This window comes from Podarcis liolepis (assembly GCF_965112155.1).
Source record: "Podarcis liolepis genome assembly, chromosome: 13".
In the NCBI taxonomy this organism is placed as follows: Eukaryota; Metazoa; Chordata; class Lepidosauria; order Squamata; family Lacertidae; genus Podarcis; species Podarcis liolepis.
The window spans coordinates 51,367,088-51,504,790 of record NC_139573.1 but is presented as its reverse complement, the minus strand read 5'-3'; the positions used below and the strand labels follow the sequence as shown (position 1 = coordinate 51,504,790).

Genomic DNA, 137,703 nt, shown 5'->3' with positions numbered 1-137,703 from the left:
TACGCCGGCTCCCTCGGCCAATAAAGTGAGATGAGTGCCGCAGCCCCAGAGTCGGCCATGACTGGACCTAATGGTCAGGGGTCCCCTTTATCTTTTACCTACCTGAATTCACTCGGAAGTCCCGAGGTTGCTTACTTTTTCCTTTCTTTATGAGGATTCTAATGGAATGTTTTGATTTTTATTGCACCGCTTATGTGAAAATGGGAGTTTTGCGATTGCCTGTACATGATTTGTAATGAGAACTGCATTTGACGGCGGTAACAGGTAGGCAGGTGTGTCCAGGTCTTCAAATTATTTGATTCAAGGAGGAGGAGGGAGAAGGAACAGCACAATAAACTATCACAGCTCTTTGTCGCTGGCTTACAATCTTAACAAGCAAGACACAAGGGGATAGCAAATGATTAAAAATGAGCCTGTCTGCACTTGCTAAAATCCACAGTGCAGGTCTGTACCAAGTACGCATGTTCTGTATCTGAATCTATCCTGCAGTATCAGTTTTATTCCAGTTTCATTTTCCCAAAGAATCTTGGGAATTCTGGTTTGGTGAGAGTGCTGTAAATTCTCTGGTGAAGATCCCTACCTCTCCTCACAGAACCATCCATGAAGCCCTTAGTTTACTGGAGGAAAGGGAGGGTTTAAAACAACTTGTTCCCAGAGGGTTGGGGAGGGGTAGAGTGAGTATTCTATAAGTTTATGGTATAGGAAGGATGTCTTCACAATATATCATGTGATAACATGTTTTAGTACCTTTAAAAGTTGTGTAGACAGGAAAATGTCTGCCATGGGCATCCACAAGAATTTTTCAGGGGGAGTAAAACATTCAAAGGTGGGAATAGGGGAATTCCTCACAAAAATGGGAATAGCACCTGCACACTTTGCCTCGTATCTCAGGTTCTACAAATGCTAGACATTTAATGTTTGTTATAAATTGAAAGCTTGGGACTTGAAGGATTATGGTTCTTGTGGGAGGGGGCAACTGCTTCACTTCCCATGAATGGCCATGATGTCAGAACCTGCCACTTTTCTCACTCCTGCACAATAAGATGAATTTCCTTCTTCAGTGAAAAAAGAAGAAGAAAAAAAGTGGAGGCTGTTCCTGAGGAACCAAATGAAGAAAGTGAAGAATGAGAGGTAAGCAGTTATTGCAAAAGATACATTGCATACATGGATCAGCTAGAAAACATAATAGACGATAACAACAACACAACCAAATAAGCAAGTAAACAAAGCCTCTGGAAACAGACATGATTTCCATAAACTCAGTTCAGTAGGTGTCTGAAATTTGAAATAGCCCCAAACTCTGAAAAATCTACACAAATCATAGTTTATAGCTGGTGGAGAAGCTGGTCACTATGCCCATTTTACTGTTGCTAGTAGTTATCCCTTTTAATTTTCTTTATCTGAAATTCACTCTTGTAGGCAACTGGGCCCTGAACCTCTCTCTTTTGCCAGAGCATCCTCCTCCCCTTTCTTCACATTAGAATTGTTGCACTACAATTCCCATCGTCCATGACCATTTCCCCCCCACATTGGCTAGGCTGATAGGTATTGGAGTCCAGCAAAATCTGAAGGTCAGTTTAGCCTCTTCATATGCTGAGTTCATCAGGTAGACTTGATTACCTTCTTCCCAAGGTGAGGGGGGTGGGTGACCTAGCTAAGCCTGGCACATCAGCCTTAAGCATATTGGTTATATGAGGCTGACTATCCCACAAAACCATCACTATTAGCAGAACCACCATCAGAACACTCCATGCACATGACAGAATGGACTGTGGTCCACTTATGACACAATATATTTATTAATATTTATAGTACCACAAGCAGCGCCAGATTTAGGGTGGTCTTGGCAGGGTGCTGAGACGAGGGGCACAAAATCAAGAAGATCCATAATTGAGAAATTTGGGAGTGCCAAATTTTTGTCTCTCACAGGGTGCCATATTACGAAAGATTCTGTTTTTGCTGCAGCAAACTAGCATGGCTATCTGTCTAGATATAGCTATAAAATAAAGATGAATTACACAGATATTAGATTGTGTGAATTTGGTTTAGGCATTAAAATATTCCTTCCTAACCCCCTTCCCAAGTGGAAAGCCCATATTAGAGATGACTATTTGCACTTGGCCATGTTATCAGCAAATGTCAGCTGGTGTTGACAGAGCTAAAAACATTATGATCGAGGAATCAGATTGACTTACACATTTCAAAGGCTAATCTACTATGATTAGGTTAGGCAAACAATGCTAAGCACAGAATAAATTGTTTAACACGAATCACTATAAATTGCTTAAGCCATCTGGTCCAATATTTCTTTAATGGCCAGTTTGGCTTATTTTGTTTTCTATATCTGAAGATTGATAGAATTATATAGGGTCATCTAGTCCAACCGCCTGCGATGCAGGGATCTCAACTAAAGCGTCCATTACAGATGACCATCCAACCTCTGCTTGAAAACCTCCAAGGAAGGAGAGTCTACCACAGTTCAACAGCTCTGTTGGAAAGTTATTCCTGCTTAGTTTCATGAAACTTGAATCCAATAGTTCAGGTCCATCTTGCTCCATCTTCCATGTGACAGCCCCTTAGACATTCGAAAATGGCTACCCCAGCTCTTCTCAGTCTCCTCTTTTGCAGGCTAAGCTACCAAATGTGCAGATGGAACATGGATTGGCCGGGAAACCAAGAGTGAGTGTTTTTTCCATTGAGTATGCAGAATTCACCTCTTTTTAATCAGACACATATTTCCCTCCCATCACTGGTGGGATCTAATCCCCTTTTTGGAAAGGTCACTAGGACAGGAGAAAAGGGAACCCCTTTTCAGGTGGATCCTTGGAGAGACAAGCAAAATATTCAAAAACATTTCTGCAACAAGAGAAAGAAGATAGCGTGGTAGACAATGGAATAGCACTATGGATCATAGCACTAGCTCTGTCTAAATCCCTGATTGATTAAAAAAACAACTTCTGAGCTGACCCTACATATTTTGAGGAGCTTAAGTAACTGCCGTTACTCCTAAAACCACAAAGCACATACCAAACTGTGTGTTGTGACATCTCATTTTAGTACTATAAACCACTGATGATTTTAAACAGCCCTGTACATCATCTAAAAACAACAACCCTTTTTAAAAAAATAAAATAAAATATAATGCCTATACAGTGGTACCTCAGAAGCTGAACAGAATCATTTCTGGAAGTCCGTTCAACTTCCAAAATGTTCAGAAACCAAGGCACAGCTTCCAATTGGCTGCAGGAAGCTCCTTTGGGCGTTTGGGTTCCAAAGAACATTCACAAACTGGAACACTCACTTCCACGTTTGCGGTGTTTGAGAACCAAAATGTCCAAGTTCCAGGGCATTCGGGATCCAAGGTATGGCTGTATTCCATGCTAATGGTATTAACAAGGCCATCACATAACTGTGAACATGATCTATAGTTGCAGGTTGTTTAGAGCATGGTTCTGATAACACCAAGGTTGCAGTTTCAGTCCCCATATGGGACAGCTGCATATTCTTGCACTGCGCGGGGGTTGAACTATATGTCCCAGAGGGTCCCTTCCAACTCTACAATTCCATGATTCTATGGTATCAGTTGGACGCGGGTGGCTCTGTGGGTTAAACCACAGAGCCTAGGACTTGCCGATCAGAAGGTCGGTGGTTCGAATCCCCGTGACAGGGTGAGCTCCCGTTGCTCAGTCCCTGCTCCTGCAACCGAGCAGTTCGAAAGCACAAAGTGCAAGTAGATAGATAGGTACCGCTCCGGCGGGAAGGTAAATGGAGTTTCTGTGCACTGCTCTGGTTCACCAGAAGAGGCTTAGTCATGCTGGCCACATGACCCGGAAGCTGTAAGCTGGCTCCCTTGGCTAGTAAAGTGAGATGAGCGCCGCAACCCCAGAGTCGGTCACGACTGGACCTAATGGTCAGGGGTCCCTTTACCTTTATGGTATCAGTTATGCCACAAATGGTGCTTCTTGCGAGATCCATAAGTGGTCAAAGAGTATAAGAGATCATCAGTGGGAGGGTAAGAGAATGGCCCTGATCCAACTGAAAGAAAGCTTGGAGTCAACTGCCTCTGACCTGAAAAGTCTGATCCAGGACTGATTGTGCGCACACAATCCTAATCAAACTGTCTTCAGTAACACCAGCCACCTGCCTGTGGGGAGGAAGAGGGAACAGATGGCTGAATTCAGCCCTTCCTGCCATCCTCCCTATGAACAGATGATCAGAGGCATTAAAAGCTGCCTCACTAGCAGCTCCAGCTCCGAGACTAAAATTTTCTGCCAGGAGTAACGAGCACACATCACCTATTTGCAAGTGCATTTCCTTATGTTGAATCAGGGAAACAGAAGGAAGTGCAAATAAGTGAGGAGAGGATTGACGACAAAACTACATGGCTTTGGGTTATAGTCAAAGAAGCTGGTTTCTTACTCAGCATTTTGTATAATCTCCAAATCTTTCTGTATGCTCTGAATGACCAGCCCAGAATGTCCCTACAAAATCTAATTCATCCGAGGATCACAGGGCAGTTTACAATATAAAACCACAAAATACATACCATAATAACCAACAAAAACAATGCCCTTCCCCCCAGTTTAAAAGGCCTCCCTGAGGGAAAATTCCACAAGCAGGAGCCACCATTGTTGTTGTTGTTTAGTCTTTAGTCATGTCCGACTCTTCGTGACCCCCTGGACCAGAGCACGCCAGGCACTCCTGTCTTCCACTGCCTCCCACAGTTTGGTCAAACTCATGCTGGTAGCTTCAAGAACACTATCTAACCATCTCATCCTCTGTCGTCCCCTTCTCCTTGTGCCCTCCATCTTTGCCAACATCAGGGTCTTTTCCAGGGAGTCTTCTCTTCTCATGAGGTGGCCAAAGTATTGGAGCCTCAGCTTCAGGATCTGTCCTTCCAGTGAGCACTCAGGGCTGATGTCCTTCAGAATGGATAGGTTTGATCTTCTTGCAGTCCATGGGACTCTCAAGGGTCTCCTCCAGCACCATAATTCAAAAGCATCAATTCTCTGGCGATCAGCCTTCCTTATGGTCCAGCTTTCACTTCCATACATCACTACTGGGAAAACCATGGCTTTTACTATACGGACCTTTGTTGGCAAGGTGATGTCTCTGCTTTTTAAGATGCTATCCAGGTTTGTCATTGTTTTTCTCCCAAGAAGCAGGTGTCTTTTAATTTCATGGCTGCTGTCACCATCTGCAGTGATCATGGAACCCAAGAAAGTAAAATCTCTCACTGCCTCCATTTCTTCCCCTTCTGTTTGCCAGGAGCCACCATAGAAAAGGCCTACTCTTGCTTTTTGACCCTCCAGGCCTCTCATGAAAGAAGCACATGAAGAAAGGGCCTCAGATGGCTGGGTCAGTTCATATGGACATCAGGGCAGTTGTGTGGCAGTTCTGAAAGACTGCATGACTGCATTTACACCTCTGTTGAACTGGTGGAGTGTCTCTGGGTCAATAGAAGTCTGATCTGTTTGCAAGTCCCTGAACAGAGTGTAACAACTGCAGACACTAAACTGGGGCATCCTTGCCCTTCCCCAAGGTGGATCTTGGGACTGTAGGCAGAAAGTAAGTTGGTGTTTGGTGTTTCATGGTGGGACCTGTGATCCCCACTTCCCTGTGGAAGCAGGCTGGGTCCACCCTCTAAGCAAAGTGAGCCAAGGTACCACAACATTGAGAAGACCCATCACTGAGACGATTCATTTTGGGGTGCCAGATTTTGGCTTTGCTGAGGGCACCATACTACCAAAGATTACCAAAGTCCACCCGGTGCCAGTTGCTTCTGGTGGCTGATGAGGGGGCAGTGAAGGAGAGATTGGTAGCTCAATCTCAGCTACTAATCTGAATGTTACAGTTGTTCCCCCCTCTCTTCTTTCCACTTCTGGCAGAACTTTTCAGGATCAGCACTGCCTTCACTGTTCCCTTCCTAACCACTGCATGGAGGGCACATGTGCCAATTAGAAGAGGGAAGGAAAGTTGTTGGGGGCATTTTAAAATTGCACCCTTCTCTCAGCCCCTTCCGCGAGTTTAGTTGCTTGCCTGTTCTCCATTGCAAGGTGTTGGTGGTGAGAATCCTTAGTAGCCTAACTGGACTTCTGACAGCTTGTCAATCCTCAGGCAGGAGCTAAATGTTAAGGGAACTGGGCAGCAGCAATAGGAATTTGCCTTCATTCATGCATTTCAAAACACATGCCGGGGCTTTAGCTCAGTGGCTGTCAAGCTTTTTTTCTCTGGGCCACACGTTTCAGAATGAAAATTTGCTGGTGCCACACCGTATTTTTTTTCATTGATAAGAAATACAGTGGTGCCCCGCAAGACGAATGCCTCGCAAGACGGAAAACCCGCTAGATGAAAGGGTTTTCCGTTTTGGAGGTGCTTCGCAAAATGAATTTCCTATGGGCTTGCTTTGAAAGACGAAAATGTCTTGCGAGTTCCTGCGAGGTTTTTTTCCTTTCCCTCCCTTTTCCCCAAGCCGCTAAGCCGCTTATCACCTGATCCTAAGCCGCTAAGCCGCTTAACAGCTGATCCGCTAAGCCGCTTAACAGGTGATCCGCTAAACCGCTTATCAGCTGATCCGCTAAGCCGCTTAACAGGTGATCCGCTAAGCCGCTTATCAGCTGATCCGCTAAGCCGCTAATAGCGCTAATTCGCTAAGCCGCTAATGGGCTTGCTTCACAAGACGAAAAAACCGCAAGACGAAGAGACTCGCGGAACGGATTCTTTTCGTCTTGCGAGGCACCACTGTATGTTGGAAAACAAAAAGAAACCACAACCAGCAGTGCTTGATATATAACATAGAACACAAGAACTTTATAATATGACCATGGGACACCCAGAAAGTATGAAACAATCCAGCTACGTAAGAACATGAATCATTTCCAAAATGGGATGATAAACAAGCCTCTTGCATACATATCTTATAAATATGTATACAAACTCATAGAATCATAGAATCATAGAATCATAGAGTTGGAAGAGACCACAAGGGCCATCGAGTCCAACCCCCTGCCAAGCAGGAAACACCATCAGAGCACTCCTGACATATGGTTGTCAAGCCTCTGCTTAAAGACCTCCAAAGTAGGAGACTCCACCACACTCCTGGGCAGCAAATTCCACTGTCGAACAGCTCTTACTGTCAGGAAGTTCTTCCTAATGTTTAGGTGGAATCTTCTTTCTTGTAGTTTGGATCCATTGCTCCGTGTCTGCTTCTCTGGAGCAGCAGAAAACAACCTTTCTCCCTCCTCTATGTGACCTCCTTTTATATATTTGAACATGGCTATCATATCACCCCTTAACCTCCTCTTCTCCAGGCTAAACATGCCCAGCTCCCTTAACCGTTCCTCATAAGGCATCGTTTCCAGGCCTTTGACCATTTTGGTTGCCCTCCTCTGGACACGTTCTAGTTTGTCAGTGTCCTTCTTGAATTGTGGTGCCCAGAACTGGACACAGTACTCCAGGTGAGGTCTGACCAGAGCAGAATACAGTGGCACTATTACTTCCCTTGATCTAGATGCTATACTCCTATTAATGCAGCCCAGAATTGCATTGGCTTTTTTAGCTGCCGCGTCACACTGTTGGCTCATGTCAAGTTTGTGGTCAACCAAGACTCCTAGATCCTTTTCACATGTACTGCTCTCAAGCCAGGTGTCACCCATCTTGTATTTGTGCCTCTCATTTTTTTTGCCCAAGTGCAATACTTTACATTTCTCCCTGTTAAAATTCATCTTGTTTGTTTTGGCCCAGTTCTCTAATCTGTCAAGGTCGTTTTGAAGTGTGATCCTGTCCTCTGGGGTGTTAGCCACCCCTCCCAGTTTGGTGTCATCTGCAAATTTGATCAGGATGCCCTTGAGTCCATCATCCAAGTCGTTGATAAAGATGTTGAATAAGACCGGGCCCAAGACAGAGTGAGTTTGCTTTTGCCACGTAACCTCATTTACAGTATATTAGGTCTAATTTGAGAAAAGCAAAGTCTCACTCCTCATCAACACAACAAAGCCTTTCGCTTTCCAGATCCTTCATATTTGTCACAGCTGAAAATCCCTCTTCACAGCAATGTGTTCTGCAGAACTGTGAAATAAGAGCCAATGGCTCTTGAAGAGAGGTGTGGATACTGTTTCTGGTTGAATATCAAAACAAAATGTTTCTTAGGTTGACCTTGAATCTTCCTGCCACACTTGCCATCCTCTCCTGCCACACCAACACGGTGCGCCGCATCCTTTGAGAACCACTGCTCTGGCTGGAGGCTGGCATCTTTGTCAGAATGGCTACCAGCACAGAAACGTGGTTGGTGGTGGCGGCATCGCCCCCATTCAGGTAAATTACGCTTGTAATGTTGGTTGTTAGGACAAAGAGTAGGCAGAAGACAACATACAACTGCATCCAACCAACTCACATCTGTTTGGAGGCACCAGGAGAAGTGGAAATGTTCTCTTCCACACACACAGCTTGTTTGCTGATTAAAAATAAGTTTCTCAATGCAGTCATCTTTCCTCCCTACAGAGAAGTGCAAACTTCAGCAATTGAACGATTCACAACACCACACCAACGCAATGATGTGGCACTTTGAGATAAAGTAAAATGCCCATTGTCTTGAAAATCTGAAGTTCTCTAATTCACAGAAGTGTGCATATGGAGAATGCTGAATTGGGCACTCTCCAATTGGTAAGAAGAAATCTGCTGTGAAATAATTATGTCTTCTTTTTTAAAAAAATATGGAAGTAGGATGCGAAAGTCTCTATTTGCAAGGTCTGTACTTCTTTAGAAAGAAATCTCTTGATGTTAGTCACCCGTAGCTATTTTATTTCACTCTGTGCTTTGTAACAGCTCATATGTAAATCATTTATATGTGATCTCTTCTCTTATTCTTGCAGTGGAAGGAAGCACCAGTCAACTTCTGAAAGTGATTTCACCCTCTGCAAAGCCTTTCTCCACCCTTGCCACAATATATAATATTGTGGTCTGTCCAGTAGGATTGTATCAAAAATGGGCAATTGCTAGCATCTGTCCTTCAGTTTTTCCAAAATGTTCTTTCCCAGTGAAAGGTTTCTGTTTTTCTTCCTCATTGTCTTGCTACTACTGAATTTCTGCAGGGTGGGATTTTGAGCTTACCTTATAATTGCAATGTGGCTTGAAGGTGGAGTTCCTCTCCCTGCCCCACAACACCCCGCAAGCTCATTGGCTGCTTGCACTTCCTGATCTTGAAAGAGCCCGATGGGAGGAGTTTCCTCCTGATATTTCCCTCCTGGGTTTCAATTGATGTGCCAGGAGCTGAGCAGCCTGCAGAGTGAAGACCACTGACTGGTGAGATTTGTAGAACAGAAGACGATTCACAAGCATCCCTCAAAAGCAAGACAAGGACACCAAAAGACTTGCACCCCTCCCATGAGACATTTTTTCGCCATTTTGATAACTTTTTAATGCAATACAGTGGTACCTCGCAAGACGAATGCCTCGCAAGACGAAAAACGCGCAATACGAAAGAGTTTTCCGTTTTTTTAGTCGTTCCGCAAGACGAATTTCCCTATGGGCTTGCTTCACAAGATGAAACGTCTTGCGAGTTCTTGCGAGTTTGTTTCCTTTTTCTTAAAGCCGCTAAGCCGTTAATAGCCGCTAAACTGCTAAGCCGCTAACAGCCGCTAAGCCGCTAAGCCGCTAATAGTCGTGCTTCACAAGACGAAAAAACCGCAAGACGAAGAGACTCGCGGAATGGATTAATTTCGTCTTGCGAGGCACCACTGTACCTTTTCTTGTTAATCGATGGAGAATGCTTATAAAAATGCAGGATAAATTTCAGTCTCAACACTAGACAAAATAAATAATAAATAAATAAGCAACCCCACTAACTCTTTAAAACAAAGTATTTCCCCTTCTTCCAAAGGACTATAGACTTGCCAAGTAGATCATGAGGTGTGGTGGTTGTTTTTTGTTTGTTTGTTTAAGTGGCAAGGGAAATAAAGACAAAATGAATTTCAAGCATTCTTTCTTGAAAGAATGTGTTATCTTTGACAATACGGCCATGGCATATTTTACCCCTTGCATTAACTAGAATATAGGATTGGCATGTGAGGTTGCAGTTCAAAGCATACATACTAATGAGCCAGCTCCATTGAGAACAGCGGGACTTACTTATGAGTAAGCATGTGAAAGAGTAAGCTGTTTAGTGTGCAGCCTTGGTAAGAATTTTTCTCAGTTAATTGGGACTGGATTGAATAATTTGAAAACTTGATTAATATAGACAAAATGAATCAGCCTCTGTTAGATTTGGAGTCATTTCAGCTCTAGTCTGAAAGAAAAAAGGCAAGGATTTTCTTCAGCAGTACACTTGTTTTTGTGGGTGATTGATGGATAATCCAGCCCTATGTCAGCACCGCAACAGATAGTTAATTGCACCGAGAGAATTATCCAACATCAGCACTTCAGTTTACTGACTTTTCCCAGAAAAGGACACAGAACTGCATCTATTTATCAAAACTAATCAGCATCAGCAGTCAATCTCCAGAGCTACTTGCCTTCCTTCTTCAGATAATCCTTGTTCTTTGTTTGTGGGACATGGCGGGTTTTCTTACATTGCTAGATGGGCTTAGATGTTCCAGCTTCCTGTCTGGGCTTTGACCACAGGACTTTTGTTGTGCTGCTAAAGTGAAAATCAAAACTAATTTTGGTGGTTACTCTATAATGAGCACAAATCTATGTTGTGCTGGATATTCTGAGAGTCTGGATGATAAACAATATTAACAGGTCTGGATGGTATGCAACACTAACAAACAAAAAAATCATTCTGTAAAATACAGTTAGCTCGAACAGGGCACTCAACAACCCATCCACCAGACATGCCTGCCATTGCTGCCCCTTTTATAGAAAATCTGGTGCTCGTAACAGTCCTAGCAGTTGAGTCTAGCTGCCATTTTAATTTCCATTGCAGTATCAAAGGGCATTTGTCCATGGTAAACTCAAACCCTGAAGTAAAATATTGCACGAAGGGCCATAAGTGGGGAAAGTACAGAAGCAATTTCTATCACCTAACACCAACTTTAAAAATACATTTTCATGAGACCTTTTCAGCATGACTACCTTGCCACTGGGATGTGGGTGGCACTGTGGGTTAAACCACAGAGCCTCGGACTTGCCTATCAGAAGGTCAGCAGTTCGAATCCCCGTGACAGGGTGAGCTCCTGTTGCTCGGTCCCTGCTCCTGCCAACCTAGCAGTTCGAAAGCACATCAAAGTGCAAGTAGATAAATAGGTACCGCTCCGGTTCGAAGGTAAACGGTGTTTCCGTGCGCTGCTCTGGTTCACCAGAAGCGGCTTAGTCATGCTGGCCACATGACCCGGAAGCTGTACGCCGGCTCCCTTGGCCAGTAAAGCGAGATGAGCGCCGCAACCCCAGAGTCAGTTACGACTGGACCTAATGGTCAGGGGTCCCTTACTTTTACCTTGCCACTAGTAGACAATTTTCCATTGGTTCATTGCACTGTAACATTTAAAGGCCTACTACAGCCATATGAGGCAGGATTGGTCACATATATTGCAAAACTGGGAAAGAATTTTTCTTACAGGCAGAGCCGTCTCCAGACATTCTTCTGCCTGAGGCAAAGGGCAAGGTGGCTTACTCCCCCCAAGGCACATGCAGAAGCCAATTGGATTGGTGTTGAACCTTGCTCCAGTACTGAGGAAAGGGCAGCTTCTTCCACTGCACTTGAGGGCAGCAGGCTAGTGTAGTGGGTACAGGGCAGGCCACATGGCACTCATTGTTCTGTCCACTTCCTGCATCTCAGCATCTGCCGCCTGAGGCAGCTGCCTCACTCTGCCTCATCATAGGGCTGTCCCTGCTTACAGAGGTGAAGATATGGTGTCAGACAGAGCAGATAATACTGGACTAAACAGACCAAGTTTTGAGGAAAAGTCTCATCAATTGTAGGTATAGTACATTTGTTTGCATATTTACCTGAAACTAGCAATAGCTCTTACTGGTAATAGACAAGTCTGAACTATCTACCTTTTAGTGGGACCTATAAATCAGAATTCATCATGAGAAAGGCTGGGCTGGATGAATCCCAAACCGGAATTAAGATTGCCGGAAGAAATATCAACAACCTCAGATATGCAGATGACACAACCTTGATGGCAGAAAGTGAGGAGGAATTAAAGAACCTTTTAATGAGGGTGAAAGAGAATGCAATATATGGTCTGAAGCTCAACATAAAATAAACTAAGATCATGGCCACTGGTCCTATCACCTCCTGGCAAATAGAAGGGGAAGAAATGGAGGCAGTGAGAGATTTTAATTTCTTGGGTTCCCTGGTCACTGCAGATGGTGACAGCAGTCACAAAATTAAACGCCTGCTTCTTGGGAGAAAAGCAATGCCAAACCTAGACAGCATCTTAAAAAGCAGAGACATCACCTTGCCGACAAAGGTCCATATAGTTAAAGCTATGGTTTTCCCAATAATGATATATGGAAGTGAGAGCTGGACCATAAAGAAGGCTGATCGCTGAAGAATTGATGCTTTTGAATTATGGTGCTGGAGGAGACTCTTGAGAGTCCCATGGACTGCAAGAAGATCAAACCTATCCATTCTGAAGGACATCAGCCCTGAGTGCTCACTGGAAGGACAGATCCTGAAGCTAAGGCTCCAATACTTTGGCCACCTCATGAGAAGAGAAGACTCCCTGGAAAAGACCCTGATGTTGGGAAAGATGGAGGGCACAAGGAGAAAGGAACGACAGAGGATGAGATGGTTGGACAGTGTTCTCAAAGCTACCAGCATGAGTTTGACCAAACTGTGGGAGGCAGTGGAAGACAGGAGTGCCTGGCGTGCTCTGGTTCATGGGGTCAAGAACAGTTGGACACAACTAAATGACTAAACAACAACAACAATAAGTCAGAGGTAAAGGAAGAGCACATGTCTGCTTTCAGAGGTCCCAGGAGAAATCTTTAGCATTCTCTATTCAAGCTAGCCTTCTGGAAAAATGAAAATGTGCCCTCTACATGTTTTGTACCACAATTCCCATCATCCCCGACCATTGAGCATGCTGGCTGGGGCCGACAGGGGTTGGACTCCAACAGCATCTGGAAGGTACCAGGTTGGGAAAGGCTGCAAATGATCTCGGGCTGCAGGTGCAGGGGAGAGCCACAGCAAGACCGAGCAAATAGTAATGGCTGCATGGACCAACAGCTTGGTTCATTGGTTCAATTTTGTATACAGAAAAATACATATTAGGGAGGAGGGTTGTAGTGTAACTTCCTTTCCAACACACCTGGATTTTAAAATGGCATAGCCCTGAGACAGGTTGACCTCTGTTTGTGAATCATAGGCCAGAGTGACTTGTGGAAGAATTTCCATCCAGATGATTATTATGTTGGCACAGCAAAAAATCAACAACAACCAGAGCTGATTTCATAATCTCATGTGATCCCGTTGACTAATTCCATCTTAACCATGCAAAATCTCTTCCTGAAGCAGCCAGCGTCAACTTCTCCCATGCCAAAAGTTTGAAGTCAGTGAATGCAGAGCTGCTGAATTAGGAATTTAGTCTTTTGCAGAGACGATTTAAATTTGACTTATTATTTGGGGCGAGGGGGACTGGGCTGCCTTTTCAGCTGAATCTGCTACCTGTTCCAGCTTCCTTTATTCTCTTCTACAGTGGTACCTAGGGTTACAGACGCTTCAGGTTACAGGCGCTTCAGGTTACAGACTCCGCTAACCCATAAATAGTACCTCGGGTTAAGAACTTTGCTTCAGGATGAGAACAGAAATTGCGTGGCGGAGGCACGGCGGCAGCGGGAGGCCCCATTAGCTAAAGTGGTGCTTCAGGTTAAGAACAGTTTCAGGTTAAGAATGGACCTCCAGAACGAATTAAATTCTTTTTTTTTTTAAAGTTTTTTTATTGCGTTTCTTTTCATAGGTTCACAAGTTTATTTACATAACAACATGCAAGAAACATTTTTTATATATGAAGAAAAATAGAAAAAGAAGAAAAAGTTGAATATGTTTCACATCATCTTTCAACGACTTACTTTCTTTTGGACCTCCTCACATCCTCCCAACCTTGCATTAATTGTTCTGGCCTAATCAGCAATTTGTTACCTTGTTTCACCACTTATTGTATCTTTAAATTTATTATGTTACCAATTTCAAAAGTTTGTAGTTTGGTTTTAGTGCCTTTACAATAAACATAATATATTTGTTTCAAATTTGTTTCCTTTTCTTTTTTATCTAAACTTACTTTATCATTTACTTAAATAAGTTGCAGAAGCATAACGCTTCCTAATCGTGCACAATCTTAACATTCAAACAGCTTATAGTATTTTTGCAAATATTCCTTGAATTTTTTCCAGTCCTCCTCCATTGTTTCTTCGCTCAGATCTCGGATTCTGCCAGTCATTTCTGCCAACTCCATGTAGTCCATCAACTGTGTCTGCCAGTCCTCCAGTGTGGGTAAATCTGGTGTCTTCCAGTACTTTGCGATAAGGATCCTTGCTGCTGTTGTTGCATACATAAACAAAGTTCTGTCCTTCTTTGGCACCTTCCGGTCCACCATGCCCAGAAGAAAGGCCTCTGGTTTCTTAGGGAAGGTATATTTAAATACCTTTTTCAACTCATTATATATCGTTTCCCAGAAGGCCTTTACTTTCGGGCAGGTCCACCAGAGGTGAAAGAATGTTCCTTCTGCCTCCTTACATTTCCAACACTTGTTATCAGACAGGTGGTATATTTTAGCCAGCTTGACTGGGGTCATGTACCACCGGTATACCATTTTCATAATGTTCTCTTTCAAGGCACTACATGCCGTAAATTTCATACCGGTGTTCCATAACCTTTCCCAGTCCACAGACATAATGTTATGTCCTACATCCTGTGCCCATTTTATCATAGCAGATTTAACTGTCTCATCCTGTGTATTCCATTTAAGCAGCAAGTTATACATTCTCGAAAGTACCTTAGTTTTTGGTTCTAATAACTCCGTCTCTAGTTTCGATTTCTCCACCTGGAAACCAACTTTTTTATCCGTTTTAAAGACCTCTTGAATTTGAGCATAATGTAACCAGTCTCGCACCTTGTTTTTTAATTTGTCTTGGCTTTGGAGCTTCCAGTTGTCTCCAACTCTTTCAATTAATTCCCAATATTTTGGCCAGTAGGCCTCCATATTGGGCCTTTTTTTGGAAACCTTGGCTTCCACTGGTGATAGCCACCTCGGGGTCTTACTTTCTAGCAAATCCTTATATTTCATCCAGACAGCAAAAATTGATTTTCTGACAATATGGTTTTTAAACAATTTGTGAACCTTCGCCTTGTCATACCACAAGTATGCATGCCAGCCATAAGCATTGTCAAACCCTTCCAGGTCTAGGACATCGGTGTTCTCCAACAAGAACCAGTCCTTCATCCAGCAGAAGGCTGCAGCTTCATAATATAACCTTAAATCCGGCAGGGCAAACCCCCCTCTTTCTTTTGAGTCAGTTAGTATTTTAAATTTTATTCGGGGCTTTTTGCCCTGCCAGACAAACCTAGATATATCCTTCTGCCATTTTCCGAAACATTCCATTCTGTCCACGACCTGTAGGGTTTGAAATAAAAATAACATTTTTGGCAAAACACACATCTTTATAGCTGCAATTCGGCCTGACAAGGTAAGTTTCAATCTTGACCATATATCCAGGTCCTTTTTAATTTCCAACCAACATTTTTCATAGTTATCTTTAAATAAATTTAAGTTTTTGGTGGACAAAAATACCCCCAGGTACTTCACTTTTTTTACCACACTTAGCTCTGTTTCTTTCTGATACCCCTCTATCTCTGTAGGTGTCAAATTTTTGACCAAAACCTTAGTTTTTTGTTTATTTAGCTTAAATCCCGCCACCCGACCAAACTCCGAGATAAGTTCAAGAACTCTTTTTGTGCTAGATTCTGGCTCCTGTAATGTCAAGACTAGGTCATCTGCAAAAGCTTTCAGTTTGTACTGTTTCGCTCCGACCACTATACCCTGCACCAACCGGTCCTCCCTGATCATGTTCAGCAATACCTCCAGGACAGAAATAAATAGCAGAGGAGATAGGGGGCACCCCTGTCGTGTCCCTTTTTCAATTTTGAGTTCCTCCGACACCACATTGTTCACTATCAGTTTGGCTTTTTGTTCTGAGTAAATTGCTTCTACTCCATTTTCAAACCCCCGTCCCACTCCCATCCCTTTCAAATTTTTCTTCATAAACCTCCAAGAAATGTTGTCAAATGCTTTCTCCGCATCAATAAAGATTAAAGCCGCCCTTGTATTCCTGATTCGCAAAAGCTCCAATATGTCAATAATATTCCTGGTATTGTCCGACATATGTCTACCAGGGAGAAAGCCTGCTTGGTCCTTGTGAATTACTTCATTTAATACTTTTTTAAATCTATTTGCTAGAATGTCTGCAAATATTTTGTAATCCACATTCAGGAGTGAGATGGGACGGTAGTTCTTAAGCTGGGTCTTTTCCGTTTCTGACTTGGGAATCAATGTGATGAATGCTTCTTTCCACGTTTCCGGTGCCCTCTTCCCCTCCATAATCTGGTTGCAAACCTCCAACAACGGTTGTATCAAAAAGTCCTTCAAAGTCTTATAATATTTGGAGGTGAGTCCATCCGGGCCTGGAGATTTGCCGAGTTGCATATTTTGAATGGCACCTTCAATTTCCTGTTGGGTTATTTTACTGTTGAGAATTGATCTTTGGTCTTGACTTATTTTAGATAGTCCATTTGTCCTCAAAAATTGGTCTATTTCCGATTCTTTCTGAGGCCCCTGTGCATAAAGATCTTTAAAGTATCTGTGGAAGCACTTCCTTATTTCTTCTGGTTTCTGAACTATTTTCCCTTGAATCTCTAAATTTGTAACCGTATTTAACTTTTGTCTTTTTTTCAACTGCCAAGCTAGCAACTTTCCACATTTATTTGCTGATTCAAACGATCTCTGCTTCATTTGTTTAATTTTCCATTCAATCTCTTGATTAATCAATTTCGAGTATTGTGCTTGGTGGAATTTAATTTCTCTTAGCACCTCTTTTGACTTTGGTTTAGTTCTCAACTTTTTCTCTCCTTCACTTATTTTCTCTAAGATTTTTTCCTTTTTCCCATTCCAAAATTTTCTTTTTATTGTGTTCTGTTGTATCAGAAACCCTCTCATTACAGCTTTGCTTGCGTCCCAGACTGTTCTTTTCTCCACCGTAGTGTTCAAATTTATTTCAAAATAGTCCTTTAGCGTTTTTTGGGCCTTCTTAACAATCTCTTGATCTCTTAACAAGGTGTCATTCATCCTCCATCTAAAGGATCCGGTTGGGATAAGTCTCAGTTCCATTTTTAAGGCATTATGGTCGGAGCAGGTTTTTGGGCAGATTCCCACTTTTCTTGTTTTAGGTGCCAGCCCTCTAGATATCCAAATTTGGTCAATTCGTGTCCATGACATATGGGCCTCAGAAAAGAAGGTTCCTTCTTTGCCCAAGGGGTTCCTTGTCCTCCAAATGTCAATCAAGTCCATATTGTCTGTCATTTCAAAAAACGTTTTAGGAAGTCTGCCGTCTGTTGTTAAGTTTTGATTTTGGGATTTGTCCATATTTGTTGACACCACACCATTCATGTCTCCCATCACGATAATATTAGAATAGTCCAGATAGTCCAGCATTGTCTCATGCAGCTTCTTGTAGAATTCTGATTTTCCATCATTTGGCGCATAAATTCCTAGTATCAGAATCTTCTCCCCTTGTGTTTGAATTTCAATTGCGAGAATTCTTCCATGGTCATCTTTGAATAAGAATTTTGGTGTCAGGTTCTCCTTTGCATATATTACAACGCCTCTTTTTTTAACTTTGTCTGATGAGATAAATTCTTGGCCTAGTCTTTTGTTGATTAATACTTTCCTGTGGAGCCTGGTCACATGTGTTTCTTGAAGACATATTAAATCCAATTGTTCTTTTTTTAGGATATGAAATATCCTCCTTCTTTTTTCCGGAGAATTCCCGCCATTTATATTCCAACTAAGTAGCTGCAGAGACATCCTGTTCTAATTAAGATGTTCTTAAGATGAGGTGCCTTCCTTTTGCTCAGATCCCGAGGGTGCAGGCGTTAGCCCGCTTCCAGGCAGTATTGGTGTTGGTAAAGATGGAAGCCAATCTACTCCTTTTTGGAGATCTTCACCGTGGTCGTGAAGGAACTTTTGGTTGTCTTCAGGTGTTCTAATTTTAACCTTCCTTTCTTTGTAAGTGAAGGATAATCCTTGTGGAAACTCCCACCTGTAGGGAATTGCGTTGTGTCTCAGCAATTTTGCTAGTTCTGTGTAGGTGGCTCTGAGGTCCAACAGCTGTCTCGGAATATCTCTATAAATTTCCACCCTTTTGTCTTGTATTTCAATTGCTTTTTTGAAATGAAGGCCTAGGATCTTATCTCTCTCTTCCTTTGATCTTAGAATTATCAAACAGTCCCTGGATCTGTCTTTCCTTACCAATCTTCCCAGTCTATATGCCGAGACAATTCTGAAGTCTGTATCTTCTGTTATACCCCAGAACTTCGAAAATTCTTGTGTCAAATATCCAATCAGGTCTCCTTGCTCAAGTTCTGGAATGCCTCTCAATTTAATATTATTCTCACGGTTTTTCAATTCCACCATTGACAGATAAATTTGTTGTTCACCCACCTGTTTGTGCAGAGGCTTGACTTCTCCTTTTATTTCTTCAACTTCTTTTTGTAAAGCTCCCACTTTTTGAATTGCTTCTCCAGCTAGTTCCCGATTTTCCGCTGTTGCTCCTTGCAAATTCTCTATTGCTTGCGTGTGCTGAGAAACTTGTTCAGTCAATTTTTGTATCGAGGAAGTCGCTTTGTCTATTTTCAAAGACTGATCATCCACCTTCTGATTTAAGCTTGATAATTGCTCCAATATTTGTTTTAATAGTGTATCTGACCCACCTGCTGCCATATCTTCCTCAGTGGGCTTCTCGGTTATTTCAGCTTGCTCCCTCTGTGTCACCAGTACAGCTGGGACCGACGATCGACGTCCTTGGGTCAGTGTTGTTTGTACAAATTGTGCTGGTTTTCTTCCTTTTCTTTTTCCTTAACCTCTTTAGTTTCCTTAGCTTTAGATGCTCTTGTTCTCCCTGCACCACTCATTACACATCTGTCAATGTTCAAGGTCAGATTGACTATTGTTCCATGGGAAAGACAGAACCAGTTATAAACAACCAGTAAGATGAAAGTCAAAACAAAAATCAGTTCCCAGGATTTTATAATCCGAAAGCCCTGTAGGGGGAGTGCCACCAAGTTTCAAAGACAAAGAAGGAAGTATTCCGCCATTAAAGTTCCAAGTTGTTTCAGCTCAGTAAATCCAATAGTCCAACGGTCCCTTCACCGACCAAGAAGTTCCCCAAAGCACCTCTTAAAGTTCAACAAAGTTTCATAAACGGTGCTTGCAACAGTATCACATCCAGTCTTTTCTGCTCAATTACGCTCCAACAAAGTTTTTGCAACTGTTTCCGCAGTTTAACACAGCCTCTCTCCCCGGCAGCCCGACAATCTGGCTCTTTAGAAATACAGCCCAAAAAGGGAAAGAAATAGGAGGAAAGTCCACATTTACAGCTTGATTTAATCAGTGTCCGTTTCTACCTTCCGTTTAATAGAAAACAGGTCTAGTAGCGCAAGAAAGTTAAAACTTCCCACAGTCCCGTTTCAAGCGCTTTCCGCTTCTTAAGACTTTGCTTTGATCTTGTCAGCAATGTCGGGAGTCGGACTTCCCTTTTCTCGTCTCCCGTTTTCAACCAAGTCCAACAAATTCTTTACCAAATTTAAATCCCTTTACTCACGGGTATGTTGCTTGCAGTTTAGTGTTGATTTTAGGAAGAAAGGTCAGCGCTCATCTGCAACAGCCGCGCGGCTTCACTTCCGCGGAAAGAGCGATGAACTCACAGCACCGCTACCCCTCCTTCACTCCGGGTCTCCTTACGGGGTCCCTTCTGTGTTTTCAGAGCAGCTTCTGGTGCCCGCCGAGTCCCACGGCCACGGGCTCACTCTACCCGTGGTTTATCTTGATGGGTCGTCGCTATGCCGCAGCGAACGACCCTTTTCCGCGGAGCCCCTCTTCAGAGAACGAAGAGGACCGCCATTACAGTTTCGCGCCGCCTCCGGAAGTCCAGAACGAATTAAATTCTTAACCCAAGGTACCACTGTACTGTATGTCTGGATGCACTTCTGTATTTCCAAGTTACCTGGGAATTCACCGGAACCCAGCTGCAGTATCTCTCAGCTGTGTGCCATTGCAATTATAAGAGAACAAGGGATGCATGCATTCATGGTGAGCTCTGGCACTTCTTTCTCTAGAAAAATAACACTGGGTATTATACCCTCCAACATTTCTCATACGAAAATAGGGCCGTCCCATTCTATAATAATAATTTTACTATTTCTACCCCACACATCTAATTGGGTTGCCCCAGCACTCTGGGCAGCTTCCAACATATATACAGTGGTGCCTCACAAGACGAAAAGAATCCGTTCTGTGATTCTCTTCATCTAGCGGTTTTTTCATCTTGCGAAGCAAGCCCATTGACGGATTAGTGGATTAGCGCTATTAGCGGCTTTTAGCGGCTTTTAGCAGCTTATCTGCTGATCAGATCAGCTGATAAGCGGCTTAGAAAAAGGGAGAAGGGGAAAAAACCCCGCAGGAACTCGCAAGGCATTGTCGTCTTGCGAAGCAAGCCCATAGGAAATTCGTTTTGCAAAGCACCTCCAAAACGGAAAACTCTTTCGTCTAGCGAGTTTTCCGTCTTGCGAGGCATTCGTCTTGTGGGGCACCACTGTAAAACATTTAAAAAACCCCCTTCCCTATGCAGGATTGTCTTCAGACAGCTCGGGGGGTCGGATAACTCCATACCATCCAACATTTCTGCAATGAAAATAGGAACACCCTAAGGAAAAGTGGGACATTCCAGGATCAAATCAGAAACAGGGATGGCTTAGGGAAACTTGGAGGGTTTTCTGGGTACACTTAAAAAAATAATTGATCATGTGCCCACCCTATTTACAAAGACATCATGAGTGCGTAGCTTTACCTTCAAAAGGGGTAGATGGGTGAGAAGAGAAGAATCTCTCTACCTTCCCCAATTTCCATCACCTCACTCTTTGAAGTGTAAAAGCAGGGCTCCACCACCAGTTTATGTGCAAACAGGGCAAGCTTCTAAATTCATAAGCATCACATTCAGTTTGGCCCCAAGAAGATGCAATTTTGTTCAAGAGACAATATTTTCAAAGCCTAGTTTATACTTTTCAAGGGGAGCTGCATAAAGGTCCTGACGACCCCCAGCCATCTTCACCAGATCTTTGTTTTCAAAGCAAGAGGGACCATTTGGAGACATTCAGAGCGGAGGGTAGAGAGAGTCATTTGACTTCCGGGTGTGGGAGATTACTTATTAACCTTACATTTATGAGGGGGCCTGGAGGCTTTTTCTCCATTATTTCTTCTTCTGCTGCTTCTTTTGGGGGAAAAAATTGCCTACAAAGGTAAAAGCTTCACCGAGTGGTCGGGAAATATGGCTCCCGAAATATACATTATTCCAAACCCCACTTAAAAAGCACGAGGTAGCAGATGCACTTTCTAGTCGCTCAATGCAGCTTTTAGCTTTAAAGAAGTTTTCAAAAAAGAAAAAAGGAAAGAAATAATGAAGAACAAGCCCTCGAATCACCTCATAAAGCTAACTAGTATTTCCCACACCCTGAAAGTGGGCTGTCCCCACCCATTTTGCTTCAGAATTTCACCTTCTCCCCACCCCCCTGAAAACTGGTAGATGCTCTGCTGCAAATCCAATCAGCCCAAGTTTAAATTTTCCCCCGTGTAGAATTGCCTCATGAAGGAAACAACATGTAAGTTGAGTGCTCCCATGTCAAGGCCCGGTTGGAATGGCAGTGGTATCTTTGAATGGGGGCTAAGAGATCAACTTTGTGTGTGAAGACCCCTAACCACCACCTGCCAAAATAAAGACACAATAGACACATAATTTAGTTTTCAGGTTTTTGGCATTAATTTAGGCCACAACTTTATTGATTGCCGCATGTGAGTGGTTGCGTAGGCATTGGTTCCAGACTACCTGAGCCTGCGAAGTGGCGGGAACAGGACTCACACTGGGCACCACCGTATGTCAGTAAGGGAAAGCATCCTGGGGGAGTGAGAACTCCTTTGATCTCACAGCTCACCCCAGATGCTCCCAGGGGCTCTGGCATGGCCCTAGCCCCTTGACAGGGTTTGGACAAAAGCAAGGCGAGCCCCTGGATTCCTTTAACGGAATTCCCTAGCAGCAGCAATGGTGGGGCAGGCACAGCCAACCACGTCCCCTCCCCAAAACATTGAACCAATGCCTATCCGCCAACCTTACAAAGTTGTGACGATTTGCTACACGGTAGGCAAAAACCAAGTGGCACCAGCCAATCAGCCAAATGGCAAAATTCCTACCGGGCCCCTGCTCCAAAACAGACGACTCCATGACAGGCATAGCAAGGTCAGCGCGAACAAACCTAACTAAAGGGAGGGGAGGGAGGGTGATCCGCTGCAGGTCCCGTTGTTCAGTCCCAGCTCCTGCCAACCTAGCAGTTCGAAAGCATGTCAAAATGCAAGTAGATAAATAGGTACTGCTGCAGTGGGGTAAAGGGTGTTTCTGTGCGCTGCTCTGGTTTTGCCAAAAGCGGCTTAGTCATGCTGGCCACATGACCCGGAAAAACTGTCTGCGGACAAACGCTGGCTCCCTCGGCCAGTAAAGTGAGATGAGAGCTGCAACCGCAGAATTGTTTGCGATAGGACTTAACTGTCAGGGGTCCTTTAACTTTACCTTTTTTCACTTCCCCAGAAGCAAGAAGACTCATTCCTATTTTGCAGAATGTGGAGACCAGACCAGATTTCATGCAGGATTGTAGATAAGAGGTATATAAGAGAGAGAGAGAAAAGGAAATTGTTGCATCCTCTTTAGATTTGCATATTACAATTTTAACTCACTGAGTTAAATTGATTTCTCCCCCCCACCCCCACCCCCGGCTAAACCTGGATAATTACAATCAAGCTCAGCACTGGTATTTCTTTTCTTTTTTTCCTTTTTTTTAAAAAAAAGCTTCGACAAACCTCTCGTTCTTGATGTACTTTGCACTCTGCCTCCTTGTAATTAGGTAATGTTCCAGGATCTTGGGCCAATTGGCACGAGAAACAGGTGCTTTGTTAGCATAGCGCCGTTACAAGAGCTCTCCAGCCCATCTCCTTTGACAATTATGAAAAGCTCTTGTGAACTTGTTGGGCAATAGTGAGGACTCTGAATCAGAGGTGAAGTGGAACAGCTATTTATTAAAACCGCTGGCTGTGATTACAGGAGTGGCACGCACCAGGTGATCAACATCTCTGCTTCTTGTTTTCTCCAAGGATAACTGTTAGAAATGCTCGTTTGAAGTTTAAAATGAAAAAGCAATCTCACCAAGGGGAAGAGCAAAACAAGAGGTGCAAATTGTTCCCTGCTTTCCCCTTTTCCTGTGTTCTACATTTGCCAAGAGCTTCAGGTTGTTTAATAGATTATAATTCAGTGTATCTTCATTATACTTCAGGAGCAACACTGTGTTATATCATTTTATTCTATTTTATGTGTTCTAAGCTTTATTTCCTTTTTTATCTGGTGCAAATATTCTAAATATTAAATAAAATAAACGGTGTGTGTGAGTGTGTGTGTGTGTGTGTGAAGGTCACAGGTACCCATGGAAAATATGTAGTGACCCGAATATCACTGCATTTAAGAATAGTTAAATTTGATCTTTATAGTCTCTAATTTTTAAATGTGTGGGTTGTTTTTTTAAAACTTGATGGAGTGCTCTGGCTGTTGTTGTTTTTTAATAAACTTGACTATCTGTCAAAAATGTTTTTAAACTCTTTGGTCTTTTAAATAGATTGCTGCTTATATGAATTGTTTTGAACTTATATGAATTGTTTTGAACTGTATTTTCTGTGTGGAACATTGCGAGGGTTGATTGTGGCAAACACGACAATTTATAAGTGTTTGGACTATTTAAAGTAACAGAGAAATGTGCATATATGAATGTCATTTGAAACCTCCCAATTCCCCTTCTTTTGAGATAAAACTCTGTGGTGTGTTGTTCACACCCTGCTTTCAGAAGGGCTCCTTCTGTAGTTATGGGAATGCTATGGCATTGTTCCTTTAGGTCAGGAACATGAGTTTATTGATACTGGAAAGACCTTCACGTAACACGGGGTCAGAAAACTTTTTCAGAGGGGGCTAGTCCACTGTCCCTCATATTTTTTTATTCGTTCATAAAAAAATCAACAAATTCCTATGCCCCACAACTACCTCAGAGATGCATTTTAAATAAAAGAACACATTCTACTAATGTAAAAACACCAGGCAGGCCCCACAAATAACCCAGAGATGCATTTTAAATAAAAACACACATTCTATTCATGTAAAAACACGCTGATTTCTGGACCAGCCAAGCCAGATTTAGAAAGTGATTGGGCTGGATCCGCCCCCTGGGCCTTAGTTTGCCTACCTATGATGTAAGACCACAGATAGCCACGGCTCTACATATTTTTGGGGAACACTAATTGACCTAACAAGTTACATTTTAGCTTTCTCATTGTTATTCTCATCTTACTTAATTTGGACCATATTTATATAACTATGCAAGTGATGGAACTTTTCTGCAATATTCACCCTCTTTTTGTCCCAGTAGGGGCATCTGATATTGCTGGTGTGACATCTGCATATGTTTCATTAATTGATGGCCAATTAACAATGCATTTTTTAACCACTTCATCTGTATAGTTGCTGCCTCTGCACTGTAAAACACACACTGGTAATTTATTCATCAGTGCTACCTTAATGTCTAAAAATTGCTGTTGGGGAACTCGCAGCAGCAATGACATGAACGGCTGGTTTCTGACATATTGAGATTGTCCCATCTCACCTTATTAACAGAGTGCTTGCATTGATTTATGCGTGGGTTTGGTGGGAACATTCAGTGAAGTATAAAGCCACTTTAAAAATGAGCATATGCGGGTGGTGCTGTGGTCTAAATCACTGAGCCTAGGGCTTGCTGATCAGAAGGCCGGCGGTTCGAATCCCTGTGATGGGGTGAGCGCCTGTTGCTCGGTCCTAGCTCCTGCCAACCTAGCAGTTCGAAAGCACGCCAGTGCAAGTAGATAAATAGGTACTGCTCTGGCGGGAAGGTAAACGGCGTTTCCGTGCGCTGCTCTGGTTTCGCCAGAAGCGGCTTAGTCATGCTGGCCACATGACCCGGAAAAACTCTCTGTGGACAAACGTCGGCTCCCTCAGCCAGTAAAGTGAGATGAGCACCGCAACCCCAGAGGGTCCTTTACCTTTACTTTTAGCCAAGCCCAGACAGATTTACAAATTCTTGTATATCTGTGTTTGTGTGTGTGACAAATTCCAGAGGGCCTATTCTGCTAGGCTGCAATAGAGTGTAATGGATTCCTTTGAAGTTACTTCAGCACCAGATGAAAAGAAAAATCACCCCCCAATCGCCCCACCCACCCTGTACTTTATTGTGCCAGAACAAAGGTGGCAAGCCTAATATATACACACAAACACCTCTACTTACCACCACCAAATGAGTTTATGGCTTAGGTGACTTGTGAACCAGACAGTCAGTACATGAATCAGCCACCAGATTGCACTCTGTTTTCTTTTTTAATGAATTAAATGTCTCACTCTCACATAAACAAATCTGTGTATCTTGGCATTCGACATGAGGCAAATTTGGTAATTATGTCTTTATCCTCTTGGTAGCTGTAGTCTTTCTTGAAGAGCACTCTGGTAAACAGCGGAATTTCCACAGCCCATAGGAAGGACAAAAATATGAAATACTATTTGTACATGCAACAAAACAGGCCTTTCCCTGCCAGACATTGCTCATAGAGTTTCTCTGATGGCATGTGCTCTAATATGTCAGCAAAATGACAGCCCTCTGATGATGTTTGGCTATTATTTGAGGCACTTTGGCCGTGATTTCCAGGATTGCTTCAACACCAGGTGTGGATTTTATGAGAGGAAAAGTAGTATTAGAGTGGTAATGTTATTCTGGTGATTACAGTGGAACAGCAGCTTTCATGTAATGTCCGTGGAAGGGCTTATTCAGATATTCCTTTTCTCCTCAGATTGCTTCTATCTTAAAGCAGGGGGTTTTTTTTTAAAAAAAAAAGGAGGAGGAAGAAGAAGAGGAGGAGGAGGAAACACCAACTAACACCTGCAAACAAGAAATTTTATACATAGGGCTCATCAATGATTCTGTTTCTACCACAGTTTGTAGGCACAGGTCAGTAGTTTCCAGACATGATGGGTGCAAATGGGGTTTGTTTGTTTGTTTGTTTGTTTGTTTGTTTGTTTGTTTGTTGGTCCCACTGCTTTACCACTGAATCAGAACAAATGGCAATCTGTAGAAAACCTGATTGACATTTGCTCCTGATTGACATTTGTTTACCAATTATTCATTGGTAAACAGTGGGTTTTCCAGAGGAAAGTGGTAGGACAAAACAAACAAACAAAGCACCCCACTTGGACCTCTGCCTGGAAATCACAGGCCAGTGTGTACAAATCGCAGCACAAACGGAAGTGTGGGTGAGCCCTTAGTTCACATCACTGTTCAGTTCTCTCTCTCCCTCTTCCTGGCCCAACTGCAGTCTTTTTTATCATCTTTAGAGTTAGTACAACGCAATGCTCTATTGCAAAAGTAGTAGTAACGACAGGCGGAATCCCCCTTCTGAAAAACTTTTGATTCGCAGTGAAACTAACTTTGTCTCTTGTCAGAGAAGGTAGACTGTGAAAAAGAAGACTGATTTATTGCCTAAGAAGTCTGAATGTTCATAAACACTCTGTACCATCAAAGGCCACAACCAGTTCAGCCATTGGGTGGCAGAGATTTCACTTTTGCAAACACCATAAATATATACTTGCCTAAGGCCATCCTTGTGATTCACCCGTAGAGTACAGTCAAGCAAGCCTCTGCCTTTTAAAGTTCCCTTTCTTGCTCATTCCCTTTCCCCCACATTCTCATCTGTTTTAGGCCCCTGGATGAAGTCTGCATCCAGTCCCACCTTGTGTCCCTCAAGCCCCTACAATGGAGACAGGTGCAAAATTTGTGCGTAGCGTTTTTAAGGATTTTTGTGGGTGGGGAAGGCTGAAATTGGGGCCTTGCTCCTCACACCAGTTGAATGCCTCTGCAATCCACCTTGGAATAATGTAGGCATGTCCAACAGGTAGATCGTGATCTACCGGTAAATCACTGGACGTCTGTGGTAGATAGATTGCGGTATATCTCTCTATCCCCCCAGATCACAGCCAGTATTTTATAATGTGAGTAGATCACAGCCTCTTCGGAGTTGGACATGCCTGGAATAATGTCAGGAAATCTTGCCTCTCAGGAGAAACTGGCCACTCTCCAGGTACCCGGCTTGATCTCCTGCTGACCTCCCTGTCTGCATTCCCAAGCAGGATCCAGGCTAGGTCACGATCGGCGATCCTCCTCAAGCCTGAGAAGAACACACCACCTGTACAGCTTCCTGTACAGCTCAAATTACACTCTGTACAGCTTCCTGTACTTCCTGTACAGCTCAAGTTACACTCTGAGCTAAATCCGGTGCTCAGCACTGTGAATAGACTGTCCCTCTGTTCCCACGGAACAGTCCCAACATTCCCATCATGTTTTGCTTTCCAGCTAGCTGCAGCTCGCTGCCGCATTGCATCCATATCGTAACAAATAATACATTGGAGTAAGCTGCAATAAACAACTTTCCAGGTCCCTTCCAAATCTACACTTTTATGATTCTAATGCAATGAGATAGATGCTGTAGTGTTATGAAGAGGAGAATTTCAGGGTGGGGACAGGGAGTGGCTGCTGCCTGCAGGAAGCCGAAGCATTGCCACCACTTCAAAACAGTCCCCCCAACAGCATCACAAAACCAAAACTGAACTTTCTCCAGATGTAACTTTTGCTTCAACCTTTAAAATGGCCCTTGTTAGGTTCAGCACATCTCTGACGCACAACATGGCAAGCGGGCAGTTTAACTCCTTTAGCTTTACTTGGCAATTACAGGCTTACAGCAAACAGAGCCTCCCACAGCTCATTGTTCACTATCGGAGTCAGTTGACGCGACTGGCCTCCGGCCCCTTCCAAGGCCAGATATATGCCTGTCCCCGCTTCCAGCTGGTTTTCCTTTGCTGTAACCGCTTGCTCTGCCTCCTACTTCTGGGAGACATAGGTGGAGCCAATTCCTCCTCCTCTGGAGTTGAATCCAACCCCCTACTACTACCTGGCTCCTGCTCCAGCATCTCAGTGTTGCTTTGAGAAGTGACAGTCAGCAGGGGCATCTTACCCATAGAGGCTAGTGTCGTGGGGCGCCGGGGCGCCAAGTTCTGTAGGGCGTCAGGGAAGAGGCGGAGGCTGGACGTGGCGCCTCCCGCCATCAGCTCACCGCCCTCACCCGCCTCCGCCATGTCGCGCCAAAGCAGCGCAGCACCCAGAGCCTCTGTCAGCCATGGCCACCGTGGCACGGAGCAGCCAGCTGAGCTGGGAGGCTTCGTGTCCAGCCTCAGCCTCTTCTCCACCAGAGGAGCTGCCCTCCAGCCGTTGCCTGCCTCCTCCAGCCACGCTGGCAGCGCCATCCTCCCTAAAAAAACTCTGGGAAATGGGGGCGGGGAGGAGGCACCGCCGGAGGGAGCTTTGCACAGGATATGCTTAAGAAGGCCCTGACAGGCAGCCTTCTGTTTACCTCTGCCTCTTCCTCCCCTCTGCCGATTCCTCTGTGGGCCATGTCTCTGAGAAGCTCTTCTCCTGAGATTGGGACATAATGAATTTCCCCAAACCTGCTGCACGTCTCCCGCTGCCAGAAGTGGGGAAATCCATGAAATCATGAAGTAAGGGCATGTCGAGGTTTTGCTACCTGATCCAAAGAGGAGAGAAAGTGAACTCAGTTGGGTTCCTGTTGTTGTTTTGGTAATTTTCAGCATCTTTTACCGAGTGTGCCATTCTCTGTCTAGATTCCTGGAGTATTTTGATCAACCTAATCCCCAAAGTGTTGGGTTTTTCCTGCTCCAGTGAACGTTATTTTAGAAAAATTGAATGGCTTCTGCATTTCATACACTCAAATGTTCCAATACATAAACAAATGTAAGGAGTGGAAGTGGAATAGAAAAAATAAAATAAACTAATGAGTCCCTGGGATATTATATGTTGTTTCCTTCACTCTGTTAAGCTTGCAGTGTAAATCAGAAAGACTATTCTTCAGAAAGAACAAAATTCTAATTTTCCAAAATATATGGCGGGCGGATGCATCCTGACTAATGAGTGAGGGGTTTTCGTCTTCTTCTGTTCCTAGCAAAATCTTTAATGCAGTCATTTATTTTAGATATTTAAAGTTTTTAAAAGTTCAAACAAGTCCCTGTTGTCATCTCTGCCAATGTAATGACACTGTTATGTGTAATTTATCATCAGTATGACATTTCAGGGGGACTGATGGGGAAGGGGAAATAACCAATTGTAGCATGGGACCTTGAAAGTTCCTGTTTCAAATGTCCTCCTTATTGGCAGAAATCCCTAAAAGAGAGTATCATTTCTCCTTTTGGCATTTCAAAAATCTTTGCAGTTGTATTTGATTAAACACTCTGTTAATGCCCAAGACAATTATCAATTTATCATCAAGGGCATTGAGTAAAGATATTGTGATATACATGGATCCCTGCAATTGTAATTCAGCATCTGCAATAATAATAATAATAATAATAATAATAATAATAATAATAATAATAATAATTTTTATTTATACCCCACCCTCCCCAGCCAAGGCCGGGCTCAGAGCAGCTTACAAGCAATAATAAAAACAAGTTGAATGATTACAACTTAAAAACAAAATTAAAATACAACATTAAAATATTGAAACATTAAAATATTAAAAGGAACATTAGAGAAACATTCTTTTCCAGGCACAATGTGAGATGCTGAATAATGCTAGTTCGCTACTGAGAGACAAGTTCCTGTGGCCTGAGTCATAATTAGTGTGGTCTTCTGAGCTCTCCCAGACAGAAGAAGAAGAAGAAGAAGAAGAAGAAGAAGAAGAAGAGAAAACTCAGTTTAAAAACCTTTTTTTTTCCTGAGGAAAAAAGTCTCAGAATGTTGGCACAGTTGTGGGAGCTTCCTGCCACTCACCCAGGGCCAGATTTTTTTGATGAGGCCCTAAGCTACTGGAGAGGGATGCGGGTGGTGCTGTGGGTTAAACCACAGAGCCTAGGACTTGCTGATCAGAAGGTCAGCATTTCGAAACCCCACGACAGGGTGAGCTCCCATTGCTCGGTCCCTGCTCCTGCCAACCTAGCAGTTTGAAAGCACGTCAAAGTATAAGTAGATAAATAGGTACCACTCCAGCAGGTTTCCATGCTCTGGTTCGCCAGAAGCGGCTTAGTCATGCTGGCCACATGACCCGGAAGCTGTACACCGGCTCCCTTGGCCGATAAAGCGAGATGAGTGCTGCAACCCCAGAGTCGGCCACGACTGGACCTGATGGTCAAGGGTCCCTTTACCTTTACCTAAGCTACTGGAAGTAATGGGGCCCTTTATATGTCCAACTAACCTTTGACAACAACAAATGGTCACTGTTCTTGGTGTTGAATGTATTCTATATGGTAATTTATGGACCTAATAGGTATCTAAAGTCATTTGCATATAACAAAATATGTATTTTATCAAAGTAATTGTTGAACTGAGATACAATTAAGAAGAAGTATAATAATAGTGAAATACAATTAAGAAGAAGTATATTTGGGGGGCAAGAGAGTGGGGGCCTAAGCTATAGCTTATTTAGTTTATACGTAACTCCGGCACTGCACTCACTCCCATATTAGAGTTGATGCAAATGAAATCCCTGATTTGGACTTTGTGCAGAGCATATACTAAAGACCTCTCCACCACAAGAAAGAGTTGCAAAAAGTTTCACTGCAAACAGTCTTAAACTAGTTACAAATTGCAAATACAAAATAACATATTGCACTTAAACAAACTAGCAATGCAATCCAGTCTTCTTTAAGTCTTTATGTCCAAAATTTTCCCCTCTCTCTGATCCCAGAGAAAGATCCTGTACAAGCAACTTCCTTGTTCAACAACACTGGGCTGACTCACTGGCTCCAATGACTGCTGAGTTCTCCAATTTCCCAAGGATTAATAATCACTTAGCATACACACGGAAATGGAACCTTCTTATACAACTAGAAAAATAATATGGAAGATTATAGCAATATATGATCACAGTGGCAAGATTGTCATATGCACAAAGATGGAAGGACTTATTATTAACCTACTATGGAAGAATGGTTATTGAAATTAATGAATTTGGCTGAGATGGCAAAGTTGATGCGCTTAATTAGAGAAAAATCATTGTTGACATTTATTAATGATCAGGAACCCCTTATGGACTTTTTGCACAAAAAGGAAAGTGAGGTTGTGATAGCTGGGTTTGAAGACTGGATAAAAAGTTGGTTTATAGAAAGTAAAAGCTGGATGTTATTATGAAGCAAGAGTTTTGCCCAAGCTTTTACAGCTGATCAACAGAGAATTGGAAGACTTTTCCTTTTATTTCTTTTCGTTTCTATGTTAAAAACTCTTGATATTTGTATTGATTCTGTATATCGCCTTTTCTTTGTTTTTCAAGCTTTTATAAAAAAAAGGCTTTTTAAAAAATGAAATGGGAATCCCCATCCTCTCCTGCCGCATTCACTACAGTTAAACCTCCTTATCTAATATACAACTCGCTTCATATGCACTGAGTCCCTGGAGCCCTGGGTGCCTTGGCCACCACAACATTTTAAAGGAGGGGGCACCCACAAAGTGTGGCACAGCCACGCATGCACGCTGGGGGGGCATGCACGCACTGCACCATCACACCCACTGGCATGCGCATGCTACATCACCACACCCTGCTATGTGTGAGTGTGACATCAGCATGACAGAGGTGTGATGACATAATGTGCATGCACCCCGGTGATGGTGCATTGCCCTAGGCACTTGCGGAGGCAAGCCTGTGCTGCTGGCTCGTTTTGCAAAATGCATGCCTCTACATAAGTTTCTGAATACAACACATTTCAAATATATAACATTTTATGCACATTAAACTTATAATTTTAGCACCCCACTGCCCAAACGGAAGTATCTGTTGTGACTGGAATTGGCAGCTCAGATAACTGGCTGTCAATTGCTGAGACATTACAATAATAATAATAATAATAATAATAATAATAATAATAATAATAATAAATTTTATTTATTCCCTGCCCTCCCCAGCCAAGACTGGGCTCAGGGAGGCTAACACCAAATATAAAAACAATTGATTGAAATACAGCTTAAAACAAGATTAAAACACAACATTAAAACATTAAAATGCGTTAAAATGCAACCTCATTTCAGTGGAAACTCAATAAACTTTTTTGGGGATGAAAACATCAAGTCTTCACCAAGGCTAGCTATCCAGCCTGGTCCAACACGGGCCAGAAAAAAGCCAGGAAAGTCCCCAAATAGGAGTTCCAACACAGAAGGAGAAAGGAAAAAAGAAAGAGGGGGAGAGAATCAAATTGATTCCAAGCCAAAGACCAGGCGGAACAACTCTGTCTTACAAGCCCTGCAAAATTACTGCAGGGCCCTGGTCTCATGAGACAGAGCGTTCCACCAAACTGGAGCCAGCGTTGAAAAGGCCCTGGCTCTGGTTGAGGTTAATCTAACTTCCTCTAGGGTGCTGCCATTTGTGGACCTTAAGGTCCTCCATGGGGCATAACGGGAGAGGCGGTCCCGTAGGTATGAGGGTCCTAGGCTGTGAAGGGCTTTAAAGGTCAAAACCAGCACCTTGAACCTGACCCTGTACTCCACCGGGAGCCAGTGCAGCTGGAAAAGCACTGGGTGAATATGCTCCCATGGCAGAGACCCCGTGAGGAGCCTCGCTGCAGCATTCTGCACCCGCTGGAGTTTCTGGGACAGCTTCAAGGGCAGCCCCGCATAGAGAATTACAGTAGTCAAACCTGGAGGTGACCGTCGCATGGATCACTGTGGCCAGGTTGGGGCACAAAAGTTAAGGGACCAACTGCTTGATGCGGCGAAGGTGGAAAAATGTCTCCTTGGCTGTTGCTGTAATCTGCACCTCCATGGAAAGGGAGGCGTCAAGGATTACACCCAAACTCTTAATGGAAGACACTGGCACTAATTGGGCTCCTGCAAGAGAAGGGAGTTGGTTAAGCCATTTCCGTGCTTGGGAGGAGAGGGGGTTGCGGGTTATCCCCTCCCACACACGCGGGGGCTGGCCTTTTGCCCCCGCGAGATCCAGGGAATCCCCGGGCGTGCCTGCGACATGGCCCGCCAATCGGCGGGCTGGGGAGGCGTGGCCTAGCCTACTTAAGGCCAGGCACGCCCGGGGACCACCCTCTTTCCCCTTGCCAGCTGAGCGGTTTTCCCATCCCACCCACCCTTAGGCTTAGCTAGCTATGACCTTGCTATGGACTCCGGTTGGTCGCCGCAAGGGGCCTGGTAGGAATTTTTCCAATTTGGCGCACCGTCAGCCTTTTGGTTTTTTCGCCTACCTCGTAGCAAACGTCACAACGTCCGCGGTATTGGCGGTTAGGCATTGGCAGGGGTTTATTGTTATGCAAATGAATGGGGTGGAAGGAAGCGCCATCACCTTCCCCCAAGGAAAGGGTAGTCCGGTAGAGGACTCTGGGGGGCGTTGCCTTGTCCGAAACCTAGGGAGGTAAGGGCCTCCGGCATGCCCCCGAGCGGTGACACCCGTGGGATCCTAGTTGGCGTACTTCAACAGGACTCCCATGGCTTGTGGATAACCCTTCCCGGTCTCCATGCTGGGTAGTCGATAGGAGCCAATGCCTAAGGCCAATACCTTTCAATTCTGTAATCAATAAAGTTGTGGCCTTTTTATGCCCATTAACCTTATATAATGTGTCCAGTGTCTTCATTTCACATGGGGGAAGGGACTTGCCACCCAATAAGCCTTATCCACATGGCCTGAGCATGCTCGCTGAGCTTACCACTTGGGTGCATATGAATTGGGTTTGTTTTGTTTTTTTTCTGTTTGCTCCCAGGCCTAATTCACTGTACAAGGATGCACTGGAAACTTCAGCTCTCATTCACCTCAGAAGCAAACATGCAAACAAAAGTCTGAAAGCTACCTGCTGCCCTGAGCAGCACAATGGAGTGAAATTTGCAATTCTTGGAGGAATTGTAATCATATAAGAATTGAAGTAATTGAAAAAAATCTAAAGTTACAAATTGGAAATAGAACTCATGGGTGTTTTAATATTATGGGGAAAATACCAGTTACAATACAAATTATAAATGCAATATCCTGGAAGAAACAGCATATACCAGCAATTTATAAAAAATGACAGTTTGGCATAGGATTTTTGAGTATAGATAGATAGATCAAGATAAATCTATAGATGATAGATAGATAGATGATAGATAGATGATAGATAGATAGAGATGATAGATAGATAGATAGATGATTGATAGATAGATGATAGATAGATAGATAGATAGATGATAGATAGTTAGATAGATAGATGATAGATAGATAGATTAGATAGATAGATAGATAGATTAGATAGATAGATAGATAGATAGATAGATAGATGATAGATAGATAGATAGATGATAGATAGATGATAGATAGATAGATAGATAGATAGATAGATAGATGATAGATAGATAGATAAACCTAGCATCACCGGGTTATAAATAAGATTAGAAGTGTTAGTTTTAGAGCAAAAGGAAAAGTTTCTCCCTCCTTGTTTCTAGTTGTTTCTAGTTTAGAAATTGCTGTAGGATATTTGGTAGTCTGTTCTGATGTTCAGTAAAATAGATGACTCATCTTGGAGGGGGCAAGCCATGCAGCTGGTTTTCCAACTGCAGCAATCATTTTTAATTATTCCTACATTTAAAGCTAAATATGACAGCTGTATTTCCATGCAATAAGACTCAGTTGCCAGATTACAGTAGTTTTGCAATCAGGAAATGGCTTATTTGAAGGTACTTCTTTCTTACAAAAAGCCGGTTGATTTAGTAATAATACAGGGCCCACCTCTGCAGCACATGAATCAAATTAGCGATGAGCAGATTTCCCCAGTTCCAATCTGCTATTGTTCCATGAATTGGCTATGCTCCACACTTTGCCCAGATTGCCTTCTGGATTTAACTTTGGAGAGTTTCTAAAATTAACTCCAGAACTGGAGCATGTCGTTTCTTGCATCCTGTGTTCCTTTTACTCATGTACATCTTTCCCTCTTCTAGATAACCATCATCATCAAACCTTTTATTGGCATCACATACAAACACCCATAGCAAATCAATACAGAATTACCGCCTTCCCAGTGGCACAAAACATTTGTCAAATGAAAAAGGCAAAGCAGTCTAACATTACATCTCTAGGTTTCCAGGGAGATCAGACGTCTGCAATGTGTTTCGACGACAAAAAGCCAGATAAAGATATTTAGCCACTAACTTGATGAGCTCCTGATTATTCCCCAATACAGCGATACCTCGGGTTAAGAACTTAATTCGTTTTGGAGGTCCGTTCTTAACCTGAAACTGTTCTTAACCTGAAGCACCACTTTAGCTAATGGGGCCTCCTGCTGCCACTGCGCTGCCATTGCACGATTTCTGTTCTCATCCTGAAGCAAAGTTCTTAGCCCGAGGTAATATTTCTGGGTTAGCAAAGTCTGTAACCTAAAGCGTATGTAACCTGAAGCGTATGTAACCTGAGGTACCACTGTAATAGAAAATGTATGACCTCTAACTCTGGTTTCCATTTGGGGATGCAGAGTTGATCTCGGAACTGCTGGTGGAGATCAACATATAGTTTGCATTTAAGAACCATATGTGTAAGAGTTTCCACCTGATGGTCTTCACATGGGCAAATTCTTTCTCCTTCCACCAATCCTGAGAACCTTCCCTATAGGAGCTTTGAAGGATCTGAATTAAACCTGGCCAGCGAAAATGCCCTTCTTTCTTGAGGATTAAGCAAAAATTCAAGATAATTTTGGTTAATTTCATGTGCCCAAGAAAGTTGAAAGTTAAGAGGTTTTCTCTGCTGCTGCTGTGAGTTCCTGGTGTTCAATGTCCCACAACCCAGTTTTTATTATAGCCTTGGCAGATAGTGGGGACATCAATCACAAAAATTCCACTGACAGTTCTAGATAACCAGTGTGTACGCAGACACTTGTGTTCGTGGAAGAATAAATTTTGGCAGGATCGTGCCCAACATGGCATCAAGACTCCTTTTCACACTGTGTTTCATCACTACTTGTTCTTGTTGCTAACCTTGATGAACAAAATTAGGAATGAGTGCAAGTGCTTCTTCCACACCACATCTGACTTGGAGATTTTCTCTTCCAATCCACTGTATCCTGGCTGATCTGTTGTGAATTTCCTTTTTTCTTCTCTGTTATTTGTTTCCTCGTGTTAGGAAGACCGGTTGATAAGAACATAGAATGGTTGGGAGTTACTGCCACCACTGGTTGGTTTTTTCATACAAATAACTGGGCACCGCTGAATAACACAGAGTGACAAGGAACAGCTGAGGCAATTGGGAAAGGGTCGTTTGAGGACTCTTCATTGGCACAGAACTGCACCTACAGGAATGGATGTATCATGCCTGACATTCCTCCCTTTTTTTGTAGCTTAATGATATTTTCTCGTGGGCATTCATGAGCTACTATCAGTAAGCTTAAGGGGAACAGATCTATTGACGTTGAAATGTAGCTGAAGGTTTTTAAGATCATGGCTACCCTTAGGTTCCTTGATCAATGGCACCTTGATTTAGTTTTGTGTACTGCAGTAAGTGGTTGATGTATTCCGGTTCCACTGATTTGATTTAGCAGCAAAACAGCTACCAACACGGATTGTCAAGGTTTATCGTCAGCATTCAAATAAATTAATGCAAATTTGTTTTGATAGCAACAGCTACCTCCATGACAGCGTCTCTGACGGCATGTTAATTTGCTGCCATAGGTGTAAACTGAATTATTTCAGAGCTTTGCAAGGGATTTTACATAATCTTTTCTGAAACAACATGCTTGCTATCTGATGCTGGCTAGGTTGCAGTTATTAAGAGGCATCAGTGAACTCCTGCTAAAAAAAAGGCAGTTGTTTAAAATCCAGGATTCAGAAACTGCATTGGTCAAAGGTTTTCTGACCCCCTCCAGCTCCTTTTCTCTTTTTTTTCATGGGGTGGGGCTAGGATTGGGACAACGACATATGAAATCCAGTGGTCCAGAAGATCTGGATGAGCATTAGGTTGGTGGAGATGTTGAATAAATTTAAAAGGATTTCCTAGACTGGAGGTACCCCTCCTAGTAAATCGAAAGAAAAGGATGGAGGCTCCATGTGGAAAGATAGGCCTTTGTTGAAATACAAATGTGCATAGGGACATAATATAGTAGTTGCATAAAGTGATTTAAAAAAATGACAACTACAAGGTGAAGTTCAGTTACCGATAGGTAGCCATGTTGGTCTGCCATAGTCAAAATAAAGAAATTCCTTCCAGTAGCACCTTAAAGACCAACTAAGTTAGTTCTTGGTATGAGCTTTTGTGTGCATGCACACTTCTTCAGATACACTGAAACAGAAGTTGCCAGATCCTTCTATATAGTGAGAAGGTGGGGAGGGGTATTACTCAGAAGGGTGGTGGGAATGGGAGATTGGCAGATAGCTGAGATGAGCCTGTTGGTGACTCTTAACGACTGTAATAGGTCTTACAGGAAAAGGTGAAGCTCAGTCCAGATAAAACTGAGGTTCTGTTAGCTGGTGGCTCCTTAGTCGAGATGGATGGGAGGTTGCCTGCTCTTCATGGGTTACACTCCTTCTGAAGGAGCAGGAACATAGCTTGGGAGTAATCCTGGATCCTTTGCTGTTGCTTGAGGCTCAGGTGGCCTCAGCAGTGCAGACTGTCTTCCATCAGCATCAGCTGGTGGCCCAGCTTTGCCACTCTCTGGAAAGGTATAGCCAAATTCCTGTTGTCTATGCTGTGGCAACCTCTAGGTTAAATTACTGCAATGCTTTATACATGGGGCTGCCTCTGAATACAGTTCTGTAAAGCCTTAAACAGTTCAGGACCACAATGCCTCAAGGTCCACCTCTTCTCATATGAAACTGGCCCAGTAAAGGTAAAGGACCCCTGGACAGTTAAGTCCAGTCAAAGGCAACTATGGGGTTTGGAGTTTGGATTTGATATCCCGCTTTATCACTACCCGAAGGAGTCTCAAAGCGGCTAACAATCTCCTTTCCCTTCCTCCCCCACAACAAACACTCTGTGAGGTGAGTGGGGCTGAGAGACTTCAAAGAAGTGCGACTAGCCCAAGGTCACCCAGCAGCTGCATGTGGAGGAGCGGAGACGCGAACCCGGTTCCCCAGACTACGTGACTACCGCTCTTAACCACTACACCATACTGGCTCTCTGACTGGTTGCGGTGCTCATCTTGCTTTCAGGCCGAGGGAGCTGGAGTTTGTCCACAGACAGCTTTCCGGGTCATGTGGCCAGCAGGAATAAACTGCTTCTGGTGCAACAGAACACCATGATGGAAACCAGAGCACACGGAAACGCCGTTTACCTTCCCACCACAGCGGTACCTATTTATCTACTTGCACTGCTGTGCTTTTGAACTGCTAGGTAGGCAGGACCAGGGACTGAGCAACAGGAGCTCACCCTGTTGTGGGGATTTGAACCACTGACCTTCTGATCAGCAAGCCCAAGAGGCTCAGTGGTTTAGACTACAGCACCACCCATGTCCCCCCGGACCCTGCAATTATCATCTGAGGCCTTTCTCCAACCAAAGCACCCGCAACATACAGATCCGCCATTTCCCATATCCACACAGAACGCCCCCTGGCACTGAAGTGGTTTCCCCACCCACCCATTTGGTCCGCTCCAGGCCATCACTGTGTCTTATCACCCTTTATCTTCTTCAGAGGAGCAGGTGTCAATCATGTGACCAAAGCTAGGTGCTTAAATGGGTTTGTCTGGGAGCACATGTGGAAAAGGTTTTATTGAAACATGGCCAGGGCAAAGGCAAAAATGGAACATCTTATCTTTCTGTCTCATACCCTCTGTCCATCACAAGTACGATGAGCCTTGACTTAAATTCATATACCTTTAATGGTGATTGATTTGATCCCTGCTTTGTTTCAAGCTCTGAAAAACATGGTGGTTCACCGAACACGTATACTTGGGGTGGCACTATTCCTTTTATGGGAGATTACGTAAACTGGGCAGTACCATTTGAAACCCCAACAGCATAGCTGTCTGATTGCCATTCCTCTTCTTCTTCTTCCTTATAAAAGGGGAGAGGTGTTGTGCAAACTGGAACTGTTTGGAGCCTAAAATGTGTGTTGAAGGAGAGCAATATAGGCAATTATACTGGGCCAGATGTGTAGGAATTAGGACATGATCAATAATATTGCTTTCATCGCTTAGTGAGAAGATGCCTTCCTCTGTTGTGCTTGAATAAATTATTAAGCCAGCTAAAATTAATGCAGCTGAGAGGAATCATGAGGATCTTGTATGATGATTGCTGAAGAGTCCTATAATCTCTTAAAAACTAATTTCCTCAGTAATTGACATAGAATGTGGAATTAATTCTTCTGACCTGCAAAACCTCTGCGGAATTTATTTCCAGTACAACAGCATACAGTACAGAGTTGATGTTCTGCTTTCCAGTGGAAGATGAACACAAACACGATTGGGGAATACTGGTCCTAGACTGGGATGCCATACTTCACAGTCATTTGTATGTATGACACAGGAGTAACTGTCAGCTCACTGGAAGCAGGTGGTCCTGATTAATTCTACACCAAAAAAGAGAAAAAAGCCCCCATCACTTCCATACACAGGCAAAGACAGCTTTTCTGTACACGGGCACTTCCACAACCTGGAAGCTGCTGGAAAAGGGGGTGAGGTGTAATGGGATGAAGGAGGAACGCAAACCCTGTGCAAAACGGTTGTTGCCAGTACTAAATGAAGGATGAACTTGAGGTCTGATATTGTAGGACTTGTAGATATATTAATGGCCTGTTTTCATACTTATGCTCTCAAGGAGGAGTTTTTATCCAACCAAGTAATTCAGTTGCGTATCTTGATGGTGAGGGTGATGTTATTACCATGGCACCATCGTAATTCTCAACAATTAATTCTCTATCTGTTGGTTGCCACTCTCTAGTGATCTCTCAAGCAAGGATCGATGGTTTTAAGAATCGTGTTCATTGCCGTTTCCGAAAAAACTGATTCATAAAATACATTCCACCAGGGGTGATGCAGAGCCCTCTGACTTTATTTCTGCTTTGGGACAATTTCTAATTTATGTGACCAAACAATCTTGTGGTTGGCACATTCCTACGAAAGAGGAGTTTATTTGGCAACATTCTCAGCCAAAATCACTTCATCATTTAAACCTAGAATTATGTGATGGTTGTATATGTGAAATAAGCCTGAGTCAATTATTTTATTGAAATTTTACTGAATGTTCATTTGACGTTAACTTTTCAATTTTAGTAGATGTTTGAAAAGGTCCGTATTTGTTAGCCAGTTTATTAACAATATTTCAGAACTGCAGGTACTGGAAAGCTGTGTTCAGTGCTGCTGTATCTCTACTTTTATCGCTTAATAGGTCTTAAAGGTGCCATCCATAAATAGTTTTTCAGTTCAGTAAAGCCACACATTTTCCATAAATATCCCGAAAGTTTTCTCCATCTCTTTATTATAACATGGAGCTATGAGTGGTAATAGTCCTGGGCCAATTTTTTTGTTTATATTTATGTTGGATATCAAATATAGCAGAAGGACAAGAGTTTAGTCTCTCTATCAGATCTAGTATAATCCCATAAAATATTTTTTAAGTTTGTTGATAGAGTCTCCTGCTCAAGAATTATGGATCTGTCTGGATGGAACCAATTTCTTAGATAGGTTAGCATAGCAGCATCGTAATATTTATTAACTGAGGGAAATATGTCTGTCTTGGTTTAAACTATTGAATAAGGTTCTTAAAACTGCTCTCAGCCTTTTCTACTGCCAAAGAAACTCATATATATATATATATATATATATATATGCAGGTTTTGGTGTCTTCGGGTGTCTTCCCGTGTAAGAGTTGGGGTGTCTAGGCGACGTTTCGACGAGGTCTCACTCGTCATCTTCAGGCTGGTGCTTACGGCTTCTTGTTACTGGAACAGAGCAGGATTCCAGTAACAAGAAGCCGTAAGCACCAGCCTGAAGATGACGAGTGAGACCTCGTCGAAACGTCGCCTAGACACCCCAACTCTTACACGGGAAGACACCCGAAGACACCAAAACCTGCATTCCTGTACCCGTGAAAATCTACGAAAGCATATATATATATATATATATATATATATATATATGGCCAATGGTCTAGGAACCTTCAATTGTAAATTTAAGAACAAGATCTTAGTTGGCAGTACCCTTTTTTTCTAAACCATGATGTCTGCAACTATGACGATTGCTTTAGTTTCTCTTTAGCTTCTGCTAATAATTTTTCATGATCTTATTTTGAAATTTTTGCTAGTGAGTCCAGTATTATTCATATACCCAAGTATTTAACTGGGGAGACTTTCCAAGATTTTTCCCAATGGGTACATTTTTCCCAATGGATAATTTATCTATGCTAAAGGCTAATGATTCTGATTTTATATGGTTAATCCTCTAACCTGATACTTTACTAAATTCTTCTACCACATCAAATGTGTTATCTGGGTCTGAGATACAATGGCTTTTGCAAGGGGTGCAACAGATAATGCAAGCTGTAATGAACTTAAAGGGCAAGCTGTCTTGTTCCTCTTTTCAGATAAAATACCTCTGAGCTGCTTCCATTCACTGAAACAACGACACTGGATTATGGTAATTTAATGTAATCCATGTTATAGATATACATTATTGATGCTCATAGGCATAAATTTCAGATCTATTGGATAACTGTATTCTACATCATGATTTAAAGGCATCTTGGTGTCATTGCTAATGCGATAATAATTTTTGAGCTCCCTTTTCTTTTAGTGTCAGAAATATTCTAGTACAGTGGTATCTTGGGTTAAGTACTTAATTCGTTCCGGAGGTCCGTTCTTAACCTGAAACTGTTCTTAACCTGAAGCGCCACTTTAGCTAATGGGGCCTCCTGCTGCTGCCGCGCCGCCACCGCACGATTTCTGTTCTCATCCTGAAGCAAAGTTCTTAACCCGAGGTACTATTTCTGGGTTAGCGGAGTCTGTAACCTGAAGTGTCTGTAACCTGAGGTACCACTGTATATATCAGGCATCTGTGGACTCTCCTTCCAGCAGAAGTTGGATGTCATCTGTCACGGATGTTTTGGTTGAGATTCTTGCATTGCAGGGGTTGGACTAGATGACCCTTAAGGGTCCTTCCAACTCTACATTTCTAAGTTTCTATGATCTGACCTGTTGAGCTGAGGAGTTTTACGTGGAGAAGCCTTATTTCTGTTGCTTCTGTCTGGGCTTATTGTTCTTAAATTATTAGTTGATTTTGTGATTTATTTATGTTTACCCCACTGAGTGATGCAAGCGTTAATTCATCAACGTTAATTCGTTAACAATGAACTTGAAGTAGATTTCTAAGTCTTATCCTTGCAATAACAATTTCTAGTTTTAAGTTCCAAGCAGATTTAGTCAAACAGATTTCCTAGACCCCCCCATTTTCTTTGCAGCAGCTATTAAACTGGAAACCAAAATGTGTTTAACTTCAGGTGATCTCAGTCTCCTCCTAAACTCTCTCTAACCTGGATACTATGAAAAATCAAGGCCACAACTCCCTGAATTGATAAAACATGGCTGAATTTACAAAACATAATAAACAGAGACAAATAAATAAATAATGTTGGAGCATATAGTGGATTAGATTCTTTATATTTTTTAATAAAATGGTATGCCTTTTTAATCTGTAATTTACCCTTATCACAGACCTCATGATGAAGAAGGCAAACATTGATAAACCTTAGTTTTTAAAATGTGTGTTTGTTTGTTTGTATGTGTGTGTAGAGTGTATGAATGTCTTGCCCAACGTATCTAGATGAAGGTCATCTTGTCTTTGTGGAGCCAGTGTGGTGTAGTGGTTAAGAGCGGTAGTCTCGTAATCTGGGGAACCGGGTTCGCATCTCCGCTCCTCCACATGCAGCTGCTAGGTGACCTTGGGCTAGTCACACTTCTCTGAAGTCTCTCAGCCCCACTCACCTCACAGAGTGTTTGTTGTGGGGGAAGAAGGGAAAGGAGAATGTTAGCCGCTTTGAGACTCCTTAAGGGGAGTGAAAGGTGGGATATCAAATCCAAACTCTTCTTCTTCTCTTCTTCTGTTATGCACTCTGTTATTTTTCTTGCGCACTCTTTTGATCCTGTTTTTGTTACTTATTTCTTACATTGCTAGCATGGGTGCCAAACACTCTTTCCTTTTGCAATGCATTGTTTTATGAGCGAGGACACCACCTTGTATGGATCATTATGTAAAAGGTGTAAGATCCAGTGATTTGCATTCATTAATTCATCAGCGGCAATTTCTCAACCCCCGCTGGAGACTCAAGGCCTGCTAATGGAGCCCTTCTTCTCACCTTTGGCTCACATTGTATCATCTGGATCATCAAATTAATCTCCCATTTATTGCAAAAACCTCATTTGGAATACACTCTCTTACTGCCTGGCCTGACAGAAAGCAGAAATATATATGGGTGGCTGGAATTATTCAGGAGAGAATTGCAGCAAAGATGCAGAGGGGGTGGTGACTTGCTTCCCAACCTTTCCTTAATGAGGCAACATTCATGTGCAACATTTATTGATAAAAGGCCCCTTTATTAATGGAATGCCTCAAATTTTTTTGCACTGCGTGAAACTTTTGAGTTGGAATTCTGGGCTCCTGCTCACATGAAATATTCAGGGAATATTGGGAATAGCAAGAAATAATTAGAATCATAGAATCATAGAGTTGGAAGAGACCACAAGGGCCATCGAGTCCAACCCCCTGCCAAGCAGGAAACACCATCAGAGCACTCCTGACATATGGTTGTCAAGCCTCTGCTTAAAGACCTCCAAAGTAGGAGACTCCACCACACTCCTTGGCAGCAAATTCCACTGTCAAACAGCTCTTACTGTCAGGAAGTTCTTCCTAATGTTTAGGTGGAATCTTCTTTCTTGTAGTTTGGATCCATTGCTCCGTGTCCGCTTCTCTGGAGCAGCAGAAAACAACCTTTCTCCCTCCTCTATGTGACATCCTTTTATATATTTGAACATGGCTATCATATCACCCCTTAACCTCCTCTTCTCCAGGCTAAACATGCCCAGCTCCCTTAGCCGTTCCTCATAAGGCATCGTTTCCAGGCCTTTGACCATTTTGGTTGCCCTCCTCTGGACACGTTCCAGTTTGTCAGTGTCCTTCTTGAACTGTGGTGCCCAGAACTGGACACAGTACTCCAGGTGAGGTCTGACCAGAGCAGAATACAGTGGCACTATTACTTCCCTTGATCTAGATGCTATACTCCTATTGATGCAGCCCAGAATTGCACTGGCTTTTTTAGCTGCCACGTCACACTGTTGGCTCATGTCAGGTTTGTGGTCAACCAAGACTCCTAGATCCTTTTCACATGTACTGCTCTCAGGCCAGGTGTCACCCATCTTGTATTTGTGCCTCTCATTCACGTAATGCTTATAACGTTTTGCTGGGGAGGGGTTTATTCACATTTCTACCCATGGAAATTAGTCAGGGAGCCTGTTGCTTGGCAAGATATGCTGCAGATGTCATAGCCCCCCCCCCCTGAAGTTCCATTTAGAGAGGCTAGGCAGGATGTCCTCTTGTTTTTAGACTACATACGATTCTTGCTCAGAAGCACCTTCATCTTTTGTGAGGCATAAAAAATGACCCTAATATATGCTCCTTGGGCTAAGTTAGAACTGACTGCATTGTTGCACACCACTCCAATCTCTGAGTGGTGTGAGATTTCAGGGGTTCCTGACGCTTACCCAGCATTCATGTTTCCTCTTGAAATGAGGCACACTGGAGCCTGCTGGTGTCTTTATGTTATATGGTTTGCTTACACATATATACAGCCTGAGACTAAAAGGTTGAAAAAGGTAAAGGACCCCTGGACAACCAGTCGAAGGCGACTATGGGGTGTGGTGCTCATCTCGCTTCAGCTGGCGTTTGCCCGCAGACAGCTTTCCAGGTCATGTGGCCAGAATGACTAAACTGCTTCTGGCGCAACGGGACACTGTGATGGAAGCCAGGGTGCACAGAAACGCCGTTTACCTTCCCACCACAGTGGTACCTGTTTATCTACTTGCACTGGCATGCTTTCGAACTGCTAGGTTTGCAGGAGTTGGGAGAGAGCAATGGGAACTCATCCTGTTGCAGGGTTTTGAATCGCCAACCTTCTGATCGCCAAGCCTAGGAGGCTCAGTGGTTTAGACCACAGCACCACCTGCGCTCCTAACTTGAGTCTACAATGGAGGGGTTCACAGCATCAACACCCCAAGAGGGGTGTTCAACAGAAATCAAGCATTGCTGTGTCTCTCTCAGTTCCCAGATTGCTGCTTTTGCCTTCCGGGTCACACGACTTCACTCTCTGCTCTTTCTTTCTAACAAAGGAGGGGTACCACCTCCCCACCCATATGTCGTCTCCCACAGAGCCCCTTTCCTTTGTCCCCCTTAATGGACCATCACCCAGGTGATCGCCTCATAAGGAAGAAAGCATGGCTTATATTTTAACACTTGCTAGATCCAGGAGTTACAAGGGTCTCGGCACACAGGCTACTTCCACACCCCAGTTTCTATAACAGGATCAATATCTCCAAATTTTAAGGTCTCAAAGTTTAAGGTCTCTTTGGAAATTCAACCCACACCACAGTGCATCAAGTCTTAATTCTGGATGCTGATCAAGGGCATTTTGGGCTTCCACCAGCAGCCAGAATTAAGACTTCATCCATTCTCATTGTCAAAATTGCTTGGGAAATTTTACATGCATTAGGAAGCTGAAAGTCCAGGAAACCTCATTTACTAGAAAAGTCTAAGAATGGGTCTTTTTTCATCTTTACGTGGCTGGAATGTAGCCTACAATATAAAGGTGAAAGTCATCAGCTGATCTGCCTACTCTTCCCTCTGACCACACTAGCCCTTGGTGAGCTGCTTCCAGAAGATTCCTCTTGAGGGAATAATGCCTCCTCATCCCTAAGCCAAGGAAAATGGGAGATGAAATGACCCCCACAACAGTGTGCTTCCATATCACCTGGGAAGCCAGAAATTAGGCCCACCTTAAGACTTCCAGCGGGTGGCGCTGTGGTCTAAGCCACAGAGCCTAGTTCTTGCCAGTCAGAAGGTCAGCGGTTCGAATCCCTGTGACGTGGTGAGCTCCCGTTCTTCGGTCCCAGCTCCTGCCCACCTAGCAGTTCGAAAGCACGCCAGTACAAATAGATAAATAGGTACCACTCCAGCGGGAAGGTAAACAGCGTTTCTGTGCGCTGCTCTGGTTCACCAGAAGCAGCTTAGTCATGGTGGCCACATGACCTGGAAGCTGTCTGTGGACAAACGCCGGCTCCCTCAGGCTGTAAAGTGAGATGAGCGCCGCAACCCCAGAGTCATCTGTGCCTGGACCTAACAGTCAGGGGTACCTTTACCTTTTTAAGACTCCCTGTTGGAAAAATTTAAGGTAGCACATCAGTAACACAGTGTGTGTGTGTGTGTGTGGCGGGTGCTTGTAAAATACTTCAAAGCAAATTACAAAAGATAAAACAGTAAAATCAAGAAAGATTTACAGCGCTACTTTAAAACATACAAAAGTTGAAATACTAAAACAGATTAAAATTGCCTCAACTTTCTAAGCATCTGGGCAGGCTTGTCCAAACAGGAATGCTTTTAGCAGGTGCCAAACAGAGTACAATGAAGGCACCAGCTCAATCTCAATAGGCAGGGAGTTCCAAAGAGTATTAGTTGAGGACACTGCATTTTATTTTCCTTTTCCTGTTTTTCTTTAGGTTAGTTTGTTTTTAATTGTATTGCATTATGGAAAAAAAGGAGGGACATGGGTGGCGCTGTCGGTCAAACCACAGAGCCTAGGACTTGCTGATCAGAAGGTCGACGGTTTGAATCCCCGCGACGGGGTGAGCTCCTGTTGCTCAGTCCCTGCTCCTGCCAACCTAGCAGTTTGAAAGCACGTCAAAGTGCAAGTAGATAAATAGGGACCGCTCCGGCGGGAAGGTAAACGGCCTTTCTGTGCGCTGCTCTTGTTTGCCAGAAGCGGCTTAGTCATGCTGGTCACATGACCCAGAAGCTGTACGCCGGCTCCCTCGGCCAATAAAGCGAGATGAGTGCCGCAACCCCAGAGTCGGTCACAACTGGGCCTAATGGTCAGGGGTCCCTTTACCTTATGAAAAAAAAACTTAATAAAATTTCATGGGGAGGGGAGAGAACAAACAATAAGTGTAAACAATCAAATTCTTAGAACTGCAGAACAGGTATTATGTGGCACCTGTACTCATGCCAATTCTACCAATCAAAGTGGTCGAGTGGGCAAATGTGGAGTAAGTTGATTTCATAGGAAAACTGGTCCCAAGTGTTAAGGGGCTTTATATACTAATAGCAACACTCTGAACCTGGCCTGGGAGGCGGTGAACCAGTGAACACCTCTGAACACATCCCAGTGTTACCTGTTGATAAGGCCTCAAGGTCAAGAGAATGTTGAGATGTGGTGACTGTGATGCCCCTTTCAAATCCTTGACTCTGTTTTGGATGGGGAGGTGGAGGCTGTGTGAGAAGCCAAGAACGCATATAGTTTGCAGAGTCATTCCCTGGCAAGATCTGCCGGATCTGTCCTTTGCTATTAATATGTTTCTGAGAATCCTCTCTTGCTGATCACAAGGCCTGTCCTTGCACATTGACGATAAGGACAAATGCCATCCATAACAGCCATTGTTTATTCCTACTCGCTCATTTCTCAGAGCTCCTTAATCTCTTTTTGCGTCTGAGTTGGCCACATAGGTCAAGATGCAATCTATACCAGCATGCTAATGATGAAATGTATAGTTAAAAGTCCTCCAATATCCATCAATAGTCTAATTAATTGCTCGGGCCAAACCTTCAGTCTGGGTACATGATGCACAACCCCCTATCCCTCTCTACTCCACTCCATCCAGTCTTGACTTTAATACAATGCATTCCCTCTCTCTCTCTCAGCAACCGCATGGGACAAAGTGAGCTGAAATATTGATGCATCTGACTCATCCCCTTTTAATCTGCTCCTTCAGCTAGGAGGCGTAATGCCTTTGGATCTAGTTTTAAAACTAGTTACGATGCCCAACCCCCTGGAAAAGAAGAATGTAGATTTGCCACATGGAACACAGCCTCGTGCACAAACCAAAGGGTTGAGAGGTAAAACAGTAGGACCAGGGCTGACTGGAGCCAGAAAACCAGTCCTAAATCATCGGGATTATGTCTTGATGGTGAGCCACAGCCTTATAAGTCTCTGGCTTTGAAGGTGACCTTTGTCTAGGGATGTTGGAGAATTCATTTGACAACAGAAATGGGAGCAAGATATTGGCAATGTTTGCTTAAATGTTCTATGTCCAGAACAGAAATAAATCCAGCAAATACAATTGATATTCGCTGCTACAGTTGCTTTGAGTTCACAAATTATACACAATTTGCTACGTTTCCTGTTTGCATTGAGTTTCCTTGGCATTGAAATGAATGGGGTGATTTGCATAGGGGACATAATTCCATTACAATGGACAACAGGATGAACAATGTAGGCTTTGGTGGAAGATGGATTGCAATGGAAAGGAATCAGTGTTTCACACAACCAATGCCTACTTCTCAATGCAGAGCTGCTACTATCGCACAACTGGGGTCACCAAAGAGCACCCTTAGGAAACGTGAGTGGGATATTTCAGCACTTGAATTGAAACTCACCTGCAGACAAATGGAGAGAAGGCTTGCCCACCATTGTGCTACCTACCATTCTAACTGTGCCAGTCTTCAGATTATGTTAAGTGATACTTCCAAAGGGTGGAAAGAGTTCAGGCTTCTCAGATCTACTTTTTTAAACAAACAAAAACTAGCACCTTAAGATATACCATTCACAACCAGTTGCAAATGATATACAGGTAGAACGAAACAGCATGGTGTCTCAGAGCACATTCTAAGCCAAAGAATTTGTTTTTAGTACCAGAAATTAGCTAAATTCATAGTCCTTCCACACAGAAGTCCAGCCTTGGTTATTTTCCTTCATTTTAGCAGTGTAAAGTAGTGTGTGTCATGAGTATGTGTAATTATTGAAGTCTAACAGTAGATTTTCATTACAGATAGGTAGCCGTGTTGGTCTGCCATAGTCAAAATAAAAAAAAATCCCTTCCAGTAGCACCTTAAAGACCAACTAAGTTAGTTCTTGGTATGAGCTTTCATGTGCATGCACACTTCTTCAGATACTTCTTCAGTATCTGAAGAAGTGTGCATGCACACGAAAGCTCATACCAAGAACTAAAGTAGATTCTCATGTCATTCCCCCCTTCATATACAAAGGAGTGCAATTAAAATCACCCAATATACTTTCGTCCCTGTATATGTATACAGTGGTACCTTGGTTCTCAAATGCCTTGGCTGTCACACGCTGAAAACCTGGAAGTAAGTGTTTTCGAACATTTTTTGGAAGCCGAACATCTAGTGTGGCTGTCGGCTATTGTTTCTGGGGCGCCTGCACCGATCAGAAGCTGCACCTTGGTTTTTGAACATTTCGGAAGTCAAACAGATTTCCAGAATGGATTAAGTTTGGTGCTTTTGTTTTTGAGGCTTTTTCAGTTAATTTGTTTTTGTGACTGTGTGGAACCCAGTTCAGCTACTGATGGATTGATGGATTGATTAACTGATTGTGTGACTGCAGAAATGGAGAGAAGCCCCCCCATCCAAACAATGACTATCATCAGTGCAGGTAAGAAAAAAAATAATTTTTATTTTTATCATCTACAATACTATCTTATTTATTTTATAATACAGTACATTGATTATTGCTTTCATTTTATGGATCAATGGTCTCATTAGATAGTAAAATTCATGTTAAATTGCTATTTTAGGGATTGTTTCTAAAAGTCTGGAACGGAGTAATCCATTTTGCATTACTTTCTATGGGAAAGCATGCCTTGGTTTTGGAACGCTTTGGTTTTGGAACGGACTTCCAGAACGGATTAGGTTTGAGAACCAAGGTACCACTGTGAGTTGTATGTGAGTATGCATTGCCACAGGGCCCTCAAAACTTTTTAGAATTAATAAAGACTGTCTCCATTTCATCATTGCATGAAGCATTCTTTGGCATTTTTAGCAACTAGTTTCATAAATAAGCAAGCACAATATTTGAAACAGAATTTTTCATACACAAACTATCAGGATCACAGATACTCATGAGAGACTGGAAGATTACACTGTGTATTTTTAGAACAATAAAATGGTTGAGTATATCCCCAGGCTATAACTTCAGAACGGTTGATACTACACATTTTGCCTCATTTCCTATTGCATGGATCCTTAGTTAATACTCCCTGTCCCAAATAGCTAGTAAGCATAACCAGAACTTATTTCTGGGTACAGGTATGTGAAACTGAATCTGGTGGATTGGGCAGTGGACTCAAGAACACATCAGGCATCTGCTGGTGTAATTCCCCACCCAGTTACAGAATGCTCCTCGATCTGTGTGGTACCTAGTTGGATTAAGGGCAACACATTTGCCCTATTTGACCATTCAAAAGCAAGCAATTATAATCACATGAGAGAGGGTTGTTTGTTTGCTCACCCCGCCTGTCTAGATCACTGCAACACCTTATACATGGGGCTGTCTCTGAAGACGCAGGTGGTGCTGTGGTCCAAATCACTGAGCCTCTTGGGCTTGCCAATCAGAAGGTCGGCGGTTCGAATCCCCATGACGGGGTGAGCTCCCGTTGTCCGGTCTCAGCTCCTGCCAACCTAGCAGTTCAAAAGGACACCAGTGCAAGTAGATAAATAGATATCGCTGCAGCGGGAAGGTAATCGTGTCCTCCCTTATAGAGGGATGGGTATTGTGTTGTGGATGGGTATGATTGACAGCCAGAACACCCAATTCGTAGGTCCCTGGATGCAGGATTCAATCAGGCCAATGGGATGCAGGCTAAACGGATCAAGGGACCTATATATACCTATGCACGTGACCCAGAACTTCCTCTACTGGCTCATGCATCGGAACACCTGCCCACCTCTCCCTACTTTTAGGGCTTTGTGCTATTGACCTTGCTATGCCGTCATGTGTCATCTGTCATTGGGACAGGGACACAGCAGGAATTTCCCCACTTGGTTGATTGGCTTATGCCATTTGGGTTTCGCCTGCCGCGTAGCAAATCATTACAACTTGTAAGGTTGCGGCTAGGCTCTGGTTCAGGTGATAGGGATGGGAGAATGCTCTCACCATCCCTATGTGAAGGGTATTCCATTAAAGGAATCCAGGGACTCAATGGTTTGGTCAGCCCTGTGAGGAGGTTGAGCCCGTGCCAGAGTCCAGGGGACATCAGGGTGGTGGACATAGTCTGTTCCCGGCTTTCTGCCTATCCAGGTGTTCACCCTTGGCTGACCTATGCTGGTGCCCTGGGTCAGCGCTATCTGCAACAGGTGCAGGGAGCTAGTCGAACCAGAGCCTGTGCAATCATTCACTTGCTGTAATCAATAAAGTTGTGGCCTAAATTCTGTCTTGTGTGAATTTATTTAAGGGGCGGTTTAAAGGTCTGAACACGGTTCCCTCAGCCTGAAGTGAGATGAGAGCTGCAACCCCATAGTCGCCTTGAACTGGACTTAACCATTCAGGGGTCTTTTACCTTTTTGCCTCTGAAGAGGCTTTGGAAAGTTCACCTGGTACAGAATTCAGTAGCCAGGTTGCTCCCTGTGGCAAGACAGTGTGAACACATAACAGCAATCCTGGCTCAACTTCACTGGCTTCCAGTTAGTTTCTGGGCCCAATTCAAAGTGCTGGTTTTGACCTAAAAAGCCTCAAAGAAGAGTTCAGATTTGTTATCCTGCTTTATCACAACCCTCAAAGCGGCTAACAATCTCCTTTCCCTTCCTCCCCCACAACAAACACTCTGTGAGGTGAGTGGGGCTGAGAGACTTCAGAGAAGTGTGACTAGCCCAAGGTCACCCAGCAGCTGCATGTGGAGGAGCAGGGAAGCGAACCCGGTTCACCAGATTACAAGTGTACCGCTCTTAACCACTACACCACACTGGCTCTCCAACACAGGACTGCAATACCTCAAGGACCACATCTCCCCAGAGGAACTGACCTGGTTCCTGCCATCATCATCTTGGACCCTTCATTTTCTGCCTCCTCCACATGTCTCACCTGGCACCTTCATTATGCATCTTTAGGCACCGGGCAAAAAATGTTCCTCTTCTCCCATGCCTTTGGCTGATCTATGCCCTTTTAAACTGGAAGGGGGTATTGTTTTGTTTTATTATCATTGTGATGGGATGATGAGCTGCTTGTGCGTAAAAGCGTAGTCCCTCAGAGTCTGTGCAAGTTCACAAACCTCTGTCTGTGACGGAGCCCCTCAGACATGGCTGCTCTAGTCACTTGCAGATTCCGACAGTGGTTGCTTTCGGAATCGTTTCCAGCATAAAAGCTCCTTAACGGAAACACGTCTTCTGGACTCGCGGCGTGACAGTTTCCGGCGAGGAGTGGGTCTCCCTATGGGAGGTTCAGATACCTCCCCACTGTTCTCGCTGGACGTGTCCCTGATCCCTCCCTCTTGCTCGCTTTCCCTCAGAGATCCACCTCTCCCCCTGCTGGTTCCTGCTTCAGCTGCTGAGTCTCTCCCAGCCTCCGTGAGCCCTTCCACCAGAGACCCACCTCTCCCCCTGCTGGTGCCTGCTTCCGCTGCTGAGTCTCTCCCAGCCTCCGTGAGCCCTTCCACCACCTGTTCCTCCGATGGCAGTTCCCTGACAATCATGTTCTATATTTTTGTGTTTTTATATTGCAAACCACTCTGTGATCCTCAGGTGAAGAGCAGTGCAGAAACTGAATAAGTAATAAATAATCATAGAATACTGCACCACATCTTCTTTCTTCTCCTTCTCCTTCTCCTCCTCCTCCTCCTCCTCCTCCTCCTCCTCCTCCTCCTCCTCCTCCTTCTTCTTCTCTCACTGGATCATCACCCTGTTGTGGTGAATGGGCTTGCACATTCCTATGACCCTTGTAAGCAAAGCCATCAGGAATCTTGTACTCCCAGCAGGGTCACCCAAAGTGGTAAGGTCAAAGGGAAGGAGCTAGACAAAGAATGATCCAAGAAGTCCTAGGGGAACTGACTGTTGAGGCCGCCGCTGTGAGCTGGACCCCTGAGCCTGAAATGACCTTCTGTGAAGGTACCAATGCATGAACATATATGATTAAGTTGTGAAGAACTTTTGGAATGTAAGATGAAGGAATAAGAAGGCATCATACGTCGTGCCCCATTCTGCATTCCAGAACAACATACTTTCAGTGACTGAAATTTTCCTTTTAGCAAAATGAAAGTTGATGGTTTATAAAATATTTATTTTTTTCCTGTATAATGCTTTTTAATTAAACCAACATCATAAAGACTAACAAGCTCTGGGAGCTTTCGTGTTCCACACACTTAGATCAATTATTCTAGTTAAAGGCAGGTTTTATGATTTGCTGTTTGCTGTTTATTTTATTTTTATTTTATTGCCAGTGAACAATACTGGGTCAAAATCTGAAATGCAGATTCCACAAACTTTTTTAAAAAAAGAAAATGTATTGTGTCCTTACTTTTCTGATATAGAAAGGCACATTTTGGTGGAAAACAAATACAAATAGATTATTATAATGCATTTGTTTACATGCTAGAAAAGAAACTGTCAATATAATTCAATACATTCTGACTAGAAGCCTGAAACCAGTGAATTGGGAGTCACTACGTGAAGATCAGCCTCATCACCTACGAATGGGCAAATCAGTCAGTTTTGGCTTCTTTCAGTTTCTCATTTTTCCCAACCTTAGGTCAGTACACCCCATTTCTGCATCAATTTGTGATTCTCTTTATTTAAAAACTCTGCACAGAAACATGTATGAATCTTCCTGTACATTTCTCTTAATATATGGACATGCAGCAACAGAGCTCCACTGGGCAGCCTCTGACTGGCAGCCACCACTGCCTCTTTCTAGAGTTCTCCCTGAAAATTGTATGTCTGGAGCATTCTGGGAGCAGAACTGGCAGCTGCCCCGCTGTAATGGGTATGAGTTACTCGTGCGTAAACTGCCGCCTTTCTAGGCTTAATTGCCTTGGTTAAACCGTTCTGACTGCACAGCCCATCTCCGCGTGGCTGTCTCAGTCACTAGCAGAATCTGTCTGTGGGCGTTTCTTAAACCTTTTCCAGCATAGAAGCTGTCTGACTCCCAGTTGCCTCCTCCTCTCACTGCGCGGGAGTCTTCTGCGCAGGGAAGGCGTGGGTAGTGGAGGACCTGTGCTCTCCTCACTGATGTCCAGAGAAGAATCCCGGAGCTCTCCCTCCGCTTCCCCCATTTGCCCCCCTTTATCCCTGGTGTTGCGCTGATTTCCTTCCTCCTCTACCGAGCTGCTTCTCCCCCTGGTGCTGGGTCCTACGCCCGCAGAATCTGGGAGCCTCCCCTTCGCCTCTCGCTCTGATGTCAGTTCCCTGACACCCGCAAATGTTTTTCTTCAAAGTAAAAAAAAGAGCTGCCATCACATCAGAACTGCAGCCGATGGCAAGCCTTGCCTATCTCCAGGCTCCACCCACCCTAACATCCCCTCCAGTTGAGGGGAAATTTACAACCCTCCCTTTTGTATTTTCCCCAGTCTTTATCTGAACATCTTCCCATATTTCACAGATGAGAATAAGGGCATGCTTATAATGCCATTGTACTAAGGAAAGCAGCCAGAGTCTTCTCTACACAGCCACTGCCATAGGCCATGGGTAGGCAAACTAAGGCCCAGGGGCCGGATCCGGCCCAATCGCCTTCTAAATTCGGGCCACGGACAGTTCGGGAATGAGCGCGTTTTTACATGAGTAGAATGTGTCCTTTTATTTAAAATGCATCTCTGGGTTATTTGTGGGGCATAGGAATTCATTCATTTATTTTTTCAAAATATAGTCCGCCCCCCCCATAAGGTCTGAGGGACAGTGGACTGGCCCCCTGCTGAAAAAGTTTGCTGACCCATGCCATAGGCTCTGCTTGCTCTGCTGTGTGCTGCATTCATTTCCTCAGCAACGGGTCTGAACCAAAAGGAGGTCTATGCACACAGAGCCTAGGGCTTGCCAATCAGAAGGTCGGCAGTTCGAATCCCCTTGACGGCTTGAGGTCCCAGCTCCTGCTAACATAGCAATTTGAAAGCATGTCAGAGTGCAAGTAGATAAATAGGTACCACTCTGGCAGGAAGGTAAACAGCATTTCCATGCACTGCTCTGGTTTGCCAGAAGTGGCTTTGTCATGACCGGAAGCTGTCTGTAGACAAACGTTGGCTCCCTTGGCCTATAGAGTGAGATGAGCACGCAACTCCAGAGTCATCTGCAACTGGACCTAATGGTCAAGGGTACCTTTACCCCACTCTTAGTGATATAATAATCATAATCTCAAAAGAGCTGCAAGTGTACTTGGAATTTGCAATCCCTGAGTGTCCATGTGATCTGCAGAAGAAGCATTCCCTTTATTCTGAATGCACTTCATTTTTTATTTAAATAGTCTGATTGACTGCGTAGTGTCAACACATCTGTTATGTGATCTCCCAAATAGCTGATACCGTTTGAGTTGGAGTGCATCAAGAAAAACAAAAATGACTGTAAAAACAGCAAAACAGGTATGGCGAATTTACAAACAGCAGACGTGTAGCAAAGAAAGAAAGAAAGAAAGAAAGAAAGAAAGAAAGAAAGAAAGAAAGAAAGAAAGAAAGAAAGTAAGTCGGGATCAGGGAGGGGGTTTCCCTCCTCTTTTGAAAATCACTTATTACCCTTAACTGTTTGCAAAGTGAAGGCAGTGCCAGCATTCTGACATTGGCATCGGCTTTTCCCACGGGGAGCATAAGCATGAAACTGCAACCCCCATAATCCCCAGTGGAAACTGAAAGCATCAGTCAAATGGAATGCCTAAGGGCCCAATTCATTTTCAGGGCTGTTATGTACTAAGCTTGGATCCTAGAACAATAAGCAAGTAGGATCCTAGAATGCAACAACTGATTGGCCTGCAGGAAAAGACCAATCATTCTCCAGGAAGGAAGCAGAATCAGCCAATCAGACAGGACTCATTGTGTAAATAATGTACAGTGGTGCCTCGCAAGACGAAAAGAATCCGTTCTGTGATTCTCTTCGTCTAGCAGTTTTTTCGTCTTGCGAAGCAAGCCCATTGACGGATTAGCGGATTAGCGCTATTAGCGCTATTAGCGGCTTTTAGCGGCTTATAGCGGCTTATCTGCTGATCGGATCAGCTGATAAGTGGCCTAGCGGCTTAGAAAAAGGGGGGGAAACCCAGCAGGAACTCGCAAGACATTGTCGTCTTGCGAAGCAAGCCCATAGGAAATTCGTTTTGCGAAGCACCTCCAAAACGGAAAACTCTTTCGTCTAGCGAGTTTTCCGTCTTGCGAGGCATTCGTCTTGCGGGGCACCACTGTATATAAAAGCCTGAGGTTTTTCAGCCCCACTCACCTCACAGAGTTTTTGTGGTGGGGGATGAAGGGAAAGGAGAATGTTAGCCGCTTTGAGACTCCTTAAAGGGAGTGAAAGCCGGGATATGAAATCCAAACTCTTCTTCTATAGGACTCCGAGTATATTTCAAGGGCAAGCGCAAGGCTGAAGAACACTGTGGAATGACATCTTAAGCGAGGGCTTGCCCATACTTCTGCTTGCCCCGTACCCAGAAAACGTGGGTCCAGGCAGTTTTTTGCTTGCCCCATGCTTTCCAGGCCTTTGCCCTGCTGCTTTCCCCTGGAAAAACCCACCCTTAGCACTAAATCAGAACAAATGGTGATCCCAAAAAGCTCTATTTGTTCCCATTCAGTGCTAAACCGAGGGTTTTCCTAGGGAAAAGCCCAGGGCAAGCCTTAAGCCACACTAACAAAATAAATTAGCGAGACAGCTGCAGAAAGGAAAGAAAAAGCAATTGGTGCCAGTTAATTGGGGGTGGGGCAGGGAGTGTGGCGCAAACAGAAATCCAATCCAATACTCCTGCCACCCTATAACACGCCCTCCAAGTGTCTTGATTTTCCAGGGACAGTCCCAGAATTCTGAAAGCCACCCCAGCTTCTGATTTGATCTCAGAATATCTCTATTTCCAGTGCCCCCACTGCCGAGCTCAGGGAGGGGGATGAGCGGGTGCTTGTCCCGAGTGATGGCAGTAGTGGCAGCTGTGAGGAAGCCTCCCATTGCCTCTCCATCACCTCTGCTGCTGGCCTCCTCCCTTGGGCAGCTTGTAGTGGCTGCTGGAGAGCGGGCAAGGAAGAAGAGAGGTTGCTACCAACAAGGACCAGCCCCGTGTGAGGAGCTGGCAGAGGACAGGGCTGACTTGGGCAGGAAGAAAGGATGAGCAGAGCGCAAGGAGTCTTGATTTTTTAAAACAAATAAAACATTAAAACTTCCCTAAATAGGGCTGCCTTCAGATGTATTCTGAAAGTCAGATAGTTGTTTATTTCCTTGACATCTGGTGGGAGGGCGTTCCACAGGGTGGGTGCCACTACCGAGAAGGCCCTCTGCCTGGTTCCCTGTAACCTCAAATCTCGCAGTGAGGGAACTGCCAGAAGCCGAACCTCAGTGTCCGGACAGAACAATGGGGGTGGAGACGCTCCTTCAGGTATACTGGACCAAGGCTGTTTAGGGCTTTAAAAGTCAGCACCAACTCTTTGAATTGTGCTCGGAAACATACTGGGAGCCAATGTAGGTCTTTCAGGACTGGTGTTATATGGTCTTGGCCGCCACTCCCAGTCACCAGTCTAGCTGCTGCATTCACAATTAGTTGTAGTTTCCGGGTCACCTTCAAAGGTAGCCCCATGTAGAGTGCATTGCAGTAGTCCAAGCACTGGTGTACGAGGGGAGGGCGGGGGAGTGCACTGCCCTGGGCACCATTTCGGGAAAGGGTGGCATCGCTGCCACCCCTCAGGATGGCAGCCCCTCCTGGGCTGCACCCCATGCAACCCTGGACGAGCGCCACACCCTGCACTGATGTGCCACACCGATGCGCCAAACCCCCGTGTTGGCACGCCACACCCCAGCACCACTAGCCACACCCCCGCGGGTGGCGCGCTACACCCCCAGGACATGCGCCAGCTATGTTCCCGCCTGTTCTCTGCTCTAGGGGTTGCAACACTGTGTCCAACTGGAGCATGCACCACTCTGTTCTGTGAAGGAGGGGAACACAAAAAAATGGGGTGTTGTGGAGGGTCAGGGGAAGTGAAAAATGTCCCTCTTTTCACCTGAGGAATGTTGGAGGGTATGCGGAGGCCCTTCACCAATATGTTTTGGTGGATAGTGCAAAAAATGCTTTCTGCCACTCCCAACATAAGGAGTGGATTATAGCATCTGGAATGGACTTACTTCACTCTGAATGGGCATAGAAAGCTTTGTTATGTTTCCTCTGAGGCTTTGAGTGAGCAAGCTGGCATTAATGGGACTCATAAGGCCAGATGCCACAAGACAAGGGCTTCACGAGCCGAGGAATGTTTATGGACTGCACTGGGCTAAGCCTTTTCTCAAGAACTTGTTCCCTGCGCCAGAGGCTTCAGGATGCTAATGTGGCCCTGGGACTTCCGAGCGAGGCTGCCCCAGCTTCTTCTCCCTTAATTTGAGTCAGGGTGAAAAATCCGTCCTGTCCCTAAACTCTTCACCTTTTAACAAACACAGCTCTTGGCTGTCTCTCTATGTAGGTTGTGCATAATTAACACAGGGATTTTTCTTCTAAGCGGCGGAACAGAAATAGTATGTGGTGAAAGATTTATATTCCTATAGAAGTACAAGCTAGCAAGAGAAACCAGCCAGCGCTTAGAATACAAGCACATAAATGATTAAAAACATAGGAGATATAACAACATGATATTTACAGTGCACAAATCCCTTTTAGCCTTTCCAGATCGTGACATAATAAATTATTATTGCTAAAAACTGGCTGGCAGAGGCAAGCTGGCAAGGCTGTTGCATCAGTTTATATTAGCAAAGGCCTTTAGGGAGCTTCTTGCATTTCTGAGAAAAAGATGCAAGCTCTGGTCTAAATTGTAAAACTCCAGACCTGACAGGGAAGAGAGCCCCTCCTAAGGGCTTTTCCATACTGGACTTTGAGGCTGTTTGAGTCCAATATTTCTGGGCATCATTCATACGATATTGCCCTTGTTCAGAAACCACGAGCCCTTTTTTTTGTACAGTGAATTAGGATTTCTCCAATCCCGGTGTTATGTACTGAGTTGAATAGGATCCAAAATGCAGCAGTCTGATTGGTCCTAGAACAATAGGATCCAAAATGCAGCAGTATGATTGGTCCTAGGAAAATGCAGCAGTATGATTGGTCTGCAGGAGCCACCCAATCCAGCTCCAGATGGAAGTGAATCCAGAATCTGACTGGCCTACAGGAGAATTCCGGAATTAGCCAATCACGTGCAGCCCATTGTGTAAATAATGTATATAAAGCAGATACTTTGGGGGAACTTCCATTCCTCCTCACCACTATGAGCTGAATACAGAGCGTGAAATCCACTCTTGACTCCGAGTATATTTCACCCAGGAAAATTGAAAAATAAAATAAAATTGACTGACTGCTAGGTGGGCTTTTGTTTGCATTCTCTTCAATTATGATGGCACCAGAAAAATCATTGCCATTTGATGGGGGGGGGGGGAATCCAGAGTTTGTGCTTGCTTGCTTGCAGAGTGGAAAGTGGACCTCCTTTCTGCTTCCCAATTTCCACTGGAGAAGAGATAGACATAAGACACAGGGAGGGGTAGAACAAGGCTTTGCTTCTGATAGAGGAGGGAGGTTTGTTTGTGGGGCCACCATAAATCTAACCAGAGCAGGAGTTTGTACCTTCCGAAGAAACCTTGAATTTACTATTTGGAGCCTACTGGTTTGAGAAACTGTGCAAGCAACTCAGACTAAGCTTCAGGTCCTGCCCAAAGTCTCTTTTGCTTAAAATATTGTTGTACGCCACTCCAGTCTCCAAGCGCTGTGAGATTCCAGGAGTTCTAGGCACTCACTCAGGGTCCATGTTGCCTTTTTGAAATGATGCTCTGCAGAGACTGTGGTGTCTTTAGGATATAAGATTTATTTACACATATATAGAAGCTGGGCCTAGACAGCATCTTAAAAAGCAGAGACATCACCTTGCCAACAAAGGTCTGTATAGTAAAAGCTATGGTTTTCCCAGTAGTGATGTATGGAAGTGAACGCTGGACCATAAAGAAGGCTGATCGTCGAAGAATTGATGCTTTTGAATTATGGTGCTGGAAGAGACTCTGTCTTGAGAGTCCCATGGCCTGCAAGAAGATCAAACCTATCCATTCTGAAGGAAATCAGCCCTGAGTGCTCACTGGAAGGACAGATCCTGAAGCTGAGGCTCCAATACTTTGGCCACCTCATGAGAAGAGAAGACTCCCTGGAAAACACCCTGATGTTGGGAAAGATGGAGGGCACAAGGAGAAGGGGACGACAGAGGATGAGATGGTTGGACAGTGTTCTCGAAGCTACCAACATGAATTTGACCAAACTGCAGGAGGCAGTAGAAGACAGAAGTGCCTGGCTTGCTCTGGTCCATGGGGTCACAAAGAGTCGCACACAACTAAACGACTAAACAATAACAAGAAGCTGGGCCTATGATGGAGGGGTTCACAGCAACAACACACCAAAAGGGTCTCCTTCTCTCATAGCTGCAGCCTTGAATTCAAGCAAAGATCTGTCATGGCTTGCTCGCTTTTTGCTTTTTCCAGCCTGCCACTTTCCCCTCGAAGTCACCTCACACACCCTTTCAACTCTAAACGCTGGCTTTTGTCCTCACTATTTAAGAGCTGGAGGAGGGGCCCCACCCATTTGCCATCTGGCACAGAGCCCCCTTTTATTTACTCTCTTATTGGCCCATCACCTTCTCTCCCCCACCCCAATAATAGTCCATCACCCAGGCAATCACCTCAACACCGGAAACTTGCCTGGCTTATTTAGCTTTGAACAGTTTGAACCAGGGATTAGAATAGTCTGGCCCCCATTTTAACACCCCGAGCCTTGATTAAGTTCTGACACTTACTGGGTCCAGGGATTAAAGGGGTCTGGCACTCACACACTCATAACAATATAATTACACTCCAGTTTCTAACCAGCTGAAGGGCACTATCCATCGCTACACAGAAATGCAGGCATGTTCATTTTGATGATAAAAAGCCATGCTAGAAGATCAGCCTCAAACTGAGTTTGATTGTTTTGGTTTAATTTTGTTGGATTGTCTTTCTGTGGTTGACAGGGGTCACAGATAAATGACATTTAATTCTAGAATCAATGCAAACTCAGCACTTTTCCTCTCTACAATAGTCCATACACAATCTAGAATAGTATCTAGCAACTGGCTTAGAATCATAGAATCATAGAATCATAGAATCATAGAGTTGGAAGAGACCACAAGGGCCATCGAGTCCAACCCCCTGCCAAGCAGGAAACACCATCAGAGCACTCCTGACATATGGTTGTCAAGCCTCTGCTTAAAGACCTCCAAAGTAGGAGACTCCACCACACTCCTTGGCAGCAAATTCCACTGTCGAACAGCTCTTACTGTCAGGAAGTTCTTCCTAATGTTTAGGTGGAATCTTCTTTCTTCTAGTTTGGATCCATTGCTCCGTGTACGCTTGTCTGGAGCAGCAGAAAACAACCTTTCTCCCTCCTCTATGTGACATCCTTTTATATATTTGAACATGGCTATCATTGTCAGCATCGCCCTAGAGCCAGTGCGCCAACTGGACTCATGTACCTCAACCCCGACTGGGCTGGGCGAGCTGGGTAGCACCGCCAGAGACCTCCTTCCCGCAGGAAACGGTCACAGTGCTGTGGACTCACAGCTTAGAGCTGAGAGCACCAGATTCACTGTCTCAATACTTCAGTCGTTGCGCAGCAGAGTTTTGCAGAGTCTTGCAGAGTATAAACCACTCGGAGAGCAGCTCTGTAAAATATCTTCCTTTTATTCTATAACTACAACTATGGTACAAAACTATATACAGAGCTAAGTATTCTGAGCATAAAGCAATGCTACACTGAGAGTCTGCAGCTGCTCTTAGCAGCAATACTATCTTTAGGATCTCTAACACTCTCACTCTCTCCGATACACTGACTGACTGACTCTCCCTCACACACACAGATATGTTGCTGGGCAGAATAAGTTAATAGGCAGGACACGCCTCCTCTTCTCTGTGGAGTCAGCAGAGATCATCAGGAGATGGTCAGGAGATTCTTGGGTATGGGAGGGGTGAAATCTCCTCAATCATATCACCCCTTAACCTCCTCTTCTCCAGCCTAAACATGCCCAGCTCCCTTAGCCGTTCCTCATAAGGCATCGTTTCCAGGCCTTTGACCATTTTGGTTGCCCTCCTCTGGACACGTTCCAGTTTGTCAGTGTCCTTCTTGAATTGTGGTGCCCAGAACTGGACACAGTACTCCAGGTGAGGTCTGACCAGAGCAGAATACAGTGGCACTATTACTTCCCTTGATCTAGATGCTATGTTCCTATTGATGCAGCCCAGAATTGCATTGGCTTTTTTAGCTGCCGCGTCACACTGTTGGCTCATGTCAAGTTTGTGGTCAACCAAGACTCCTAGATCCTTTTCACATGTACTGCTCTCAAGCCAGGTGTCACCCATCTTGTATTTGTGCCTCTCATTTTTTTTGCCCAAGTGCAATACTTTACATTTCTCCCTGCTAAAATTCATCTTGTTTGTTTTTGCCCAGTTCTCTAATCTGTCAAGGTCGTTTTGAAGTGTGATCCTGTCCTCTGGGGTGTTAGCCACCCCTCCCAGTTTGGTGTCATCTGCAAATTTGATCAGGATGCCCTTGAGTCCATCATCCAAGTCGTTGATAAAGATGTTGAATAAGACCGGGCCCAAGACAGAACCCTGTGGCACCCCACTAGTCACTCTTCTCCAGGATAAAGAGGAACCATTGATGAGCACCCTTTGGGTTCGGTCAGTCAGCCAGTTACAAATCCACTGAGTAGTAGCATAGTCAAGACCGCATTTTACCAGCTTCTTTACAAGAATATCATGGGGCACCTTGTCAAATGCCTTGCTGAAATCAAGGTAGGCTACATCCACTGCGTTCCCTTCATCTACCAGGCTTGTAATTCTGTCAAAAAACGAGATCAGGTTAGTCTGACATGACTTATTTTTCAGAAATCCATGCTGACTGTTGGTGATCACAGCATTCCTTTCTAGGTGCTCACAGACTGTTTGCTTAATGATCTGCTCCAGAATCTTTCCTGGTATTGATGTCAGACTGACTGGGCGGTAATTATTCCTCAACCTCGGCCCTCCAGATGTTTTAAGACTACAGTTCCCATCATCCCTGACCACAGGTCCTGCTAGCTAGGGATCATGGGAGTTGTAGGCCAAAACATCAGGAGGGCCAATGTTGAGGAAGCCTGATCTAGTAGATCTTTTTGCCCCTGTAAAGCACTTCTTGAGAAGCGGGTTCCATTTCTGAAATAGAAGCTCATTGAAGATTGATTCTGCCTTGCCCCACAGTGTGTCCTTTTAAAAGCAGTGCCGGTAATAGGTGATGTATCCACATCTGCCCAATGATGCTGTGGGTGAGCGCATACCAAGATTGCAAATACCACTTCCCCCTTTGTCCACACACACACACACACACTGTATTTTCCAACAATGTCTAATGAAGAGAAAATGGTCAATTTCCCCCCAAAACTGAAGTTCGGACATGTGACACTTTAATTATTATTATTTTTTAATGATGCACCAAAGAGTTAAGAATTCGCTCCAATAAAAAGCTCATTATTTAAATGCTTTTAGGCATGTCTTTATCTTATTTTAAATGGCATTCAGCTAAGTTTTAGAGTAGACCCATTGAAGCTAATGAGCACAACGAAGCCATGCCGATTAATTTCTGTGGGTCTGCTCAACTTAGCTGAATACTACCCAGTGTTACATTATGAGGTTTGCCACTCTGAACTCTTTGGGGAAGAAGGGTATGAGGCAAACTGACTAAATAAAATATAATGCCTGTAAAGAATTAAGAAACAAACAAACAAACAAACATATAAGCCTGACAAGGCTGAGCTTTAAACCTTTGCGCTATTTATAATTCAGCAACTATGTTTCTCCACTAACTATAGCTTCTCGTGAAATGTACAAAGTCAGTCTATGCACAAGAGAAGTGCAGAGTTTCCAGCGCCCTAGTTTCATTTCAGATCCTGGGTTTTACCAGCACTTCAATTTTCACCTCCTTGATCTCCTGCTCTCACCTCAAAAGCATGCCTTCATCAATTCTCTCACTTCCCTCTCCTAACTCTCTGTGGACCAGTTTATCCAATCAAGTGGTAAAGCTAACTTTGGCCTATACCAGGCATAAACTCAGCCCTCCAGATGTTTTGGGACTACAACTCCCATCATCCCTAGCTAACAGGACCAGTGGTCAGGGATGATGGGAGTTGTAGTCCCCAAACATCTGGAGGGCCGAGTTTGCCTATGCCTGGTCTATACCGTTCAGGCTGTACATGGGGACTGCAGAATCTCTACTTTCCTTTTTAAAACAAACAAACAAACAAACAAACAAACAAACAAACAACCCGTGCCGTGCTAAGGATACTAGTATCTTAGGGAGATAGGTTCTGCCTAACCTTCCTCCTCACCAGATGTTTATCTATTTGCAGGGATCCCCAACCCCATGTGGGAATATTCAAACATGAGACAAACCATACTTGTGACCTGAAACGATTCACTCCAAAGGAAGTTTTAAAAAATGATTCTGTTGCGTGTCGAGGTCCCCAGGTCCACCCCAATAACTCACACATCACACAGAAATTTTTGTTTAAGATTTTTGGCATAATTTTGGCCACAACTTTATTAAAATACAAATTTGTGAGTGGTTGCCTAGGCATTGGTTGCGACTATCTGCCCCCACCATGGGGGACAGACTGACATTCTGCACGATGCAAAAGTCAGAATAGGGGAATACACTTGGGGGTCACGCGGAGCAGGGAACCTGCCCTCACCCCAAATGCAACCAGGAGCTCATTGCTATGGCCCGAGCCCCCTTGACAGAGTGGACAAGCAATAGTTAGCTCCCAATTCCTTTAACGGAATCCCTTGCAGCAGCAGCATTAGAGGGGCAGGCACAGCCAATCCATGCCCCTCAACCAACCAAACCATAAACCAATGCCTAACCGCGAACCTTACAAGTTGTGACGATTTGCTACGCAGTAGGCAAAAACCAAATGGCCCCAGCCAATCAGCCAGATGGACAAAATTCCTACCAGGCCCCCGCTTCAAAGCAGACGACCCCATGACAGGCATAGCAAGGTCAAAGCGAACAACCCTATTCTAGGGAGGGAGGGACGGGCAATCCGCTGCACGGGCGAAAAGAGGAAGCCCTAGCCTCATGCAAGGAGTTTTACTATTTCTGGCTGTCAATCAATAAATGGCAACATTAACTTCTTCCCAACAACAAGGGAAGCCCCAATCGCATCAGTGGCAAACAATCAATTAGCCCGCCCCCAACTTTGGAGTGTCCTGGCGGCCCCCACCGCAACACGTGCTCTCCATGAAGGAGAACACGCTTTCTTGTATAACCTGGGCTTCTGCTTCCATAGAAGACTGCTTCTCTCTTCGTTATATCTGCTATTCCAAACAGCAAACATTCTTGGGATAGCTCAGTCGGTAGCGCATGAGACTTTTAATCTCAGGGTCGTGGGTTTGAACCCCACGTTGGGCGAAAAGATACCTGCATTGCAGGGGGTTGGACTAGATGACCATTGGGGTCCCTTCCAACTCTAAAATTCTATGATTCTCTGTCAAGGGAGAATCAGCTCTGAAAGAGCCATTTCTATACAGATAATACAATCATACCTCGGGTTAAAGTCGCTTCAGGTTGAGCGTTTTCAGGTTACGCTCCGCGGTGACCCGGAAGTAACAGAACACGTTACTTCTGGGTTTCACCGCTTGCGCATGCGCAGACACTCAAAATGACGCCACGCGCATGCGCAGAAGCAGTGAATCGTGACCCGTGCATGCGCAGACGCTGGTTGCGTTATGCTCAGGATGCGAACGGTGCTCCGGAACGGATCCTATTCGCATCCAGAGGTACTTCTCTCCGCAGAAGAGAGAGGCGGCATTAGAGAAGATAGCAAAAGTCCCCAGATATATTAATGCTCTCATTGAGAAAATGGTTCTCACTAAGTACTCCACAAAATATTATGTGGCAACATGTTGAAATGATCCAGTCTGCAAGTATATTCTCTCTCTCTCTCTCTCTTAGTGCCTGCAGCTGCTTTGCTGCAGATTGATAGCAAGCAACACTGGCAGAGTTACACTCCCTGGGTATTTTATGACGAGGAAACTAAGGGGCGGGGGGGGGGATGTTTATAGGTTCCGTGGGGATGTTTGTGGATAAGCAACCTGTAACCAGATCATTTTGAACCTTGCTTTGCTGTTGGCAGGAGTCGTAGCCAGGCTCCCAGCCCACGCTTACTCCAAAACATGTCTGAGTGAAAGCCATCTGCATGCTAAAAGATTCATGTTTTGCTTCTCCTCAGTGCCACATCAGGAGCTGATTAGCACATGGAGGGCTAGAATAAATTAATCTGGTGTGTATAAAGGATAAAAGCATTGCAGACCTTATGAGAAAGCAAAGGCTGCTCCGTTATTACTTAGAGCAGTCAAAACCCAAGAGTTAAATCACTCCATGTTTTTAAAGAGGTAAAAGGTAAAGGGACCCCTGACCGTTAGGTCCAGTCGTGACCGACTCTGGGGTTGGGGTGCTCATCTCGCTTTACGGGCCGAAGGAGCCGGCGTACAGCTTCTGGGTCATGTGGCCAGCATGACTAAGCCACTTATGGCAAACCAGAGCAGCGCATGGAAATGCCGTATACCTTCCCGCCGAAGTGGTACCTATTTATCTACTTGCACTTTGACGTGCTTTCGAACTGCTAGGTTGGCAGGAGCAGGGACTGAGCAATGGGAGCTCACCCCATCATGGGGATTCGAACCTCTGACCTTCTGATCAGCAAGCCCTAGCATCTGTGGTTTAGACCACAGTGCCACCTGCGTCCCTTTTTAAATAGAATCTCCCATAAAAAGGACTCCCTACCAACCCATGGAGGCCTAGCCATGATGCAAGAGAGAGAACAGCTATTCATTGAGGGCTAGAGTTTCTTCTGTCAAAAGCAGAGGAGCTATGTGCCTCTGCTGAGTCTGGTTTTTTCCATCACAATGTCCATTAGAAATGGATGGCACCACCACATTTTGCTCCATGGACCTTTGGTTTTTTTGGGGGGGGGGCCACATGTTTAGAAACCATCAGACTCTGTTATTTTTATGCAATGTAATTCATTGGTTTCCCTTCTAGAGAAATTGCGTGTCGAGGTCCCCAGGTCCACCCCAATAACTCACACATGGCCACACCTTTATTAAAATACAAATTTGTGAGTGGTTGCGTAGGCATTGGTTGCGACTATCTGCCCCCACCATGGGGGACAGACTGACATTCCGCACGATGCGAAAGTCAGAATGGGGGAATACACTTGGGGGTTACGCGGAGCAGGGAACCTGCCCTCAGCCCACCCCAAATGCAACCAGGAAGCTCATTGCTATGGCCCGAGCCCCCTTGACAGAGTGGACAAGCAATAGTTAGCCCCCAATTCCTTTAACGGAATCCCTTGCAGCAGCAGCATTAGAGGGGCAGGCACAGCCAATCCATGCCCCTCAACCAACCAAACCATAAACCAATGCCTAACCGTGAACCTTACAAGTCGTGACGATTTGCTACGCAGTAGGCAAGAACCAAATGGCCCCAGCCAATCAGCCAGGTGGACAAAATTCCCACCGGGCCCCCGCTCCAAAGCAGACCACCCCATGACAGGCATAGCAAGGTCAAAGCGAACAACCCTATTCTAGGGAGGGGGGGACGGGCAATCTGATGCACGGGCGAAAAGAGGAAGCCCTAGCCTCGTGCAAGGAGTTTTACTATTTCTGGCTGTCAATCAAAAAATGGCAACATTAACTTCTTCCCAACAACAAGGGAAGCCCCAATCATATCAGTGGCCAATGATCAATTAGCCCGCCCCCCAACTTTGGAGTGTCCTGGCGGCCCCCACCGCAACACGTGCTCTCCATGAAGGAGAACACACTTAACCAGACTCAATAAGATATGCAAAAAAATACTGTAGAAAAGTGAAGCTAAGAAAGCTAAGAAAAGTGGCAGTTTATATATATGCCTTTCATAATTGCCAAGAGGCACACAGATTTTGCAAAAGTTTTGTGAGAAGTAACTCGTTGTTAACACAAGGTCAAATCTATCTTGAACATTTTGCTCAACAGAAGGCCCAAGATCAAAAGAAAAAAAAGTCTGTCAGTTTTATTGCCCCATTTTAAATGTTCTGTAAATGATTTACAGAGAGGGTTTGTAACCTCCCTTCCTTCATCTGCCGTTCCTTTCAGCTCACCATAAAATTTCTTTTTACATTCAGTTTTGTGTGTGCAAGGTTCCTATGGCAACTCCCACGAAATACTTCTTGCTAACCTTCAGGAGAAAGACAACATGTTTTAACTGATAAAATAACCCCATCGTCTATGAAAATCATCTGTTTTGCCATTATGTGTCCGATTTGAAGAAGACCTGCAGCACTGGAAAGTAATATTTTTTGCCGCAGTCAATGCTGCCTCAGTGAATCCCAAGCATTGCACCTAAGAATCTCCTTCTTTCTGACAACACTCAGCGCAGCAGTAGCAGGGATCCCTCTACAGGGAAGCAGCACCCATGCCACTGGGTGGGTAGGGGCAAAGGACCACTGGTGGGGCCTGTCCTGTGGATATTTTCAACCTGATGGTGACTGAATAACAATCAACTTTGTTGCAGACACATGAGACTGTTGTTGTTGCCAATGGACTGTCTTGCAGAGTGGTGCATGCTCTAGTTATCTCCTGCTTGGACTACTGCAATGCGCTCTACGTGGGGCTACCTTTGAAGGTAACCCGGAAACTGCAATTAAACCAGAATGCGGCAGCTAGACTGGAGACTGGGAGCAGCCGTTGAGACCATATAACACCGGTCCTGAAAGACCTATATTGGCTCCCAATACGTTTCCGAGCACAATTCAAAGTGTTGGTGCTGACCTTGAAAGCCCTAAACGTCCTCAGTCCAGTATACCCGAAAGAACATCTCCACCCCCATCATTCTGCCCGGACCCTGAGGTCCAGTGCCAAGGGCCTTCTGGCGGTTCCCTCGCTGCGAGAAGTGAGGTTACAGGGCGCCTGCCCTGTGGAACGCCCTCCCAGCAGATGTCAAGGTAATAAACAACTATTTTACTTTTAAAAGACAACTGAAGGCAGCCCTGTTTAGGGAAGTTTTTAATGTCTGATGTTGCATTGTTTTTAATACAGTGGTGCCTCGCAAGACGAACGCCTCGCAAAACGAAAAACTCGCAAGACGAAAGAGTTTTCCGTTTTTGAGTCGTTCCGCAAGATGAATTTCCCTATGGGCTTGCTTCGCAAGAAGAAAGCCCATAGGGAAATCTCCGGGGACCTCTTTTAAAATGCTGGCGGTCGGGAGCAAAGGCTTTCGCCCACCGCCGGCCTTCAGACGAGGTCCTGGACCTCTTCTGAAGGCCGACGGGGGGGGGAAGTCTTTGCTCCCCCCCCTCCTGCCTTCCCGGGACAGCGGAGACTTCTCTGCTGCCCCGGGTGATCTTAAAATGCTGGCGGGCGGCAGCGAAGCCTTCGCTGCCGACCCCCAGCATTTTAAAATCGCCCCGGGACAGCGGAGGCTTCGCTGCCGCCCGCCAGCATTTTAAAATCACCCCGGGACAGCGGAGGCTTCGCTGCCGCCCGCCAGCATTTTAAAATCACCCCGGGACAGCGGAGGCTTCGCTGCCGCCCGCCAGCATTTTAAAATCGCCCCGGGACAGCGGGGGCTTTTAAAATGCTGGCGGTCGGCAGCAAAGCGCTCCTGTCCCCGGAGCTTGCGGGGCGGGAGGTGGGGAGAAGGGCTTCTCTTCCCACCGCCAGCCTTCAGAACAGCCTTCTGGAGGCTGGGGGTGGGAAGAAAAGCCCTTGTCCCCCCCCCCAGCCTTCAGAAGAGGTCGGGGGACAGACTGTCCCCGGACCTGGTCTGAAGGCGGTTTCCCTAGGAATGCATTAATTGATTTTGAATGCATTCCTATGGGAAACCGTGCTTCGCAAGACGAAAAACTCGCAAGAAGAAAAAACTTGCGGAACGAATTACCGTATTTTTCGCTCCATAACACGCACCCGACCATAACACGCACATAGTTTTTAGAGGAGGAAAATCCGCAGGCATGCCACCCGTAGGCATTCCCTCCATAACATGCACAGACATTTCCCCTTACTTTTTAGGAGGAAAAAAGTGAGTGTTATGGTGCAAAAAATACGGTAATTTCGTCTTGCGAGGCACCGCTGTATTTGGTTGGAAGCCGCCCAGAGTGGCTGGGGAAACCCAGCCAGATGGGCGGGTTATAAATAATAAATTATTGTTATTGTTATTGTTATTGTTATTGTTATTGTTGTAGTTGTTGTTGTTATCTGTCTATCTCAAGAGACAATGGAGTGCACCTCTAGGGGCAAAGTCAGACCACTGTGTTAGCATCACCAGAGTGACCTCCCTGGGGCACAGGCCTGTGCAGTGTGTATGGAGGTTCTGGGCTGCCCAAATGACAAGACCTCCCTCTTGGCCTCTCTGATGTGGTCCGAAGGTAAGCAGAGCAATACATTTGTCGCCAGCTTGGCTGCAGGAGTTACCAAAAGGAGGAGGGACTCCATTCTGGATTGTGTAGGGTTTACTGCCAAGCCTTTTCTTTTACCAAATATGTCCTGCAAGGGAGAGGAGGTTTAGGACCAGAGTTTTCCTTCTCCTAGATGGGCTACCTTCCCAGGTGGATGGGCCTCACCTGTCCCTCACTTCCCTCTACAGCATGTGCAGAATCTCGCTTCTTTCTTAATGGACCCACGATTGGTATTGTTTGCTTGATCCACCAGAGCATGTCTTTGCATGCACGGGAAGTCCCTAGCTCCCCAAGAGTTTGAGACCCATTGGCTTCCCTCGCCAGTCGAAGACATTCCCAGAGTGTGGCCTTTGTAGCATGTTGACAGTTTCTGGGAGCAGAGCTTCCAGGCTGCTCCCAAGATTGAGGGGGCCTGTCACGCGTTTTGCATGTGTGACATCATGTGTGTGACATGGGTCATGATGTCACTTCTTCTGGAGAAGGCCAAGCACTCTGGAGGAGCCGGCCACTGAAGCTGCACTGCGCACCACGTGTGACATCATGTTCATGCATCATGTGCCACCGGACCCCCTAGAGTTGGCACACGTGTCTGGGTGCTGGGTGCAGGGTGCAGACGAACGGTAGACAAGCCACCTGAGAAGAAGCGTGTTTAGCCACCAGAGGTACTACTGTGGTACCCTGGTTCTCAAACTCAATCAGTTTCAGAAGTCCGTTCCAAAACCAAAGCGTTTCAAAACCAAGGCGCGCTTTCCCATAGAAAGTAATAGAAAATGGATTGATCTGTTCTAGACTTTTAACCCCCCCCCCTAAAACATCAATTTAACATGAATTTTACTATGTAACAAGGCCATTGATCCATGAAATGAAAGCAATAAACAATGTACTGCAGTCACACAATCAGTCAATCAGTAGCTGAACTGGGTACCACACTGTCACAAAAACAAAACAAAAAAGAGCCACAAAAACACAAAAGAAATACCGTATTTTTCACCCCATAGGACGCACCGGCCCATAGGACGCACCAAGTTTTTTTTGGGGGAAATAAAGACAAAAAATTATTTTCCCCCCAGGCGCTTGTGGGGCCGGCAGTGGGGAGAAGCGCTCTTCTCCCCGCCGCCCGCCTGCAGACCAGGTCCGGGGACAGCGGGAAGACACGCTGTGCCTCCCAGCTGTCCCCGGAGCTTGCGGGGCTGGCGGCGGGGAGAAGCACGTGTCTCCCCGCCGTCAGCCTCCAAACCACATCGGGAGACAGTGGGATGGCGGCGTTCCTCCTCCCCGCTGCCCCCCGACCTTGTGGGGCTGGCGCTGCGGCTCTCCTGAAAGCCTGCATTCGCCCCATAGGACGCACACACATTTCCCCTTCATTTTTGGAGGGGAAAAAGTGCGTCCTATAGGGTGAAAAATACGGTAGCAAAAACAGACAGACCTCAGCGTAACACTCAAAACGGAATTGTAGCACTCAAAACAGAAGTGTAATACTCAAAACAGAGCACATTCGACTTCTGAAAAAAGTTCGCAAACCAGAGCACTTACTTCTGGGTTTGCAGTGTTTGGTTCCAAGTTGCTTGAGTACCAAGGCATTTGAGAACTAGGGCACCACTGTACTCCTGACACCCCATACATGCGCATGGGATTATGCCACAGGGAAGTGACTGGCACATTGAAAGAGAGAGTTCTCAGCAGTTGATTCTGACAAATAAGAGCCAGTGTGGTGTGCGTGCGCAATACATGCCATGCTGAAGTAGAGACTCAGTACAAGCCTCTTTTAGTTATGCTGCTCCGTGGTTGATGTCCAGCTACCCATCATTTCTTGGCCTGATCCATCTCACAGTTGGGAATATGGTATATCTGAAATACCATATTTCCTCCTACAAACCTGCCTGGGTTCTGAGAACTTCAGAAGAGGGCCTTCCCTCAGTCCCACACCTTCACAAGTCCATTGGGTAGGGAAACAGGAGAGGGCCTTCTTGGTGGTGGCTGCTCCCAGACAACTTTGGGACTCCCTCCCTAGAGAAGCCAGACTGGCTCCGTCCTTGTTGTCCTTCCATTGGCAGGCGAAGCCTTCCTGTCCAACGGGCTTCTGGGAACCGACTGCTTTTAATGAAAGGACTGGTTCTGTACTATTTGTTACTTGTAATTATTTGTCTCTTTTTAATAGATTGTGTGAGTGAGTGAGTGAGTGTGTGTGTCTGTGTGTGTGTGTTTTAATTATATATATGTTTTTTAATTATTCTGCTTTTTCTCTCAATGTTTTTGGCTGTTCTTATTTTTACCTGTAAGCCATCTTGAATCCTTGTCAGGGGAAAAAGGAGGGGTATAAATATAAATATTATAATAATACCAATACTTATGCTACTAATAATATTTCTGTCCATCTGCCAAAAATAAGTTGAATTAGATGTAAGCTCCTTGAAATAGCGGCCTTTCCAGGAGTTTTGCTTTTGCTTGTATTACAACTTCATATACATTTGGAAACTATAATATAATACAGTACAACACCCCATCCCTTTCTCCCACTCCTCTTTATGATAGTTCGGGCAGGAGTTCCCTACTGCTGGCCCTCCTACAAGAGGAAAAATGCTGCAATTATATGCCTCACCATTGTTAATAGTACTATCAATAATAACATACACTAGCAGGATGGCTGAACCTAGGTGCCTAATGGCAAAAACCTCATCACATCCAAAGCTGTGTAGATATACAAAAGTCAAAATCTTTTCTTCTTCCTTCTTTGGCTAATATACCCACTTGAAGGGCTCTGCTGTGAATTTGGATGATATCTGTATAAAGCTAGGCTTCCAATTGATTTCAAGTCACTTTAGAATGTTTAACTATAGTGCTGCAGTATCTGCTATGCTTGGATGATGTACAGTTCATAAGACCGGCTGACAAAGCTCTTGTGGGTGGGGGAATAGCCATCACTAAGTACTGCCAAGAAGATATGAGATTTGGTGTCTCTGAAATGCAATCTAAATTGATCACTGTGCTGATCTTCATAGCAAAAAGCAAGACTTCTCCAGTGCCATTCTGCATTTAAGCATTAATTATCTGGCCTTCCCCCCCACCTTTTGTTCATTCTGAAATTAAGAAAATACTATTTTTTCTTAAAGCTATTTGAGAACTACTCTTGGGGTAGATTTGCCCCCCTTGCCTTACACAGAAGCTATTCTATCAAAAATATGATGGTTTTTACATGGCCCATTGACCATGCTCTCAATAGTTCCTTATTATGTCTAAGATAAATGTGTGGTAGATAAAGTTTATTAAAATTAAATACTTACATTATATAAAGAAGGTTGCTTAATAGAGGAACAGATGGTTAATGGGCTGTGACTAGCCGCAAATGAGTTTGCGACTATTACCGCATGAATCTATCAACAGATAGGAAAATGATTCTGGACAAGGACCAATTGCCCAGAGTCTGTACACAATCTAATTTTAGATTCTCTCCCCCCAGCCCACCCTCCCTCCTCCAGATAACATGAACAATATGATCGAGTCACTTTGCTGGAAACAATTGAACAGAACTGACAAATTCATAAGGCTTCAGACCATGAAATCCCAATTGGTCCAATCACAGATCCATTTATCATGCCAGTAGAGATGTTATTAAAGTACAAGTTATCGTCTTTCCTACTGTGATAACTGCTGCTTGGAAGTGGGCCAGTTCTGCGGCAAAAAAAGAAAAAAAAAAGAACCGACTTCAATGCATTTCTTTAGAAAATTTTGCACATTTTAAAAAGATGTCCCTTTTCTAAAACATTTTGTTTTCTGTTTTATTTTCTGTTTACAATGAATGCAGTTGAAAGATTGCAAGAGCAACGATTTAATGACAGAGGGTTGTAGTCAAGGACTGTCGAGAAACGGTGATTTAATAATAAAAAAAGCAATCATGAGAACGACCTAGTAATTCAAGGGGAAACAGTCGCCAACTTTCCTTCACCAAATCATGTTGCTGATTCGTCAGCACATTTACTTAAGAGTAAGCTGCAATTGGTAGAACATGAGATTCTTTGGGTCTGCTATTGAAGCCTTATACAGCCTTATACAGCCATGGGATCCGTTTGCCCGCTTGCCCCGGACCGGGAGGATGAAAAACACACCAGGGAATCAGCTTCTTCGGAAAAAAGAGTTTATTGAGTTCTGCGCAGAGGCGGCCAGCGGAATATCTTCCAAAGACTGGCCGCAATACATGGCATTTGGCAGGCATTCTTATACTGAAGGTACACCTTTCCCTTCACCAATCACCAATCGCCAACCAAGCATTTTACCTTAAGAGGATAATCACGTTAAGCAAGTTCCTCACCTATTTCCTTGTCTTATTTGGTAAGCCTTTTCCTTGTGCCTACGTGGCTTCTCCTATTATCTCCTTGACCAGTGTCACAAGCCAAACCTGTTTAAGCAATCTATATTGGAATCTAAAGCCAAAGCTGCTCAGGCAATCTATATTGTGACAGGGCTAAACCCTCCCTTCCTTCACTATAAGTCATCATTGTTTATTTATTTTTATTTTTAATCTTTCTAAAGTGTTTTGGTGCTTCTGGTTTAAAAAAAAAGTTACTTTGAAAGGTATGCTGTGACTTTACATACAGTATTTAACAACTCTACATCAATCACTGTCTTTTCTTTGGAGGGGCACGGCAAGTTTCAAGTCAAATGAGAAGAAATGACCCACCCACTCTATAAAAGTGTGTGTTTCTCTATTATATACTCCACTCCTGCCTACCATAATGGCAGCTCCCAGTGAGCGGTAAAGGAGGCAGCCAATCTGTATGGTGGCAGTCATTCTGAATTTCCCAAAATTTAAACACACCTCAGGACAGGACCTTTGTTGGGGCGGTAGATGCTCTGATTCTCTTCCTCTCAAATAATCTGCCTTACCTCCAGAGTTGTACCTAAAGCAAAACAGCTTCTTCTTTTTAAATTAATATTTTATTAAAAGAATTTCAGTTATAGAAAATGAAGTGATGGAAGAATACATTAATGCACGAAAAATACATTAAGAAAGAAACAGTATAGTAAATATATAATCTGTTACATTTGCATACATTACTATATGACTATATAAATAATATTATTGTCCTAATGCATATATGATTATTAATAACCGATGACATTATTAACGTACTATACAATTGCGTCTCCACCGTTTGCCTAAGATCAAGTGTTGAAGCAAAACAGCCCGTCCCATCTATAATTGCTCTGAAGAGTCTCTAATGTCAGTATTTACCTCAAAAGTGACAGAATTCATGCCACTGGACAAATTCACCACATTAACAAAATTTCACCTCATGAAACATTCTAATTCTGTCCTTTTCTCTTTTGCTTCTTTTCAGTGTCAGGTAAGCCTCCGTTCCACTGTACATTTAACACAGCATCCTACCATTTAAAACATGTCTTCCCACAAATAACCCTGGAAACTGTGGTTTGTTAAAGGTTGTTGTTAGGAGCCCCCTATTCGTCTCACAGAGTTACAATTCCCAGAGTTGCCTGGGAAGAGGGATTGATTGTTTAAGCGCTGTGGGGACTGTAGCTCTGGGAAAGGAAGTGGTCTCCTAAAAAGTCTCAATGCCCTTTAAAAAAACTACAGTTTCCAGGATTCTTGTAGGGAGAGCCATGGCAGTTTAAAGTAGTATGATGGTACTTTAAACAAACAAAATAAAAAAATTCCTTCCAGTAGCACCTTAAAGACCAACTAAGTTAGTTCTTGGTATGAGCTTTCGTGTGCATGCATACTTCTTCAGATACACTGAAACAGAAGTTGCCAGGTCCTTCTATATAGTGAGAAGGTGGGGAGGGGTATTACTCAGAAGGGTGGTGGGAATGGGAGATTGGCAGATAGCTGAGATGAGCCTGTTGACGACTCTTAACGACTGCAATAGGTCTTACAGGAAAAGGCAAGGGGTGAGAAGGTGAAAAATGGCTTAGTCATGTATAATGAGATAAGAATCCAATGTCTTTGTTCAGACCAGGTCTCTCCATGGTTTTAAGTTTGGTAATGAGTTGCAATTCAGCAGCTTCTCTTTCCAGTCTATTTCTGAAATTCCTTTGTAGTAAAACAGCTACTTTGAGATCTTGTATAGAATGTCCTGGGAGATTGAAGTGTTCTCCTGCTGGTTTCTCTGTTTTGTGATTCTTGATGTCAGATTTCAACAAATTTTAAAAAGAAATGTAGCATCCTTCATAGGTGGCCACTCAGTGTCCGCTTAAAAATCAGTGACAAAGGAGAGTTTACTACTTTCTTAGGCAGTTTGTTCCACTGTAGGAAGTTCTTCCTAAAGTTCAGTCTAAACTCAGTTCCGCTACTTGAACCCATTGATTTGCATCCTACTTCTGGAGCAGCAGAAACAGAAAAGAAACATCTGTTCAAATACATGAAGATGCCTATCATATCTTCTTTCTCCTCCAGGCCAAAGATACCTGAGTCCATCAACATTTTCCCATGGGATCTGGTCTCCTCTAGGCCCCTCAACATCTTCATCATCCCCTCTGGACATGTTTACGTTTGTTGATAACCTCTTAAACTGTGGCACCCAGCGCTAGATAAAGTGCTCCAGGTCAAGGAATAATACCACTCAAGGAAACAGAGTGGTATTATTATTTCTTGTGATCTGACCTATACTTCTGTTGAGGCAACCTAGAATTGCATTACAGTGGTACCTCGGGTTAAGAACTTAATTCGTTCTGGAGGTCCGTTCTTAACCTGAGACTGTTCTTAACCTGAGGTACCACTTTAGCTAATGGGGCCTCCCGCCGCCACTGCGCGATTTTTGTTCTCGTCCTGAAGCAAAGTTTGTAACCCAAGGTACTATTTCTGGGTTAGCGGAGTCTGTAACCTGAAGTGTCTGTAACCTGAAGTGTCTGTAACCCAGGGTACCACTGTAGTCTTTTATGCCACTGCATTGTACTGCTGACATGTTTAGTCAACTAAAACGGCTAGATCAGTGGTTCTCAAAAAAAATTATCCCACAGACTATTTGAAAATTGCTGTGAGTCTTGGCAGATCACTTAATAATCCCCCGCCCCCCAGCATCTTGTAGCAATGATGGTTTTTAATTGGTTTTTTATTGCTTATCTTATTTCTTATATTGTAGCCCATAGAATGCAGTTTGCAAACTGCTGATCAGTTTCCTTTTGCGCAAGTCATGAATGAAGCTGCTGAACAACACCAGGCCCAGGACTGAATCCTGAGGCACCTCGTTTGCCATTTCAGGTTGATCCTTAACATTTAATTTAATTTAATTGGTTTGGATTTGATATCCCGCCTTTCACTCCCTTTAAGGAGTCTCAAAGCGGCTAACATTCTCCTTTCCCTTCCTCCCCCACAACAAACACTCTGTGAGGTGAGTGGGGCTGAGAGACTTCAGAGAAGTGTGACTGGCCCAAGGTCACCCAGCAGCTGCATGTGGAGGAGCGGAGACGCGAACCCGGTTCCCCAGATTACGAGACTACCGCTCTTAACCACTACACCACACTGGCTCTGTGTGACATCATCCTGTCAGACAGTCATTTGTGATGTAATTGACAAAATCATGTTGGACACAACAGCAATCCGATTAAAGAGCAGGAAAGTGACACTGGAACCAGCCGTATCAGAAAAACAACAGGATAAACACATTGCCAACATTAGCTGAGAACAGGAAGTGGCTTTCAACACTCATGAAAAGAAGCATGAAACGAGGTAAGTTTGGGGTAAGTGGCAATTTCTTCACTGGTCCTGGTCTCTCAATAAACTACCCGGTGGTTCTCTAAGCAGTTGACTTGCACTAACCATCTAAATGAGTTCCTGAGAACAAGGATCTTGAGACTGCACTTGATCAAAACCTGAAGCTGAGTCAGAAGCACATCTATTTATTCTTCTATTTATACTTCTATTTATTCCACAGTAGTCAGAGCTTATCTAGAGTGCTGCGCACCACATTTAAGAATGATGCATGGGAATGGGTTCAGAGAATGGCAACAAAGATGGTCAATCAAGTCCTATGAGGATATGTTTAAGGAACTGAGTATTTTTAGTCTCTCTGTGTAGGGGATGCTCTTCAAATACTTGAATTATTGTCATGTTGAAGACTTGTCTGCTACTTCAGAGAGCAGAGCTACTCCTTCCTTCCTTCCTTCCTTCCTTCCTTCCTTCCTTCCTTCCTTCCTTCCATTGTATTGTATTGTATTGTATTGTTTATAAACAAAATAAACCAAAGATAAAGAGCATAAAGAAATACTGTTACAGCAGGTTGAAAGTAGAATAAGGTTTGACGTTATCATTGAACTTGTACCAAAAGAATTTTTAAACCCACCATTTTCCCCATAAACTTGTTAGGCTGGTTTATATGTGTTCTTTTATAATGTCAGCTTAAATCATAGATATCAGAAATATTAGTCTGAATTGATTTCCAGAATATTTCTATTTGAGAACAATTCCAAAAGATATGTATGTCATTTGCTTTCTTTAATCCACATCTCTAAGATTTACCCAATCCTAGCATATATATTAAATTCATTTTATAAGGCATTAAGTACCATAAATAGAGTTTTAAAATGGTTCTCCTTTAGCTCCGTTGCAATTATATTAGAATGGAAGTTATCCTAAATCTAGTTCCATTGTGTCCTAGTCCAAATCTCTCACCCATTTTCTCATATTTGTATCCAGGCTATGGTCCAAGTTTAACCAAAGGCCATAGAATCTTGCAATTATGCCTTTATCAAAATGAGAGATGAATAGAATTTCTCATTTGTTCTTTTTCGTGACTTCCCCATATTTTCGTTTCAGAAAATAGGATACAATAAGAGGTCAGAGCTACTTCTAACACATTTAAGTTCCAGGAGAAAAGCTTGCAGTGGAACGTTCAGAGAAACCTTTTGATGGCAAGAGCAGCTTAACTATGAAACCAAGTGGAGTCTTCCTTGCAGGAGGTCTTCAAGCAAAGGGTGGACAGATATCTCATGAGAATGCTCTAGCTCTGGATTTCCTACACTAAGAAAGGATTTGGGATAGATGGTCTACAAGAATCCTCCAGCTCTATGGTCCAATGAGTTCCTGTGGACAGGAATGTGACATAACTGCCTGAAAAACTTCACTAGCTCCATAAATATTTTTTTGCTTAGTTATTTGTTTTTATTTGTTCATTTACAGTTTTGCATAATGTTTTGTGCAGGCAATTCTGCTGAAGATCCTCAAAGGAATTGTTGCTGGTTTCTCCCCATCCACCATGCTCCCCATGCAACTAAACACTAATGAATGCAGTGGGCATGGATAGGTTAAGTTTCCATTTCTAGCAAACACATTAAAAAAAACAAAAAACATTTTGCAGCCTAATAATCTAATTAACAAAGCAATGAACCAGAGATGTTATGGCTTCATCTTAATTTATGTTCATTAAGAGTTTTTTCTCTCTCTCCCCCATTCTGATGATTCATTATCTCATAGGAAAACATTAGATCATCTGCTTTTTCCATGGTTGTCAGCAGCTAAACAAAAGGCTGAGAGCACAGTCAACATATAAATCAATTTCCAATATACAATAAATCATACAGGGCAGGCCAATTAAATGATGGATGTTGTTTTTAAATAGGAATGGCATGTATTGTTTGGGGATGTGTGTGATAGTCACAATTTGGGGGACAGCACAGAAGGGAAGATGGCAGAAAAGGGACGGTGGCTGGGAATAATTTCCAGGGTGTCTCTTTTAGGAGCCATCAGGAATTAGTGATGCATGAGTCTCTCCCTTCTCCCTCTTTAAAAGTGGGACATGGCTTGCTTTGTTTCCAAGCCAAACTGAATTTGATGCCCCAAACTCTTTCTCCTATGAGTCCTGTAACCCCCTTTCCCATCTACTCATACCCCTTCAGTTCCCACTGTTGGCATCTGTCTGCCTCGGGAGACAATGGAGGAGTGAGCCTTTGGGGGTGAAGTCACACTGTTGGAAGGTTCCAGTTACAGATAGGTAGCCGTGTTGGTCTGCCATAGTCAAAATAAAAAAATTCCTTCCAGTAGCACCTTAAAGACCAACTAAGTTAGTTCTTGGTATGAGCTTTCGTGTGCATGCACACTTCTTCAGATACACTGAAACAGAAGTTGCCAGATCCTTCTATATAGTGAGAAGGTGGGGAGGGGTATTACTCAGAAGGGTGGTGGGAATGGGAGATGGGCAGATAGCTGAGATGAGCCTGTTGACGACTCTTAATGACTGTAATAGGTCTTACAGGAAAAGGCAAGGGGTGAGAAGGTTGGAAGGTTGTTATTATTGTTTAATTGTTTAGTCATGTCCGACTCTTCATGACCCCATGGACCAGAGCACGCCAGGCACTCCTGTCTTCCACTGCCTCCCACAGTTTGGTCAAACTCATGCTGGTAGCTTCGAGAGCACTGTCCAGCCATCTCGTTCTCTGTCGTCCCCTTCTCCTTGTGCCCTCCATCTTTCCCAACATCAGGGTCTTTTCCAGGGAGTCTTCTTTTCTCATGAGTGGCCAAAATATTGGAGCCTCAGCTTCACGATCTGTCCTTCCAGTGAGCACTCAGGGCTGATTTCCTTAAGAATGGAGAGGTTTGATCTTCTTGCAGTCCATGGGACTCTCAAGAGTCTCCTCCAGCACCATAATTCAAAAGCATAAATTCTTCAGCGATCAGCCTTCTTTATGATCCAGCTCTCACTTCCATACATCACTACTGGGGAAACCATAGCTTGGAAGGTTACAAGCTTGGAAAATAATGTGTAGTTGGTATCTGACTCCTACTAAATTAGCAAAAATGTATAAGACAATTACAAATATTTGTTAGAGATGAGCACTCACACTTTAAAATGTGGGTTCACTTTGCGGGATCGCGCTTGGTGCTACAGTTCCCAGGGAGCTTACTGGCAAACAGGGGCTGGCTTGCCTCTCAGTGTTATTATTTGGAGGTTCACGTCCAGCTTCAGTAATCAAGTTTCTTCCTGGGAGGTGGGGCCAGCCCCATTTATTAATAGGGGGCAGAGCCGCCAATAGCGAGGCAGTCAGCTCTGGAGATTCACCCTCCCTACCCTCCCTTTGTTTAATATTTCTTGTTTGCAAGTTAACTTTTTATTTCTGTTTAGCAGGCTCTGCTACGGTCTTTGACTGGTTGCTGTTGAAGGACCGGGAAGAAATTTTCCTGCATTGGAAGGTTTTGTCTTCCCCATAGCAATTCGCCACAACTTTGGCATTTATGGCCTTGGGTGGAATCCTTTAGTTTTTTCTTCCCTATAATTGGGGGGGGGCATGAAGTGGTGACTCACCCCCCTGCGGTGGCGATTCCAGGGCCCCCCTCTTAAAGGAGTTATATAATGGTTGTCACTGGCCATACACTGAAAGTTTGTCAGAGAACTACCCTGCGTGCGGGGATATGGGGTGGGCTGCCTGCTGTTAGAATATTTCCGTTCCACCTTAAAAGGGAGCAGGATGTTTGTGTCACAGCCTGCGTATTTCCTGTTCACAGGATGTTTATGTTTGCTATTGCTTTCGTTTCTCTCTCTGCTGGAGACACTGACGCAGGCAGTCATGTCTTTCTCTGTTCTGATCAACGCTGAATAAAGCTTGTAAATAATGCTCTCCTGAGTGCGACTTTTGGCTGTGCATTATCTGCTGACAGAGTGTGCATGAGCTCTAGAACAGTGTTTCCCAACCTTTTTTGGGCAAAGGCACACTTGTTTCATGAAAAAAATCTCGAGGCACACCACCATGCCAGATGGGGAAAGGTAACTTTTTACTTATGTAAAAAAAAATAAAAAAATAGTAACAGCATAGAAGGTAATGGTTAGGCTAGCATCCCTCTTCCAAATATGCTAGGTTTTTATTTGCAGGGACTGTTCTACATGGGAAAGCATTCAGCACTGTCATTCTCCCATCTGCCATCTGAATTGGTACTATTCTGGGTCAACTTACTCTGCTGCATGTGTAGATGAAAATGGCACCAAGTGTGGGGGAGGGGGCAGAACAGGTTTCAGATACAGGATATTAAGCATACACGTACTTCAGATTGAACTGGTTGCTTGCTTTGCAAGTTTTCATTTCCCAAATGACTGCCTTGGCAAGCGCAATACCTACCAGGCTCAACGCCGGTCTCGCGCTGCTGCTTCCTGCACTCTCAAGGACCCGGGAGGAGGAAGGCGTGAAGGCAATCCCGAAGGCGCGAAAACCTCGCGCATGCGCAGGCCTTCCGCCTGCGACAGCCCAGTAGGCCGGCCGAAGCGAGCAGCGATGGGATGTGGGAGGGAGCTCGCTCGCCGCCCCGCGTGTGCCTATGTGGGGCACGTTACAGCCCCGTGACGTCAGCGCCACGCAGGCAGCCAGGCAGGCAGATGGCAAGAGCCCCGCGCTGGGTGGCCTCTCCTCGCCGCCGCCGCCCCACCTCTCGCCGCCCGCCTCGCCCGCCTCCCTCCCACGGCACATCAGGCAACGTCTCGCGGCACACTAGTGTGCCGCGGAACACCGGTTGGGAAACACTGCTCTAGAATGTGGCAAGATATTTTCTAGAAACCTCATGTCGCTAATCGATGATACTGCGTACCTACGGGAGATCGATGGATCGTCCGGCAAACGGCTTGGGGCCATGATGGACTTTATCTCCCTGGCAGTATCCCAACACCTGCTACACTTACGTCTCGCAGAGCACCCCCATTTACCCTGATGTGGCCCAGTTCTCCCCCCTTCCAGCTGGGGGGCTGGGAGGGATACATGCCCAAGGCCTAAGCCAAGGTCTTCTTACATTCAGAAGTTTAATAAAGTTGTGGCCTATTTTTAAATTCCATAATGTTGTCAGAGTCTTTATTCCTGGGGGCTGGGGCTGTCGTGCCTGGTCACGCCATGTAAAGAACAAGAAGGTACCTTTTATCATATGTGGTGGACGTTTAAGGTAACAAAAGCATTCTGGGAAATGATATATAATGAAATGGGGGGGGGGGGATGTTTAAAATAGCCTTTATAAAGAAACCAGACGCTTATTTATTAGGAATTGTAGGTACAGAGATTCCAAAGGAGCAGAAAAGACTTTTTATGTATGCAATGATGGCTGCATGGATGCTACTAGCCCAGCGATGAAAAGAATATAAAGTCCTGACCAAAAAAGAATGGCATATTAAGCTGTTGGACTATGCTGAAATGGCAAAACTGACCAGAAGGCTCAGGAACCAAGAAGACAAAGTTTTAAGAAAGAATGGGAAAGATTTATAATGTATTTAAGAGACCACTGTAAGTAAATGAAAACATTTAGCAGGATCTTAATAAGACTTGTAATGTCACAAATACATTGGACAATAGGGAGAGACTGAAATATGGATGATGAAATAATATGCAGTTGAAAATGCATATTACATTTGTAAAATCAAATTAAAATTATTTACAAAAAACACACAACAGCACAAGTTTGCAGGTTGCCTGTGGGAGAGCACTGTTGTTGTTTTAAAGGTAAAAGCTTATACACTAAAAAATAAAAAAATAAAAAATTCCCCCGTACAGGATCACATCCCCTCAGAGTTATTTCAAGGGAGTGCACAAGGTAGAGGAGGGCCGGAGTGCAGTGCAAATACAATATACAAAGGTAAAGCAAGAACACAAATCACTCAGCCAACCTCGTAAAGTTTTCAAAAGGTAAAAGCAAGAATAGTTAAGCCCCTGTGGATATTTCACAGACTCTCCCCGCTGCCCTGCTTTCTGGCGAAAGTGCCGGAAAAGAGTTTTGTGAAATGTGGGCAAGGTGTTCGGTGCAGCACAAATCCAATTTGACACTCGCCTGACCAGTCATGGCCTCGAGAACATGAAAGCACAGAAATGCTGCCAGCGGGCACGCAGGCATGGGTCTCTACTGCCACTAAGGAGGGAATTGCATACCAAGCTAAATCCCAGCCTCGGAGACTCACAGCCCTGACCTTGCTATGGGGTAAGTTGGCCTTGCTCCAGGACTGCTGCATTTGGTGTTGCTGTTGTGAGCCCTTCTCATCACAGAGCAGGGCTAGCGAACCCATGAGGCAAGGTGAGGCAATCACCTTGGGTGGCAGGATTCACTGCGGCAGCAGATATGGGCTTCAACAATCTTGAAGATCTTTATTCCCCCCCCCCTTGTTCCTGATGTAATAATAATAATAATAATAATAATAATAATAATAATAATAATAATAATTTATTATTTATACCCCGCCCATCTGGCTGGGTTTCCCCAGCCACTCTGGGCAGCTTCCAAAAGAATATTAAAATACTATAATACATCAAACATTAAAAGCTTCCCTAAACAGGGCTGCCTTCAGATGTCTTCTAAAAGTCTGGTAGTTGTCAGGTAGTTGTTTATCGTTTTGACATCTGGTGGGAGGGTGTTCCACAGGGCGGGTGCCACTACCGAGAAGGCCCTCTGCCTGGTTCCCTGTAACTTGGCTTCTCGCAGTGAGAGAACCGCCAGAAGGCCCTCAGAGCTGGACCTCAGTGTCCGGGCAGAAAGATGGAGGTGGAGACGCTCCTTCAGGTATACTGGACCGAGGCCGTTTAGGGCTTTAAAGGTCAGCACCAAGACTTTCAGTTGTGCTCGGAAACATACTGGGAGCCAATGTAGGTCTTTCAAGACCGGTGTTATATGGTCTCGGCGGCCGTTCCCAGTAGATCTTCACTCACCCCTTCTTCCCTACCATGGCGGGGCCCACCATTTTGTGTGCAAAAATGTATTGAGCTGGCCCTGCCACAGAGGTAGTGGAAGAGGATAAAAATAGGCTGGTGTTGTTTCCCGGTTGAACACCCCCCCCCCCCCAATTACTGTGCAATCAGTCTTCAGCCTGGAGCAGATATACCCCTTGTGTGCATCTACTTTCTTTTAGATGTTTAATCAAATCATCTTTATTAATTTTCCAAATTATCACAAACAAAGCCGAATTACTTTAATTGAACACAATTTCTTAAAATCAGATGTTTAAAGGAATTTCAAAACTGTGTTTTTTAAAGTGCCACAAAGCAATGTCAGTGCGCTGGGTGGCCCCATGCATAATTCTGAAGGAGGGCTCCTTTTCCCAGATCAATGCTGGGAGTGTGCACACCACAAGAGTCACGGCAAGTGGGGTGGGAGAAAGGAGCTGTAGGAGCAGTTGGCAGAGGTAGGAGGTTGTTCTGGGAGCAAAATTGTTCTGGGTGCAAAATTTCAACAGCCAGTGCTGCCTCAATACAGCAGCACAGCAGCACACCTCTGTCACTGGGCTCCATTGAAAACAGCTTCTCCATACAAACCAGAAAGTGACCTTTCTACACAATGGAACAGCTCTTCTTTTCTTATATCTGCAGCTGTGTTCTGGGTGATGCAGACGCCATTAGGCAGTTGAATGTGCCTACATACTCCACCCATTTCTCTCCTTCCCTCTGCACAGCCCCGGGTGCCTGCAACCCATTCTACACCACTGTGTCACATTCCACTTCATATGGGAACCTTATGTCTTCTGTTCTCGTCCTGACTTGTCTGATTCCTGGGCTTGATCTACATTGATCTGTTTAACATTGCGTGACCAGGCGGCGACCGCCCCAGCCCTCAGGGATCACCAGAAATGAATAATGACTCATGACAATGTGTTATGGAATTAACATTTGGCCACAACTTTATTAAACTCTCAAATACAGTGGTGCCCTGCAAGACAAATGCCTCGCAAGACGGAAAACCCGCTAGACGAAAGGGTTTTCCGTTTTGGAGGTGCTTCGCAAAACGAATTTCCTATGGGCTTGCTTCGCAAGACGAAAATGTCTTGCGAGTTCCTGCGGGGTTCCCCCCCTTTTTTCCAAGCCGCTAAGCCGCTTATCAGCTGATCCTAAGCCGCTAAGCTGCTTAACAGCTGATCCGCTAAGCCGCTTATCAGCTGATCCGCTAAGCCGCTTAACAGCTGATCCGCTAAGCTGCTAAGCCGCTTATCAGCTGATCCACTAAGCCCGCTAAGCCGCTAATAGCGCTAAGCCGCTAATGGGCTTGCTTCGCAAGACAAAAAAACCGCAAGACGAAGAGACTCGCGGAACGCATTCTTTTCGTCTTGCGAGGCACCACTGTATAGGAAGACCTTGGCTTCGGCATTGGGCGTGTACCCCTCCCAGCCTGGGAGCTCATCAGGGTAAATGGAATATGGGGGTGCTCTGCAAGACTTAAGTGTAGCAGGCAGCACAGCCCATATCCCCACAATCAGGGTATGACCTTTCAGTGTATGGCCATTGACACCCAAAATATAACCCCTTTTAAGAGGGGACCCTGGAATCGCCAACGCATGGGGGGTGAGTCACCACTTCACACACACACCCCATTTTAAGGAAGAAAAGACTAAAGGATTCTACCCAAGGCCTTAAACCGCCAAAGTTGTGATGAATTGCTACAAGGAAGTTCTTCCAGGCTCTTCAACAGCAACTAGTCAAAAGACTGTAGCAGCACCCGCTAAACAGGAAGAAAAAGGTTAACCTGAAAACAAGAAACATTAAACAAAGGGAGGGTTGGGTGGGCGAAGCTCCAGAGCCAACTGCTTGGCTGCTGCCAGCTCCTCCCCCTATTTATGGGACTGGCCCCACCTCCCAGCAGTGTAAATTGGCTAACTGAGGTTGGGCGTGAAACTCCAAAGAATAACACTGAGAGGCAGGCCAGCCCATACAAACAGTAAGTTCCCTGGGGTCCAAAGAGCCACGCACGATCTCGCAAAGTGCACCCACAGTGCAAAGTGTGAATGCTCATTCTTGGAACAATATTAGATATATCGTTAGATACATTGTCAGCACTAAAGGCAGTGAATCATATGTCCACCTACATTACTATAACTCTTCTTTAACCCCTTTCTTACTGTTAAGAACATGAGTGTAGATCTGCTCCTGGAATCAAGGACTCAGAGCTTTACACATACTGTAACCCCTTGGGGCTACAAAGTTGAAGCATTTCCCAAAGCAGTAAAGGTTTTCTGAATCCTGGGGTGTCATCTTCCACCTAGGCTCTCAGCACCAAGAAGAACTATAAGACCTCTGGTTCAGGTCGAGATTCTGACAGGGGTGGGTGGGTAGGCAATAGTGCTCATTGGCAATTGGCTTACTGGGATGTGAGCCTTGGCTTGACCCCCTGGTGCTGACCTCCAGCATAACTCCTGGCTCCCTACTTTTGGTTCCTGCTTGATAGCTGCTGCATATAATTCTTCTTCTTCTTCTTCTTCTTCTTCTTCTTCTTCATCATCATCATCATCATCATATTCCAACAGAACACTAAAATACAATAACCTATTAAACAATAAAAGCTTCCCTAAACAGGGCTGCCTCCAGATGTCTTCTAAAAGTTTGGCAGTTATTTTTCTCTTTGACATCTGATGGGAGGCCGTTGCACAGGGCAGGTGCCACTACTGAGAAGGCCCTCTGCCTGGTTCCCTTCCCTCACTTCTTGTAGACATTCAGAAGACATCTTAAGGCAGCCCTGTTCAGGGAAGTTTTTAATATGTAACGCTGTACTGTTTTTAACACTGATTGGGAGCCGCCCAGAGTGACTGGGGAAACTCAGCCAGATGGGCGGGATATAAATGATAAATTTTTTTAAAAAAAAATATTAGTGAGGGAACTGCCAGAAGGCCCTCGGCACTGGACCTCAGAACGATGGAGGTGGAGAAGTTCCTTCAGGTATACTGGACCCAGGCCGTTTAGCACCAAGAGGACTAAAAGTGAGTTCCAGGTCTCAAGACAGGCATAGGTAACTTGGGCCCTCCAGATGTTTGGGACTACAATTCCCATCATTCCTGACCACTGGCCCTGTTAGCTAGGGATGATGGAAATTGTAGTCCGAAACATCTGGAGGGCTGGAGTTTGCCTATGCCTGTCTCAAGAGGTTGAAGGTGACTGGCATATACAATGCATATGGACCACACAAGCGATATGGGTTGGGGGTTATTTTTTACAGGAAAGTAGAGATGGGCAACTTCTCCAGCCAACGACACATATTGGCAAGCAGCATATTAGGCTTGCAAAGAAACTGAACTACTTTCTAAAAATCAAGAAATAAGTTCATTTGTAAGCCAGTTTGGCTTTGGGAATAAGATAACTTCTCAGAATGTCCCATTTCCTCCACTCATCAGCTTTCCTCTGTCCCATTTCCCAAATGCATTTACTAGCACTGCCAGCAACCCTTTTCTAAGATGAGTATTACAAGTCTAATGACACTCATATTTCCAGGCCTGGACTTGGCAGTGTTTTTACTGGAAAGTGTCCATGCTCATTTTATGTTTGCTGTGAAAGGAGCAAATACGATATTGCGCTGACATAAATTTCCTGTTTTGTTTTCTTATAATTTAGCTGTAGCTTTGGGATCTCACCGAGATGTTAATTCTCCAAGGTGCCAGAATTTAATTTTCACATTGAAACTTCACAGTTTAGTTCCCAAAGCACCACCATTACTGAATGTGTGATGTAAACTTAATGGGAGCAATGATGATTTGAAGTTAATTTCTGTTTATCTGAAAGGAAACAGAACAAGAGATGTTTCGTCAAAAGACGGGTGATGGTGTCATCCACATGGTGTCATTTTTCTTCACCGACTACTACAATTTTGTATTAGCATATTTCCAAAATATAGCCTCAGACATGGAGTATTAAAACAAATAGCCAAACCAAAACTTACCTTGTTGGTTAATAATATATTGTAACAGAATTTCCCCAGAGTAACTGCTAACAATAGAGGAAAATAATTATTATCACCAAGATTTTAAAAATTCCATCAGCATGCATGAAACTTCATATTGTAAGATAAGGGGAAGGACCCAGTTTAGTGCACTGAGAGAAGTTTTAACACACAACTCCTTTTATACATAAACAATGCATTGAAGACAACTAAACCCTCTTCTGCAAATTTGGTGAATGCAAATTCTCAACATATTTGCCAGTTGTCAAAATATTAGTTCGCCTTAAACTTCCGATGATATTTCTTCCTCCAGCAACCCTGCTGCATCTATAAGACAGCTGGTCTGAGGTCACCTCCAGAGCCGGATTTAGGGCAGAGTGAGTAGTTGCCCTGCACAGGGCATCAAGATGAGGAGGCACAACATTGAGAAGATCCATAATTGAAAAGATCCATTTGCGCTTTGAGGCCCCCAAGATCCCCCCTGAAATAACTTCACATGGACACTTATTTTATTTTAAGTTATTGGGCAAATTTTTAGGCCACAACTTTATTGAAATACAGAAAATTGAGCGGTATTGGATTAGGCAGTGGCAGTGGCATAGCGTGGGTTGTCAGCACCCGGGGCAAGGCAAGTAATTTGCGCCCCCTAACCCATGGATTTGCACCCCCTAACCCGTGGATTTGCGTCCCCTAACCCTAACCCCCAGATGTTGCGCCCGGTGCGGCCGGCCCCCCCTGCACCCCCCACGCTACGCCACTGGGCATTGGCAACAAACTATAAGTGACTCCATACCTCTCTGACTGGTAGCCTGAAAGGGTAAACACCAAATGAGAGAGCAACATCGATGAAGAGCAACCGAAGCTCACCCCGGGGTTCCTGTGGTCCTGGCATGGCCATAGCTCTCCACTTTTCCCTTTTCTTGCGAGGAATCCTATTCAGAATAAGGGAATTTCCCTTTTTAAAAAGGGAAAAAACATTGACAGCTATGGGCATGGCTCTAGCCCCTCAAGCGGGCTTCAGACAAGGTCCAGGACCCCCAGATTCCTTACTGGAATACCCTGTTCCTGGAGGTGGTCAAAGGCCTGGAAACGATGCCTTATGAGGAACGGCTAAGGGAGCTGGGCATGTTTAGCCTGGAGAAGAGGAGGTTAAGGGGTGATATGATAGCCATGTTCAAATATATAAAAGGATGTCACATAGAGGAGGGAGAAAGGCTGTTTTCTGCTGCTTCAGAGAAGCGGACACGGAGCAATGGATCCAAACTACAAGAAAGAAGGTTCCACCTAAACATTAGGAAGAACTTTCTGACAGTAAGAACTGTTTGACAGTGGAATTTGCTGCCAAGGAGTGTGGTGGAGTCTCCTCCCTTGGAGGTCTTTAAGCAGAGGCTTGGCAACCATATGTCAGGAGTGCTCTCATGGTGTTTCCTGCTTGGCAGGGGGTTGGACTCAATGGCCCTTGTGGTCTCTTCCAACTCTATGATTCTATGATGGGCAGGTGATGGCTGCACCTCCCCTCCCCCACATTTCAATAAGCCAGTGCCTAACCGCCAAACCTTACAAGTTGTGACGATTGCTGAGAGGGTAGGCAAAAACCAAGTGGCTCTAGCCAGTCTGCCAAATGGAAAAAATTCCTACCCAGCCCTTGTTCCAAAACAGGCGACCCAACCCAAAGCAAGGCCAGAGCAGCACTGCCTAACAATAGGGAGGGCGGGAAGGTGTTTGGCAGCGCAAAGCAAGTGCCCCAAATTGTTTCACGCTGCCGTATTTATAGACCCTGGGATCACGCCACCTCACGCGATTGGCCCAAACAGTCTGACGTGATCCTGAGGCCACAGCTGGGGCTGGGGCTACACCCTTAACAAATTTAACCCTGTGGGGAGTCCTAGGGGTCTGCACGCAACCAGGACCCTCAATAAGGAGAATCCCATTTGTGGGGAACCAAATTTTGGTCTTGCACAGGGTTATCTTTTACAAAATATTACCAAAGTCCACCCCCATCACCTCTGAGGTTACAAGGAAATGTCAGTAGGCCCAGATGTGTGGACCTCTAGCTCTCACATCTTGACCTACTCAGTCCTACGCATATTACCTCAGAAGTAAGTCCCATCACATTTAATGGGATTTAATCTCAGGTAGATGTGCCTAAGGCTGGGAGGTCCTTGAGAGTAAGCCTTGGCATGGTCACAAATATACTGGGGTGCCAAACGAGAACTGAGGAAATTCATATTTAAAACCCTGGTCATGAGGCTCACTGGACGACCTCGGCTTGGACCAGTCACAATTTCTTGTATGTAACGTCACCAGGTTGTTATGAGGATAAAATTGGAAAGTGGAGAGCCATGTTTTCTTCTTAGTGCTCCTTTGAGGAAAAGCAGGATATAAATACCGTATTTTTTGCACCATAACACTCACTTTTTTCCTCCTAGAAAGTAAGGGGAAATGTCTGTGCGTGTTATGGAGCGAATGCCTGCGGGTGGCGGGGGGGATCTGCTGCAGTCGTGAGCAGAGGATCCATGGTTCCCCTTCCTTCCCTCCTCCGTGGTTACAAAGCATGGATCCACATGGATCCTCAGGATTTTTGCATTGGGCTACTCCAAACTCACTGTCAGATCACATGTCTGTGGCCACAGCATGAACCACAAAAATCATATATCCACTATTTCGTTTAGAATATTTTTTTCTTGTTTTCCTCCTCTAAAAACTACGTGCGTGTTATGGTCTGGTGCGTGTTATAGAGCGAAAAATACGGTAATTAAAAGTTTTGTTTGCTATTATGCTATATATTTTTGTGTTTTTATTTTGTAAACCGCCCTGTGATCTTTGGATAAAGGGTGGTATAACAATTTTAATAATAATAATAATAATAATAATAATAATAATAATAATGCTGAGTAAAGGTGCATAGGATTATGCTGTCAATCAGGGAGTGAAGGAAGTCAATAGGCAAATATACTATATTTTTGGTGTTTTATACTAAAACACCAAAAAAGCTACATGCAACCAGAAGCCCAACTCAGCGACTTTCTAATTGAAATTCTCCACATAAATTTTGCAGGACTGAAGCACTTAAATGTATTTACCCAAGAGGGCGCTTTTGAAACTGAGCCCCCTACATTGCCTTAAGAAAATTAATAATATTATGTATCTATATCTATATTTATCTATAGGCTGGCATACACAGTTGTTGTGTTTTAAAAAGATTGAGTTTAAAAGATGTCCAGGTCCTTCTCTTTTACTGAATAACCACAAGAATCATGCCTACATGTCAATTGATTAGTTTGTGAGGAGGGCTGAGATGAGGCGAGTTAGATCAATGCCGAAGAGGAAGCTTCAACTTTTCCTTAAGCCGACTCATCTTGAGGCACCCGGAGGTTAATTTAATGGTTCTGAATAAACAGCTGGAGGCTTTAAAGATAGCAACAGAGGAAGAGAGTTACTCAGCAGGAAACATTCACCTTAATTTTTGCTCTCATCTCCAACTAGGGTATTAATAAATCAAAATTCCCTTTCCAACAATAATAATGGGGGTATTAACTATAATGCAGCCAGGATTATACTTTACTGTTGTTCTTCCCCTGCTTCTGGAAACTGTGAGTGATGTCTCCAACATTTACCCTGCAGGAGGCTGTCTCTTCTTTTCTCCCCCTGCTCCTGCCAACCTAGCAGTTCGAAAGCACATCAAAGTGCAAGTAGATAAATAGGTACCGCTCCAGTGGGAAGGTAAACGCCGTTTCCGTGCGCTGCTCTGGTTCTCCAGAAGCAGCTTTGTCATGCTGGCCACATGACCCAGAAGCTGTACGCCGGCTCTCTCGGCCAATAAAGCGAGATGAGCGCCGCAACCCCAGAGTTGGCCACGACTGGACCTAATGGTCAGGGGTCCCTTTACCTTTACCTTTATTATGCTTTAGTCAGACCACACTTGGAATACTGTGTCCAATTCTGGGCACCACAACTTAAGAAGAATGTTGAGGAGGGCAAGCAAGATGTTCAAGGGTCCGGAAACCAAGCCTTATGAGGAACGGTTGAAGGAACAGAGTATGTTTAGCCTGAAAAAGAGGAGACTGAGATAAGATATGATAGCCACCTTCAAATATCTTAAGGGCTGTCACATGAAGGAGGGAGCATGCTTGTTTTCTCCTGCTTTGGAGGGTAGGACTCAAACCAAAGGCTTCAAGTTGCAAGAAAGGAGATTCTGACTAAACTTAGGAATCACATTCTGACAGTAAGAGCTGTCTGGAAGTGGCGCAGACTCCCATCAGAGGTGGTAGACTCTCCTTCCTTGGAGGTTTTTAAACAGAGGTTGGATACCATCTGTCATGGATGCTATAGCTGAGATTCCAGCATTGCAGGGGGTTGGATTAGATGACCCTTGGGTTCCTTCCAACTCTAAGATTCTATAATTCTAATAATAGTAATAATGACACTTAGACATTCCATTGTTGTGAACGTAACCTAAGTTTAAAGTGCCACTGGTCAATTAGCTTATATATCCGAGTTTCTAATACTGGGAGGCACCAAAATCCCCTTCCTCCTTCTACAGTGGTGCCCCGCAAGACGAACGCCTCGCAAGACGGAAAACCCGCTAGATGAAAGGGTTTTCCGTTTTGGAGGCGCTTCACAAAACGAATTTCCCTGTGGGCTTCCTTCGCAAGACGAAAGCCCATAGGGAAATCTCTGGGACAGCGGGGAAGCGCAGCGCGTCTTCCCCACTGTCCTCGGACCTCCTCCGAAGGCTGGCGGTGGGGCAGAGAGACCTCCTCCCGCCGCCAGCCTTCGGAAGGCTGCTCCAAAGCCTGGCGGTGGGGCGGAGAGACCTTCTCCCCGCGCCAGCCTTCGGATGGCTGTCCTGAAGACTTGCGGTGGGAGGAGGGTTTTCCTTCCCACCGCCAACATTCAGAATGCTGTTCTGAATGTTGGCGGTGGGGAGGAAAAACCCTCCTCCCACCGCAAGCCCCGGGAACAGAGAAGAAGAGCTGCGCCCCTTCCCCTCTGTTCCCATACCTGTCCTGAAGCGGTGGGGAGAAAAGCCCTTCTCCGCACCACCAGCCTGGCAAGCGGTTTCCATAGGAACGCATTAATTGACTTTCAATGCATTCCTATGGGAAACCGTGCTTCGCAAGACGAAAAACTCGCAAGAAGAAAAAACTTGCTGAACGAATTAATTTCGTCTTGCGAGGCACCACTGTATTAGTAGTTTCAGGTATTACAGATATTAATATTGCACAATTTGAAGTGAGTGGATGCATTAAAAAAACTGCTCCTTCTGGAATAAAGCATTGTCCAGACCCATAAGTTAAGTTTTACTTGCAGAACTTTCTTTAAAACACAACAAAAACATCAAAGATACATTAGAAATATCCAAACAATATTTTGTGCTGGCCAGCACAGGCTCAGCATCTTAGAAAATATGAAATAATCCAAACAGACCTATAAGCAAAGTCTCTCTCCTTCAGCATCCATTTTGCCTGGAGCTGTTTTCCTAGAGAGCTTTGTGTACATTTTAACTCCACAGAGTCTTCAGACCAAAGAATTCTGGCCACCACCCTTCCAAGATGGCGAATTTGCAACTCAATGCCTTTGTCACCTGATCTAAGGTTACAACACCCATGTGTTTGCTAGCAGGAAACAGCAATAGTTATCAACTAGTCAAAGCTCAGAGACAGCTCAGTTTGCTTTTAATATATTCCCATGGAAAATCCCCATGTTAAAACCTTTTCACCAGTAGACAATTAGCCAGTCAGTGTCAATTCAACCAATTATACTTAACATCAGGAAAGTTTAGATAGGGAAACAGCAGGCAGAAAAAGCTAAACCTTCTCCACCACACAACATTTCTCCAGTGAAGAGATGGCTTTCCCACCCTATCTGCATATTCTTAGTTTTTAAAGGCAAGTTCCTAAATATATTGAATTACTACAATTCTCCCATGTCATATCTGTTTGGTACTCACAGCAGAAGTCTAGCTTTTTACATTTAAGAAGTAACAAAAGACAAACAGCTTTGTCAGAAACAGAAAAAATCAAGCCACACCTGCCCATTTTTCTTGTTTGCAGTCTATGTTCATGCCAGACAGATTTCTAAAAAGTCATTGTTTGTTAAGACTGAAATGAATTCAGCTTATCCATTCATTTCCTTAACATCAAGGATCTTTAAAATGACATTTTTTATTATCTTTGGCTGCATCTTAGATCAATGAAGTGTTTCGGTTCATCTCAGCCACCCTAAAATGCATAAGCAAAGTTCCTTTGAACCTTTTAGGAGTTCTTTGATATGATTTTCTGAAGGCTGCCTAAAGTTATTTAGGAGGGGGCTGTGTGTGTGTGTGTGTGTGTGTGTGTGTGTGTGTGTGTGTGTGTTTGAAGTGTCTTGGAAGTGGAGCCACAGGAGTGCTCTCTTTAATGAAAGCACATTCTTTCCTAGCATACATTACCTGAGTGCTTATGTCTTGCATTTTGCATGAGTTATGATAATATTTCCCAGTGATCAAAAGGAGTCCTATCTTGTTCTCCAGACTTATTTAGTCTAAAATATGTACCATTAAAAGGAGCAATGGGCACGAGTATATTCTGCAGATCCTTTTTATCACCCATCCGTCACATTTTCCAAAGATTTCCTTTATCTAGAAACACCCTGCTACCTGCATTTTGAAAGTATGCTAATTTGAGGGCAGAAGCATGTCGCTGATTAGCAGCTATTTCCATTTCCTTTTAAGAATCTAGGTTTTCCTTTGATCATCTTTATAGCATATTTCTCTCCCTTGATGAGTTTGTAATATATTTTAAAAATAAAGTAAAATACGTCTGCTTTGCTTGTTCTGAAAGTTCAATGAACTTGTTCAGCTGCAGAAAGGAGGCCTAATTGCATAATAGTAGTATATTAGTTTAAGATCACACTAGCACCACTAAAGTGTATACACTTTTTTTCCAGGTACCCCACCTTCAGAGGGTGAGGTGGATAATGACCAAGGGGCCTTCTGAGATATGATATCCCTACTCAAAAATGACCTTACTGGAGAGCTTCACTGGCATGACTTTGATGTCCTTTCAGTGTCAGATGAAAAGTATAATTCATTTATGCATTGTGTGTTTCTTAATCATATTCTTTAAAAAAATGCTTTTCATTTCTGCCAATCTAATCTAATTAGTGTCTGTAAGGCTTATTGGCAGGAGCTGGGACCGAGCAACAGGAGCTCACCCCGTCACGGTGATTCAGACCGCTGATCTTATGGTCAGCAAGCCCAAGAAGCTCAGTGGTTTAGACCATAGCGCCACCCGTGTCCCTGGCCACCACAAGTACTACAGGCCTAATCCCTGCATTATATGACCACCATTTGCAGGAGGCGCTCACCTGCAGAGTGCAGTGATTGACTGGGTATATAAGGGATGAGGTGCTTTCAAGGTATCCTGGTCCCAAGCTGTATATGGCTTTATATACCAAAATCTGCACCTTGAACTTATATAAGTCACCACTACTTCTGTGACAGAGCTCTGCTCTCACCCAGCCTTTCTAACGCCGTGCCAAACATGGGAGAAGGCAGAAGCATTCCAGGACATCTCCGCTTTGTGCAAATTCTCTTCCTACCTGAGCTTCAGTGGTTGGAGGAAGGCCAAGAGAAGGTGTACTAGGGGAAGCAACATCCCTCTGATCTTAAAAACCAATTATCCGTTACAATCAATATCAGTATCCAGCTGCACAGTCCTTATCAGCTGCATCAGAGATGACATTTTCTTAATAGCATGCCAAAAATAGCCTTATGGCAAGACTATATTCCAGCAAGTATATTGTTATCAATGAGATAGAAATGTTAGAAATTCAGAGTTGGGGACATTACCATCAAGCTGATTTCCAGCCGAAAGGTGCCCAAGTTTATGTACAAAAATGGAAAATAAATATGAATTCTTTAAAATTCACAAAGTGAATTCCATGTACCTTGCAAAAAAAAAAAAATACTATTAAAGAAAAACACCACACAATAATGATAGATCCAGTCCAAAACATCCACTTTCCAAACTTACACAATTACAAAAAGAGGAAAATGAAGATAAAATAAGCATCCGTTATGGATATAGTTTCTGTAAAATAGCAAAGCCGAGATGTTGTTGTTGTTTAGTCATTTAGTCGTGTCCGACTCTTTGTGACCCCATGGACCAGAGCACACCAGGCACTTCTGTCTTCCACTGCCTCCCACAGTTTGGTCAGACTCATGCTGGTAGCTTCACGAACACTATCCAACCATCTCGTCCTCTGTCGTCCCCTTTTCCTTGTGCCCTCCATCTTTCCCAACATCAGGGTCTTTTCCAGGGAGTCTTCTCTTCTCATGAGGTGGCCAAAGTATTGGAGCCTCAGCTTCATGATCTGTCCTTCCAGTGAGCACTCAGGGCTGATTTCCTTAAGAATGGAGAGGTTTGATCTTCTTGCAGTCCATGGGACTCTCAAGAGTCTCCTCCAGCACCATAATTCAAAAGCATCAATTCTTCAGTGATCAGCCTTCTTCATGGTCCAGCTCTCACTTCCATACATCACTACTGGGAAAACCATAGCTTTAACTATACAGACATTTGTTGGCAAGGTGATGTCTCAGCTTTTTAAGATGCTGTCTAGATTTGTCATTGCTTTTCTCCCAAGAAGCAGGTGTCTTTTAATTTCGTGACTGCTGTCACCATCCGCAGTGATCATGGAGCCCAAGAAAGTAAAACCTCTCACTGCCTCCATTTCTTCCCCTTCTATTTGCCAGGAGGTGATGGTCCCAGTGGCCATGATCTTAGTTTTTTTTGATGTTGAGCTTCAGACCATATTTTGCGCTCTCCTCTTTCACCCTCATTAAAAGCTTCTTTAATTCTTCCTCATTTTCTGCCATCAAAGTTGTGTCATCTGCATATCTGAGGTTGTTGATATTTCTTCCAGCAATCTTAATTCCGGTTTGGGATTCATCCAGCCCAGCCTTTCACATGATGAATTCTGCATACAAGTTAAATAAGCAGGGAGACAATATACAGCCTTGGCGTACTCCTTTCCCAATTTTGAACCAATCAGTTGTTCCATATCCAGTTCTAACTGTAGCTTCTTGTCCCACATGGATATAGTTTCTCTAAAATAGCAAAGCCGAGATAACAGTCAATTAAAGCCTTCTGGAACAGCCTAATCCTTCTCCGATGTCTCAAAGAATAAGGTGCCACGGCCTGATGCAGCTCCCTCAGGAGGGCATTTGCAAAGTGAGTTCCACTACTGAAAAGGTGCTTTTCCCAGGCCCATCTCATTTCACCAAGGTATCTGGAGCAAGACCTCAGGTGCTGAGCAGAATATGCAGGGAGGAAGAGATGAAAAGAGGTGGCCCTGAAGTTACCCAATCCATTTAGGGCTTTAAAGGTCGAAAGCAACACTTTGAATTAAAGCCAGAAAATAACCAGCAACTACTGCAGATCTAACAAGACAAGTGTGATATTGAATGTCTGACCCCAGCCACGAACCTGACAGCAACATCTTACAGCGGTTGAAATTTCTGAATGTTTTTCAAGAGCAGCTTCATGTAGATAGAGCACATTACAGTAGTCTAACCAGGAGATCTTATGGGGAATAAACAATGCTTTTCTTCCCTGGGGGCACTTTCTTTTTCTTCAAGCATTAAAAGCGTGGCACTTATTTCAACAACTTCATGGTGAGTACCGGTACCCTTTTTCTCCTAAGAAAGGGAGAGAGAAAGCACTGAGAATAAATAAAAAGCATAAAGTGAAGCAGGCATTTCAGAGATTTGGGAGGAGGGGATTTTGCGAACAGGAATACACTCACCAACACTGCTCTCAGGTCATATTGGCCTCGATCCATGCCTGCCCTGTATATATAACTGGTTAAAGTTCAGTGTCAAATCTAATCAGACAATGTACCAGGTCAAACTCTAGGTATGTTTTACTGATTTTGTCCCAAATTCACACCAGATCCTCGCGATTATCCTGACATTTCTGATGTTTGTGCCCATACACAGCAGGGGCAAAACTAATTAGGCTGCCTTTTAATTTTACAATGCACTCAGGAGCTAGGGTACAAAATTGCACAGACCAAGTTAATTAAAAGTCACAGCATCCTGTTCATTTGTCCTTTAATTAACTTCTTGATAAAGATAAATGACTGGATTGTTTGATATTTGTATTATTTGTTGCATGTTCTTCCCTCCTTTGTGCGGTTCTGTTTAACAGACAGATGTTTTATATGTACAGTGGTACCTCTAGTTACGAACTTAATTCATTCCGGAGGTCCGTTCTTAACCTGAAACTGTTCTTAACTAGAGGCGTGCTTTCGCTAATGAGGCCTCTTGCTGCCGCTGCGCCGCTGGCACACGATTTCCGTTCTCATCCTGAGGCAAAGTTCTCAACTCGAGGTAACTCTTCCAGATTAGTGGAGTTTGTAACCTGAAGCGTTTGTAACCTGTGGCATTTGTAACTCGAGGTACCACTGTATGTTTTTAGCTGCTTCATCATCTTACAGTGGTACGTCTGGTTACGAAGGTAATGGGGCCCTTTATATGTCCAGCTGTCCTTTGTCAACAACAAATTGTTGTTGTTTTTTGTGTTGATTCTGATTACGAATTTATTTTGTTCCGGAGGTCCGTTCTTAAGCTGAAACCATTCTTATCCTGAGGTGCACTTTTGCTAATGGGGCCTCCCACTGCACGCACACCTCTGGCCTGATTTTCACTCGCATCTTGGGGCAAAGTTTGCAACCAGAGCTACTTCTGGGTTAGCAGAGTTCGTAACCCGAAGCGTTCGTAACCAGAAGTACCACTGTATGTGTAAGTGGCCTTGAGATACGTGTTCACAAGACAATTAATAAAGCAGTGGTGATAATAACAATGCTGATACATTTTGAAGGTCATTTTATGTGCTGGTCCCGTGGGTTAACCGTGAGGCGAGGTCTGAGTCCAGTCCAAGGTCGAAGGTGCAGGATGGAGGCAGTCCGTCAAAGCTGAGTGCAGGGCAGGGAGTCGGGTGAGGTCAGGAGCACCGGCAGGAAAGCAGGACAGGGTTCAGGCAGGAACTGGCTTCCAACAATGTTGCTCCCGCAACTTGGGACTGGGGCTGACTGGTTTTTATCTGCCCCGAGGCATAGGGTGGCCCCGGTCCACAGGTGACTCGCCTCTCCGGGCCTGGAGGCGAGCACTCCTCCTGTGGGAACTTAGTTCCCTCCACCTCTCTGCCCTGAGCCTCTGCAGCTCAGGAGAGGCTGGAGGGTTACTGGACCCAGAGACAACCTCAGCTTCCTCTGACGGGGCTGAGAGTGGAGCACCTGCAGGCAATGGGTCCTCCATCACCTCAGGAGCCAGAGCAGACTCAGCTGGTGCCTGCACCTGAGGATCCGGCACAGTTGAGGACCCTTCAGGCTGATGCCCCAGCTCCAGCTCAGCTGGTTCTGGAGGCGGGGAATCCTGTGCAGGCTGGGATTCCTCAGGTTCAGTATCCGAGTCCGAATCCCAGGCCATCACATTTTAATAGTATCTTCTGTGCCATTTTATACCCCAATAGCCAAGTCTGGTGTAGATTTTTTTTTGTTGCTGTGTTCATGGGTATTTTCTTGAAAGGTCCCCCCCCCCCACTTTAGTATACTTTCAAATATACACATACTGTATGTTTGGGACAGAATGTGGTTGAGATAGACAATGGTGGAGGAACCCTCTCTGGCACCTGGGGCGGGGCAGCCCGTACGGACACTGTGCAAGAGGCAGCCCATATGAACTGCATGTGCCCTCGGCTGCTCTACAGCTGGAGGGAGGCAGGGGCCATCTTGTCACCCCCCCGAGTGGCACCCGGGGTGGCCTGCCCCCTCTGCCCCCCACTTCGTACGCCCCTGGAGATAGAGAACCAATTGATCAACAGTGGTATTGCATAAGCAAAGAGCCTGTCTTAAGGATTGGTGATGTACACAGTCCATTGAGTGAAGACTCTCCATTTGGAAGTGTCATGGTACCCCAGCTGATGCCGGGATTCAAGCCTGCCTTCAGGAGAAACTGGCCACTCTCCAGGCACCAGGCTTAAATCACCGGTTGACCTCCCTGTCTGCATTCCCGGCAAGACCCAGGCAAGGTCGCGATCGGCGATTCTCCTCAACGTGAGGAGAACACACCACTCTTTCCTGCCCCCCCCCCAGGGGCAGGGGAAAGAGATAGACAGAAACGTATTTACATGCCTTTATTTCTGTCTTTGCAGCATTACAGAGAAACACGTCTGCTCTCTTCGAACTCCAACAGCAGAGAGACAAACTCCACCTACTGTACTTCCTGTACAGCTCATATTATACAGTGAGATAATTCCGGTGCCTTGCACTGTGAAAAGACTGTCTCTTTGTTTCCCACGGAACAGTACCCAACATTCCTATTATGTTTTGCTTCCAAGCTAGCAGCTCGCAGCCGCATTGCTTCTATTTCGTAACAGCTACAACCTGGCCCATAGGAGGAAGGGGCTCCAGGCCAAACAGAGTGTTCCCCTCTGCTTTCCTTTCCTTTCCCATGGAAGTCTCACTGCCACCAGGTGAATGTCTTTGTTTTGTCACCAAATGGTCTAAACTCCCTTGGGTTTCCTTGAGGTAGTGTGGGGGTTTGGCTCTTAAGTGTGGGGCAGGTGAAATAATAGAGACCACATGGTTTTATGAACCAAGATTTAGAATTTGCTTACACAGATAAAAAGAATGTGTTAACAAATGAATGGTTACATGCACAAAAAACAATCCCCAAAGGTGCAACAGGGTACAGATAATAAAGTACGATAAATGTATTCATTTTAGTTCTAACTAAATGGTTCCTAACAGTAAAATTCAAGGATCTTACTTCAGATTTGCAGCTCTCCCTTCAGCTGCCAACATGGTGTATGATCTTTCCCCCCAAGATCCTCCCTGATCTGAATGCCATTGCATGAAGCTAGCTAGTTATTTGGCTTCTTATCTTCCAATCCACAAATCTTCCAAACATCAAAGAAGTACAATTTTCTTAATCCCATACATAGAACTGGTCTGCTGGCATCAATCGTTTCTCATTAATTTGTAACCCCCTTTCTAAACAGTTTATAAGACAGCAAAGGATAGCAGCAGGATGCAAATTTTCCTCCTAATTTCCAACTATAAACAATATTTTTTATTTCTTTTAAACAGACCAGTTCCTTCATAAGCAGCAAAAAGAAGGGATTGTCTGCTCATAAGTCCCTATAACTTGATTTTGTATCATTTGAGAACGTGTGTGTGTGTGTCTTTGTGTCTATTTTCAAGAGTTCTTTATGCCCGGTTTTCCTGGACCATAATGACTCTGTTTTATGTGTTTGAATCTCCTGAATTCTTGTTTTATATACTTTTATACTGCTGCTCTATGGTTTTCATTGGACGCAGGTGGCGCTGTGGGTAAAACCTCAGCGCCTAGGACTTGCCGATTGCATGGTCAGCGGTTCGAATCCCCGCGGCGGGGTGCGCTCCCCTTGCTCGGTCCCAGCGCCTGCCAACCTAGCAGTTCGAAAGCACCCCCGGGTGCAAGTAGATAAATAGGGACCACTTACTAGTGGGAAGGTAAACGGCGTTTCCGTGTGCAGCTCTGGCTCGCCAGAGCAGATTCGTCACGCTGGCCACGTGACCCGGAAGTGTCTGTGGACAGCGCTGGCTCCCGGCCTCTAGAGTGAGATGAGCGCACAACCCTAGAGTCTGTCAAGACTGGCCCGTACGGGCAGGGATACCTTTACCTTTTACCTTTTATACTGCTGCCCTATTGGTTTTATGTTGTACTTCTGTTTTCATGATTTCATTTGTTTTTGATATTGTAAACTGCTCAGAGAGTTTAACAATTCTAGGGGGCAAAGGAATATTCAGTGGGTCCCAGCTCACTTGCTTCACCACCAGCCACTACTGCCGCACAGCCACATGGCAAACCTCCTGCCACAATGTTGGGCTCTCTGGGGCACCTGCCCATCCAATGCCTCACTATGAGTTAGAGAGTCCTTCCTCAGAGCAAGCTATTCTGGGAAATGTAATGGAGCGGGTACTTGTGCTGACGCTTCATTCTCGCAACTACAGTGGTGCCTTGCAAGACGAAATTAATTCGTTCCGCGAGTTTTTTCGTCTAGCGAATTTTTCGTCTTGCGAAGCACGAAATCCCATACGAATGCATTGAAATTCAATTAATGCGTTCCTATGGTCAAAAAAAGGCCAAACAAAGCCAAATTTGGTACAACAAGAGTTTATTAAGTGCTCTTTAAAGTCACACATACTGTAAAGAGCATTTCAAAAATTGAAGGAACAATAAATTAAGTTTCTAAACATGACAGAAAAACATTTAAAAATCAACAAAGTGTACAGTACATTTTCTAAGACTCTGGGGGACAACTTGAAGAAGGTTCCTCTTCCACTCTTTGCTTCTTGCTGAAGAACCCCCTCCCCAACTGTTCCCCCAGCCACCCACCACACAGAAATTCAAATCCAGAATTTTTTTAAAAAAACAGCAGAGTGGCCCAATGGTCACAGAAAATCATAAAAATGCAGAAAAAAACACACAAGCTTCCAGATTCTTGTAAACCCCTCCCCAACACCAAGTCCTTGAATTCCAAACACCCCAACCCAAAATACAACCCCCCCCTAAAAAAAAGTTTTTAAAGTTTAAAAGAAGTTTTGGGAAAGCTTCAAAAATCACCAAAGTCTTCAAAAACCTCAAAAAAGGCTACCACACCACGTTCTATGAGTTGCTCCTCGAAGTCAAGTCGCAACTGTATTAACGGTGTTAAGAAAAAGGAAACAAACTTGCAAGACGTTTTCGTTTTTCGTCTTGCAAAGCAAGCCCATAGGGAAATTCGTCTTGCGAAGCAGCTCAAAAAATGGAAAACCCTTTCATCTAGCGAGTTTTCCGTCTTGCGAGGCATTCGTCTTGCGGGGCACCACTGTAAAAATGATATATAATGTTAGGAAAGTTGTGTGACACCCCCAATCTCTGGTGTGTGGTAGCAAGATTCCAGGTGCCCACCCGGGATTGTTGGGGAAATTGAGGCACAGCGGAAGTGCGTGTCTTTAAGAAATATGGTTTATTTTGCACATATTTACATATTTGCAATCCTGATACCCCAGGATTGTCTCTTATTGCCCCTCTCATAGCTTCAGCAAGCGTGGGTCCAAGCAGCAGTCTGTCATGGCTCCTGGCCTCTTTATGCAACCTCCTCCGGCGAGTGTCAAAATGGTTCTTCCTACTTTCTCCTTCTCATTCCCAGAACACTTTTGGATCACACAGGACACATTTTCCTGGAACATAACTCCCTGCCCTCATTGCAGCAACCTGCCAATTATCCTGTCTCTGTCCACTGCTCAGAGCTGGGGCAGGGCAGGGCAATTCTTTGGCATTGCCAATGGCCCTTAAAGGCTCAGTACAGTGGAACCTCGGTTGTGTGTCGAGGTCCCCAGGGCCACCCCAATAACTCACGCATCACAAATAATTTTTGTTTAAGGTTTTTGGCATAACTTTGGCCACAACTTTATTAAAATACAAAAATGTGAGTGGTTGCTTAGGCATTGGTTGCGACTATATGCCCCCCCCAAAGGGGGACAGACTGACATTCCACACGATGCAAAAGTCAGAAAAGGGGAATACACTTGGGTGTAGTGACAGAGCAGGGAACCTGCCCTCAGGTTTGCCCACCCCAAATGCAGCCAGGAGCTCATTGCTATGGCCCAAGCCCCCTTGACAGAGTGGACAAGCAATAGTTAGCCCCCAATTCCTTTAACGGAATCCCTTGCAGCAGCAGCATTAGAGGGGCAGGCACAGCCAATCCATGCCCCTCAATCAACCAAACCATAAACCAATGCCTAACCGCAACCTTACAAGTTGTGACGATTTGCTACGCAGTAGGCAAAAACCAAATGGCCCCAGCCAATCAGCCAGATGGACAAATCAAATCAAAACTTTATTAGCAAAGCCAACAGGCCACAGCTGTACAAGAGTTAAAAGTGAGAATAGGGATAAAAGGAAGAAAAGAACAGGCAAAAGGAGGTCCGTCGGATGAACAGGTCTGTCACTCAGATGGTGGCCCTCAATTTCGCAGCTCTCTCGATGTACCTCGCGACCTTCTCTGTTATCTGACTATCCGTATCAGATAATAGAAAATACAGTGTAATGTCTGGTGAACGGCCGGGGTTGGAGAGAATGAGTGGAGTAATAATCTCATTCCTTAGGTCTTTGTAAAGGGGGCAAGAAAGAAGGACGTGGGACACTGTTTCCGTGTTACCATCTCCACATGGGCAGAGTCGTTTTTCAAATGGAGTCTTTTGGTAACGCCCTTCGAGTACAGCAGAGGGAAGAACATCCCATCTAGCCAATGTAAAGGCACGTCTGTATTTTGGGATGGTTAGTTTAGACAAATATGAGGCTGGAGAGTCAAAATGAGAAGGGGGAAAGTAGGTATACCATGGGCACAGTTTCTTTAAGATAGTCAGGTTGTTTTGTCGTTCAATGTCTTTCAGGCGCTGGCCTATTAGACTCTTTGCTTTAATGAGGCCCATTGATAGTAGGGACTGTGAGTGCAGACCGCATGTAAGGAGTTTTTGATGCACAGTTTTAAACCACTTGCTTTTGTGAGGGTCTTGCATTACTAGCGGCAGTAGACCAGGAGGATTCAGATTAAGACGAAGCCAATAATTAAATGTTCTCTGCCAGGTCCGAGTTTCCACAGATGGAAGGCAGGCCTCGAGTCGTAATGCTGCGTTTGGAACACAGGAGGGGACACCGAGTATCTGCCTTAGAAATTTGGACTGGACAGTTTCAAGACTGGAGCAATGGTTCCCCGTCCAGATTTGCGCCCCGTACAGTAACTGCGCCAGAGGTTTTGCTTGAAAAACTTCAAGGGCTGCTGGGATGTATCTGCCCCCCTTCGTGTAGAAGAAGCGGGACAGCATCTTGGTGCTTTGAGCAGCTTTTTCTTTGGCACATTTTTGATGGACATCCCAGGACCCGGTCGACTGGAAAACGATACCCAGATATTTGAAGGCTTTGACTTGTTCAATTGTCTGGTTATCCATCCTCCAGCTGTACTGTCTGTGTTTCCTTGCAAAAACCATGATTTTGGTTTTCTGATAGTTTATTGCAAGTTGCTCTCTCCTACAGTATGCTGAGAATTCACCTATGAGCCTATTTAAGCCTATTCTTGTTCGAGATAGGAGTACCGCATCGTCAGCGTACAAAAGCACTGATATTGCTTTGTCAGCCAGTTTGGGGGCGTGGAAGTCCGGAGATGACAAACAGTTAACCATATCATTGATGTAGATGTTGAATAAAACTGGGGCCAGGATGCAGCCTTGCTTGACCCCCTTACTGACAGGAACTGGTCCTATAAGATGGCCATTTAACGAAGTTCTTACATGCAGCACCGTGTCTTTGTATAAACAGCTGATCAGAAATAATAGTCTTTTGTCTATGCTAGAGGTGCTCAATTTATCCCAGAGTCTTACACGTGGAATTGAATCGAAAGCAGCCTTTAGATCGATGAAGGCTGCATATAACACCCCACGGGATTTTTTGGCCCCAGCCAATCAGCCAGATGGACAAAATTCCCACCGGGCCCCTGCCCCAAGAGCAGACGACCCCATGACAGGCATAGCAAGGTCAAAGCGAACAACCCAAATTCTAGGGGGGGGGGGGTGGACAATCCGATGCACGGTCGAAAAGAGGAAGCCCTAGCCTCGTGCAAGGAGTTTTAGCATTTCTGGCTGTCAATCAACAAATGGCAACATTAACTTCTTCCCAACAACAAGGGAAGCCCCAATCGCATCAGTGGCCAATGATCAATTAGACCGCCCCCAACTTTGGAGTGTCCTGGCGGCCCCCACTGCAACACGTGCTCTCCATGAAGGAGAACACACTTCGTTGAATGCTTCGGAAGTCAAACATTTCAGCTTTCGAATGCCGACAACCCGGAAGTGAGTGCTTCTGTTTTCGAACGTGCCTTGGAAGTCGAATGGCTTCTGAGGCACATTTCTCCATTTTTTCCAATGGATTTTGCTGACTAGCAATTGTGCCTCGGTTGTTGAACGTTTCAGAAGGCAAACAGTCTTCCAGAATGGATTACGTTCGACGACTGTGGTTCCACTGTACTTGTTTCCCCATTATTTCTTAATGGCTCAGCACTTAGCTGACCTTGTCAGGCTCAGTGCCAGATTTACGTAGAAGATAAACAAGCTATAGCTTAGGGCCCCACTCTCTTGGGGGCCCCCAAAAAAATTAAAGGAAAAAAATGTATGTACATTTCCAAAATATAAGATAAAAAACCCACAAATAAAATAAAACCAATGTGATAAAATACATATCTGAAAATGGCTTTAGATATCTACAGTGGTACTTCTGGTTACAAACACTTTGGGTTACAAACGCTTCAGGTTACAAATTCCACTAACCCAGAAGTAGCTGCTCCTAGTTGCAAACTTTGCCCCAGGATGTGAACGGAAATCGCGCGCGGGAGGCGTGTGTGCAGCAGGAGACCCCATTAGCAAAAGCGCACCTCAGGATAAGAACGGTTTCAGCTTAAGAACGGACCTCCGGAACAAAATAAGTTCGTAACCAGAAGTACCACTGTATTAGGTCCATAAATTACTATATAGCATATATTGATGTACTACAGTATTTTAATGTTTTTTTGGAAGCCGCCCAGAGTGGCTGGGGAAACCCAGCCAGGTGTGTGGGGCATAAATAATAAATTATTATTATTATAAATTATTATTATTATTCATCACAAAAACAGTGACAATTTGTTGTGGATAAAGGACAGCTGGACATATAAAGGGCCCCATTACCTTCAGGAGCTTAGGGCCACATCAAAGCTAAATCCGGCCATTGTCAGGCTGGGTTGCATAAACTAACTCAGGAAATTATTCTCTGGCCCAGTTCCACAGCTTGTATTTTCCCTACATATCCCAAATATCTAAATACTACCTTTTATTAATTTCTACCATTCACTAACAGTCTCTGGTACCCCTGATCTATGGCAATACAGTGGTGCCTCGCAAGACGAAAAGAATCCATTCTGTGATTCCCTTCGTCTAGCGGTTTTTTCGTCTTGCGAAGCAAGCCCATTGACGGATTAGCGGATTAGCACTATTAGCGCTATTAGCGGCTTTTAGCGGCTTATCTGCTGATCGGATCAGCTGATAAGCGGCTTAGCGGCTTAGAAAAGGGGGGGGGGAACCAGCAGGAACTCGCAAGACATTGTCGTCTTGCAAAGCAAGCCCATAGGAAATTCGTTTTGCGAAGCACCTCCAAAACGGAATGCTCTTTCGTCTAGCGAGTTTTCCGTCTTGTGAGGCATTCGTCTTGCAGGGCACCACTGTAACCTTTAACTGATTTGTAAAGAGAATTTCTAGTCACCGTGGCAAAGTGGCGGTGGTGCAGACACCCTTCCAGTCACCCCGCTCAGAATACCTCACCCTGGGAAGGAATTGGGCAGAGAGATCACCTGGACTGCTGCACTGTTCCTCAGCAAGCAGAGCCATCCTGCACATTAGGTGGGATTAGGTGGCAGCCCTGAGTGGCACCCCCTCCAAAGCTTTGCCACCAGCCTCCCCAGCCCCTGGGGGAGAGAGAGGAACCAGCAACAAAGCTCTGCAGAATGCGTCCCCTCCTGCCCAGTCAGTGAGAGGGGGAGCCAGCACAAAGCCCCGCTGCTGGGTGGCAGAAGGGATTATCACAGATGATCCCAGCTGGAGAGATTTCCAAGGGTTTTTAAAGCCCTTGCCACCCCCTATATCACAGGGGCAGCAGCAAAGCGTTTCGCCTCAGGTGCCAAAATGTCTTGGACCGCCCCCAGTCAACAAGGCATTCTATTCTCTATGCTCCTCTGTGCTTAATTTTATTTAATAATGCTTCCCACCAGTTTACCCTGGACAGATGCTACACTAACAAGCCTGTCATTCTGCGGCTCCCACCTGGAACACTACTTTCTAAATTGACAGTATGTTGCCTACTTTCTAATCACTGAGTAAAGGAGGCCCACCTTAGTGACAAGTTGAATATTTTTGTCAGGTGATTAGTATGTTCAGATTTGAATTCTTAAAATTAAAAACAATAAACCTCCCAGAAGTGTTTAAGCCATATTTGGTTATTCATTCAATCGCTTTTCACCTTTCTTTGACTCAGATTTGCAGGCACTCTGCCTTTTAAAAAGTGGTTCAGGCATGCAGAAAAGTCCAACATAAATAATTCTGGTTCCCTGACAAGGAAATACTTTAGAAATATTGCTTCTATTGATGATGATTAATTTTAGAATTTACAGGTATACCCAACTACTTCAGCCAAGGGACACGGGTGGCACTGTGGTGTAAACCACTGAGCCTTGGGCTTGCTGATTAGAAGGTCAGCAGTTTAAATCCCCGCGACGGGGTGAGTTCCCATTGCTCAGTCCCAGCTCCTGCCAACCTAGCAGTTCGAAAGCACATCAAAGTGCAAGTAGATAAATAGGTACCACTCCAGTGGGAAGGTAAACGGCGTTTGCGTGCGCTGCTCTGGTTTCACCATAAGCAGCTTAGTCATGCTGGCCACATGACCAGGAAAAACTGTCTGTGGACAAATGTCGGCTCCCTTGGCCAATAAAGCGAGATGAGCGCCGCAACCCCAGAGTCGTTTGTAACTGGACTTAACTGTCAGGGGTCCTTTACGTTTAGCTTTTTACTTCAGCCCATAGGCCTTCCAGATGCTAATTAGATTAGACTGGCAGAAATGAAAAGCATTTTTTAAAGAATATGATTAAGAAACACACAATGCATAAATGAATGACACTTTTCATCTGACACTGAAAGGACATCAAAGTCATGCCAGTGAAGCTCTCCAGTAAGGTCATTTTTGAGTAGGGATACCACATTTCAGAAGGCCCCTTGGCCATTATCCACCTCACCCTCCCTCGGCCTGTAAAGTGAGATGAGCGCCGCAACCCCAGAGTTGTCTGCAACTGGGCTTGACTGTCAGGGGGCCATTACGTTTACCTTTTTAACCTTCCAGGGGTCCTTTACCTTCACCTTTACTTGTGGTGGCCACACTTTAGAATTCCCTCTCCCTTGTATATTAGACAGCTGCCTTCTCTGTTGTCTTTTTGGTGCCTACCGGAGTCCTTCCCCTTTCAACAAGCCTTTTAAGTTGAGATCTTTCCCATTCTGCATCTGTTCTGGAATTGTTTTAAAGATTTCTATAAATGCTTTAGCACTTGGGCTCCTGTAGGAGGTAGGGTGGGGTATACAGTTAATAAACAAATTGTAAAGAAGAAGAAGAAGAAGAAGAAGAAGAAGAAGAAGAAGAAGAAGAAGAAGAGTTTGGATTTGATATCCCGCCTTTCACTCCCCTTCAGGAGTCTCAAAGCGGCTAACATTCTCCTTTCCCTTCCTCCCCCACAACAAACACTCTGTGAGGTGAGTGGGGCTGAGAGACTTCACAGAAGTGTGACTGGCCCAAGGTCACCCAGCAGCTGCATGTGGAGGAGCGGAGACGCGAACCCGGTTCCCCAGATTATGTGACTACTGCTCTTAACCACTACACCACACTGGCTAAATATTTTTTGGGTGCCTTTCTGGATGGCATATTGGGGTTCTTCCCAGGAAGTAGGTAGGGCTTCACTCATAAGTCCTGGAATGCGCTAGCAGCAGACCAAACCACCAGTTGCTTTTGCTAGAAGGTTCTGCAGGGTGGATTTCATCCAGATTTGATTCTATCTTCCCACCATTCTAGAGTAGAGTAGTTGTTTTAACTGTGTATTGACAATTGTACTTTTTTCTGACTGACGGTCGAATGAAAGGTTGTTGATGATGAGTAGAGTAGCTTTGGCTCAGCAAGCCAAGCTCCTTGAAGTGTGAGATTAGCTGTGATGGGATACCATTCTACTCTATTAAAACAGATGTGATGTGTTATGTACTGAAGTTCTCACCCTGGGCCAGCAGGGGGATACTGTAGATAGTTTTCACTCAGGTCCACGTCAGTTATTTTAGGTGGGAAACCCTGGGTTGTTGTTGCTACAATGTTGACAGCCGGCTGCCTATAAAAGCAGGCCGGCTGAGCTGTTTGCTGTTCAGTTATGTTCCAGCTTACAAAATAAAGAGCTGCTTTGGAGAAATCGCTGTGTCGTCTGCCATGTCTACCCACTATTCAACATGATGTTCATTAGAACTTCTAAATCAAACTTAGACTTGTGGCAAAGAGCATGAAGTTCTGTTGATTGCATGTAGGAAATCCCATGTTTTCAACACACTCTTCCATTCTCAGGCTGGCAATGTAATTTTCTTTTTCTCTCAGCTGCTAGCAGAGTAAATGGTTGCATGCTCTCTAGACAAAACAAGAGCGGGGAGATGAATCTCTGAAATGCACATTAAGGTTTATTTACTTTTTTAAGAAAAGGAGGAATCAGATATTTCCCAATTAATGAATAAGCGAAGCTCTGTCAACTGTTTTTTTGTACCAGGCACATTAGAAAAAGCCCTTAATCATTTATTTCATTGGAAAGGACTATTTCGAAGCAATTACAATCTATCAGATAAACAAGCGTACATCAGAATTGTCTATATATAGTTATACTATAGACAATTGAAGTTAGAATGTTGCTCTGGTTTAGTTTGCCATTCTCTCACAGCTTCCTGACAGGTTCCTTTGTATTCATGCAAAATATAAAGAAAACCCACCTGCATTTTATTTCAAAAACAAAATTAAGACTGTGCATTTCAGATTGACACTTTTCTGTCCTTTAGGTAGGATGAATTTTCCCCATCCCCATTCTAGAGGAAGCCTCAAGAGATCATACCTGGGCGGAGGAGGGAGAACCTACTGGATCTTTTAAAGGGTGCCATCACCCACAGCACACATTCCCTTGCAGTGTTATACCCAACTGCTCATTGATCGATATGGAATTAGCTAGTCACCTATTGTGAGACTGAACAATAATTCTTAAAGTGCTTCCACTACAACACACTCAACCTGAATTTGTGACTGTTGAGTTGGATAGTATTGATTCATCTGATTGGTGTCTCCTTGCCACAACAAGCAATGTAACGAGAACAGGGGTATTTTTGTCGTAGACTTAGGATAAACATAGAAATTAATAAATTATAGGATTGGGATTATTTGGGGTGGGAAGGGAGAAATATAAATTGAAGAAGAAGAAGAAGAGTTTGGATTTGATATCCCGCATTTCACTCCCCTTCAGGAATCTCAAAGTGGCTAACATTCTCCTTTCCCTTCCTCCCCCACAACAAACACTCTGTGAGGTGAGTGGGGCTGAGAGACTTCAGAGAAGTGTGACTGGCCCAAGGTCACCCAGCAGCTGCATGTGGAGGAGCGGAGACACGAACCCGGTTCCCCAGATTACGAGACTACCGCTCTTGACCACTACACTACACTGGCTCTCTACACTGGCTCACTACACCAGGAAAGGAATTCCTGGGTAGCCTGGCCAATAAGGGAACAATAGAGAGCCATTGAGGGCCCATTGAGGGTCATTAACAAGACAAGGGCCCTCTTGTTGTTGTTTAGTCATTTAGTCGTGTCCAGCTCTTTCTGACCCCATGGACCAGAGCACGCCAGGCACTCCTGTCTTCCACTGCCTCCTGCAGTTTGGTCAAACTCATGTTAGTAGCTTCGAGAACACTGTCCAACCATCTCGTCCTCTGTCGTCCCCTTCTCCTTGTGCCCTCCATCTTTCCCAACATCAGGGTCTTTTCCAGGGAGTCTTCTTTTCTCACGAGGTAGCAAAAGTATTGGAGTCTCAGCTTCAGGATCTGTCCTTCCAGTGAGCACTCAGGGCTGATTTCCTTCAGAATGGATAGGTTTGATCTTCTTGCAGTCCATGGGACTCTCAAGAGTCTCCTCCAGCACCATAATTCAAAAGCATCAATTCTTCGGCGATCAGCCTTCATTATGGTCCAGCTCTCACTTCCATACATCACTACTGGGCCCTAGGTATGACCAGAAACTGGAGATTTGGAAGGTTGGCAGGGTAACTGCTCTGGGGGAGGGCAAGGGGTTACTGGGAGGAAGCAGTGGGAGGGACTGGGATCTATCTTTTTGAGGGAAGCAGCCTGAAGGTTCCTTGTGCTGCTGCCTCTGGAAATGTGCATGCTGTAAGATCTGGACCCCCTCCATGTAAGACTGAAGGTGTAAATAGGTGAATAATCCCTATTTCTTAAGGCACAACAGTCTCCACTGTGTCTTCTATTCTCCAAAGAGACACAGGTCTTGTGTGAGTGGCTGTGGCCTCATGAGGTCTTGCCACTCCTTGGCAGAGAGAGGGGCGGGTATCGGGCTTTTGTAACATTATATTAGAACAATCATGAGACTGTAGGCTGAGTGGCATTTTAACAACCACCTCGTTTTAGAGAAGGCTTGCTTGGTTTGATGTTCTCAGGGACAGGGGAGCTTTTCAGATAAAGCTTAATTCAGGCTCCTCTCCAGGCAAAACACCAGAGGAGTTCCAAAGGAAGATAAAGCTATTTTGAAAAGATCAGTGACATTTCCTAGAGGAACTCTGCACAACCCCTCCCCCATTATTATTATTATTATTATTATTATTATTATTATTATTATTTATTAAATTTATGTACTGTCCTATACCAGGGCAGTTCACAGAACAAAATCAAAATATAAAATCATTTGATGCCACAAAAGACAGAAATCCAATTTAACTAGCATGGGTAATGGGGCCTGATACACACACATTTCACACAGTTCTCTAAACCTCTCAGGGGGACTATATTGTTATCTGAAGACTGCCTTTCTAGTTTTAAAAAACTGTTCACTGTATTTTGGAATCATACCTTGAGACTATTTTTGCTTTCCTTGAGGGGCATTTCCCAGGTTCTTATTAGTTCTCCCTATTCAAGACTTACAGCTTTGTTACCTTCTCTCCCTTGAGTCTTTCCTGGCATGTGTCTATGTGTTTCTCATATCTTCTTGCACCACCTCATCCTATTCTTCTCCTTATCGCTATGGTCCCTCATCATCTTCAAGCAAACAGAGATGGGATTAGATGAGAAATCTAATCAAAGGGAGGTGACCTGGCCAGTGTGAGAGGATGACTCTCTGAAGGCCAGCATCAGGGAAGTGGCAGAATGACAAATAGAAAGGCAAGCTGTATGGTAATAGATAAATAGAGTGTTTTCAGTGGTGCACAGAAATCTGTAGTACTTATGCCTGAATCTAATAGTCTGGCCATAGTGTACCTCCCTCTCCAACAGTCCCTGCCTATGCATTGCCTTGTTCATACAGCCAAATTCTGTAGGAAATTCACCTCTTCCAGTGATATGGTTCAAAAGTATGAGCTCAGAGAAAGGGCATATTGTTCATATGCAGGGGATTCTAAGCTCCACTCTGGATATCTCCTGTTAAAAAGGATCTCAGTAGCAGCACTGGTGTGGGAAGCAAGTGGCGCTGTGGTCTAAACCACTGAGCCTAGGGCTTGCCGATCCCCACGACTGGGTGAGCTTCCATTGCTCGGTCCCAGCTCCTGCCAACCTAGCAGTTTGAAAGCATGTCAAAGTGCAAGTAGATAAATAGGTACCAGTCCGGCGGGAAGGTAAATAGTGTTTCCATGTGCTGCTCTGGTTTTACCAGAAGTGGCTTAGTCATGCTGGCCACATGACCCGGAAAAACTGTCTGCGGACAAACGTTGGCTCCCTCGGCCAGTAAAGCGAGATGAGTGCTGCAACCCCAGAGTCTTTCGCAACTGAACTTAACTGTCAGGTGTCTTTTACCTTTACCTTTTTAGCAGAACTGGTAATGACCTCCTCCACCCAAGACCCTGCAGAATTTCCCCAAACAGAGTCAACAACACTAGGACTAACTCCATTTAGAGCCACACCAAATATCTATATACTCTTCCTTCAAATTCCACCTTTTCTTTGATGCCCATGGTTGACTTCCTTCATACAATACCTCACCCCCCCTCCTGAAACCAAGTTTATTGATGTGCAACTTAATTTTGTGCATATTCTTCCCCATTGCCTTTTTCTCTTTTTTCTTCTCCTTTCCCTTCCTTGACATTTCTATTGTAAACTCCACTGGGCATGAGCCAGTCTTTTCCACTTGCCCCAGGAGCAGCCAGCAAGGAGCAGCAGTGCCATTAGATGTGGCATCTCACCAGCACTGCCACGTAGGTAAAGGTACCCCTGACCATTAGGTCCAGTTGTGGATGACTCTGGGGTTGCGGCATTCATCTCGCTTTATAGGCCGAGGGAGCCGGCGTACAGCTTCCGGGTCATGTGGCCAGCATGACTAAGCCACTTCTGGCAAACCAGAGCAGCGCACGGAAATGCCATTTACCTTCCCGTCGAAGCGGTACCTATTTATCTACTTGCACTTTGGTGTGCTTTCAAACTGCTAGGTTGGCAGGAGCTGGGACCAAGCTCACCCCGTAGTGGGGATTCGAACTACTGACCTTCTGATCGGCAAGCCCTAGGCTCTGTGGTTTAACTCACAGCGCCACCCATGTCCCAAATGCCACTGCCACATATTGAGATGATGAAAGAGGTGGGGCAGGGTGGTAGCAAGGTCAAGGCAGTTTCGGGGCTCCCAAGCCACCCTGACCTTACCACTGCTCTGCTCCGCCCCCTCACCATCCTGGTACATGGCAGCACTTAACTTTCCTGTTGAGTATTTCTCTTCCCCTGGAAAGTTGAACCACTCTGCCCCGCACGATAATAGCCATGGTATAGTGTTAGGTGAGATGGTTTCTACATCGTAGCTATGATGCCTGTGATGGTCCACAAACACTAGGCTTGATAGATCCCTCCCATTGCCTACTGAGAACTGAGTGTAAGTATTAAAACTTCACTACCCTTTTACCTTTAACTTCATCTGCTTTGTTTGTCCCCTTGAAAGTCTCCGAAATTATAAAGCACCATGATAGCGTCTTTATCATTGAAGGAAAGGTTTACTTCATGGTTGTCACCTGAGTTTTCTAGAACTGACTGTCCTTCATACTTTTCCTGACATCAAAAGGACAGGAAAACCATAAGCAATCAGCAATGGTTTTCTCTTTATCACCAGTAAATGTTGCCAAAAAAACAGATAAAGAAATGGTTTTAAATAACATTAAACAGGGAGGGACAACCTCACCACCAACAAAATGACCAAAAATAAATAAGCCTTAATTCTTAAAGACCACCACAACAGCTAAAGATCATTCAGTTCGTTCCTATTCTGAGCTTTATATAATTCAGCTCAGCAAATGCTAGCAGGAGGCTCACCCACATTAATTGAAACTTGCTATGCCCTGTGGCAACACCTAAAAGCAAGAGGTGTTAAAAACACCATAAACCCATCACCTCCTACGCACTGGGGTATTTTTTACTCCAGAAGGTCAGAGTTGGAAGAAGAATTTGCACTGCTTAAGCCAAATCAAGATGAGTGGCACTGCAAGCTGAAAAAGAATTTCATTAAATAGCTTTCTCTCGTGAAGCATTTCTAAATATTCCTGGCTCGGATATATCTCTGCTTGTGGCACCCCAAGACACAGAAATGGAGGAAGCCCCTAAATGTTTGGCCATTTACAATGCAATGAATCAAATGATTTGGTGGTGGTGAAGCTTCTAGCTGTGGTTGGCTGAGCTGCCCTAATGCCACAAAACAAAACAATATTTATACCCCACCCATTAGGCTGGGTTTCCCAGGGCTCGTCCTAGATAAGGTCAGGCAGAAGGTTTTTGTAGAGGGAGGGAAGAAGATGGGTGGGAGTAAGGAAGGAGGAGGAAGGAATGTGAAAACTAAGATGAGCAAGATTTCCCCCACTTGCATCAGCATTATTGTAACAACCTGCAATATATATATATATATATGAGAATGAAATAGATGAGTAAACAAATAAGTTAAGGCAATTTGAAGTATGCAGGAAAGGACAAAAATAAATGTAAGGAACCACAGAAAGAGGGGAAAGGGAGTTGAAGTTGAAAATGTTAAAATTATGGTTAAATAATTGTTGTAATAAATATAAATGAAGATTATAAATATATATTTTTAAGCATTTGCTAGGCTTCTGGGTTTACTGTGGTGATTTCTTTTTATGGGGCTCAGACAGACCGTCTTTTGTGAGATTGAAGAAAATGAAGAGAATCAGAAGGGTGGTCTGAGTGATGAGGGCTGAGAAATTGAAGAAGCAGTGATTCCATGAGGCAAAGGAAGGCTAGAGTGGTGGAAGGAAAGAGACCATATAGAAATCACACTTTAATATCCCATGCACAGATTAGTATGAGGTGCATGAAAATGTCATTTATCACGTGGCTGTGAAGTTTGTCAGAGCACTTCAGGTTGTATTACATGGAGAACCCTCCCTACCAATGATGTTGTGATGATAACCATGTAATAAATTGCAGGGCCATGGGATAAAATACATTTATCATGAATCTCTGGTTCAGCCAGCACTGACCACACATCCGTCTCTCTCAGGAACACAGACAGCACTGTAAACAACCATAAAGAAAATCACTTCTTGTTTTTTTTTCACTTCTTTCTTTTTCAGTACTGAGCAAAAATGGCCAGTTCTCCGGCCTATTTGTGGGTGGGAAAAGGAGAAGCTCATTTTGCCAAAGTTTATCCGGGGAGCATATTTTCTCCAATTTTCCTTTGAGAAATTTCAGCTCAGTTAATTAACTCTATTGTTAGAGCCCCCAACAGAAAATTCTCAGAAAAGATGGGCTCCACCTCTGAGCCAGAGGTCCTGATGTGGCAGTGTCATTCACGAAGAACCACCGAGGAGAAGGGACAACCAACTGGAACTCTGACTCTGCAAGTAGGAAGTGTGTCCTCCCTAAAAGAGGGCACGTGTTGTGGTGAGACCTGGAGACTGACCTTCTGGTTGTGGGTGGGTATATTGGACAGCCACAACACCCGATAGGTAGGTCCCTCGTTGCTGGGTTTAATCTGGCCATGGGACTCTCAAGAGTCTCCTCCAGCACCATAATTCAAAAGCATCAGTTCTTCGGTGATCAGCCTTCTTTATGGTCCAGCTTTCACTATAGGGTGTATATATCTGTAAATAAAACATATATCATAAAGACACCACAATCTCCACTGTGCCTCATTTTCCAAAATGAGTAAGAACCCCTGGAACCAAAGGGATCTTGCCCTGCTCAGAGACTGGGGTTGCATGCAACAATATTGTTATATGAGTCAGTCATTGAAGAGCCACTTCACACATAATTTTGTCTTCTATATGCGTACCTAATAGGATCTAAGTGCGCACTTAAAAATAGAAAATGTTTTGCAAACATTTATTTATTATGTGAATTTGCAGGCCTCGTCAAAATTGCTCACTATCTTGTTGATGTTAATGGGCCCTCTGGTGAACGAACTGAAGTGATAATGAGGTGTTGAAATTTTACTATTATTCATGGCAGGTTAGCTCAAATTTAAAAGGTGTGTTGATGGGAAGCAGAGGAGCCAGCCACTCTGTAGAATTTTCATTCATCTATCCTATCAGTCAATGTTTGGAGTTTATAACCAATGGTCATTACAATATAAATCACAGAAGATGATATAAAAAATTAGCTGAAAGGAGATTAAAAATACAGATAATCCAATGAAAATTGTAAGATTTGTCTCTGAAAAAGTCTTTTGCAACCAAACCTGTTTTGAGTCAGAAAATGGCTCATAGCTTTCCTGCGGATAGCACATACAGTGGTGCCTCGCAAGACGAAATTAATTCGTTCTGCAAGTTTTTTCTTCTCGCGAGTTTTTCTTCTTGCGAAGCACGGTTTCCCATAGGAATGCATTGAAAATCAATCAATGCGTTCCTATGGAGACCGTCCGGGGACAGAGGGAAAGCGCCGCGTGCCTTCCCCTCTGTCCCCGGACCTGTTTTAAAGCAAGGGAAGGGGCAGCGGGGAGAATCGCTTCTCCCCGTTGCCGCCCCTTGGTTCAAAAGGGGTCCGGGGAGAGAGGGGAAGGCACGCGCGCCTTCCCCTCTGTCCCCGGAGATTGCGGGGCTGGCAACGGGGAGAAGCAATCTTCTCCCCGCCGCCCCTTGCTTCAAAAGAGGTCCGGGGACAGTGGGGAAGACGCGCTGCGCTTCCCCGCTATCCCCGGAGCTTGCGGGGCAAGCTTCATTTTGCGAAGCAAGCCCATAGGGAAATGCGTCTTGCGAAGCGGCTAAGAAAACGAAAAACTCCTTCGTCTAGCGAGTTTTTCATCTTCCGAGGCGTTCGTCTTGCGGGGTACCACTGTATAACCAACCCTATCAGCACCTGCCTTCCCAACACTGAGCATCTCTGGGGAAAGCTCTGCTGCCAGGCTTTCACCACGCTGAACTTCCTATACCTCCCGAGGGAGTCCGGTCCACTGTTGAACTGATTTTACTGTCAGAAAGAACTTTATTTAGCCGGAATTTTCTTTCTGGTAACTTGAAGCCTATGGTTCAGGTCCTACCCTCCAGAACATGAGAAAACAAGCTTGCTCCATCTTCCCTATGACAGCTCTTTAATTACTTGAAGATGGCTCTCCTATCTCCTCCCAGTCTATTCTTTTCCAGGCTAATCAGGCCAATTCCCTCAACGATTCTTCATAAAGCTTGATTTCCAGACCCTTGATCAACTTTGTTGCCCTCCTCTGCACATGTTCCAACTTGTCAATATCCTTCTTAAATTGTGGTGCCCAGGTGTGGTGGAGAGTTCTGGCACCTCTTTTTCTAGAAAAAATAGCACTGGTCAAAAGCCTTATTGAAATCAAGATACACTATCTCTACAGCATTCCCCTGATCCACCAAGCTTGTATCTCTCTCTCTCTCTCTCTCTCTCTCTCTCTCTCTCTCTCTCTCTCTCTCCCTCCCTCTCCCTCTCCCTCTCCCTCTCCCTCTCCCTCTCCCTCTCCCTCTCCCTCTCCCTCTCCCTCTCCCTCTCTCTCTCTCGACTTGTTTTTGAGAAACTCATGTTGAATCTTAGTAATCACTGCATCCTTTTCTTAAATGTTCACAGACTGTCTGTTTATCTGTTCTAGGACATCTTTCCTGGTATCAGTGTCAAGCTCACTGGTCGGTAGTTACCTGGATCTTTAAAGATGGGGACAATATTTGCCCACCTCCAGTCTTCAGGGACCTCACCTGTTTTCCAAGAATTCTCATAGATTATAGACGGAAGCCCTAAGATTACATCCACAACCTCCTTTACTACCACATCTTTTCCTATCTTGGATTGCTCATTAATGAAACATGGACACATACGTAAAACTTAAAAACAGGGCGCACACACCCATCCACTCACACTTCCTCTCTCTCACACACCCATGCATACAGTTTTTAAAATTTGAAGGTGCAACACTGCTCAAAAAACTGTGACATAAAACACATTTAAAAAATAATAAAAAACGACATCCCATGCGTCCCTTGACTGAATAAAGCCTGAGCTCTTTGCAAAGTGTTTATCTGTGTTGATGAATACATTTAATGTTATTAGGTTATCATGGCAGGACTAGACTTCACAGCAGACGTGTAGAAATTAATGTCTGACTACCAAGCCCAGCCAGAATTTGTAGACTGCTGCAAGTATCCTTGTCAGGGAGCCGGGACGGTCTGTATCTCCCACTTGATGGAAAGCATGGACTTGGCGCTTTGTGATGCGCAAAGCACTGCTAGTTGTCCATAAGGCTTTATTTATAGCATTTCACAAGGAAGAGCAAATATTTCCACCTAAAGGAAAACTAAAGCAACCATCTATACAGTTTAAGATCAATTGCTGTTCTCATAAACATTAAAATGTACTTGATTAGAGGTGTTTTTGTTTTAAAAAATCACCATTTGTTGGGTGAATGAGGGCAAAATGAAACCTTCTCAAAAGACTGTGTGAGAGAGAAAATTGTCTAAATTTTTTTCGGGGGGGGGGGGAAAGGATTGCAAATTATGTAACAGAATTTGGTCAAGGGTTCTACTTTTACTACTTTTATGTTTTCTTTTTTAAAAAAATTAGACTAACAACAATGAACATCAAAAAAATTACACAACTGACTGGTACAATAAAAATAGGCTAAGTAAACTTTAAAACATAGAATAGAATAAAACCTGTTACCATCATGGTTGGGAAGACTCTTAAAGAGGAATAATATCATATATTATTGAATCAATCAAATCCATTGATAAGCAGAATGAGGTGATGGACCGTATTCTTCTTTATTGACATATGTAATAAAATCAAACTAAACCTCTGCAAATATGCCCTTTTTACATTGCCCCACAGAAATGTGTAGTTTGTTTGTCAACTTTTTAAATAAAGCAAGTTCCCAAACTTCGGAATACAAAAAAAGAATTCAGAGGTCTCCAAAAATGAGCCATTGTTGCTCTAGCGGCCATCCAAAAATGAACAATTAGCTCTTTATTATGTACGGTATATTAAGATGAGCTTCCTCAAAAACAGATAACAGTGGAAGCTGTAGAGAAGGGATGATATAAGGTTTCCAAAAATTGTATCGATTTCTTTAAAAACCGCAGACCAAAAGCTTTGCACCTTTTCACATTCCCACCATAAATGAATATATGACACAGTAACTGGGTACCCCTGCCAGCACTGGGGGAAAGAAAAGGTTTGATGTACAACAGGAGGATTATAAATGAAGAAAGGAAGGAAGAAATGTATGTTGCATTGTTTCAGGAACGTGGAGAACGGAAGTTAAGACTGAAAGAATGAGAAGCTGAGAAGACCAAAACTGACTGATCTTTCAGTCCCTAGTGTGGCTACATTAATGTGTCTTTGCGAAGCTTTGTGGACACTGGCCTTCCCAGTCTAGCTGGCCCACATGGGAATAAGCAAGGTCATTCCAAAAGGACAGAGATGCAGTGGCTGTAGCTAGTGAGTTTAGTCTCCTTCAATCATTCCTAGTTACAGCAGCAGAATCTGCAGCAGGAATAGCTCAAGCCACCACGACAGGAAAGGCTGCTGCTGCTGCTGCTGCTGCTGCTGCTGCTGCTGCTTCTTCTCCTTCTCCTTCTCCTTCTCCTTCTTCTCAGTAGGGCAAGTGTTTCTTGCACTTGGAATCAGGAGCTGGACTACAGGCAGGTGCCTCCACAACCTTAACTTGGAACCAATAGAGTTTTGACATGAAGCGTTAATGATTATTCCAACACAAAGAAAAGACAACCCATATTTTGCAGATTATGTTGTGCTTGTTGATTCAGTGACAGAAGGATATTATGAAGACGTGTTAAGGTTAAAAAAAATGGCAAGACCTATTTGGGTGCTTTTGAACTGTACTCATGAAGCAAGCATGGAGGCCTTCCCAAGTTGAGTGAGAAGGTCCGAATGGTGGTTGTAAAATAGTTTGGCTAAATGCGCTTATAATGTTCCCCACCTCCAGTGACTAGGAAATCCTGTGCATTTAGAGCCAATAGACACAGCCACTTGCACCTTACACAAATCCTATTTAAGAATGTCTGAGTTCTTGTTCGGAGTTCTTGTTATTTTCTGCAAGTGGGAATGGAAAGAAACGTTGGTTCAATAACTGCAAGCACTAGGCTGTCTGGGGAGAACGTCTAATGAGGTTCTTCCCAGAGTAGCTTATTTAATAGGAGTTAAATTGGATACTGCTATGAGCAGAACCTTTTTTAGTTACAGCAGCACTTGGGATCAGCTGCTGGACTGAATAATCTTCCTAGAAATATCCGCACAGCTCCTTCCTTGATGGTTTTTACTCAATATATTCATTTTTATTTTGTTTCGATCCTTCCTTGATGGTTTTTACTCAATATATTCATTTTTATTTTGTTTTGATCAAAATATTTTCATCCTGAACTCATGGGGGCTCAAAACAACATCCAACACAGCTAAACAACATTTTACTAAAGTAGCGCGGGGGCGAGGGATCATAACAGATTCTTAAAGCAAAAGGAGGTGCCAATATTGCATTTTGCAAGGACTTTATGGGGAGATAAAATATGTTTAAAGGCCCTCTTTTATTCCACACAAGTGAATGGTTATATGGAGTTGTTTTTATTGGGCTGCATGCATGCAATACGGGCACAGCAGCTACAGATGGAGGAATGATAGCAGACCATAATGGTGACGGATTCTGCATGCACTACTACCATTGTAGGGAATGGGTTGCCAAAGGGCCTTTTCTATATCCCCGTCCATTCCTTGAAGATGGCATTCCTTGACAGAGTGGGTGGTTTGGGGGTATGGAAGTCACACACTGAGCCTCCTCATGCTGAGGAAGTTAAGAAGTGAATGAGCATGAATTTTACTATCTAACAAGATCATCGGTCCATAAAATGAAAGCAGTAATCCATGTACTGTACTATGAAATAAATAAGACAGTACTGTAGATGATAAAAATTATAGGGGGGTGGGGGGAACTTACCTGCACTGAGGATACTCATTATTTAGATAGGGGGCTTTTATCTATTACCACAGTCACCCAATCAATCAATCAGTAGCTGAACTAGGTTCCACAGAGTCACAAAAACAAATTAACTGAAAAAGCCTTAAAAACAAAAATGCAAAATAAATAGCAAAAACAAAAGCGCCAAACTAAATCAGTTCTGGAAGTCTGTTTGACTTCTGAAATATTCAAAATCAAGGCACAGCTTCTGATTGGTGCAGGTGCCCGGGAAACAATAGTTAACAACCGCATGAGACGTTCGGCTTCTGAACAAAGTTCAAAAACCGGAACACTTACTTCCATGTTTTCGGCGTTTGGGAACCAAGTTGTTTGAGTACCAAGGCGTTTGAGAACCAATGTACCACTGTACAGAAAAGAAGAATATATATGAGTTGGCCGGTCCACTTCCCTGTTCTTGCCAAGAAGCAGAATGGAACAAAGCTAGGCTGTCAATGGATTTGCCACCACAAGCTTTGTGTACTTTTGTAAAAGGGCAGGGTACAACTTTGTGGTTTCCTCCTCCTCATAAGTAGGACAAAGTACACTGTGACTCTGGAACCAGAAGCTGAAACACGACTGTCAGTCACACTGACAAAGTCTGCCTGAAAAAAATCCCCCAGTTTTGGCATGGGATAGTATTCTGAACTATGTTTCCGCAGCTAAATTGGCAAATGCTGCCCCACAAAAGATGCAAAGAACATCAGTTACTTCAGAAAAAATATCAGGAATGCAATAACATGGAATTGTTGGCACCAGAATTTCACCAAAAGCAAAACATTTAGGTTTTGGGGAAATTGGAGGACGGGGACCAAAACAATGTCAGTAAAGCTAGCCAGAAGTGATCTGCTTCGCATTCTTTCAAGGATTTCCATTCCAAAACCAGTTTAAAGTTAAAGATGAATAAGAGCTGGGGCCAGAAGTAGCATGTCAATATTTAACACCTAGAAATCAGTCTGAGAAATTGCACAGGTTACTTGGTCATAGTCCTTCTCACTATGGTGAGATCTTCTGCATTTCTGTTTAAACTATTTTGCAATTTGCATCTATACATGCCGATAAGAAAATATACAATTTATGCAAATCTGTATCTCTGGTGATACAGCTTTTCCTTTTTTGAAATGTATGTGGCCAGTCTACACTTTCCTTATTATTTAGTATATAATTGATATATCCTCCATATAAAATCAGGAGAACACAAGCATTATGACATTATGACTGCAAGAGCCAGGATGCATCAGAACATCTCCAAGTCTTTGCTTTGGGTCTTCCCCAGTCACAATGCTGGTGCTGATAATATATACCAATGAGATCCCTGATCAAGAATGCATGTCTCCAAAGACATCACACCCCCCCCCACTAAAAAAAAAAGCCTTCAAAAGGCAGGAGGCCTAGAGAACAAAGGGTTCTGCCCAGTGCATGTGGAAGAAGGCAATGCTATGCTTGGTTTTATATGGCGATAACATCAGTCTTTAAATATGTTTCTTTCTCTTTTTTGTAATAGCCTAGATTGGCATCATTCTTCATTCAAAATCTCCTTCAATATGCCAGGGTTATTAAAACAATAGTAAAAGCAGCTTAACAGATTTGAGTAATATGAAATCAAATCCCAAGCCAAAGTCTTTATTTGCTTACTCATCTATCCCATCTTGTCAAGAGGATTATGAATAAAGAAGTCAATGCATACCCCCTCTTCCTGAAATTTCTGAACAAATAAGAAAAGCTGTCTAAGGATATCTTTATCCAAATTTCCCAATCTGTACTGTAATGCAGTAGCAGATCTGAGCGTGATTGGCAGCGAAAGCAGCCTGTGGAAGGGACTTACTGCACTGCCAAAATGTCACAGGTGAGCAGCTGAAGCTGAAAGTTTTCTGGCTGCAGTTGGCTGAACTTTTCAGAACCCACAGAGGGGGGAATGTGCAGAAATGCCTAAGGAAAGAGAGGTAAGCAAAAAGGGGAGGGGCACTTTGGAAAGGAGGATCAGAGGAGGGAGACATTTATAGTAATGAGGGGAAGAAGAGAGCAGAACCTACACGTAAAAGAAGTTGCATATTAATGTGAGAGATAAGTAAGGCTGACGTTTGCATATTGATTTGAAATAAGCAGCCACATTCTTAGTTGCAGGTCTCTAAGACTGTTAGAGTTGTTCGGCAGAATCCCTGATCTGGACCTTGTGTAGAAATAATGAGCTTTCCATCCCAATAATGAATTTCAAAGCTTTACTGCAGAACAGTCTTAAATCTAGTTACAATATGTTACAAGAACAAAATACAAAGGTGGAATCTACACACATAAAAAAACACAGTGAAAATGCTTTTGAAAAATACATTGAATTTTGCACTGCTCAGTTTCGCCATCTAGTCATTTGTATATTGCACTTTATAACATATTTAAAACATTTTCTTTGCAGCCGTGTCGTCTTCTTCTTTGGCGATCACTTGTAGCCAAGTGAGATTGTCTTCCATAAACATGGTTTTAACAATGAGTCCGTAAGTGACTGTGGAGGCCAATTCTGGCTCCACACATCCTTCCACAGTGGGGAAATTGGTTTCCAGGAGGGAGTTGATCATGGTGTGGATTTGCCAAGCGTGCCTTCCTCTTAGCACATTTCTTCCTTGCGTCTGGAGTTTGAGAGTCTCCAAAGCCCATGACACCTTTGGTAAAGGCTGTTCTCCAACTGGAGCACTCGCAGGCCAGTGTTTCCCAGTTGTCAGTGTTTATACTACATTTTTTTTAGATTTGCATTGAGACAGTCTTTAAACCTCTTTTGTTGACCACCAGCATTGCGCTTTCCATTTTTAAGTTCAGTAAACTTTCCTCTCTCTGGTCCCAGAGAGAGACTCCATTATTCTCAAAGATTCTTCCCACAATGTGCTGGGCTGGTGATCTCTCTGTCCTGGCTTCTCACAAAACAGAGACACTGACATCTTGGGTATCAATTTCCCGCTGATGAATGCTGCTTAGGTTTACTCCTGCCTAATGTAAACTTTTCTTCACAGCGTTTTAAATACAATGCATTCAAACACAGCATTTTACATACATTAAACTTATAAGTCACATAGTCAAGGAGCAATGTCAGAAATACAGTTATGCTCATGTTTTTAAAATGCCTGATTTCCAGGGAAACATGGAAGACCTTCAGCACACCAGCACTGGTGCAGTTTCATGTCTCAAAGCATTTCAAAATTCAAAAGACTTAGGCTTGTCAAGTTCCACACTGGAAGCAGAGGCGCAAAGCCTGAGAGCTAAGGAGCAGCATCTCATAAATGAGATGTAGTCTGGTGGGATGGAGGTGAGGCTTAGTGGAGGTAGCAGATAGAACTTGGTGTGTCTTGTAGCAGAACCTGGTGGTCTAAGAGGATAAACATGTGAATATAGCAAAAGTTCTCATTTAGCCATTCATTTTGTCTCCTCATTCTAAGGTTTTCTCTCCTGGATGATGATGGTTATTATTATTATTACTATTATTTTATTACTTATACCCCGCCCATCTAGCCAGGTCTGCCCAGCAACTCTGGGCAGCTCCCAACAGAAAATTAAAAACCCGATAAAACATCAAACATTAAAAACAGGGCTGCCTTCAGATGTCTTCTGAAAGTCAGGTAGCTGTTTATTTCCTTGTCATCTGATGGGAGGGTGTTCCACACGGCAGGTGCCACTACCAAGAAGGCCCTCTGCCTGGTTCCCTGCAACCTCACTTCTCGCAGGGAGGGAACCACCAGAAGGCCCTCGGAGCTGGACCTCAGTGTCTGGGCTGAACGATGGTGGTGGAGACGCTCCTTTGTGTATACTAAAAGATAGTGCTGTGCTGAGTGTTTTTGACCATTCTTCATCAATTAATTAGAAAATAAATTGCATTCAAAATTATCATCAAGTGTGGGTGGGTTTGGTGTAATTCTTACAGGTGAAGTGCAGGGATTTGGCTGGCACCGATCCTGCTTTCAAAAATGTCCAAGGGATGTTTATGAGTCTTCCATGCAGCCTGCCCAGGTGCCTGCACTTTTTGAAATTCCCAGAATACCCACAGCTGGGCTTTTCTGTAAGGTGAGGGGGCTTATCTACCATTTGCTTGACAACTGATCTTTTTTCTTAAATGTTGTCATTTTACTTTTAATTAAATCACTGTAGGTTTGTTTGTTTGTTTGTTTGCTTTAAAAGGAAGGACTTCACCTAAAAACAAAACCACAAAGGCAGTGATCTGAGGCATTCATTAGGCAGCCTCTTCAGTTAAAGCTCAGGAGAAAATATCACGTGGCAACTTGTCCCAGAGTCAGGAAATGTAGGCAGCAGGAGAGGCTGCAGGGTGCAGAGTAAATCTACGATAGAAAGTACCGTATTTTTTGCTCCATAACACTCACTTTTTTCCTCCTAGAAAGTAAGGGGAAATGTCTATGCGTGTTATGGAGAGAATGCCTACGGATGGCGGGGGGATCTGCTGCAGTCGTGAGCAGAGGATCCATGGTTCCCCTTCCTTCCCTCCTCCATGGCTCGCTTTGCTCACTTTGAAACAGCAAAGCGGGAGAAGAGCCACTGAGTGGGGAGAAGAGAGGGACAGAGAGCCTGGTTACAAAGCACTGATCCACGTGGATCCTCAGGATTTTTGCACTGGGTCACCCCAAATTCACCATCAGATCACATAGCATGTCTAGGGCTACAGCTTGCACCAAAAAAAATCACGCACCCACTGTTGCCTGGGGCCGCAGTGGTGCAAAAATGTGGTTACAAAGCATGGATCCACATGGCTCCTCAGGATTTTTGCATTGGTCTACCCCAAACTCACTGTCAGATCACATGTCTATGACCACAGCATGAACCACAAAAATCATACATCCACTGTTTCGTTTAGAATATTTTTTTTTCTTGTTTTCCTCCTCTAAAAACTATGTGCGTGTTATGGTCGGGTGCGTGTTATAGAGCGAAAAATGCGGTAAAAGAATACCAGCCACCTTGCAACTTGTAAGATAAGCTCAACCCCACTTCTGCCAAAATTCTAAAGAAATTGCAAAGCATCCTGAGGGGAAGGCAGAAGAACTTTCTGCCCGGCTAGTTTGAGCAGCAAGGGTCCACTAACGTGTTCTGCCCAATTGCTCCTTGGCCAGGTATATTTGCTTTGGTCAGAAGTGAGGGCTGAGGTGTTAACCCCAAGGCTACATGGACAATGCAGGTTTTAAGGAGCGGTTTTAAGGAAGGGAATAAAGCAGCACATTTTATGTATTCTTGAAGGAATTGAAATACAGTAGTAGGTTTACAGATGGACAGCAGCTCGAAGTCAGCCAATATACACAATCCTAAATTATTTATTTGTCAGGAACAGTGCTTTTTTCTTTAAAAAAAATGTTAACGGGTACTCTCATTTTCCTACTCATATTGAAATACTGCCCCTCGATGAGGCCAAACTTAGATTCACAAAATGTTTAGGGGTATGTGTACCCCCTGCGTACCCCCAGGAAAAAGCACTGGTCAGGAATATAACAGCCAGGGATCCTGCAGCAAAATGTTGCAGAATCTCTCACCTCTAATCCTCTCATATACCTAGGGCAGGCTTCCTCAACTTTGTCCCTCCAGATGTTTTGAGACTACAATTCCCATCATCCCTGACAACTGGTCCTGCTAGCTAGGGATCATGGGAGTTGTAGGTCAAAAACATCTGGAGGGCCGAGGTTGAGGAAGCCTGATCTAGGGAGTCCTCTCTCTCTCTCTCTCTCTCTCTCTCTCTCTCTCTCTCTCGCTCTGTGTATCTTGTATGTCACCCTTCATAAAATCTAATTCCAGGGAGGTTTAGAGCACAATTAAAAACACAGTAAATACAGCTGCAATAAATATTTCACACAATAAAATATACAATAAAATTCATAAAACAATAAAACAGCAGAGTGAAACATTTTTAACAGCTGATGCTTAAAATATAGGATCTTAAAATGCTTGAGAGAATGAAAGCATTTTAACCTGATGCCTAAATGACAGTAAAGTACCGCATTTTTGGCTCTATAAGACTCACTTTTTCCCTCCTAAAAAGTAAGGGGAAATGTGTGTGCGTCTTATGGAGCGAATGCAGGCTGCGCAGCTATCCCAGAAGCCAGAACAACAAGAGGGATCGCTGCTTTCGCTGCGCAGCGATCCCTCTTGTTGTTCTGGCTTCTGAGATTCAACATATTTTTTTCTTGTTTTCCTCCTCCAAAAACTAGGTGTGTCTTATTGTCTGGTGCGTCTTATAGAGCGGAAAATACGGTATGCAGCAGGTATACACTACAGAGTCTGACTTGTCTTGGATAGTCCTGTTTCACTTCCAAATCCAATAACGGCTTATGAAGAGTCTTGCTGGACCAGGTCAAATGCCCTGTTCAGCGTCTGATTCTCAGAGCGGCTAATCAGATACCTCTAGGAATCCCATAAGCAGCACATGAGTGCAGCCACACTTTCACCACCTGGAAATTAGTATCCAGAGACTTCTTGCATCTAATCTGGGAGCTTGTTCTCTCAGCTATCATGGTTTGTAGCAAGCTGATAGCCTTATTCCCTCTGCAATTGTCTAAACCTCTTCTAAAGATATCAGAGTTGGTGGCCATCACTACAACTTGTGGTAGCAAATTCCTTAGTTTTAGCTATGTGAAGAAATACTTTCTTTCATCGGAAATCACAAAGCTAGCCATACTCAGATTCTTTTTCACAAAGGGCGGCAAATATGTTCCAGCAGCCTTAAGGGTTTTCAACGCAAAATCCGTTTCCCAACTCCTGTATGCTGCAAATGTCTGGCATAATGGGGACCTGCCTAAGCTAGATGGCTTTCAGGCAAAATTTCTACGATCTCTGCTGCAGGTACCCAACTGTGTCCCCAACTCCATACTTCTGTTAGAAGCTGGTGAATGCCCAGTTTCAACTAAAACATGGTGGGGTGCCCTAAAACATTGGCTCAGGATTTCAGTGTTTGATCTAGGGAAGGCTTTGTACCAACACCTGACCAATGAGGAGTCTGTCAGCAAATGGCAGAAAACCATGGCTAGAAAAGCCACCTCTATTGGTCTGCCACCCATCCCCCAACTTTATTACCTTCGTTATGAAGGCACCCTGAAGACGTTAAAGCAAAGATTATGGGATAATACACACAGTGACTCGATCACACGCAGTCTGTAGTCTGCTGGCAGTAGGAGTACAGTATGGGCATGTCTTTAAGTTAACACCTTACATTAAAAACCTGACAGTACCAAATTATCAAAGGTTATTCACCAAAGCCAGACTAAATGTTGTTCCTTCTGCAGTGTTGGATGGCAGGTTGAGAGGAGTTCCCTACCAGGACAGATTTTGCTCGTGTGCTCAAGACATCGATTCTATAAAACATATTTTGCTGCACTGTGTGAAATATGAGCAAGCCAGGGCTGAACTGATATTATCCTTGCTGGTACCTTTCCTGGGAAAATCAGAGGCTCACTATGTCAAGTTCCTATTGGAAGACCGGGCAAATGCTAGAACATTAGCAGTGGCGAAGTTTTGATCAGTGGTTGCAAGAACCAATGATCCCTGTCTTTAAGTCTGAACAAAATGCTTGTTTAACCTGGAGGTAGACTGTCTGAATTGTGCATTGCTTTGTAACAATTTGTTGGGTCTCTGGACCGTAATAAAGCTTGATTGTTTGTTTGACTGATTGATTCTTTCATCTGTCCAGAGCAGGCATAGGCAAACTCCGGCCCTCCAGATGTTTGGGACTACAATTCCCATCATCCCTAGCTAACAGGACCAGTGGTCAGGGATGATGGGAATTGTAGTCCCAAACATCTGGAGGGCCGGAGTTTGCCTATGCCTGGTGCAGAGTCTTCTAACATTCAGGTTCAACTGGGTAGCCGCAGTTTCTAGAAAAACTTCTCCCGATCCACTTTCTTTACAAGCATACATGAGTGGCTGGGGCAACCCCGTCAGATGGGCTGCATATAAATTATTGTTGTTGTTGTTGTTGTTGTTAATGCACCTCAGTCATGTCCAGCTGGCATTCTTACCTTCCTGAGCAACTAGTATTGAGAGGTCACCCAAGTTATATATTAGATGCAGTTTTGAAATCAAATAAGAGACAATAACGATTTGGATAGCGTACACAAGTATTTTGTCTGGAGGAACATGAAATAATGACTTAGATACATGCATATTTTAACCCACCTTCTCTAAGGTAAGTGCCCTATAAAAAGACAGCTGTTTGAATTTTATTTTGAAAAGCTAAATTGTCTCCTGACAATGAACTCAAAGTATACTAGCAGTTGTTTACTGCAAGCATGGAGGCACCAGCTATCATAACACAAATTGCTGCTTACAAAAGGTTTTTTTTTTTAATATAGCCTTATAGCCAAATCCTAAAACTTGCTGTGCCAGCAAATGAGTAATCACTGCATCAGTTTTTAAAAATGGCCATACTAACAGCAGTGTTGGGACAATGTTATGAAACCCACTGTTATACTGAGATATTACAGCAGTGGATTGAGCGGATAGCAAAGAGCAAATGTTTATGACTGGGGTCATAGCACAATGCATCAATTCTTCTTTTAAGGGTGCAATTTGAACACTTGAAAATTTCCATGAATTCAGTTCTTCAAATCAAAAAGTCATTAGATGTGGCATCTCACCAGCACTGCCACGTAGGTAAAGGGACCCCTGACCATTAGGTCCAGTCGTGACCGACTCTGGGGTTGCAGCGCTCATCTCGCTTTATTGGCCGAGGGAGCCAGCGTACAGCTTCCAGGTCATGTGGCCAGCATGACTAAGCCGCTTCTGGCAAACCAGAGCAGCGCACAGAAATGCCATTTACCTTCCTGCTGGAGCGGTACCTATTTATCTACTTGTACTTTGACGTGCTTTCGAACTGCTAGGTTGGCAGGAGGAGAGACCGAGCAATGGGAGCTCACTCCATCGTGGGGATTCGAACCGTTGACCTTCTGATCGGCAAGTCCTAGGCTCTGTGGTTTAACCCACAGCGCCACCCACGTCCCTTCACTCAAGGTAAGTTTCATTAAATATACTGTAGCAGCATTTTCTTCCTAGTAAGCATTGCATTTTAGAACTGCAGCCTTAAGCATTCCTGAGGTTGCAATCCTTGCAGCTACTTACCTGAGAGTAATTCTTATTTAATTTAATGGGACTGACCAGAGCATATAGACAGACAGACAGACACACATACACACACAAACACACACACACTGAGCCTCTTGGGCTAGTCGATCGGAAAGGCCCTTGGTTCAAATCCCCACAATGGAGTGAGCTCCCATTGCTCTGTCCCAGCTCCTGCCAAACTAGCAGTTTGAAAGCACGCCAGTGCAAGTAGATAAGTAGGTACCACTCCAGCGGGAAGGTAAACGGCATTTCCGTGCAGTGCTCTGGTTTTGCCAGAAGCAGCTTAGTCATTCTGGCCACATGACCCGTAAAAACTATCTGTGGACAAATGCCGGCTCCCTTGGCCTGAAAGCGAGATGAGTGCTGCAATCCCAGAGTTGCCTTTGACTGGACTTAACCATCATGGGGTCCTTTACCTTTTTATCTTTACCTATATATATACCGGTATAATGTCTCACACTGTGCGTGTCTTTCCCGAGCTCTTAAATCACATTAGAAAGCTTCCACCTGGAATAAATCCAACATTCTATGTCCAAATATTGTCAAGACAGGGCTGCTCACTGCTTCTAGGTTGTCTTGAGCAGAAAGTCAGAACAATGCCCTACACCTCCACTCTTTGTTTCCAGGTGGCACATTGCAGCTTTTTCTGGCATCCAGTGCAAATTAAGCATAAAATACCGATCTCTCACCTACTGAGTTACAAGAAAATAACAGATGGAATCACTGATACAATTAATGAAGGCAATGAGGTGGCGGTGGGGGAATCACAGTTCTAAACTGACCATTCAGAGAAATATAGAGATGCCACTGATATTACCAGCAGATACTTGTATGTAGTTTGTCCCAACTTTCTATCAATTTTTTAAACACACACACACACACACACACACACACACAGCACCAGCTAATATTTCCCATCCTAATTGCTAGGGCTGTGTTAAATGTTATCTAAGAATGCTACTGAAACTATAGGAAAGTGGTTAAGTTGTGCCCCACAGAGATGAACTGGGATAAATTCTGCTATAGCCAAAGCGGCTTGGAAGTGGCTATGAGAGGCTATGCCGCAAGCACCAAAAATGAACTCGGACAGCACCTAGGAGCCTGACACAAGAAGATGCTGAAGGAGGGAATCCAGTGTCTCAAAGCAGAGACTAGGAAAAGAAGCACATCCTTTATGAATAGCTCAAAGACAATTCCAGGTAGGGTGGCAGAGGTGGGTATTGGCACCTCCTCTTCCACCACTGTGGTGGCATCATGATCACAACTACAGTGGTACCTCGGGTTAAGAACTTAATTCGTTCTGGAGGTCCGTTCTTAACCTGAAACTGTTCTTAACCTGAGGTACCACTTTAGCTAATGGGGTCTCCCACTGCCGCCGTGTCGCCGCCATGCGATTTCTGTTCTCATCCTGAAGCAAAGTTCCTAACCCGAGGTACTATTTCTGGGTTAGCAGAGTCTGTAACCTGAAGCGTCTGTAACCCGAGGTACCACTGTAACTGTGTTTGCCAGCAGAGCAGCCATGGTCATCGTCAGCAGCTGCCATGGCAGCCACCTGCTGGATGAAGTTGTGGAAGGAGGGAGAGGAGCAACTCACAGACTCAAACCTTCCTCTTGGTCAGGAGAGAAGGAGGAGTCATGCGGGTGCAATACCCATTGTAGGGCAGCTTGTAAATGAATGGGGCAGGGACGACTTCATGGAAAAGGCCTGGAAACGATGCCTTATGAGGAACGGCTAAGGGAGCTGGGCATGTTTAGCCTGGAGAAGAGGAGGTTAAGGGGTGATATGATAGCCATGTTCAAATATATAAAAGGATGTCACATAGAGGAGGGAGAAAGGTTGTTTTCTGCTGCTCCAGAGAAGCGGACACGGAGCAATGGATCCAAACTACAAGAAAGAAGATTCTACCTAAACATTAGGAGGAACTTCCTGACAGTAAGAGCTGTCCGACAGTGGAATTTGTTGCCAAGGAGTGTGGTGGAGTCTCCTACTTTGGAGGTCTTTAAGCAGAGGCTTGACAACCATATGTCAGGAGTGCTCTGATGGTGTTTCCTGCTTGGCAGGGGGTTGGACTCAGTGGCCCTTGTGGTCTCTTCCAACTCTATGATTCTATGATTCTATGAAAAAATAGCAAATAGGGAAGAACGTTTCTGAGTGCTGCAGACGTGTTGGAGTGTTTCCATCACCATCTGTGCACAGGGGTGGAGGGAGGGGGCTGCGGTGAGTGCGAACCACCCCGGGAGTCACCGCTGAGGGGGGTGACAAAATGTTGGGCAGCACTCACCGTGGGGCCTGCAGTGTGCCTGAGCTACACATCTCTCTCGGGAGTGACGCGGTGGCTAGGGCATGCACTGGCTCCTTGCTGCCCAAATGGTCTACCCACTGCTTCCCCCCCCCAGCTATAGGGCGGCTGAGTGGGAGGAGGCAGGCAGACTCCAGAAGCCCCACCGTGTGCCCTGCCCCCTATGGGTGGCATGCCCCGCCCCTGGCTTCCTCTGCTGCTGTCTGTGCAATCTCTGTTTCTGCACTCTTCTCCTCTTTGGCCATGGAGGAAGGAAAAGGAGCGTGGCAGAAAGCATAGCTGTCAACTTATAGATTGGAAAATAAGGGACCAGCAGCCTCAAAAATAAGGGATCAGCAGCCAAAATAAGGGATTTTCAGAGCACGGGTATGTTCAACTTCTGAGCCCCTCCGAGCCAAAGGCAGAAAGCCCAGCCAGCAGCCAAACGAAGCCTCAAGCGGTGGTTCCCACAGCGCAGCAACCCGGCAAAGGGGATGCAGCAAGGGAAACCACCGTCACCTCTCCGCTGGGAAGCGCTGAGCAAAGCGAGTCCCCAGACAACGCGGCCGATTTGATCGGCACAAGGTATGCAAGCTCCACCCCCCAGTCGTTCTTACACTCCTTATTGGGTGAGCAACGCAGCCAAGCAACACAGTTGGAGCCTCCCTCCTCCCTAGCTGGCAGGGAGGGAGGGAGAGGAGCTGCTTCCTTTGAAACCCGGGAAATTTAAGGGACGTCATCAATAAGGGACAGCAGAGGGACATGGCTCTGGGATAAGGGAGTTTCCCGCCAAATAAGGGACAGTTGACAGCTATGGGTAGAAAGTTTAGCATGAGCTGTAAATTCCCTGAAGGAGTGTGGTGTTGGTTTTCTAAATAAACATATCACTATTTATGAATAGCACGGATTTAATTTGGGGGGCTTTCTATTTCTTTTATATACAAAAAACTTGGAATGATATTTATATCAGAATGTTTTGCTTGGTCCTCTTGAGCAGACATACTTGTCAGTCAGTAGGAGTCAAATGGAATGCCTGAGAATTCAGATAATAATATATTTGAAAAGCAGATGCACCACTGTGTACTCACCATAAGTATGCGCTTCTGTAAATATTACAACACTAATTATACGTACTAATTCTATTTTCCTGCACCACATATTGAAGTAATGCAATACCTGTGTGATGTGTAAGTAGGCAAAATAAACGGCCAGTCCCAAAATCAATTTAATATGCAGCTTTTGAAGTGAGAGTGTACCATGTATTAAAGTGATAAGAAGAGATACTGCAGCCATAAGGCTAACTTTCTGAAGAGCTGTGGGTCTGTGAGGCCTACTTGCTTAAAATGTTGTATACCAAAGAGCGTGCACGCACACAAATCCACTTCAGAACTCACTCCGGTTTAACATATTGATGTGCAGCATGTGGTTACCAGATTGTTTTCAATGAATACAATACAATACAATACAATACAATACAATACAATACAATACAATACAATACAATACAATACAATACAATACAATACAATACAATACAAGCAGATACAATATTTACACAGAGAATGAGTCATCCTCAAGATGAATCACAGTGATTCAGGATGCTAAGTGATTCTGCAGCTTTTCAGCACTTCACAACATTTCTAGACTCCTTTACTGCTTCTTTTACTGCTTCTGCTCTCAAATACATTCATCACATGACACATATCACTTTGAATTGGATCCAAAGCAGATCCTTGCTTTGGTTGTCTGAAGCTTTGGGTGTCTCCCCATTGACTTATACTTATAATGATGAAATCAGCTATAACAGTTTTTTTTTTTGGGGGGGGGTTGACAGAAGTGGATGAAATCTGCAGTCACAGTAGCTATTTTTGAGGCATGAATCCTGCCGAATTTCACCACATAGGTCCAGGGAACTTTGTGCGAGAAGCCATTCAAATTTCCATTTATTTTAACATGGGATTTCCTTACTTCTCTGTGGTTTGGGGGACAATTTGCATGCATCGCTTTTCAGGCATTTTGTAGTGGTGCTCATCAAACTCAAGAGAGGAGCCATGGGAATGAGGATATTATCTCCTCCTCCCATCATCCTTCTGGCTGCTCAAGAGTTGGAGGGCAAGCGTTTGTCTCCAGCAAGCAGCCTCCGATACTTATATAGACTCTGTGTGCATTAAGAATGCTTGAAAATCATAGTCTTCAAAGTTCTCCTCTTAGAAAAATCAACATTCATTCTCCTCACAGAAGCTGTAGCGTCTGCTTGCACAGATATATAAGCACGTAGGCCTCAATTCTTGCTAAACCTTCTACATGTGGCTGAGGCAGGCAGATGCTAAACCTCATCGCCTCATTCCCAACAGCTGCGTGGAGGCTGTGAATGTCAGAGCCATGTATGAAC

The 137,703-nt window shown here is 44.3% G+C and overlaps 1 long non-coding RNA gene across 1 annotated transcript; it reads right to left on the bottom strand.

Moving 5' to 3' along the window:
- Window positions 1–37,365: 37,365 nt before the first annotated feature.
- Window positions 37,366–74,369, bottom strand: LOC310692431. The gene is made up of 4 exons (XR_014518806.1): window positions 74,317–74,369; window positions 49,057–49,135; window positions 37,805–38,036; window positions 37,366–37,517 (listed from the first exon to the last, which is right to left on the bottom strand). It is a non-coding gene; the product is annotated as an uncharacterized lncRNA (long non-coding RNA).
- Window positions 74,370–137,703: the final 63,334 nt, after the last annotated feature.